The 144,179-nt window shown below is 37.2% G+C and overlaps 1 protein-coding gene across 4 annotated transcripts; it reads right to left on the bottom strand.

The window, feature by feature from the left end:
• Positions 1-60,291: 60,291 nt before the first annotated feature.
• Positions 60,292-134,854, bottom strand: SLC6A1 (solute carrier family 6 member 1). Of its 4 annotated transcripts, none has more exons than XM_039348250.1 (15): positions 134,744-134,854; positions 80,274-80,701; positions 78,518-78,649; positions 77,012-77,112; positions 74,395-74,504; positions 74,157-74,289; positions 73,632-73,766; positions 73,372-73,475; positions 72,141-72,265; positions 71,038-71,150; positions 69,631-69,762; positions 68,627-68,729; positions 66,764-66,864; positions 64,171-64,338; positions 60,292-62,620 (listed from the first exon to the last, which is right to left on the bottom strand). In XM_039348250.1, exons 2-15 carry the CDS (start codon positions 80,509-80,511, stop codon positions 62,516-62,518), a joined length of 1,800 nt encoding a protein of 599 aa, XP_039204184.1. In that variant the 5' UTR covers positions 80,512-80,701; positions 134,744-134,854; the 3' UTR covers positions 60,292-62,515. The 4 variants fall into 4 exon arrangements, with proteins under 4 accessions (XP_039204184.1, XP_039204183.1, XP_039204185.1 ...); XM_039348249.1 differs by lacking the exon at positions 134,744-134,854 and adding an exon at positions 134,326-134,718; XM_039348251.1 differs by lacking the exon at positions 134,744-134,854 and adding an exon at positions 133,599-134,044.
• Positions 134,855-144,179: the final 9,325 nt, after the last annotated feature.

Genomic DNA, 144,179 nt, shown 5'->3' with positions numbered 1-144,179 from the left:
TTTGGTATAACTGTTCTTTTGTTTATGGGTCTATTCCTGGTATACCAATAGTATGGTTTTCCTTGTTATTTATTGCATTATTTTTCTTTGTTACTGTATATTAGTTTATAATAATTATTCATTATTCTTTATTCTCAATTGTAGTCTTAATAAATTCTAATTTAGATAAGGTTTTAGTTTAGCAGTCTTTTGAAAAATATTTATTGGCCAAAAGGCATCTGTTTAATGCAGCTAATGAAAGGAAGGTATCTAGAAGGAGACAAACTGCATTTTATTGTACTGCTTCAGGGAATACATAGGTCTTAACAGTACAGGAGCCTTTTCACACCTTACAATATATCTGTTTGTTCCAGGTTCAATCAATCAACAACTGCCTCCAGATCTAACTAAACTATTAAGGAACTATTAAATATTTTCACATAAATGTCCATTTTTGTCTAAACATTTAGTGCTAACAAATGATATTCAGGTTTATTTATTTATTTATGAGACTTATATACCGCTTTAAGTGCAAGCACTCTCTAAGCGGTGTACACCAGTAAGCAATGTATATATATATTTACATTGCCCCCAACAATCTGGGTCCTCATTTTACCTACCTCAGAAGGATGGAAGGCTGAGTCAACCTTGAGCCGGTGAGATTTGAACCGCTGACCTGCTGAATACAGTCAGCTAAAGTGGCCTGCAGTACAGGTTCTCTGGAATTAAATATTACAGCTTAATGATCATAACTACCATGGATAACAAAAATTAAGTATAATGCAACTTCATTTTATAAGCAATTCATGAGGTTTTCCTCACATATTGCCACCTTTTTTCAGGGAAATAGTATGATTAAAAAGATTTAAAAACCTGTTATTGTAAATCTAAGTCAGATTTAAGTTAATCTAAGTTAATCTAAGTTATATACAATTATAGTTGAAGGTTCACATAATTGAAGATAGCCAAAAAAATGCTTATTACATAGATAATTGGCACATTGTGGAAAAGACTAGGTTACCCTTCTTCAGTATTATTAATTTTCTATGTACAAAAGGAGTATTCACAAATTCACAGTTGTGGTTTGAAATGCTGCAATCCAAAGACATTCATAATTTCTATCAGTTGGTCTTATGGAATACTAATAAGGGGAGTTGCTTTAGGCAAATAATCTTTGTAAAAAGTCAGCTTGTAATAATATTGTTACCCAAGTGAAAGAATATTATTTTAATGGTCAACAGATTGATACTTTTAGCATCATGGTTATGGTGGCAGCTAAACTGACAACTTAGGAAAACAGATATGTATGACCCTGAAGCAGATAAGCAATAATAGCATGCAAGAATGGAGTTGTGTTGTGTCTTGTCCTGACCATGTAAAATGATTGATTTGATGCTTTAAAGCAGTGGTTCTCAACCTGTGGGTCGGGACCCCATTTGGGGTCGAACGACCATTTCATGGGGGTCACCAAACAAGGCTGTCCGCCATTTTTTCCCCTTTTCTTTGGCCACGCCCCTGGCACCCGGTGATGTATAAGTGGTTGGAGGTCACCACAACATGGGGAACTGTATTATGGGGTCGCGGCATTAGAAAGGTTGAGAACCACTGCTTTAAAGTGAGGTAATGAGGAAGAAGAATGTTCCAGGACATTGGATAGCGCCCAAAAGTTTCTCAGCCTTGGCAACTTGAAGATGTGTGGTCTTCAATTCCTAGTATTCCCCAGCCAGCATTCTCAAATCTAAATTTTTTTAAAAAATTATTACCTATATTAATATTGAGATTCAGAAAAAAATTAAATTAAAGGCACACTGAGAATTGTCTAATGAAGGAAGAAACGTACCATGGTTTATGTATCTGCAAATAACTGGAAAAAATAAAAAGCAATCTTAAAAAATAAGGAAGGGCTTTGAGAAAGATAACAGAATTTGAAATACTTATATCAGATTAAGGTATCTTATTAGTATGCATTTACAAACTATTATTGAGATATCACAGAGACAGAACAATCATAGGTTGCATGATAAAATGGATTCAAGATTTCAAAAAAGCAATCCCAGAGAGTCAATGAAAAGATGTACTGAAAAAAAAATCAATAAAATCTACTTCTAGCTATAATTTAAGAAAACATTGGTATAAAATATTTTACAAATGATATTTAACTCTATCAATGATTCCCAAGATGAATAAGTCATATAACAACAAATGTTGGAAATACCACAGCAAAGAAGGAATTAATACCATATGTGGTGGTAATGTAATCTTTATTCTTTACTGAAAATAAATGCAAAAAATATTTTTGGAATCATAAAAATAAAATTTGAACTGAAACCATAGATAGATTTATTAGATATACTTTCAGAAAATAATGCACCCCTCACTACAGCAACTGAGTCCACCCAGTTTGCTGATTATCTTTTCTTTCCTTCCACCTTTTCCAGCATTAGACCTTTTTCTAGAGAGCTAGGTCTTCACATAATGTGTGCAAAGTAGTATAATTTGACCTTCATTATTTGTGCCTCAAGTAAGAATTCAGGCTTGTCTTGTCTGATAATCCATTTGTTTGTTTTGTGGCCTCTCCAGTATTTTCAGGAGTTTTCTTCATCACCAAAATTTAACAGTGTCAATAACTTTCTATCCCACTTCTCCAAAGCCCAGCTTATACTTCAATAAAGTATCACAGATAATACCATTGCCTATTCTATTTAGATCTTTGTAGGGATATATTTGTCAGACCATCTGAATATCTTTTACATGGCCTTCCTAGCTATATAACAAGTACCAGCCTCTGGTCTATTTCTTGATTGCTTGTTCCTTTACTATTGATAGTTGATTCTAAGAGGCAAAAATTATCTGTCATTTCAATTGTCACTTTCTTTGTCAATTCTAGGACTGCTTGTTGTACATTGTCATTATATTCTTAGTCCCATTTTTCACCATGCTCCTTGACTTTTACGACTAGAGTTTGCAGATTTTGGATTTTCAGGCAACTGTAAAAGCCTACTCCAGTATAACAAGATAAATAGCTCCACTTATGTTTGTTTTTCATTTATCAGAGTAGAAGCAATAGCCATTTAGTCTTCAGTGCAGAGCAACAAAATGAAAACGAATATAGTACGGAACAAAATAGTGGATTTCTTTAGCAAATTGACTGAATTGTCAATTTGAACTTTATAAAATGCTTTCTTTCGTAAAATGCTTGCTTTCATGGGCAGCTTTGCAGGAATTTGCATGTAGAAGTGATACTAAATAAAATATGTCACATTGTATCAGAAGCTGCTCCCAACACGTTAAACAAATAACATATATATATTTGCCTGCAGTCCCAAGTGTTTTGAAAATCTTATTATTTTAAAGCCAAGATAAATGAGGTTCAAATTTACTGTTTTATCAAAGGTTAGGATAACATCACAAATGGATTTGTGTTAAAGTGTATTTTTTCAGATCTTATATCACCCAGATAGTTAGAACTTAATTAATTAATTAAAACTTCTGGAACTGAAAAACACAATAGTCTTTCATTTTAGGCTTTTAGGAAAATGTAGTCCCAATGCATCTGGAAAGCACTTGGTTTGGAAGACTGTGATAAGAGATTAACTTTCTAGGTACCCTCTAAATAACTATTAAGTTTTAGGACAATGTTTCTCAATCTCAGCAACCTTAAGATTTGTGGAGTTGGAACCTCCCCCAAGATGGCGTGCTGAACAGTTGCCAACTCTTTTCCTCCTGCCAATAAACAGCTGATTTTTCTGCCAAAACTGGTTATAAGGCAGTTATGCTTCCTATTTTTTTGAAGGGGAGATTAGGAAGGATCCAAGATAACCCTTCTTCTTTTACTAATTTCTTTTAAACAATACCATAATAAAACCAATATCAAGTGTCAGTAATATAATTCAACAAAATAAACATGTTGAGTAACTACTAAAGCAAAATATCACAGAGCAAGTCCAGAGCTTTATTGAACATTGCATCTTCTTGTGAAACGAGGAAGGCAAAGAAGAAACATAAAGCAGCATTAAATATAGCTCTGGCTTCTATCTCTGAACCAGATAAAGAAGAACGTTTATCAGTATCTGCTGAGAGTCCTGCATCTGAATTTCTTCAAGCCAGTGGCAACTGTTTCATTCACATAAACTGTGATAGGTAAGAGACCTATCATAGTTTGCATGAAAATGTTTGCATGAAAATGTTTTTCTCCCAAAGGCTGACTGTTCCCTTAAAATCAAAACAAGCCATCTGATCTCTTATGAAAGTAAACTGAATGGTTTACCTCCACATTCTTATTATATTCTGTGCACATTTGGTCTAGTGGTTGAAACACCAGCCTAGAAAGCGGGAGATTGTGAGTTCTAGTCCTACCTTTGCCATGAAAGCTATCTTAATCTAACTCACCTCACAGGGTTGGTATTGTGAAGAAAATAGAAGGAGGAAGGTATGTTACAATTATTGCCAGCTTGAGATATTTGTAAAAATACTAAAAGTGGGATATAAATAAATAATGCACTACTTTATATTACTCAAATGGAAGGTATTGGCATTGTAAAAAGCCTATGCAGCTCCTTTCCTCTGCTTCTGTAATGAGAATTGGGAAACCTGGATCAGCAAAATAAAGTGTTGCCCATCCCAGAAGGATATTATAGCATCAAATGCCACTGAAGGGTCAGGAAGAACAAGGATGAACATGCCACCCCATCCCATTCACATCAGAAATAATTTGAGATGGAAATCAGTGTCATCTCAATCCCATACTGAGGCCTGAATCATGACTCTGCCTTGCTCTCCTGGATGTAAATTGGCTTTGAAAAGTCTGAGCCATCATGTTAAGTTTAGGCAATTTGTGCTGATCAAACTGGGACATTTGATGGAGATTGCATTTCTACAAACCCACACCCCAGTATTGTATTTCTGGGAAGAAAAAAAAATCTGAAACTGCTAAGATAACTAATTTTCCGATTAGTTGGCAGAAGCCATACTGATAGATACGGGGATGTGCCTCCATTTGTTCATTGAAGGCCATATTAAAATTAAGAAGCAGATAAGCTCTACCTTTGGCAGGCAAACAGTTAATCCAAGCAAAAGGTTAAGTAAATTCACCTGCACAACTCCATCTAAGCAATCAAGATAGAGACAAGACTAGAATATAATGGAGCTCATTTAAGGTAACACAGTTTGTTGAATCTACTGCTGATTGCTCACCCCATTTCGGTCTTTAGATTAACAGATGAAGGAAAAACATCTATTTTTGAGGGAACAGCATGCTTTCCCTTTCTAAATGTGACAATATGAAAAAGGGAACAGAGGCTGCAATTGTCTTAGACCACAGTTATGTCTGACTGAGTATAACTATACATTTAAAAATAGTTGGTAAACAGTGGTTAAGAAAAAGTTTAATAATTAAACCAAAATTTATATGGTTTATTGTTTCCTCCCCCAAACTCTAGTTAGTATTTGGATACCAAGTTATAGACCACACTGCTGTCTGGTTGGGGGATTCTGGGGGCGTTGAAGTCCACACATTTGAAAACTTCCAAAGTTGAAAAACACTGGGCTAGACTGAGATGTCTAAAATGCCCCAGGAAGTGATGTTAAACTACTTCTGTACTGCTGCTAAGGTAAAAAAGGTATAAGGATCCATGTAATTCCCAGGAGCCAAGTCCATTTTGATGGTGTCTTTACCTTTCTATCTAGATAAATGCATACAAAAGAATATTGCAGTATGTGAGATTAATAACTGACAGGAGGCTGTTCCAATAGGAAGAAGAACAATCACACATAAAGATTACTAGCCATCACTAAGACCTGATATTCTTAAAAACACAAGCTACACATGCATCATCTATTCCAACACTAATCCATTTTTTTAGAAAGCTGTACAATAACATTATGTAAAATATTAGTCCTCAAGACCATTTTTGAAATACCTACATTGCACAGCAATATTGCTTTGAACTCTTTCAGGAAGAGGATGAATATTGTTATAAAGTTTTGAAACCATCTAAATAAGGCATGCAAGAATTCTTTTCTTTTTTTAGTTACCACTTGCCTACTCAGAGTGACTTTGCAGGTGGCAGAGACAATTGAATGTTCCCACTTTGACAACTGATGAAAATGCAGCCATTTTCTCTTCTCCTTTTCTATGCTTTTTCTTGCTTTTAAGAATCAGGTGCAGAAGGGAGAAGGGTTGGAATGAAAGATCAGCTAGCCATAATGATAACACTGCTGTGGGAACCCAAGGACAAGCTGATAACATTTTGGTGGGCTGAGGAGCTGGGGAGAAAGCCCCCACTTTTAACTAATTGGGGAATTTGATTCATGACAGTTTATTGGGGGTGTGAATTGTACTTTGTTACTTTGTATCTGAGGGAAGGGAATTTAGTTTTTGGGTTCAACTATGTAGTGCTGATACTTTGTTTCCCGAATAAAATGTTCTTTAAGGAAGAGTTTTGCCTTGAAGTTCTTTTGATGGGTTTCATCTATTGGAACCATGACATTATGAGCTAAATGTTGTGTGGGGAAAGAGAATCTTATCAGGATTTTTTTTTTTGCCAGAACCAACATATCCTTGGGAAATATTAAACCTTTAGAGGTTGCTGTATATGTTATGTATGATTTTTCAGTTTTTTAAATTCTGTTTTGCACTATCAAAAATGTTTGCAATTTCCTAATCCACTTATCTCTCCGCTGTTGCATAATACTAAAATAAGATAAAAAAGTAGGCATTATGACAAAGAGATTTATATCTGGCATTTCTCTCCAAGGGAGCAGCAAAAAGATAGTGTATAGAAAACTTTTTCCTGTCATCTAATGATAGTTGAGATATTTGCAGTCCAGATTATAGGTCTACACTAAATAATAAATCGTTATGACTCTTTCCACAGATAGGCTGTTTCTACTAGAAAAAGAGAACAGCTTATCTGGAGCTGCTTCACCTGCAAAAGACAATCTCTTTTTTATCACAGGAACAGATTAGTTGGTGTCAATGGACAAACAAGCAATGCAACACCAATAGACCAATCAGTTCCCTCCTAATTGGTTTTATTCAAAACCTGCTGAGAAATGTTCTACAGTACTGCAACATTATCTAAGCCCATAAACACTTTGTACTGGATAGAAGAGTACAAGGTCCATTTGTTCTACAGCCACCAATGCTTTTCTTTTTATTACCATTACTTAATACAGACAACCCAGTGCTTTTAATGAGATCTAAAAAGGCTGCAAAATCACTTGCTTCTCATTCCTTATGTGCCACACTGCAATAGAACCAGTCAGCCTAATCTAGGAGAACCTCATCTAATTGGGAAAAAAACCTATTGAATACACGAGTGTTTAGCACCCATTATATGGGAGGCTTCATTCAAGGTAGCTGGAATACTATGTAGGCATATTTTCATTTCTATCTAGGAATCAAATGGTTAAGCTCACAAGAAAATAGTAACTATTCTGACATCTTGCAGAATTAAAAGAAACCCGAGAAGCATATTTTTGCTGAGATACCTGTTGCTTTGGCTCTCCATTCAACAACTGGTGGCAGAATTTCCATCAAATTACCTAGGCTGGATTTGATCATACTTGGTACAGACATCTTGTTTTCTTTTCCTCTCCCAAACCATTTCCATGTATGCATCTCATGGAGAAAAATAGCTAGTAAACCTGTTAGTAAACAAAACCACATTCCTTTACACCAAGATGCCACATGGCAATATGGAATTTTTTTTTACTATCTGTTTTGACTTGATAATAGACATTCCCAGCATAAATTCATATTCATATTAAAATAGGAAGGATGAATATATTGGGTGCAAACTAAACTGGATAGCACCCACAGTAATTTTCCAACCCTTGGGAGCACAGTCTAAAAGAAATTAACTCTGTTGAACAAGGTACATTTGTACAGTACTATTTGAATTTTATTTTAGATAATTTATTTATTTATTTATGAGACTTATATACCGCTTTAAGTGCAAGCACTCTCTAAGCGGTGTACACCAGTAAGCAATGTATATATATATTTACATTGCCCCCAACAATCTGGGTCCTCATTTTACCTACCCCGGAAGGATGGAAGGCTGAGTCAACCTTGAGCCGGTGAGATTTGAACTGCTGACCTGCTGAACACAGTCAGCTAAAGTGGCCTGCAGTACTGCATTCTAACTGCTGCGCCACCTCGGCTCTTAAAGAAACTTAAATGTAAAAACACACACATCCCTAATATAATTGGGGATCTAATCTTACTTTTTGCGGTATTTAAAAGAGATCTATTCTTAAAAAATCCATTCATCATGGAAGTGAATACAACAGAGTTTACCATTTTTGCATGCAACTGAACACTGACATTATCATGGAATGAGGTTTTGGTACAGGTAGGCTGTACTTTGCTGCTGAGAGATATGAAGGCATTTTGATAAAATCCAATGGACAATATTGTTAAGCTGCTGTAAAGTGTTGTGAGTAAAGCTCTCCATGGTTGATACTCTTATTTTCCCTGAGGGATAAAAGTTAAGGCTGATGCTACAGGTATGGTTACTTTCTAAAGCAGCATCTAATGCAGCTCATGAACCTTGTAAAAGAATTGTAACTACATTTGTGAACCCAATGTAGGGATTTCTTATGCCATTACCTTTTTAGTTAAAAGAACAGAGGGAGTTTTAAAAAAATTCACTTTAAACTATATGCTTTGTTCCTAGTTTTCATTCTTTTTCCCCCTCTTTTGCTCTGCCTCTAGCAGCAGTCCTATTGAAATCTTTAATATTGTCACTGATTTATATCGATGGTTTTTCTTTCCTTCCCCATAAACATTTCAAAATACTTTCTCTTATGAATTAATTTCCAAACATAGAAAAGGTTTTCCTCAAATTTAACAGCAGAAAGGTGTGGTTTATTTAGATGAAGTTTATTTAATAAGCCAGGTCTCATATCCCTTTTGTCCATAACCCATGCTTACTCCTTGAAGTAGCTAGACGTTTACAGTACCCTAATTTAAAACAAAACCATGCTTATCACAATATGTTTTAGTTTGATACTGGATACACCTGAGTAAATTGGTCTATTCCGCCTTTATTAATTTTTGTTAGAATAAGAAGAAACAGAGCACAAAATAAGAGAGGGGAAGACATAATGCTCAACTTTCATTTTGTTTCTTAGATTTTTCGAGACTTTTGATATTGGCCAGTGGCTCAATAGTAGTAATTGTGAGAGGGATCTTGGAGTCCTAATGGACAATCACTTAGATATGAGCTAGCAGTGTGCTGCAGCTGCCAAAAAAGCCAATACAGTGCTATGCTGCATTAATAGAGGGATAGAATCAATTCACATGAAGTGTTAATATCATTTTGAATACTGCATTCAGTTTTGGTTGCCACAATGTAAAAAAGATGTTGAGACTCTAGAAAGAGTGCAGAAAAGAGAAACAAAGATGATTACAGGGCTGGAATCTAAAACATATAAGGAATGGCTGCTGGAATTGGGTATGTTTAGTTTAATGAAGAGAAGGACTAGGGATGACATGATAGCAGTGTTCCAATATCTAAGAAGAGGGAGTCAAGCTATTCTCCAAAGCATCTGAAGCCAGGACAAAAAGCAATGGATGGAAACCAATCTAGGCGAGAAGCAACCTAGAACTAAGGAGAAATTTCTTAACAGTTAGAACAATTAATCAGTGAAACAACTTGCTTCCAGAAGTTGCGAATGCTCCAACACTGGAAGTTTTTAAGAAGAGATTGGATAACCATTTGTCTGAAATGGTATAGGTTTCCTACCTGAGCAGAGGGTTGGATTAGAAAATCTCCAAGGTCCCTTTCAGCTCCATTTTTTAATTATTTTACAATTCAGTCATTCTGTTTTCCTCCCTCTTTGCTTTCTCTATTGAAGTTTCTCCTGCCTGCTGCTTAGCACAACTTCAGGGTCTCCTGCTCTATTATGGATATACTCTCCTGTTTACTGGCCAATATCAAAAGTCTTGAAAAGTCTAAGATAACACCTCCATCCAAATCCTGCCACAGGTCATCAATGGGCGTGACCAATGTCATTTTGATCCCATCCCCACTGGCTTCCTATTAATTGAGTGCAATTAATGTGTTGGTTTTGATCTTTAGAATCCTATTATGGTTTGGAACTCAAACCGCTCCGGAACATCTTCAAATATTTTCATTTTGTTTGATGTATATGTCCTGGGAGAATCTGCTAGTGGTTCTTCACTTTCACATGGAAAAATGGATGGAGGTTCAGAGACACTATTTTTCTACATCTATACATGTAGAAGGAGAATATCCTTCTCCTAGAAGTTTGATCAATTCCCATTTATTTGCTTTTCAGAAACTGATGAAATGGACTTGTTTAGGAGAACCTGTGAGTTATAAGGTATTATCTTCAGATTATTCATTAGCTTATTTTTTGATTTGTTATGGTGGATGTTTTAATGAATTCCATTGTACTTTTTAATTTTTGAACTATTATTATATCATGCATATTTCAATGTATTTAATAAATTACAGAAAGTCTTGTAATCCAATAAAGAAATAAATGAATAAAATATGCATGTTTCCAAGAAAATGGGTGTTTTTGTTTATTTTTGTAGAAAGACTAAAACAGTTTATAACATGAGTTAAAGTTCTTTTAATATGTATATCTGTTATAGCTTTCCATATAATTAGAAATGAAATGAAATTATTTTACAACATTCTGCTTTGAAATAATCTTGGTTCCACATGAATATGCTTCACATGTGACCTACAAACAATTTTCTGCCATATTAAATTAAAACTTTAAAACATTCAATAAACTCTATATTCATTTAAGTTTAATGTCCTTGGCTTCTCTACCATTCAGATTATTTGAATAATATTGACTTGAATATATATAGTATTTCATTTGTTCTTCTCTTTTTGAAATAATAATAATAATTTTAAAAAATGAATTATGGCCAAAACCTGGACAGGTGCTGCCAGTAAAACAACCTTTTTTTACAGCCAGAAGTTTGAAACTCTTATAGTTTAGGAATTCAGTATAAAAAGAAAATATTTTTTTTTAAACAGTGCTTTTAAACTGACAGTTTCTAGCACTACCCCCAGGTTTTAAACAGATGTTCTGTTTTGCCCTTCTTAATGCATATTTTTATGTGAGGTAAGAAAGTGGAGGAAGTACAAAAAAATGAAATACATGGAGTACAAAAATTCAACAATACTATACATGGGAATAGTTTAAAAATGAGTAGGAAGAAAATATTGACTTAATTGCCCCAATGTTATCTGTAAGGAGGCTTGCTTTGCACTAAATGACTACCCCTCAAAGCAGGCATGCTGGCTGAGGAATTCTGGGAGTTGAAGTCCATGAGTCATAAAAGGGCCGAGTTTGAAGATCCATGTCTCAAAACATGGAAGCTTTACTTTCCTCCAAAACAGAGAAGCATTTTTACCTCAGCCATCTCACTGCCATCTTTACAATACTTAGTGCTTCCCCTGAGTCAATTATCCTTCCCTTCACCTGGCTAAAGGGATAGCCCAATATTAGGAATAAGAGGCATACAAATTTGAGTAAATAAATTAACAAAGTAGTGTTCATCCTTAACACTGTTTCACCACATTTGTTTCCCACTGAAGAAAAACGACCAGTTGTTCAACTTTAAAAGCATGGTGAAACCTGGTTGAATGTCTTCAGCAGAAGGGGGGAGAATCAAGGTCTCAGCAAGCTCCTCAGAATCAGATTCTATCATGAGATCCGTACTACATTGCACCATAGAAATGAAAAAAATAAAATGGTCTTTCTCTCTTCCCCCTCAATTCTCCCTGCCATAATCTGAGGTGTGACAATAAAATGTTGGTTGGCTCTCCAAGCAGTGCTCTCCTAGGGTATAAGAGATGTTTAGTGTTGCAGGCCCTATTTGACAGATCAAATTGGGAATATGGGGTGTTTCCAGATCAGATGTTACTATACATTTGCCTTTTTCCTTTCATGGGATTCTGTATAGGAGATCTGGCACAGTCACCTTCTAAATACTACCCTCTCTGAAGGAGAAAAAGACTGAGAAAGGCCCAATGGTTTTTGATTTACTAGGAACCATAACTGTCAAGGTATTCCTGGCCTATACCCTTTCTTAAGATGCCAGGGAGAGAAACGGTCTTTTGGAGTAATATTACTACTTTTTAAATTGATAAATATGGATTTCTAATGGCAAGAGCTGAGAAGAAATTAAATTCCCTTGTTGCCGTATATACCTCTATATCTCAATTGAGCAATGGAAAGCACAGAAGAACATTTGTCTTTTAAATATTCAGATCAATGCTGTCTTATTCGATGACTTCTTTTCCAAAATGGTCCTTCTCAGAGCAAAGCCAAAAGCATGCCTTGGTTAAGCAAGGAAGTGTAAGGTTTAATGTGTTCTGAAAGACAGAGGGCACTAAGGAAAAATGCTCTATTCTTGCCCTCGAAGCCTCTGAAGAATAGAGATCATGTGAAGCAAATATGTTTCCTAGCAACTAGACTGAACAGACCTGTTTAGAAAAATGCAGATAGGAAAAAGAAATATTAAGCTTCTTGGAGCCAAAATTTCTTGATGCTGTTTTTGTCTCACAAAGAAAGATGTCCTAATTTAAAACATAAAATAAAGCCCTTTGCTAAACAACATATATCCTAAAAAATTCAATGATGTCATTGTTTAGTGAGTAAAAAAAAAACTTCCTTCTGAACCATAAAGAAATGAAATTGACATAGATATAAAACTACCTATTAAGTCCTTATGGACTTCAAAGTATTAAAGCTTGTTCACTAAAAGCACTGCTCTATAACAATCAGAAATATTGGGTAACTGGATGGCTTATTACTTGACAGCACACACAAAAAACGTGTAAGATAGTTAACTTTGCAAATTTATCTACACTTAAAAAGTATTTTATTTCTGTATTTAATTTATATAGCTGCTTAACTCATAGATGTTTCTCTGGGGGCTCACAACAATTAAAAACATCAAGAAGCAACGAATATAAATAGAAACGACAGAAAATATAAACCCTGGAGTGAGACTGGCCCCCAGTCTTCTGGCCTTGGGGAAGAGTGTTAAGACCTGGCTCTGTCAATTGGAATCGGGTGTCCAAGAGTGGTGTGCAACCTTGGACGTGGTTGGTGATTTAAGGGTGTTCCCTTTGTCCTTTTAACTTTGTCTTTTAATTTTGTCTTTTGCATGGATTTTATAACTTTTTATCTGTAAACTTCAGTAGTCAAATAGGCAGTGTATAAATCTGATAAATAATCAGATAATGAAATACAACCATATTCAAAACCAAGTTAAAACCCATAAAATAGAATCAGTGGCAGAGTTACAGTCTATTCAGAGCTGTCCAAAAGACCAGTAGTGTTGGGCCAATCTAATCTCAGAGTGAAAATATTCCAAAGGCAGGCACCATGACAGAAAATAAGCTTTTCCTGGGCTTCATAAGATGACCTCCTTAATGGACTTGTAACATGTCTCTGCAGACCTGATAGGGCAGGTAGCAGGGCAGGAAGCAGGGGAGAGGCAATTCCTCAAATAACCTGGTCCCATGCCATTTGGGGTTTATAGGTCATTACCAGAAGCATACTAGAAGCATATTAGCAACTGATGCAGTTGCTGAGCATAAGGACTGGAGCCGGGCCCAAAGGAAGGAATAAAACAAGCACAATTCAGTGCCACCCCTCCCCAACATCCAGCAGCTAATCCAGAAAGACCCAATGGTAGATAATATCACCAAGAGGTCAAGAAGGACAAGGAAGGATACATTACTCCCCAACCTGCTAACATCAGAGATTATCTGAAAAAAATAGGATCAATTCTATTTGAGTCCCATATCCATACCTCACTGAAAAGGATCCAGTATAATATTATCTGAGACACACTGGCTAAAAGTTGTGCTCACACAATCTATTTGCCTAACAACTGTTTCCAACCAGTCTTGCCACTTGGACAGCAATCCTTGGAGATCACACCTAGCACCTTTTATAGATATGTTTCCAAGTTATTTATGCTGGATATCCAGAACAATTCCTTGCTTTGTGGATTCTCTGGATGACTTGACATTTTTATATAATCAAACTAGTTACATAAAGACGTTTTTGTGCTGTTCCTTTTCTCTTTCAAAATTCTGTACAAGATGTGCCTTCTATATTTTGCCTGTAGATTGAGGCAAAATTTGAGGTTGGTGTCATTGCGTACAAGTCTTTGTTCTTGCTGCTCTCTCTAATATGATAAGCTCTCTGTATTTACCAGTGGACTTGTATATGGAAGCCAGCCAGAATAGCTGTCTGTAATACTAAGCCAAAATCTATGGTTGTCTGTTGAAATATACCAAGTGTATTTTATTTTAATTTCTGGAGCAGTCAGTTCTGACTAATCCAGTATGTTTGCATATCTATGCCTCATTCACTGCATTTTTGACAGAAATGCAGCAAGTATGCTAATATCTATTTGATTATTCTTTTCTTTTCTTTGTTTTTCTACCCTACAGCCTCTTTATAGAACACAGAATAATAGGTTGGAAGGGACCTCTGAGGTCTTCTAGTCCAGCTAAGTGCTCTAGCAAGAGACCTTATACCATCCTAGTCAAATGGCTGTCCAATTTATTTTTGAAAATTTCCAGTGATGGACCACTCACAACTCCAGGAGGGGGGGGGGGAAGGGCAAGCTATTTCATTGATTAATTGTTCTCATTTAACAAGCTTCCACCCATTACTTCTTGTCCTGCCCTCTGGTGCCCTAGAGAATAAGTCAATCTCCTCTTCTCTGTGACACCCCGTCAAGCACTGGAAAACAGTTATTAAGTTCTCCCCACATCCTTCTCCTTCAGTGTTGAGTGTTCACTGTTGTTAAATGGATAGTTTTTGCAGTTTTACCATTTCAAAGTGAAATGGTAAAAAAAACCTCAAGTTTTTCCTGAGCACTTGCTCCCAGGCAAGCCCTGTGGCACATGAGTGATTTCACAGTGTTTTCTTATCTGAAATTTGCCTTTTCAAAAATAATTGCTGTAAGACATGAGGATACAGTAAGGTCAACAATAAATAATAATAATTGTAGGGTATATTTTGCAGCAAAAACTAAAGGAAATGGCTATAAGTCATTAGGATTTATTTTTATGTTAGTGAGCATTTTTCATATGTTAGCATAATGCAACGTTTGTATTATCGTAACGATATCCTTTAAATATGCTTTTGGAACAGCAGATTGTTTCTTTGAATGATAGATTTTATATGTAGTTGCACATTTATCACCTCCCCCCAATGGATATCATTAGAGACCAACTCTCCAATTTTTGTAGGTCTGGTAACTGACTAACCTGACATGAGATCCACTAAGATACAAAAGTCGCTATAGTGTTGTAGTACTTGTTTTTCAATAAATAAATTTGAAATTCAAACCATATATATGTCTCTCTGTGTGAGTGTGAGTGTGTGTCATATTATCTCCCATCTTTCTCACTATAGAATAATTAATTCTTTAAAGAGGGGGAGAGAGTATGACTGGAATCTGCAAAGAAAGAAATCAAGCATACCTTTTCAAAATCTAAAACTGTGTGGTATCAATAATAGGCTAGATCAGTGGTTCTCAACCTTTTTAATGCCGCGACCCCCAACCGGTCGTAAGTCGAGGACTACTCAACCGGTCGTAAGTCGAGGACTACTCAACCGGTCGTAAGTCGAGGATTACTCAACTGGTGCAGCACCGTTTGCAGAATGGGACTTTTGGCGCCTCAGCGGGGCAGACATAGCCTGGACAATTCGTATTGGCTTTTGAAAGCCAATAGAATTAGACTCTATTCAAGAGAGTCTATTCTATTGGCTTTCAAAAGCCAATAGAATAAAAGGGAGTAGCACAGCTAAGGAAAAGGGGAAAAAAATGGTGGACTGCGTTGTTTGGCGACCCCCGTAAAATGGTCGTTCGACCCCAAATGGGGTCCCGACCCACAGGTTGAGAACCACTGGGCTAGATGAAGGAAAAGTAATTGTTTGTTAGTCAAAGTAAGCAAGAGATGCTCCTGAAGGATAGGAGTATATATATATATATATATATATATATATATATATATATATATATATCTATCTATCTATCTATCTATCTATCTATCTATCTAAGTATATCTATACAGATTGTTCAGTCATAGGTACTTCTGGGTTTTTTTTATTGCACCTGTCCCTAAACATATGTGATCAAACAATAATGATATATCTCTTCATTATATCTAGAAGACATTGTATATGGTCCATTATCAACTGAATAAGAAAGTTTTTGATTCTATCTTATTTTTTCTTACTATTCTAACCAGAAGAAGCAAATGATATGTAATATATAAACAAATGAGAGAACAAGAAAAAGGATAAAATTTACATGGAGTTTTATGGCTTTCAATTTATGGCAAGAAATACCCAGCCTTAGCTAATTTAACCATGGTTTTCTCAGTTAACCCAATTTTCTGGTTACCTAAGATACTCTAAATATACAGAATTAGTTTATGCAGTACAGTATGGTAAGACTGGTCAGCTAGTGCTTTAGTGTGTCATTTAACACAGTCTGTAGCCTGGAGTAAATGAGTTCTATTACTTTAGGATTATATGACTTAGATACAAATCCTGGAGGCCCATTAAAAGTTGCTAGGAAAGTGTATTTTTAATATAAGGGGGAAGGTATTAAACATATAAAGTATAAACCATTCTGAATGCATTTACAAATTTAGTTTTTGGTATGGTTCTACTTATTACTTTTTCTAAGTCTACCTCCTTGTTGTAATTTGACTTCCAGCATGATACCCCAAAAACTAAATGTGATTGTTGGATATGAAAAAAAGGTTATGCTTCTCTAGGTTAGAGCTAAACAGCGAAAGTTAAATGGAGCTGGCTGGTTTAGGAACTAATTTCTGGACAAGAAGAATATGGTGTTCCAACATCTTTGAAAAAAATCAGCCTCTCTCTATGGAGCTACTAAACTAATGCCTGACATTTGAACAAATAGAAATGACAGCTGCTGATATGATTGGGGAGTTCAGCCAGCTTTGAAAGACTTTGATGACAGTATGATTAGCTTGCAAATGGAAGACTGCAAGGAGAGAAAAATATGTCCAGAGATTTTGAACAGTTAGCCTTTTTTCCTTTTTGCACAAAAGTCAATGGAGTCCTATTGAAAGCTATTGTGTGATAAAAGAGTTTCCATTGGAAATTTCTGACCTGTAAAACCTAATTTTGACATTTCCCCCCAGGTTTTGACTACTTATAATAACTCAGAACTGCTGTGAAAAATATCAGTGATTATTCTGTAACCATTCTCAAGATCTCAGCTGAAAGGAGGTTTAAGAATTTTAAAGCCACTCAATAAATGTAATTGCTGCAAGTGCACTTTGCTGAAGTTGTATCTATGCCATATTTAAAGAAAAAGCAGAGCAACAAAATGGAGGCATTGAAGTAGCAGAAGGCCAGACCTCCTGTTGGTTTCTATGGAGACAGCTGGGCACTGCTGGACACTTGTCAGTTCCACTCATTTGTATTGCAGGCCAGAGAACTCAGGACAAAGATGGGCAGCAGTTAGACTCCTGTGTTCCTCTGCTGAATGAACAAAGAGCCCAGAAAGAATGAAAAGGTGCAGGTGATTTTTTTAGCAGGCTCAAAAAGAAATGTTTGCAGTGTTGGGCCATGCACAGTGTTGCAATATAACTTGGATTGATATAACCAGGTATGAGGGTCAACAGGAAGTAAACCTACCTTGAAATCCACATCTTTGATGAGCAGTTGTGTTCTTTCCCTCTGCTGCAGTTCAGAGTATAAATGCATTATCTGAGTCACAGAGTTGTATGTGACTCAAATGTTAATTGTACATGACATTATATAATTATATAAAACATAATTTAGATGGTCAAGAGCATTATTGGTATTTTTAATTTATGTCCGATCATTTACTGAAGTTCAAATACAGTATTGCACATTTCACAATATTTGCTGCTGTTATCAAGGCATTTTCCACCCACTGGTAAACATTTTTATGTCCACTTCTCCATGAGAAATGTATGGATGCTATAAAAGTGTTTCAGTTTGGCTAATTTATAAACCAAAACTGGTTTTAAATTGCAACATTCATCTGAACAGAAGAGTAGTTAGGAGAAGTCAAAAGAGGCTGCAGCCACCACCCTAGTACCCCACCCCAGGCAGAGCCAAGGCTGGAGTCACAGCAGCAGTGCCAGCTCTGCAGAGAGATAGTGCCAGCTCTGCAGAGAGCCAGGACAGGAAGAAGAAGGACAAGAAGTAGTATAAGAAACACATTTATAGAACTGAGATCTGAAATGGGACTAATATAAGGAGTAGTTGTTGAGTGAGGGTGTTGGAATACATGTTGGAATGTATTTTTGCAACAACTATAGTAATATTCAGCCAGTAGATGGCAGTGTTTATAAGCTTGCATCTATGGATATACTCTATGGTCCTTTGTTCAGAGGAGGGTTTTCCTCTTACAGTTAAACAGTTAAGCAGCATGGTGACTGTACACTTTATTTTGATCTGGACTGCTACATAAACAAAATTCTAATAGTTGGAAAGGAGTGTGGAGTTGTTGTTAGTTGTGAAGTCGTGTCTGACCCATCACAACCCCATGGACAACGTTCCTCCAGGCCTTCCTGTCCTCCTGTCCATTTAAATACAGAGATTTGGTCAGAGTTGTATTTTTTGGAATAAAATTTAGTTGTTCAGAAGCCCAGCATTTGAGTTAAAACCCACTAATGGTGGTATTGAAAATAAATATTTTAGCACTTCTTTATCCTTTTGTAAATTTATGAGTGAATAAACAGTCAATATAGTCACAGCAAGTGCTGCCACAACACTACAAGTCGCTCACTTGCTATCTGTAATAGGCAATGTATTTGCCTGAAGACTCTATTTGCCTGCTGAGAGGGAATGCAAGAAAGCTTAGGGTACAATAAGACACTTGACAATTAATTATGATTGTTTCTTGAAAAATATTCTAGACAGCCACCTAATCTCTTAAACATAAAGCAAATAAAATTTTTAATGCCATTATGAAGTGAATGCTAAATTTTTTATTTTATTTGTTGACTAAGAGTCTACAACAGGGGTGTCAAACTGCTGGCCCATGGGCTGGATGCATCAGAGCGAAACTGTGCCCACCTCATTGCTGGCAATGAAAAAAAAGTCATGATATGTCACGACACGTCATATGATGTTGCGAGTTTGACACTCCTGGGTTACATCTCTAACTCTGAGAAAGGTAAGATTTTGAAGTCCAGATGTCCATGTTCAGGACACATGGAATATGCTGGCTGTGATGAGGACATGGAAAGATATCTACATTTTCAATTAGACTGTGGAAATGACCCAAAACTTTGAAGATAGTAAATAAAAAACATAGCTACTTGTGAGACATTTCATACAGATCTCTAGCCCAGAAGATAACTATGCTACAGGTTGAGAGCAAAGGTCTAGGTACCTCAGTTTTCCAACAGACTGCAATGAACTTTAAAAGTATGAAGAAAAGTAGGCTCAACTTAAAATTTAAATTAAATTAAAAAACAATTCAAGTAGAGGGAATCTTTATTGCTTTGCAGGCCTCCTACCAAGGTCATGAATGGTTCCTGAATATCCTTTGCCTGCCTGTTTTACATAAAAGCCAAGCTATTTAGTCACAATAGCTTCAATTGCTAAATCAACTTTTTCCTATAAATGTCATACTCATTCCCTCATGGCATACATCCTTCTGGCGTTGTATCCTTTGATTCACAAACTACAGGTCTCCATGAACCATTACACTTTCAACTATGCTTGTGTTTACACAATGGTTGTGTTTACAACCCTCTCCTTTCAAAGTGGGATGCTGGGTCAAATTGTTAGTGTAACTGTCAGGCTGATTGGCATTCATGCTTCTCAAAATCCAATAACTCTGACTGCAAAATGTATTATTTCTGAATATATGAATGTCCTGTGTACCTCTTTCCATACTTACTATTTGCAAAACAATTCATTATCCATGGTAAAATATATACATATCTGCATCTTCAGTCTCTGTAAACCCAGTGTCTGGCACTCTTCACTCTTAAAAATAGGACAATGACACAATTTAAGTTACTAACTTTAATTAAACAGTAATTGGATCATCTCCAATTTTTGGTATGTTCTTAGTTGAGTTTTGTCACCATAGCTTCCTTTCTTCTTTATATGTCGCTTCTCAAATCTATATTTTTCTCATCTCAATATTTTGAATGATATTTTTGTTATATATGTTTCCTTTGAGATCTCAAAGCAGCATACCTGGTAGTTTCCTGTCTTTACAGTTGTAGAAAAACTCTTTGTAGGTAGATTAAGGAAGAGCAATTGACTAATTCCAGCTACTTTCATTGCCAAGCAGAATAAGAATAAGGCTCTTTGCTCTCTGTGTACAACTGTAACCATTTGTAAGCCCAACCAGACTAAGAAACCAACACCATTTAGAACAGGACTACTTTTATTGTAACAGCTAGAATAATACAATTTTACAAGTCTGAATCAGCTCCCTCCTCCTATACTTTATCTTCATGTAAAGTAGGAAAGGGCTGGTTTGATAGATTTTCTCAAATTGTTTCCTTTGCCTGGGCTCAAGCCTCTTTTAACTGACCATTTCCTTGGTAGTAACTCTTCCTTTTGTCCTTCCTCTAAAAAGTAAAATAGAGCAGGTTTCCCCCCCCCCACCAAAAACAGGACTTTGGAGATTTATTGTAAAGCTATGATTTAGTGTATCTGCCTGATAGAGTAGGACAGAGGTGAGGGTTGTTTTCATTTCATATATATGCCCACTGCAAAGGCAATTTGAGACATACTCTCTCCATTTGAAAACAAATAGCCCTTGAATGGAAATGGCTCATTTTCACTACTTTTATTTCATCTTGAGGACTCATGCTGTTCTAACATTCTGTGCTAAGGATGCCTTGGGAGCTTTGCCACTAACTCTGACTATGTGTTAGGCTGTAAAGCACCCACTCTCCCAGAACACAATTTTTGGTGTTTTGTTTTTCAAAATGCAGCTGGTGCCGGAGCTCTCAAATTTGTTCCAGCTGCAGTGCTCATGTGACATGGCTATTAGCTTGATTGGTAGGCTAAGCAAGATGTTTTAAGGACAGTTTAATGCGATAAATTATTGTGTTGCAGGCTGGGTTTAAAAATACTTTTAAGTGAAACAACTGTTTCTAGAGTTCTAGAAAGGGTCCACTATATTAAATAACCTGATTTCCAGGCTTTGTTCAAAAAGGTATTTATGACTTCTATTACTTTTGACCTGTCTCCTCTCCAAAACATCTCTATCATAATGCTTCAAGGACAGTTCATGATAGAATCTATCACGTAGATTCTATATACACAAAGGGATTAGTGAACTTTGAATATTATTATGTAGATGAGAAGAAAAAGAAACGAACTAGATGTTTGGGAGTGATGTTTTGGAGCTCTGCAGGCTCCAAAATTTGGGAATGGGGGGATGGAAGGTATAACCAAAAGATTCTAACAGGATGCAAAGAGGCAAAGTAAAGAGAGAGAGAGAGAGAGAGAGAGAGAGAGAGAGAGAGAGAGAGAGAGAGAGAGAGAGAGAGAGAGAGAGATGCTGAATATAAGCAGAGATTAAAGAAAGGAAAATCAGTGCCTTGTATACAAAGAGCCCTAGAAAACAAAATTCAAGATTCAATGGCTCCTGAAGAGATGGAGAATGCTAATGCTTTTAATGTTAAAAAAAAATGGCAGAATGATCTTAAAAGAAATATACTGTTTTTTATAAGTTTATTGTGCCCTTATACAAAAAAAGAAAGAACAAGCAACTCTATTGAGTCTTGTATAAAACTATTACAAACAGATGTGAGAAGAATTCAGGAGCCGGAAAAAGAGGGATCTGAAGACTTAAATGAACAACATTCTGCTTTCAGCTAAGTGGTAGTTGGAAAAAAACAGAATATCAGCATCGACAGTGAGGATGGGGAAGATAAAATCTGACAGTACAAAGTTCTCTGCCTGAAATTTTGAAAACTATGGACAGTCACAGAAGGCCAACATTTTTCAGCTGGCAGCCCATTGTTCATCTGGGGGATACATTAGGAAGAAGCAGTTGTGAAAAGGCTGTGACAGACAACATTGGGAAAATCATACCTGATCGCTATAGGACTTTGGGCTATATTTGATCCCAGAGACTCTGTAAGTATCTATTATTTTTCACTCTCACTTATCTTCTCCTGATTTATCAATGAACTTTACAGCACATTAATTTTACCATGTTTATGCTAGTACATATGGATTTCATGACAGTAACAATCATTCTAGATCAGTGGTCCTCAACCTGTGGGTCGGGACCCCATTTGGGGTCGAATGACCATTTCACGGGGGTCACCAAACCATGCTGTCCACCATTTTTCCCTTTTCCCTAGCTGTCCTACTCCCTCTTATTGGTGGCCACACCCACTTGGGGGTCACCACAACATGGGGAACTGTATTATGGGGTCATGGCATTAGAAAGTTTGAGAATCACTGTTCTAGATCATCTACATCAAATTTCTAAATACTCCAATTCCTTACCACTCTCACAAATCTTGTTTTTTCTGCAATATCCCTGCTATTCATGGAACAGAATTATCTCATTCATCCGTCAAAGAATGCTGGAGGCTCTGAGGGACCCATTAAACTCGGTGATTAGAAAGACTGAAATGTATACATAATCCATGAAACATTGTATCTAGGTTTAAAACCACTATGTTGGAAATAAAACATGCTCATTTTCTGAGTAAGGGCATGATGCACTTGGATCAGGAGAGAATTAACAATGCTTCATTGTATCACTTGACCCTTCCCCATTGACAGACAGCAAAGGTATGATTTGACTTCTGCAGGCAAAGTTTGGAAGATGTATTCTGTACTGTAAAATCCTAATGGTGGTAGGGCTTTTTTTTTTTAATGAACTCTATTTTTTTCCTCTTTTTGGACGATTATGCAACATAAGTTAGATGAAGCAGTTGACTGGAATTTTGGTGTTCCCACAATAGAATTGACTGGTGAAATTAATTAAACCTATGTAAAATTGGACTTGTTTTGAGGAAAGTTCTATGATTGCCAGAGTTTGTGAAAAGAGACTCATTCATTAAATCCTATAGCATCATCTCTAAGGAGGAAGTAGGTAAGTAGTTAAGAAGCTGGCTTAGGCTTACGGTTAGGATCTCGTGGCGATGCAGACACAGGAAGATGGGGACTCCGTCTTTTGTGTCTGGTTTCACCCCACTGGGGGACCCTGGAAAGGGTCAAAAGTCACCCCGTAGAGGTGGCAAGCAAGGAGGGGACTCTCGTTGATTGTGGGGGGGGTGGCAGCCCCCCGTTTGATCCAAGGAAGCTCTCCAAGCCGGTAGAGGAAAGACTGGCTGCATTTGTGTAGCCATTCCGAAGCTGCAGACAACGGAAGTCAACAAGGACTACCAAGCAACTTTACAGCAACATGGATGAAACTGGGTGGGACCTGATCCTTTCTTCATGATTTTAAGACCTCTTCCTGAAAATCTGCCCAAAGCATTCCCATCTGATGAAAGAGGGAAAGAGAATTTCCACCCCACTCCCTCAGAAAAGAAAAGCAGTGAATTAATATTTGGGGACACTGACAAAACCTATAAGACTTATCCGGAATTAAAATATACTTACAGCTTGAAAATTTGGGGACTGAAAGTTTTTAAAACCTTTTTATTTTTTTTAAAGAAAAAGACTTGAAAAGTTTAACAACATAAGTTTTGGATCTAAAAACTGGAAAGTGGCATTGATGACATCTAGTGGTGAATTATGGCACTAAAAGAGACCTGGCTTGAAGCCCGGAACTAGATAAGATTTTGGCTGGCCTTGGAACTATTTTATTATTAAGAATTACAGTAATTCTTGGAACTATTTTATTATTACAGAATTACAGTTGAGAAAAAAAAAGAACAGGCTTGGAAGCTGCTTATCTATGTGGCAGAGATGACAAACATTTTAAATTTGGCTTGTCTGAATTTTGAACATAAATACAGACTTTCTGAACAGCATTCATTCATTCATTCATTTCATTTCATTTATGAGACTTATATACCGCTTTAAGTAAGCAAACTTACTCAGTGGAAATATATATTACATTGCCCCCAACAATCTGGGTCCTCATTTTACCTACCTCGGAAGGATGGAAGGCTGAGTCAACCTTGAGCCGGTGAGATTTGAACCGGTGACCTGCTGAACACAGTCAGCTAAAGTGGCCTGCAGTACTGCACTCTAACTGCTGCGCCACCTTGTGGATTTTTTTGGGGAACACTTTGGATTATAAATCTTGAGTGTTAAACAACCCTCAAAGATTCTTCTCTCTCCCTGGACAAAAAGGATTGGACAGAAAAATTTGAACTTTACTTATATCTGCTTAGGAGAGATTCAGGAACAGACAGTGAGTTGGATAAATCTATAAAGGTTACTTATAAAAATAAAATAAAATGGATGTTTCATACTCAGCATTAAATAGTAAAATATCATCTTTAACACCTGTTCCCAGCAGCCTTAACTTGCTATATCATCAAGAAAATACTGATGAAACACAGAAAGAAATTCTCTCCATGCTGAAATAGAAAACAATTATTCTAGCTTGTGACTCAAAGGAGATAAAAGAACAATTTGGCAAAGAAAGAAAGGTAGAGTAAGATTGAAAGAAACAGAAGCTTTGACCTAATAGAGAGGATGCTATATTATTGATTAGAGGTTTGAATATGGTTAAGAATAGTTAGAAATAGAAGCATTTTTATAACTAGATAGCTAGGATTTGTAATCAAAATATTATATCTTGGTATGAAAAGGGAAATAAGAATATGGTAAGAACTTTGAATAAGGGATTCTTTTGGTTGCTCAAATACAACTTGATTTGAAATTATAAATGATTGGGACACTTTGAACATGGATGGGAAACTAAAATTGAAAAAAAAGCAAAAATAGGATATGGATTAAATACATGGAAATTGAATGCAAATGCAATCAAGGTATGTTTTGGCTAGGAAAGATATTCTAAACTGATATTATTGATATTATTAGAAAAATGTAACAAATGTTGATATACAATTGTATGTTTACCAACAATAATAAGAATTGTATTTGCTTAATGTGGAAAAATAATTTTAACCAGAAGAAGAGAGGATGTTCTGGCGGGTATAACATTGGACCTAGTTGTGAAAACTTATATGTCTCACTGAATTATTAATGGACTCAGTCATCATGTTGTTTATTGAGCACTTTTGTGAAAATAGAAAATTTATAAAAATTTATAAAAATAAAATAATAAAAAGAAGTTGGCTTAGAAACCAGGATATAGTGGATTTTGATCCTACCTTAGATTAAAGTCACTTTCTCTCAGCCCAAATCATCTCACAGGATTGTTGTTGTGAGGAAAATAGGAAGAAGATGTATTATGTATTTCCACTGAGTAGATTTGTTTATAAAGTAATAAAGGTGGAATTAAAAATATCAAAAAAATGAACAAGTTAACTTTCTCTGTACATCAAGGAAAGATAACTATAGGGAGAAAATATGCTTGTGCATAGATCTATGCACATGTTTATAAGCATGGGTGGTTTCTACTGCATCATCAAGCATTGTCTTCAACCTTAGGGGCTGAATTGCTTATTCATCCATAGATCAGAGGAACATGAGCCTTGATGTAGTACAATGACATAGTATCATGTAGCTTCTTATACATCTATGATTTGTTCTGGTATCAGCCAATAGTTGATAAATCTCTTACAGATTCAGAACATTTCTCAAATTATCCAAATGGGATTTTTCAGAAAGGTTGCAACAACTGCTTTGAACTCTGAAGAGACCAGTTCATATTTGAAATGCCTTGTACTTCACTAGTTAGCGGTACCCATTCTAGTAGCAGAGGAAAAAAGTTATGACAAAAACAATGTCATAGATCATTTCTCATTCTTGTGTTTATCACTGAATGGAATTGATTTTTTTATCAATATTCCAGTGGATTAAAATATACTTATTTAATCCTGCTCTTAAAAACAAGCATGTAATGTTTAAACTATTAATAGGTTAAAAGAACTTTCCATCATCAAATATACTTCTAAATAAATACTTTTTTTTTCAAATTAAAACTTTAGTCAATTTACAACAACATGTGGCATGTAATTGTTGACCTGTCCTTTTTCAATTTACATTTTCTTAGGTCAACCAATCACAATATTAGTATTGGTAAACACTGCAGTTTGATTTAATGCCCATTTAGGATTTATTTATTTATTTATTTATTTATTTATGAGACTTATATACCGCTTTAAGTGCAAGCACTCTCTAAGCGGTGTACACCAGTAAGCAATGTATATATATATATATTAATCCTAAATCCCATCATCCATGTTATTTCAATTATATTTTCTTTCAAGTTATTGAATGGAACAGTGGCTGTACAATCAAGGAAATAAAACAAAACAAAAAATAAAACAAAAAAGTATCATAGAAGTGATACTATAGGCTGTCTGTTCTTACTATCATTTTGCATATGCAGGGTTCCAAACAAAACACTAGCAAATTTCTTTACCCAGGGAACAATATTTCTAAACCCTCAATCAAGATATGCATTAAAAGCTAGAAGAAAGGATAGATAATGGGCTATTCTAAGCTAATAGCTTTTGCAATATTTTCAACATCTGCATTTCCTAAATCTGAATCTTACCTGAATTTTGAAAATCTTTTGATGTGACAAGTATTAAAATTATTATGAGCACTTTTATCTCTGATTTTTCTTAATGTTAAAAAAAAATCATGGAAAAATTGCTTCTGGAGGGCACAATACTTTCCTAATGAGGTAAGTAAGGAGAATTGTTTCTGTGAATCACATATAGATTGTTTATTTGATCAATTATCAAAAGAATAAAAGAGTTGGACAGCAAATTACATAACAGTTTTCTTCTTGTGCCATATCCGTTATCGGACGTTGGAGATCATGTTGGCGAAAAAGTGCTGCTGAGTTTTGTCCAAACCAGTCCCTTAGATTTTGAAGCCATGATGTTCTTCTTCTGCTGGACCTCATTTGTCTTCAATCTTTCCCTGGAGGATTAAATGGAGTATGCCGTATTTTTCTGGGTGTCGCATCACATGTCTGAAATATTCTAACTTTCGTTTTTTAATTGTTTTGATGATTTCCCTTAACTTTCCCAGATGGCTTATCACCTCCTCTTTTCTGATCTTGTCAACCCAGCTTATACGTAACAGCCGCCTGTAAATCCACATTTCAAATGCTTCTAGTCTCTTCAGGTGGCCTTCTGTCAGAGACCAACTCTCTACTCCATAGAGCAGGATAGAAAAAATATAACATCTGACAAGCCTGATTTTCAATCTTAGGCTTATGTCGTGACTGCAGAAGACCTTTTTCATTTTGAAGAATGCTGTTCGAGCTTTCTCTATCCTTGTCTTCATTTCAATGGTCATATCCCAGCTTTCATGTAAATTAGAACTGAGATGCATGATCCTTTCAACTTTTTCTAATGGTATTCCTTCCGAATTTATTGGTGGTAAATTAACAGGTTGTTTGCTGATGACCATGATCTTGTTTTTTGAGGTGTTAAACTTCAAACCATATTTTTCAGATATTTTTGTGACTCTGTTGATGAAGAGCTTCATGTTTACTGGCAAGCAGAACTGTATTGTCAGCATCTTAAATTGTTGATCCAAACACTGTTTATTTTGATGCCAGCATCAATGTTTTCAAGTGCCTCATTGAAGATTGACTCAGTGATATAGATTGTATACCTAAATATTTGTGATCAATTTTTCTGATAGATTTATAAATCTATTGTTATTTGACTATGAGAAACAGAATGTAGTTTCATAATACCTTTGTTTCTGTTTCTGCATAATGGAATAATCAGAGTTTAAAAATGTCCCCCTTATGCACAACGTGGCTGTTCTAATCAATCCAGGAAAAGTGGCATGGCACTGGATTTTTTTAATTTGAGAAAATCAATACAATAATTTAAGTTTTTTTTGTTACACGGTAATGTTTTTTAACAGTATATATTTTTATGGAATGGACTTTCATTTTTATCCATGTTGTCTTTTAATGTTGTAAAATAATAATTTAGCATAATAAAGTAATGATTATTCATTTGAAAGACAAGTCCATTTACTTTTCTTGGCAAAGGAAAATATTCACCATTTTGGGATTTTTTTTCTTAACTTTGTAGCTTAGCCTACCAATTGGCAATGTCTTGACAAGCTATCTCAATACTAACCAGTTCCAACCCTATTTATCTTTCTGAGTTCATCCAGTCTCATTTTGGTGCTGTAACTTGGCTGAAGCAATACAAACATCATCAATAGGACTAGTAACAAATTGCAAAAGACAATCTGAGGGGGGAAAGATTTTTACTGTAATATTGAGACCAACTCCATGAATGAATTGAGTTTGTCTGCAGAAGGAATTCCATAAAATAGAGACTACCATAACCAGTAAAACAAACAGTATTTCTGATGGACTGAATACACAATAGAAACAGTTACTTTGGAATTATGTAGGAAATTGTAAGACGTGCTAATTGGTGATTGGAATAATGAAGTCAGAGAAAGGAAGGAAACTAAGAAAAAGTAGAAATGTTTTGATTAGAAAGAACATAATTCAGGTAATATAGGTTTGCAGAAAGAATTATTTGATTTTTGCTTCAAGCAGTGTAAATGCACACACTATATTCATAGACACCTAACTGACTACAGTTATACAACCAAAGGGCATGGAGGAGAAGGGCAATTCAATAATCTGGGAATTTTCCAGTCCATCTAATGGAACAGATCACGAATTAATGATATCAGGTATGAGTGAAATGTAGAAAATGAAGGAGAGTAACTGTGACAGCAAAGTAGGACCTGAGGAACATACAATCAGAATACAAGATCAATTTAAGGAACAGAATTTAATATGCTTAACTTATGCTAAACTAATAAAGTATGGTAAAAAATAACAGATCTCTTGAAAACCAAAACAGAGAGGGGTTCTGGACTTGAATTATGGAGTATTTTGAACAAACAAGTTGTTGCTGAACAGATAAAAACAGTATAGAATAAAAATAACACAGGCAAGAAAATAAAGAAAATTCTTAGTGAATGATTTAACACTGAAAAAGGACTAAGACAAGAATATACAATTTGAATGTGAATATATGTGTATTTTGTATTTAGCTGAAAAAAATTATTTACTGTGAATGCGAGATAGATTGTATGATGCAAAGAAGAGTATGGATCTGAAAATTAATATATCAGAGTCCCTGGGATGATTAAGAAGTATGTGTGGTAATGTAAGTATAGGTAGGGTAAAGGAATGAGTGGGTGATGATTGAATATGGATTTTAGCTTTTAATTTGTTAAAAGAATTGTTGTTTAGCCTAAAAGGAAATAGCAGCATGAAGTGTATGTGTGTGTGTGTGTGTATGAGAGAGAGAGAAAGAGAGAGAGAGAGAAAGAGAGAGAGAGAGAGAGAGAGAGAGAGAGAGAGAGAGAGAGAGAGAGAGAGAGAGAGAAATACTACCAACCATTTTACTAGGGGAAATTAAATTTAGAAAAAATTATTTTGAAAGTGGAAAAACTAAAATGGATTAAAAAAGCTAACATTATCTTTCAAGATAACAAAATTAACATTTAGATACTTTGTGAATTTAAAGTTGATAGTAGGTGAAAAAGTAAAGATAGTGGATAGTGGTTTTCATGGGCTCAAGAACAGATAGAGCTGGATATTGTGATGGATCTTGTTCCTAGGATAAGGGCCAGGATGAAAAAGTGGTAATGCTAATTATTCTGACACAAACTTAAAATGATCTCTTTTAAATCCTGTCAGATAGTTAACTCAAAAGAAACGATCTTATAATAAACAAAATATATTTTAATGAGAAAGATTACTTGGGTTCACGTTGAGATTGGTGCTGCTGGAAATACATGTTTGTTCATCTTTTAGATCTTTCCTTTAGGTAAGAAGATATTGCTCTTTATACCATCTTTATAATGACTGAGGCTATTGTATGACCTCCATGGCCCATGCTTGTTACCGACAAAAGCATTCCCATGTGGCTTGTGTCCAGGAAGTCTCCCAAAGACCTTTGGAACTCCTCCCACTGACCCATCCACATACCTAGCATTTAACCCAATAACTGCCAGACACTCCAACGTAGAGCTGGGCCATAGAGCTATATGGGCCATAGAGCTATATGGGCCAGAACACTCCCCGCTTGGAAATTTATATTTCCACTACTAAAATAGTAAAAACGTAGCATCAAGGCATGCAATACTCATTGTGGTTAACTTGTGACTAAATAGGTAAAAACTTGGTATCAAACATTCATAACTATAAGGTAAACATAAAACATGCACAATTATGAAAAAGGCAAGTGTTACATCAAACAATGCATAAGACAATACATAATTTGAGGTTTAATCTTGTGGTTCAGTCTTCATCAGCAATGGACCAAATCAGTGATCAGCCTGGTACAAGTGACTTTGAGTCATGACCTGACTTACGTGGCTTCACGATCTGGCTCTCAGCTGGGTAAACTAGTTCATCAAGTGGGTGGGCCCAGTGCGCAAGTCCCCTGGGCCAATAGTTCTGGTATGCAGTCTTGTCTCCCAGTGAGACAAGGTCTTCTTCTTCCTGTGAAGGAAGCTGGAACCAAATCTGGTAGAGAAAAAACTGGAACCCAAGCTTCTCAGGAATGAGGGGAACTGGATTCACAGGATACTCAGGAACTGAAAAACCTGGAAAGACATAAACAGCTGGATCTGGAAACTCAGGAACAGCTGGGGCTGAAGAATCAAGATCAAGAACATCAGGAAACTCAGGAACAGCTGGAGCTGGAAACTCAGGATTAGGAACATCTGGAAACTCAGGAACAGCCGGAGCTGGAAACTCAGGATCAGGAACATCCGGAAACTCAGGAACAGCCGGAACTGAAGAATCAGGAACAACAGCTGGAACTGAAGAGGTTCAATTGTCTAAGCTGGTCTTCCTTAGCAACAGGACTCGGTCAGTGATTAGTCTGGTGTAGAGCTAGTTGCTTGTCGTGATTCCTTAGACAGCATCTTAGGTTCTAGGTGTAAGGCTGCTGGGTGCCTGTCACTGTTGCACAGGTGGCATTTCACCTTAGCTGTGCAGTCCTTGGCCATGTGATCCATAGAGTCACAGCATTTGAAACATATCCTATTCTCTTTGAGTAGGGTCTTTCGGTCATCTAGGGATTTCTTCCTAAATTCTCTGCAATCATTTAGAGAGTGAGAGGACTTGTGTATCAGGCAAGTTAGGCCTTTGGTAGTTGGATGAGGGTTTGAAAGAGCACTTCTCAGTATTTGTTCGTCTGGAGACTTCTTTGGGGAAGGCATGATGTCTGTTTTATACACCAAAGGTGTGGTTCTGTCCGTAGCTTGGGAAGAACTTTGGTTGGGGCTGAAGTTGTCATTTGTTGGCTCGACGTTGCTGGCATTATGACGTAGTTTTGCTTGGTCGGTCACAAATTCAGCGAGTACAGCGAAGGCGGGTGGTGCGTCAGGGTCTTGGTTCCTGTGGGTTTCTGATATTTTGGCCCATTCGTCCCTTGACTGCTTTGGTAGTTTTCTAACTATGATCCTTTGCTTCTCGAACTGATCGAGGCAGGTAAGTTTTGGCATGTTGGGTTGCTCGCGAACTGAATGTAGCATCGAGAGCGTGTCTGCGAATTCCAACATCTGGGTGTGATCATTGATATTGATGTTAGGGAAGGTGTAAATGCAATCCAAGAGCGACTTTTCTGTCAGTTCATGTCCACCATACCGCTCGTCGAGCCTTTCCCAAGCTTTGAGAAGGGCGGTAGCTGGGTTGCCTAGGTGGGCTAGTTGAGCGTTCTCTACTAATCATGTGGAAGCCGGTCCCAGCCATGTTTTCATGTGTCCGAGCGCTTCGCTCGATGTTATAGCTTCATCTTGGATGGCGGTTTGGAACGTGAACTTCCACAATACATAGTCCTTTCCCGGTTTATCGGGGAATTTGTGTACACCCTTGGATGCCAGATCTAGTTTGCTTCTGTAAAGTCTCATAGGGGTGTAACCGGGTGGCGATGGTACCTCGCTTCCAGGAGTAGGGGCGTGTGCCATGTTTGGCTGGTAATTTCCTTCAGCATATTGGTGGCTGGGTGTATTTTGCCATGTGATGTGCAAAGGACCTTGTTGGCTTGGTCTGAACTCTGCTGCACTGGCGCTGAGCTGAGGGAGCCCAGGCTCCTGCTTGCTTACGTGTTGGAAAGTCTGTGTTTCTGGTAGAGTGTAGCTAGCTCCCTGGTAGGCTGTCAGAGCTGATGCTTGAGGCTGTCCTCTGTAGTCAGGATTGGTGGCAGTTCCTTGGGGCGCTGCCTCCTGTTGGTGCAGCAGGGACTCTAGTGACTCTAGTATGGCTCTAACTCTTTCAACCTCGTCCCTGAGGGTCAGCTGGTTCTGCTGTAGGGCCGTTGGTGCTACAGGTGGATCCATCCGATTGCCATTAGTGGTATGGTTTGGTGGGTTCTGTGGGGTAATAATGGTGGAAAGATCTTGTGGCACTCCCCGCTGTGCAGTCATTGCCATTGCTGGTAATCCCATCAGGTTCGATGTGGCAGCAACGGCGGGAGGATCTCGTGACCTAGGTGTTGTGACATCAACTCTGCGGTTGACCAGCGAATCAGGTCGGTGAGATTCCTCTGTTCGTCTACTCGGTCTTGGGGGGCTTGTGGCTGGCTGTGGTGCTCTCATTTGTGCATTCTGGAGTGCGCTTTGGTTGTCCACATAGGCCTGTACACGGCTGTGAGAACTTTCCCTTCCTAGACTTTCCAAATTGGGCGTTGACATGGCATCTTCTAACTCTCTCTGCAGGATCGCTTCTATTGCGGCTGCCTCTTTTGCTCTCTGTTGTCGCTGGAAAATCTCAAAGTTGGCCTGAGCTTTGGCCAAGTCTTCTCTATGTAGCTTGTCGTCTACTGCTGCTTCTGCAGCAATGTTGGCCATTGCGGTATTGATCTGTGCTTCCCTGAGACGGGCGGCAATACTCTCTGCTCCTGAGGCTCGAGATGCATGGCTCTGGCAAGAAGATGCCTTTGAATGGCAGGAGGGTCCTGTGATATGCGAGTGTTGGGACACGCTGGAGTGTGCTTTGGACATGTGGTGAAAAGATGAGGCCTTTCCAGACACATGGGATGGATCTGCATGCGACCATTGTGATGGTGCATGTGAATAGCGGGAAACTTCGGACTCGGCTCTGTTGACCGGTCTGCCTTTCTGGTGAGGTTCGGGCTGTGGGGAACCATGTGATCTCACTAGAAGCTTCTTATGTTCCTCGTTTATTAGCCTGAGGCTTTGCATCTCGCTGTCGACTCTTAGGTCTCTTAACTGTTCTTTTTTTTTATTATTATTAAAGAGTTTTATAAATTTTACAAAAAATAATAAACAATACAAAAACAAAAAACAACATATACAAATAAAAAACAAACATTACCCAACAAAACCCCCCTTCCCCCACCCCTACCCAAACCCCCCCTTCCCCCCCCAGGACCTCCCAGAGCAGAATATAGGCTTAATTAAAGAAAAAGTTAAAAAAAATTATAAAAAAAGAATATAAAATAGAAAATATATATATATATAAAGTTAAAAATTATGAAAAAACTATATAATATTTTTTATATCAAATTTAAATTGTATGAATTTTATCCATTTATCCCAAACAGCAAGAAATTTCTCTTGCGTTTGTCCCTTTAAGAAAGCCGAAATCTTTGCCATTTCCGCCAAATGAGACACTTTAAGAAACCATTCCTGCAATGTAGGCAAAGATTCCTTCTTCCAATATTGTCCTACTAACAGCCTCGCAGCTGTTATCAAGTTTAACATCAATATAACCTCCTTTGTGTCACAATCAGTAACTATACCTAACAAAAATAATTGTGGAGTAAATTTTACCCTCCTTTTAAAAATTCTCTGGATATTCCACCATATCTTAATCCAGAATGCTTTTATCTCTCTGCACGACCACCAAATATGATAATAAGTAGCATCCATACAACCACATCTCCAACATTTAGGTTGTAAGTCAGGGTACATAAAAGACATTTTTTGTGGATCAAGGTGCCATCTATAAAACATTTTATAAAAATTCTCCCTTAAGTTCTGTGCTTGTGTAAATTTGACATTTCTCACCCAAATAATTTCCCAGGTGTCCAATGGAACTGGCTCACCAAAATTCTGCGCCCATCTAATCATACAATCTTTAATTAGTTCCGTTTCTGAATCCAATTCAACTAAAACCCCATAGATCCTCTTAATGTGGGTTTGTCTTTGATCCTTCACTTGCTTAATAAGATTTTCATCTTCTCTGTAAAAACCCACCTTACAGTCCATCTTCCATCTATCTAATAATTGCCTATATTGGAACCAAGAATAAATAATATTTTCTTGTGCTAACTCTTCCCGTAATTTTAACTGCCAGTTTTGTCCATCCCATTTAAGTAACTGTCTATAGGACACCATATCCATTTTAACCCCTCTTTTTATTCCTTCTATTGCATGCCAAGGTACGGCCCATAATGGTACTTTAAAATCACTTTTGTAATATTTTCTCCAAACCCTAAGTAAAGAAATTCTTAAGATATGAGATTTAAAAGCCCAATCCATTTTTTTATTAAATATTAAATAGGCATGCCACCCAAAAAGTAAATTCCATCCCTCTAAGTGAAGTATATCAGAATTTGTCAAATTTACCCAGTCACTAACTAATGTTAAAACCACCGCATCATAATATAATTTCAAATTCGGCACCTTGAGTCCTCCCCTCTCACGGAAATCTTGCATAATTTTAAATTTAACCCTTGGCTTTTTCCCTGCCCAAATAAATTTATTAAGGCCTTTCTGCCACTCAGTTAAATTGATCTCATTCTTCAAAATCGGTATCATTTGGAACAAAAAGAGAAACTTGGGTAGAATATTCATTTTTATCACTGCAATTCTTCCCATGAGGGATAATTGCAACTTTTCCCAATTCTTCAAGTCTCTCTGTACCCTAACCCACAACCTTTCATAATTATTTTTAAATAATTTTGCATTAGAAACAGATAGCATCACCCCCAAATATTTTACCTTATTAACAATTTCAAAACCCGTCAAGTTAACCAAAGTCTGCTTCTCCCGACTAGTCATATTTTTAGGTAAAATTTTTGTCTTATTAACATTAATCTTAAAACCCGAAACCAAACCATAATTATGAATCAGCTGTAATAATTTTACTACAGAATAAGTAGGTTGCGACAAAGTGATAACCAAGTCATCCGCAAAAGCTCTTAACTTATACTCTTTTTTATTAACTTCTATTCCTTTAATTTCCTGCGACTCTCGAATTTTGATCAACAGTATTTCCAGTGTTAAGACAAACAGCAACGGTGATAATGGGCAACCCTGTCTAGTACCTTTCTCTATTGTAAAAACCTCTGACAAACCTCCATTAACGATAAGTTGTGCCGTTTGTTTTTGATATATTACCATAAGAGCTTGCAATATCTTTTCACCAAAATTAATCTCTTCCATTACTCTTAACATAAAATGCCAATTCAATTGATCAAAATCTTTTTCAGCATCTAAAAATATCAGCCCTGCAGGAACTTGGTTGTTTTTATCTAAATATTCTAATAAATTAATAATTTGTCTGACATTATTTTTCATGTACCTTCCAGTTATGAACCCAGATTGATCTTTATGCACAAGGTGGTGCACAACCCTCATAAGCCTATTTACTAAGATTTTTACAAATATCTTGTAATCCACATTTAAAAGAGATATAGGCCTATAATTCTTAGGTAAAGTAAGATCTTGATCTTCCTTTGGAATCAATGATATAAAAGCAGTACGCCATGAGGGAGGAATCTCTTGACCCTGTAAAATGCCATTAAAAAGATCACCTAATGGTTGAGTCATCTCCTCCAGTAAGGCTTTATAATAAACAGCTGTTAACCCATCCGTACCCGGTGCTTTCCCTGGTTTCAATTGTTGAATTGCTAGCGAAATTTCCTCCTTAGTAATTAAACCATTAACTTCATGTTTCTGATCCTCTGTCAATTTAGGGAAACTAACCTCACTTAAGTATTTTATCTCTAAAATTTGCACATTAGTAGATTTATATAATTTTTGATAATAATCCAAAAAAGATTTCTTAATCAATTCCTTCTGAGAAACTAATTTACCCTTGTAATTTATTTTATCTATTGTTCTCTGTCTCTGTTTCTTTCTCAACTGATAAGCCAACCATCTCCCTGGCTTGTTAGCATTACAAAATGTGTTTTGTTTCATAAACAATAAATTGGTTGCAGCTTGATCTGCTAACAACATATTAAATTGTGTTCTTAACAACTTTAAAGATTCTTTAATACTTTCATCAGAAGGATTTAAAATCAAAGACTTTTCTTTTAATTTAATTTCATCTTCCAATTCTTTACGTTTCTGAATCTGTTTTTGCTTATGACAGTTATTCATTTTTATCAAAATCCCACGCATAAATGCTTTCCCTGCATCCCATACCATTGACATTGAAGTCCCCTTATACATATTCAAAACAAAGTAATTCTTTAAACACTCCTTTAGTTTCTGAACATTTTTTTCTTGTCTAAATAAATTCTCATTCACCCTCCAGGATCTTCTCTCCTCTTTTTCTTGAGTCAACTCCATCCAAACTGGACTATGATCCATCAAAGACCTAGGGAAAATCTTGACATTCTTTACTCTATTATATAAGTCCATTGTAATCAAAAAGAAGTCAATTCTTGAGAAGGATTGGTGTCTATCTGAAAAGAAGGTAACGTCTTTCTCCTCTTGATTACATTCCCGCCAATAGTCCCGTAATTCCCAGTCCTCTTTCATATCAAAAAAGGCTTTAGGTAATTTTGCCTGCTTAAAAAGAGGAGAAGAGCCTTTTTTGTCCCTTTGTACGTCTAAAACACCATTCCAATCCCCCATTAATACCACGGATCTGTAGTCCAGCAGATTTATTTTTTCATGTAAGAGTCTATAAAATTGTTCCTGTTGCTGATTTGGTGCATATAGTCCCACTATAAGTACTTTCTTACCATATAAGCCCAATTCAACCATCACATATCTCCCTTGGGGGTCAGACTCCACCAGACAAACTGGTAGATTTTGCTTGACATAAATAACAACTCCCCCCTTCTTCCCGGGAGCAGAAGATACGAAGTGAGATCCCAGACGGGCATTAACTAAATATTTCTGATCCTTAAGTAAAATATGAGTTTCCTGTAAGCAAATAACATCATTATTACGTTGCTTCAAATAATAAAAGATTTTTTTCCTTTTCTGAGGAGAATTCAATCCATTAACATTCCAGGTCAAAAACTTTGCCATCTCCCTTGGCCCGCAGCCTGGAGAAGACACCTTGGAGATCTGAAATTGCAACATGTGTTGCATGACTCTTGGGTCTTGCTCCTCCCACCGGCGGTGATACATTTCCAGGAGAAATCTCTTTGGCCTCTTTCTTACGTTGCTCCTTCTCTTTACGTTTATAAGCTGCACGAGTCATTCTCTGCTCTTTAACCTCCGTCTGGCGTTGCCATTCAGCTTGCAGCATCCCAGCAGAAACCGAACTTAATGCCTCAGACTGCTGCTCCGCCTCTTTGCCACTCAGGGATTTCTGAACAGGTAAAGTTGAGCCTGCACCTAGGACTGAAGTATAGAATTCTCTAGCTTTATCAACCGTATTCAATCTATAACGTGTCCCCGCATGGCTCAGAACAATACCCATCGGGATTTCCCATCTAAATGGCATCGATCTAGCTTTAAGCTCATTAGCTAAGAAAGCAAAATCTTTCCTGCTTCTTAAAATTTTTGATGGGATTTCCTTTAGTATAATGACATCTTGGGCAGCTATCTGAAATCTTTTATTATAAAAGGCTTGTATGATCTCATTACGCAGAGACTTCTTCGTAAAATAAATCACCACATCTCTAGGCAAATTCTTCTGCTTAGCAATCCAAGAGTTAAGCCTGTACACTTTTTCAACTTCTCTGCGTAATTCTTCTTTGTCCATGTCCAAAACCACAGCCAAATCAGTAAGAACCACCTCCATCAGATCTTGATTCATATCTTCCTTGAGGCCTCTAATCCTCAAAGCATATTCCATCTGCCTGTACTGAAACATCAGAATATCTTCTTGTGAAGTCTCCACCTTCCTTTCCACATCTTGAATTTTATCATCAAAGGAATCAACTTTATCTTCAACTTCCTCGAGTCTTGCATTCAGCTTAACCACCACTGTAGCCAAACCTGAGACTGCTGCAAGTATATCTTGTCGCAAAATATTATTGTTCTTTTCCAATTGATCCTTCATCCCACTTATCTCTTCTTTGAAGTCAGATTTAATTTCTGATTTAAGCTGTGTAGAAAGTTGCTTCATTTCCTCTCTCATTTGAGCTACAGCCTCTCCCATTATACCTCTAGCCTCTTGTGCTGAAAGTCCAGGCAAAGGAGGGGAGGGTGGTGGCTGTGCCGGTGGTGCATGTTTAAGTTGTTGTTGTGGTTGTGCAGTAGAAGCTATAGGAGAGGAAATCACCTTGGATGTTGTAGAAGGCGGCTGTCTCTTTGAAGCCATTTTAAATAACACAGTTCTCACTTCCCTTTCCCCCCCCCAAAAAAATGAGGGGGAAAGAGAGAAAAATTTTACTTTTAAAAGAGGCAGCAAAAACACTATAATCCTTGAAAATCCAGAGAAAAAAAACCAAAAAGAAAAAGAAAATCAAAAAAGAGGATTCAATACCAAAAGCAAAAGTAAAGTCCAATCCTTAACAGGAGAAAGTGAAACAGGAGAAAGTGAAACAAAAGACAAGGAAAAAAAACTCCGTCACTTTCAAAACGCCATCTTAATTCCTTCTCCACAATAATAAAAAAAAAAAAAGGAGAAATAGTCAGAACTAAATAAAAAAAAATAAACACCTAAATTATATAAGAAAAAATCCTTTAAACTGCTCTGTCCGTTTTTTAGGAATTACTCACCAACTCTCTATAAGCACGGAGATAGAAGCGGCAGTTTCTTTTGCTTCCTAGGAAGCAAAAACAGCTGGGAGGCGGAGACAGCAAGAGCTCCGAGGGAACACTCCTTTCACCCCCTCTAGGATTAAATCCAGAGAGGGTTCAGGGGTTCTACCTCTACTCTTGCACTCTCTGTCCCTTCCCTTTGCCCGGGAAGGGAGTTCCGAGCCGCGGACCAGCTGATGCATGCTGTGCTCCGCGGCTCTGACACTTTCCCAGCTGGACGGCTAAAAGATAGCCGCCATCGCTGTCGCTCCGTACCGGAAGTCCTTAACTGTTCTTGAATGTCCTTGAGTTGATGTTCAGAGTCCATCCATTGCACGTAGGCGTCTTCCTTATCTCCTTCCACTGCATGTGCCCGTTCTGGGGAGAGTTCCTCCTTCTGTTCATGGTAGAGTTTGTATAATCTCTCCCAGCTTCGTTCATGGTGCCTGTGGATGATGTGCCATTTCTCCATCAGATGTGAATGCATGGCGTCTGTGAGCTTTCTGCGTTGTCTAAGATCGTATTGACCCTGAGACATTATTGGCTTTGTTGAGGCTTGAGTTTCAACCTCTGTGTACTGGTCAAGGTTGGCTGTTTGCAGCATCTCTCCTTGATTGACTGGTTGGGGTGTCTCAACTAGGCTGGTTAATTGAACCCCTTTGTCCAAATCAATAAGACACTCCTCCATGGTTAGGGTAGGTTCTGTGTCCTTCTCAGCTATTTTGAAGAGAATTTGAATAACTTCTCTCTTTGACCACTAGGGGTCGCTACTTGTAGATCAGCTTCTGAGGTGCTGTCTGTGGGTGGAGATGCCACTGGGTGCGTTCTCCTGTGTTTGTGGGTACTTCAGTGCAGTTCACCCTTCCACCACTGGGGGTCCCTTGCTGTGGGTGAGCTACCAGGGTGCGCTGGCTTCGAGGTTCACCCTTTGTCCACTAGAGGGGCTTCTCTGGGTGCGGTTAAAGGCTTGCGTGTAGAGCTTCCTTTAACCACTAGGGGGCATCTGGAGAAAGGATAGCCAAATTCTTCCTATTGCCACGTTACTGCTAGTGAGCCACTGAGAGAATGTAGAGGTACAAACTCCCACCTGGCGTGTTGCAGGCTGGAACTCCAGGTCATCAGCTGTGATAATAGGCGAAGGCAATTGGCTCTTGCTTCCTTTCTCTCAAGCTGGGACAGCTTAGCCTTCAGCTTGAGTGAGTGAGTGAGTACTTTTGGTAAGTTCGCTCTGTGCCCTCTAGGGGGTGTTAAAAAACTAGCCAAATTCTTCCTATTACCACGTTACTGCTAGTGAGCCACTGAGAGAATGTAGAGGTACAAACTCCCACCTGGCGAGTTGCAGGCTGGAACTCCGGGTCATCAGCTGTGATAATAAGCAAAGAGACTTGGCTTTGATTTCTTCTGCCTAAGTTCCCTCAAGCTGGAACAGCTTAGTGCTCAGCTTGGGTGAGTGAGTGAATGCTTCTGGTAAGATCACTCTGTGCCCTCTGGGGGGTGTTGGTAACTTGGGATAACTTTAAGTAGCTTGCACTTTAACTAACAGATTTGCTCTGTTGTGTGCTGAGTTAATTGTGGCTGTTGTGACTCAGCTAGAAAAAAAATTGCATGACCACCAGGGGATGCTTCTGCGATGATTCCTCCTTATAACATTGGCTGAAATTCCGAGCATACCTAGGGCTGTCACTATGGCAACAGATGAGTTCATTGAAAGGCAATAAACCTTGCTTTTGTCTGAACTTTAGAGGCAGTCATTAAACAGTTCTTTGTTTCAGGCTGTGTGATTCACTGGCAAAGAGGGGAGGGGGAAAAGCCCAAGCTCCTTTTGGTGTTAAAATTCAAACTTTTCATGCAAGGAACAAAAGTGTAGATTTTTGTTTTTCTTTCTCCCCGCTATAAACATTAATTTGAGAACAGGTCCAAGGCACTTTTACTTTGAGGGTTAGCTAGCAAGCGAATTAGCATAACAAAACCTCTGAATCACTCCTTGAAAGCTGTCTTTTACACAAACATGCTGGCTTTGCTTTGCAGGTTTTTAAAGGCATCAAGAGAATCTTTACTTCCTTGAAGGTTAATGTAGAGAAAGGGCTAACCAATTTGATTCTCTTTCTTCAAACTGTTGCAGCTTTGAGAGAAGAATTAATCTTTGCCAATTTACTATTTGCTTTCAAAAGATGGCACAAATTATGAGTATATCTTCTTACTATTCTGACACAAACTTAAAATGATCTCTTTTAAATCCTGTCAGATAGTTAATTCAAAAGAAACGATCTTATAATAAACAAAATATATTTTAATGAGAAAGATTACTTGCGTTCACGTTGAGATTGGTGCTGCTGGAAATACATGTTTGTTCATCTTTTAGATCTTTCCTTTAGGTAAGAAGATATTGCTCTTTATACCATCTTTATAATGACTGAGGCTATTGTATGACCTCCATGGCCCATGCTTGTTACTGACAAAAGCATTCCCATGTGGCTTGTGTCCAGGAAGTCTCCCAAAGACCTTTGGAACTCCTCCCACTGACCCATCCACATACCTAGCATTTAACCCAATAACTGCCAGACACTCCAACGTAGAGCTGGGCCATAGAGCTATATGGGCCAGAACACTAATTAATATCTGGAAATGATTAATACAATTTTGTAACCAAATTGTTATGAAGGACACTGAAGTGGGGGGGGGGGGGGAAGGAGAGGAAATTAGGAATTTTTCTTGACCCATAAAGAGAAGTTATTTGGCAGCTCTGGAAATTTCCATGGGAAGAAGGATAAAATCTCTGTTTTTTTCCATGAAATTTCGTGTGAGAGGGTAAAATAGGAGAAAACTGAAAACTACAGCAACAAAAGGCTGATGCTTATTAGTAGTCAGGTCTCACTCATTTATGCTGAGAAGATGTCTGAGATGGTTCCACAAATTCAGCCAATTTATCTGAATAAATAAGGCTTCTTGCTTTGTTCTTTGTCCACCGAAATAGATCCTTGGATTGGCTCACCACCCCAAAGACTATGAGGAGACAACAACATCTAGATCAGATTGCTGCTGAAGCTGTCTGATCATTTGTTATCAACCTTGCAGCTGTCTAAGGGATTAGTGTTTTCTTGTCTGCCTTTCTACTTCTTATGACACAATAAGTGGGTTAAAGGATGGGATCCCTTATCTCTTTTCCTGCTCTGCAAATAATGACAACGGTAATAGGAAGAAAAAAATACCACTGAAATTCTTCAGTTTACCTAATCAGAATCATAGAGTTGGAAAGGACCTTAGAATCATATCAAATCCAACCTACTGCTTATTGAAAACCTACTAGAGCAGGGGTGTCAAACTCGCAATGTCACGTGACATGTCATGACATATTGTGACTTTTTTTCCATTGCTGGCAATGGGATGGGCACAGTTTCGCCATGACGCATCCAGCCCAGGGGCTGGCAGTTTGACACCCCTATACGAGAGCATCTGCAGGGAAAGTGGGGACAGAGGCAAGTATTCATCCCATACATATTTTGATTTTGCAGAAAATTTTGAATTTTATAGTATTTTGATAGATTTTTTACTGGCTTCTAATTTTTCATAGCCTGAACTTTATAGCAGTATTGCTATCAAAATGGGGCTAAACTTTCTCAAAGAAGACAGAGCCATTAGTGAACTACTGTAGGATGAAGGAGGAAAGATTTCTAGAAAAAGATTAGACTGTATCTCCATCAAACAGTATGTGCATGCAAGCTGTCAGACTAAATAAGCATCATCTTGACTTTGACATTTACAACACTGTCTTTTCATTGGCAAATAAGGAAGATGCAAGTTTGACAAATTAAGGACAATATCTACTTTTTCTTCCAATAATGTCATATTTTCATCCAAATAAAATCTTGTGCTCCAGAAATTTATACACAATAAAAACATGAAATAGATTGCAATCAGATGGGGAATTCTAACATGATTTCTGTGAAATTCTCACTCCTAGAGAGACATGTATTAAATTGTGGTCTTAGAGCTCTTCTATTAGCAGCCTTAAGCTGCTACTTTTCACTGCTGAAATGAAGGGTTAGTAAGTTTAGGAAGTCCCTTTCCAGCAACACAGAAAACAGCCCATTTTTTTTTCTTCCTATCACCTGGTCTGCAAGCAACAAATAAACAAAACCAGGGCAGTTGTACATCAATCCTCTGGTAGAGCAATGAAGATTTTGTTTTGCTATAAAATCAGAGGTCATGCAGGAGAATGAGTGGTTAGGTAAAAGTTCAGCTTTGACTTTAAAGGGAAACAGGCAATTTTCCTGCTAAAGTCTGAATTATACTGTTGTTTGAGACAAGCAAAACATGATGATATATCTAAGAATTTTGTAAAGCCATTTGAAAATACTGTAGAAAGGGTTTAAGAAAGGTTATGCATGATGGGAAGGCAAATAATTTTCATTTACATTTAGTTTTGCTTTCTGATTTTGTTGGATTTTTTTGTGTGTTTAAAGTACTTTATCATAAGTTGTTCATTTGACCTTTTGTATCATTCAGAAGGAAGGGAAACAGATGTTCTGAAGTGAATAGAAAGTTGTCCCCATATTGATCCTATGAATATACATCAGGCACTAGGGTGAATATCCTTATGGAACCAATTTCAATATGGCTTGAAATAATATGTAAACTTTTACGGTAAATAAAGCCAGTCCTTTTTTTCCTATGGGATTAGAAAATCAATCAAGCAACAATTATAGTCAAGATCAAGATTACATGCTTATGCAAGTAATTTAAAGAAATTTGCATAGTTGCTGGCTACCTGCATTTTTCTGTATTTACTTTCTTTACAACATACACATATACCCTTTTCAATTTTAAAAACCCACAAAGCTTCTAACGCTTCAGTATTAAGTTTTCACATAAAGCAGAATTCAAAACTTATGTGAAAGAAAGTTTTCCAAGTTCATAGATAGTTTCCCAACCTTTAAATGTATTCTATGAAGTCTTCATGAGTTTCTCTTAATTGTTACATTTTTACAGTGTTTTGTTACAACATTTATATATTTTACAGATTTGTTGATATTATGCTACTCTTTCATTTTAGTTAAATAATTTTTAAAGGGAATGATTTCTCTAGCAAAGTGCTAATGGATGTCAAGAAAATATGCAGTCAAGAATATGTGCAATTTGTTATTTACTGAATGCTCTCTATTAATTTGAGTCTGAAGAACTCTTTAGAAATTAAAATATATGTATCCTTAGGACAGTTTTCACATCTAGGTAAAAAGAATTCTTAAAGGAATCCTGACATGTCTTTTGCAATACAAAGGATCATTTATAAATTCAACTAATATATTCCTAATTTGATTAAATTCTGTTTTGAGAAAAATGTAAAAGCACTTGAATGTGTATGTTGTGGTAGAAATATATCTGGTTGTCTAAAAGACACTTCTAAATTAAATCACCCTCTATTTTCCAGTAGGATTTCCTCAGTTTATACTGTCTTGATGTTAGGTGTAATCCTTATGTATATTTTTCCTGCTGCAGCAAGATTTTTGTAAGCAGATGAAACAATTATTTCAGGAAATACCAGCAATAATTCTACATAAAGGCATAACAAATTGAACCTCCTTATTGATATTGGCCAGATGATTTTGGTGAAAATTCTATACAAAAGTGTCAAAAGACAGAGTTTAATAAACTAAAATTTTTATATGGGACAGACTCATCCATTGGATGGTTTTGTATACAGAATATCAGTTCCCAAAATAATGTTGATTATAGGAATTTACTTTTGCTCTCCTGACTGGTAGAAGTGAAATTCAGATGGAAAGTGAAATTAAAAAAAAAAACAATCAAAAGATTAATAACAAGAGATTTCACTAGGCAAGAAATAAGAGAACAATGTTATCATGAACTGAAATCTGGTTTTAAAAGATGAAACAGAAAGAATAGGTAATTTTTATGCTGGAAACATGAGCAAAAAAATTGCCCAAGATTTGAAGCAGAACTGGACTGCCACTTGGAAATGATATAGAAGTCAGAATGAGATAGATAAAAGAAGCGTTAAAGTAGTTCCCCAATAAGAAAAGGTACAGTACTGGGGTCTTTTGGACATGATGGAAATATATAAAACCATTTTCCATGATATATGGAAAATATGGGCTGACAGAAGTTGTTCTTTTTCTCCCAGAGTATCAGGCTTTCCAAACATAGAACATATGGCATTTATTACATCAGATGTTTGATTAACTTGAACTTGAAGAGGTCTGCAGAAACTTAGCTGTGGTTTTTAATCTTGATGACTGCATCCTCCTGAAACAGCAGAAGGATGCTTTAAATCAGTGGTTCTCAACCTTTTTAATGCCGCGACCCAACCGGTCGTAAGTCGAGGACTACCCAACCGGTCATAAATCGAGGACTACCCAACTGGTCGAAAGTTGAGGACTACCCAACCGGTCGTAAGTCAAGGACTTTCCCTGCCCGGGAGCGCCGTACTTGCGTGGTGTCGCCCCCTGCGCCGGCCGAGGCATAGCTGGCAAATGGCAGAAACGGAGCAGGCCGACCACCGGCTGGGCCACCAGCTGGCCCAGCCCAAGGGAGGTAAGGCACCAGCTGGGCCCCACGCGCACCAGCAACCCTCCCTGCACCCACCGGCCACCCATCTCCCACCCCTGGCCCTCTTTTACTTACATTTTTAGTAGTTGCTCAGCAGGGAGGAGTGGAAACTTCCAGACAGCTCGCCTTCGCTGCAGACAACTTGCAGCACCGTTTGCAGAATGGGACTTTTGGCTGGCTCAGCAGGGCAGAGACAGCCTGGACAATTCCTATTGGCTTTTGAAAGCCAATAGAATTAGACTCTATTCAAGAGAGTCTATTTTATTGGCTTTCGAAAGCCAATAGAATAAAAGGGGGTAGCACAGCTAAGGAAAAGGGGAAAAAAATGGCGGACTGCGTTGTTTGGCGACCCCCTGAGAACCGCTGCTTTAAATGCCAGCTGGTAGAGATGACAATGAAAGAAGGCTATTACCTGCCTGTCCAGGCTTGTCAGCTTCTTGCCAGAGAAACTGAACAAATGGATATTTGATTATACTGTATTCAATAGGTTCTTTCAATTCTTAGGTTGCTACTGACTTTAATAGGTAAATCATAACAGATTATATGAAAGATTGTTATAGGCTAAATTTGGAATGCTACTATTCTGTTTTAGATATAAGATTTTAGTTTTTTTAAAAATAATAATTATTTTTCATTTGAAGATACATATTAGTGTGTGATAAATAGTTATGGCTCCGAAAAAATTCTGAAGCAGAACCTAATACTTCTGTTTCACTCCAGATAGCTATTTATTACTTTGCTCTTGAAAGAAAAACTGAATCATGATTAAGTACCATTGAAGATAGATGTAACTACATTTAATCACCTTCTCCACAAAATGAACTGAAATGGGGTCCCAGAATCCTGCTTTTAAGATCAATAACCCTGTGTTGCTTAGCAACAGAAAGTGGCATAAGCAGTGAGAAATAGCTTTTCAGGAAGTTGTTGTAGGTAACACATATTCTCCAGCATGATTGGATGGAGAACCCACCGATGGGTTGTCTTAATCTATCTGCTCCAATTAGACTAAGTCTGAAATTTAGTACCGCCCCCTCTGTGCCAACTGCACCCCAGTTTTAGACTTAGTCTCTTTGCTCTAAGACGCGTTTTTTCTTCGCTCCTGGAGCAGAAGACTGTGTATTCCTATTTTATTTTATTCCCTTTAGCTTAGTGCTAACCATTTTTATTAATAGATTTGATAATTTAAAAAAAAGAAGAAAAAAAAAAGAAATTTTTTTTTCCAGTGATCATCCCAACCTGTAGCCTAGCAGGCTGACAGGCTGACAAACCTCCCTTTGGGGGGGGGGGGAACTTTCCCTTTCTCCCTTTGAGAGCCTTTCAGTTTCACAATTAGCTTGAAAATTGGATCCCCAGCAAGAGAAATCTCCTACCAGGGGCCGTTCCTCTGCATCAGAGGCTCCGTTCTTCTAACCAGAGCCTGGAGGCCTTAAAGGCAGGGGTAAGCTTGCCAATTGACTGGGGGGCTCCGCAAGCGACGACGAGGCTCGTCAGGCCTGGAGGGAGCCTTTTCTAGGTCCCTCGGCTTCAGCAGACCGCCCCAGCAGCAGGAGAAAGTTTTTGGCACCGATCCAATTTTCGGATCCCGGAGGCCTTACTAGGCCTCGGCCTGCCTCAGCCTCTCTCAGCTCACCTAATTCCGAGGCCTGGAGGCATTATTGGCCTCGGCCAGCCTCAGCGCCTCCCAGCTGACCATCCTAACACCCTCCGCTGCGCTAGGAGCCCAGGCGATTCTTCGGAACGAGGGCTCACCGCAGTTCAGGCTTCCGCTACGCTAGGAGCCCAGGCGATTCTCAGGAACGAGGGCTCATCGCAGTTTAGGCGTCAGGCCTCAAGGCCTCCTTTCTAACGGCCGTTTTTGGCGTGCAGAGCTTGCGGCCGCCATTTTGGAACTTACAGAGGCCCAGACTACCTGCAGGATCATTCCAGAAGGCAGTTTTCTGACAAATTGAGACAGAGGCCTCTAGATTGATCAACCTTATCACCGGACAAGAGTGATTGGATTGGGGAGGGCCAGCTCGTTCTGGAAGGACGCAGTGCCTACCAATCCCCCATGGCCTACCCCCCTCACTGGGCCGGATCATCTCTGCTGGGCTCCCTTGGCAAGCTATAATGCCGAGGGGGGGTCATTTTGCTGAGGTTGAGCCCAAAGCAGATTCATCATGGCAGAAAAATCTACCATCGCCGGCCAAGAGGAATCATCCTACTGAGGCAAGTGGAAAGAATAACTCCAAATGAGCCAAGTCACGCAGGGAAACCACTAATCCACAGAGGGCAGCTTCCCCAGGTCAGACAGGCACAACGGGAAGGCCCATTTTTGAACCCCTTTCCTCACATTGTGCCTCAGCCCCAGGGGCCTGGTCTCCCCCCAGGGGAATTTCCCAACTAGAATCAGCCACAAGGGTGGGCCCAGGGACAGGCTTGACTAGCCAGGACACCCTTAATGTGGGCCCCCAGACCACATTCAACTGCTGCAACCCCCCTGAGAACCAGACTCTAAACCCGGACTACCTTCAGTCCATGATAGCTCAGGCTGTGGCTCAATTCATGGCTTCCCACGCCCAACAGCCACCCCTACAATCCATGTATCATTCAATCTCCAGATATCATGGATGAACCTTCATCAGATCTAGAATCAACAAGGGCGGAACCATTGGGCCTGATTATGTCAGAGGACAAAGGTATCACTTCATCTGACCCCACCCCTCCTGTCGGTCTCATTGACCATTCACCTTTATTTCCCTGCTAATCAAGGCCTGCACAACTGCAAACCTCCCTCAGGTCCCCATGCTATATATACCGAGCCCTCAGTCTCTCAGAACCATATCCCCCCCCTTTTTTCACAATAGGGTTCAAAAACAATGGGAGAAGTTAGGATCCCTCTCAAGTCCTGGTGCCGTAGAGAAGACATTATTCAATGTTGCCCCTTCTCTGACCTCCCTATTGGAGATCCCTGAGATTGATGAGCCATTGAACTCATTGTTTCCCAATGCTAACATTCGGGGGATATAAATGAGGCACTTAGGGCGGAGGATAAAAAGATTGACTCCGCATTGCGTGGTTCCCATCTGGCATCAGCCTGGGCAACAAAGGCAGCAACATCCATGGCCTTCTTCGCCACTACCAGTACAGAGCCCTACCATCGGCACTGAGGGTATTCACAAAGGTACTGGCGGTGTTCGCAGCTCACCTTAGACAAGTTCCAATCAGAATTCAATGCTATTTAGATGACATACTAATTCAGTCATCATCATTCCGAAACGCTCAGACAGACCTCGCCCTAGCCATCAAGGTTTTTCAGGAGCACGGTTTTCTGTTAATCTCTAGAAAAGTCATACTGTACCAACAATCGGCTCCTCCATTTGGGCGCTGTTATAGGCATGGACAATTGTACGGTCTACCTATCTCAGGACCAACAGAACTCTATTCAGACCCTTGTATGTCGGATCCGAAGGGACAGAGTAGGCACATTGGCCTCCCTATCACAGCTACTGGGGAAGACGGTCCTGCGTACAAATTGTGCCATGGGCACACCTCCAGGCCAGAGAATTACAGTGGCCTTTCCTTCCATTTCAGAGACTTCACACCAGCACATCCCACCAGAAGGTCCGAGTTCCACGACCGGTGTTGAACTCCCTTCGATGGTGGGACTCCCCGGCGCTGTCACGGGGAGCAGAATTCAAAGAACCACAGGATTACCATTACCACAGATGCAAGCCTGCTTGGGTGGGGGGCACACCTCCACCCGCACTGGGCTCAAGGTTGGTGGTCCAACAGGACCTAAAGAACAAGACAAACCGGCTGGAACTGAGAGCCATACATATGGCCCTAAAGAGATTCAGCGATATAGTACAGGGCCAACATGTCCTGATTTTAACCGACAGCATTACAGCCAAGGCCCATGTCAACAGACAAGGGGGGACAAGGTCCAGGCCTCTCATGCAGGAGGCCAAATTGCTGGGGTCCTGGGCGGAACTGAATCTTGCCTCCATCAGGGTGGAGCACATATCCGGAGTGACCAACCAGCAGGCGGACTCACTGAGCAGAGCAACCATGGACAATTCCGAATTGCAGCTGGATCCGAACGTGTTCAGAGAGATTATGGACAGGTTTGGTTCCCCAACCTTAGACCTTTTGCCTCCCCCACCAACTCACAACTTCCCAGATTCCTTTCCAGGTTCCCATCTCCATCAGTGGAGGGAACAGATGCGCTCCGCAGTCCCTGGCTCAGGGAACTGCTCTAGGCCTTCCCTCCTCTGCCGCTTCTTCCTGCCACGATCAGGAAGATCCTTCGCGAACAAGCAGAGGTCCTCCTGGTTGCGTTGCACTGGCCGAGACGCTCTTGGTTCACCGGCCTAATGGAGCTCTCCGCATCCCCTCCAGGGAAGGTCCCAGCAAATCGCATCTCCCTCATTCAGGGGGAACTATGCCAACCAGTCCCTCAAAGGCTCCAGTTAACCGTCTGGCACTTGAGAGGCAGGACTTAGGCCGAGACTCATATTCGTTGAAAGTCATAGCTATGATTCAACAATCCAGGTGACCCTCGACGAATAGAATATACGATGCCACGTGGAGAGGCTCCCGTAATTGGTGTTCGGTTCAAAATTGACCTTTTGGCGGTTTCAACGCCAGTTATCTTGGAGTTCCTGAGGGATGGTCTAGACAAGGGGCTTTCTACAAGCACCATCCGCAGGCAGGTGGGAACACTTGCCACAGTTATTTCCTGCGGTAATGAATCCTTAACACATCACCCTATGATACGCTCCTTCCTAAAAGGAGCTAATAACGCCAGCCCATCAACTGTACATGGATACCCCTCGTGGGATCTTCATCCGGTTTTATAGGCTCTTGTTTCACATCCTTTGAACCTACTGACACTTGTTTATTCAAACAGTTATCGATGAAGGTGGCACTTCCTGTTGCTGTAACTTCAACCAGAAGGATCTCTGGACTGGTTGCTCTTCAGTGAGGAAGGACCTGTGTACTTTCCATAAGGACAGGGTAACCCTTAGGCTAGACCCCTCCTCCGTGACTAAGGTTAAGTCCTTGTATCATAGATCTCAGGAAATAGTTTTGCCAGACTTCCGTCCTAACCATCTAATGACATAGAGGTTCAGTGGGAAAAATAAAGCCCAGGGCTTTATGTTGTTATATACAGAGAACCTCATCCTTCCACAGGTCATCACTAGGTCAGAGGGTTTCTTCACCCACAATACGCAGGTGGATTAGAGCTTGTATTTCTCTGGCATACCAGACTCAGTCACTGCAAGCTCCCAGGCATATCACGGCCCATTCCACCGGGGGCGCAGCTACTACAGCTGCCTGATCTACTCAGGCCTCCGTAGAGGAAATTTGTAGAGCAGCAACATGGGCATCGCCCTCTTCCCTTGTCCGTCACTACAAGATGGATATATATGCCTCTTCTACGGCTTCATTTGGCCGCAAGGTTCTAGAACACCCATTAACATTGGATGGGACCCAGGCCCAATCTAATTCCCCACCCTAGGGACACAGGGCTTTGGTATGTCCCATCCGTGGGTTCTCCATCCAATCATGCTGGAGAAAGGGGCGTTGTCTTACCTGAACGCCTTTTCTCAGCATGATGATGGAGAATCCACTCCCTCCCATTAGGTCAGTTGGCCTGATTCCCATATTGTTCAGACGCGTTGGACTAAAGTCTGAGTATCGCCTTAGCCTAAAACTGGGGTGCAGTTGGCACAGAGGGGGCGGTACTAAATTTCAGACTTAGTCTAATTGGAGCAGATAGATTAAGACAACCCATCCGTGGATTCTCCATCATCATGCTGAGAAAAGGCGTTCAGGTAAGACAACGCCCCTTTCACTTGGCTAAACCAAAAAAAAAGCTAGATTTGTTTTAAAAGCAGTGGTTTTAAAAGCAGTGGGTTTATTTTTGTTTTGTTTTGTTTTTTGAAAGTGAGCTAAAACTAAAATTTCTCAAATTTCATGACATTGCAACATCTTAAAATGATAAATGATTTAATTTAATTACTTTATATAATTTAAAACCAACAATGCCATTGGGGTTGTAGGCTGAATAATAAACAAACCTCCTGCTTTTAATAATTTAATGTTATTCTAAACATAAAAAGGATGGCCTTGAGGAAGAAAGAAGCTTAGGAAGAGATGTACATGTAGGACATGATCAGGCAGAGCCCAAAGGTGGGGTCAAACATAAGTTTGAGATCCTTGTGCAGCCACAAGAGACCTAAGTCCAGCCCCTCCCATGAATTCCATTGACTTTTATCTAGTGCCAATTTGCTCTGACCATTAGTAGATTAGATTCTTGTGCATAGGTAGCATGTAATAAACTTCTAGTGCTTTGAATTCAACTCCTCTTCCTGGTTACTTGCTCCTGACAGTCCAAAACAATGTATGCACAAATATTTTGGACCACTTCCTAATTCATTTAGTTAAAAAAGAGAGAGTAGAAAGTGCACAATCAGACATGCAAGATCTTTAGTCTTCCATGGAGTTTATTACATTTCTTAGTCTGGTCTGCCTTGTAGGGCTGACATTAAAGAACCAATTCTCCGATCTTACAGGACCTATGTGAGAGAGACGGTTCCTCAGATTAATGCTTCTTTGGGAAAATATTGTTTTAAAAGATGTTATTCTTCTACATCTTTCATAAATAGTTAGAAAAGATAATTGAGCAGAGTGAATAGACTCAGATATATATTGATGATGGAGATCTATCTTAGATAAATACACTAGATGACGTATTACTAAAGCATACCTAAATTATTTGAGGATAAGTTGCTGGTTCAACTATTATACTGTGTTCTGTTATGATCATATCCCAATTAGGTGCCTCCAAAACAGTGCAATCTGAGCTCAATGCTTCCAATTCCCTCATGTGTCTACAGACTTGTCTGATGAACAGTAATCTCTGGTAAAGCTTAATTTCTGCCCAAAGGGTCTGGTTCCTCTAATAGTTCCTGGCAAATTAAATTTGGCTGGAATAGAATTCCTCTTCCTCCTCTTTTATTCCCCTGGACATTGTTGACTATTAATGCTATTCATTATTTTGGATCTTTGTTTTCAATCACTGATGATTCTCTTGAGAAAGTATAGTACTGTGTTTTTCCCTTGCCTTCCAAATTGCTGTTCTGTATGAATGTCCTTCCACCTCACCACTGTATACATCACTACATTTTTCCAGAGACCACCTTTCATTTGTAGTTGCTAATGGTGAAATAGCCTCTCCTCTTCCAGGATTACATTTGCAGTATTTAATGCTGGCACTGTCCAGATCACAGCATTTCCCAAGAGAGAAAGAAAGATAAATTTTGTCAACATCACCACCACATTTTTATTACTATATTCTGCTTCTTTTGCTACTAATAGTCCATGGCTGCTTATAACAAGTGATATCATAGACTAGCCAATCATATATCCAATGGGCAGCCTTTGTATACAACTCTGTGGCCATGCCTGTTGCAGAAGTTTGGCTCCATGAGATTACTGCAATAAAAAAATGTAGTGATATGTAGAAGTGAGAACAAATAATAAAGTTAATTTTGCTTCCTTCCAGGTATGATGCATATTTTTCTTGGTAACTATGGACTGCTGTTCCCATTTTTTAGTTTTTGTAGGATATTTTACCCCCCTTTATGGATTACTGCCTTGTCATGGTGAAGGCTTGCGTAACTCAATGAAGCTATAAGCTATGCCGTGCAGGGCCACCCAAGATGGACAGGTTATAGCAGAGAGTTCTGACAAAATGTGATCCACTGGAGAAGGAAATGGCAAACCACTCCAGTATCTTTGCCATGAAAACCCCATAGACAGTACTAAAAGGCAAAAAGATATGACGCTGGAAGATGAGCCCCTCAGGTCGGAAGGTGTCCAATATGCTACTGGGGAAGAGCAGAGGGCTAGTACTAGTAGTGCCAGAAAGAATGAAGCGACTGGGCCAAAGCCGAAAGGACGCTCAGCTGTGGATATATCTGGTGGTGAAAGGAAAGTCCGATGCTGTAAAGATTTTTTCTCCATAGGAACCTGGAATGTAAGATCCATGAATCAAGGCAAGCTAGACGTAGTCAAAAAAGAGATGACAAGACTGAACATCGACATCTTAGGAATCAGCGAACTAAAATGGACAGGAATGGGTGAATTTAACTCAGATGACCATCAGGTATACTACTGTGGGCAAGAATCCCTCAGAAGAAATGGAGTAGCCTTCATAGTCAATAAAAGAATAGGAAAAACAGTACTGGGATACAATCTCCAAAATGACAGAATGATCTCAATTCGAATCCAAGGCAAACCATTCAATATCACAATAGCCCAAATCTATGCCCCAACCACTGGTGCTGAAGAGGATGAAATTGACCAGTTCTATGAAGCCCTCCAGCACCTTATAGAATTAACACCAAAAAATGATGTCCTTATCATCATGGGGGATTGGAATGCTAAGGTAGGAAGCCAAAAGATAACCGGAATAACAGGCAAGTTTGGCCTTGGAGTACAAAATGAAGCAGGGCACAGGCTAATAGAATTTTGTCAAGAGAATACGATGGTCATAACAAACACTCTTTTCCAACAACCCAAGAGACGGCTCTACACATGGACATCACCAGACGGTCAACATAGAAATCAGATTGACTATGTGCTCTGCAGCCAAAGATGGAGAAGCTGTATACAGTCAGTAAAAACAAGACCAGGAGCTGACTGTGGCTCAGATCATGAGCTTCTCGTTGCAAAATTTAGGCTTAAATTGAAAAAAGTAGGGAAAAGCACTAGGCCACTCAGGTATGAACTAAATCATATTCCTGATGAATATACAGTAGAGGTGACAAATAGATTTAAGGAATTAGATCTGATAGACAGAGTGCCTGAAGAACTATGGATGGAAGTTCGCAACATTGTACAAGAGGTAGCAACTAAAACCATCCCAAAGAAAAAGAAATGCAAGAAAGCAAAATGGCTGTCTGAGGAAGCTTTGCAAATAGCTGAGGAAAGAAGGGAAGTGAAAGGCAAAGGAGAAAGAGAAAGATACACCCAATTGAATGCAGAATTCCAGAGAGTAGCTAGAAGAGATAAGAATGCCTTCTTAAATGTAAAGTGCAAAGAAATAGAAGAAAACAACAGAATAGGGAGGACCAGAGATCTCTTCAAGAAAATTGGAGATATGAAGGGAACGTTTCATGCAAAGATGGGCATGATAAAGGACCAAAATGGCAGAGACCTAACAGAGGCAGAAGAGATTAAGAAGAGATGGCAAAACTACACAGAAGAACTATACAAGAATGAGCTTAACATCCCAGATAACCACAATGAGATGGTCATTGACCTCGAACCAGACATCCTAGAATGTGAAGTGAAATGGGCCTTAGAAAATCTGAGCAACAACAAAGCTAGTGGAGGTGACAGTATTCCAGCTAAGCTATTCAAAATCTTAAAAGACGATGCAGTAAAAGTGTTACACTCAATTTGCCAGCAAATTTGGAAAACTCAACAGTGGCCACAGGATTGGAAAAGGTCAGTTTACATTCCAATTCCAAAGAAAGGCAATGCCAAAGAATGTTCAAACTATCGCACCATTGCACTCATTTCACATGCTAGTAAAATTATGCTTAAAATCCTACAAGCTAGACTCCAGCAGTATGTGGATCGAGAACTACCAGAAGTACAGGCAGGATTTCGAAGAGGCAGAGGAACTAGAGATCAAATTGCCAACATACGCTGGATCATGGAGAAAGCTAGGGAGTTCCAGAAAAACATCTACTTCTGCTTCATTGACTATGCAAAAGCCTTTGATTGTGTGGATCACAACAAATTGTGGCAAGTTCTTAAAGAGATGGGAGTACCAGACCATCTCATTTGTCTCTTGAGAAACCTATATGCGGGTCAAGAAGCAACAGTGAGAACCGAACACGGAACCACTGATTGGTTCAAAATTGGAAAAGGAGTCCGGCAAGGCTGTATACTGTCGCCCTGCCTATTTAACTTATATGCAGAGCACATCATGAGAAAGGCAGGGCTAGATGAATCAAAAGTTGGAATTAAGATTGCCGGGAGAAATATCAACAACCTAAGATATGCAGATGATACCACTCTAATGGCAGAAAGTGAAGAGGAACTAAAGAGCCTCTTGATGCGGGTGAAGAAGGAGAGTGCAAAAGTTGGCTTGAAACTCAACATTAAGAAAACCAAAATCATGGCATCCGGCCCTCTCAATTCCTGGCAAATAGATGGGGAAGAAATGGAGGTAGTGACAGATTTTATTTTTCTGGGCTCCAAGATCACCTCAGATGGGGACTGCAGCCAAGAAATTAAAAGACGCTTGCTCCTGGGGAGGAAAGCTATGGCAAATCTAGACAGCATACTAAAAAGCAGAGACATCACCCTGCCAACAAAAGTGCGTATAGTCCAGGCCATGGTTTTCCCAGTTGCAATGTATGGCTGTGAAAGTTGGACCATAAGAAAGGCTGAGCGCCAAAGAATTGAGGCCTTTGAACTATGGTGCTGGAGAAGACTCCTGCGAGTCCCTTGGACTGCAAGGCGTTCAAACCAGTCAGTCCTAGAAGAGATCAACCCCGACTGCTCTTTAGAAGGCCAGATCCTGAAGTTGAAACTCAAATACTCTGGCCACCTAATGAGAAGAAAGGACTCGCTGGAAAAGGGCCTAATGCTTGGAAAGATTGAGGGCAATAGAAGAAGGGGACGACAGAGAATGAGATGGCTGGATGGAGTCACTGAAGCAGTAGGTGAGAACTTAAATGGACTGCAGAAGATGGTAGAGGACAGGAAGACCTGGAGGAACATTGTCCATGGGGTCGCGATGGGTCGGACATGACTTCGCAATTAACAACAACAAGGGTATTTTAAATGGTTGATTACTGATTACCAGGAATAAAGAATTGATTCATTTGTGCATTGGCTGAAATTACATGAGGAAAACAACTGAAGTGTTAAAGTGAAATAATTCAGCTGATTAATGGAAATGCTTATAAAACATAGCATCATAAGGTTGAAAGGGACCTCAGGGATCTTCTTTGTCAGCCTGAATGTAAGTTAATGGAAAAGTTGTTAAAAACTTCTTCTTCCCCCATCCTAGCACTGACACGTAGGAGGCAAATGGGAGAAGAAAGAAAAAAAAATCACTCATAATGAGACACATCTTTGTCTGTGTGAAATCTAAAATGGTAATATTATGCAAAAGAATTGGCAAAATTGTCTCATTAAAAATGTAGCATAATCAGAGAAAGGTAAAAGGATTCAGAATATTAAGTGTTAAATAGTATCAGGAAGCAATTATTTGTTTATATAGCTTTATAAATATATTTACATAAATACAATTATTTATATTATAGCTTGTCTGGCAGAGGATTGAAAGTTTGCAGATAAGTCTATGATAGCAATGCATCTTCAGAATGGTTTATCTTGATAATCTTACCAATTGGACAGCTTCATAATGGGAGAGCCTATTTAGAACTTTTTGAAGGCCTTTTACACATAGGGGAACATATATTTCTTCCTAGAGCAGTGGTTCTCAACCTGTGGGTCAGGACCCCATTTGGGTCGAACAACCATTTCACGGGGGTCGCCAAACAACACAGTCCGTCATTTTTTCCCCCTTTTCCTTAGCTGTGCTACTCCCTTTTATTCTATTGGCTTTTGAAAGCCAATAAAATAGACTCTCTTGAATAGAGTCTAATTCTATTGGCTTTCAAAAGCCAATAGGAATTGTCCAGGCTGTCTCTGCCCTGCTGAGCCCGCCAAAGTCCCATTCTGCAAATGGTGCTGCAAGTTGTCTGCAGCGAAGGCGAGCTATCTGGAAGTTTCCACCCCTCCATGCTGAGCAACTACTAAAAATGTAAGTAAAAGAGTGCTAGGGGTGGGAGGTGGGAGGCCGGCGGGCGCAGGGAGGGTTGCTGGCACACATGGGGCCCAGCTGGTGCCTTACCTCCCTTGGGCTGGGCCAGCTGATGGCCCAGCCAGTGGTTGGCCTGCACCACCTCTGCCGCTTGCCAGCTATGCCTCGGCTGGCGCAGGGGGTGGCACCACGCATGCGCGGCACTCCCGGGCAGGGAAAGTCCTTGACTTACAACTGGTTGGGAAGTCCTCGACTTACGACCGGTTGGGGGTCGCAGCATTAAAAAGGTTGAGAACCACTGTCCTAGAGGCTTGGTAATGTGGGAATATAGGTTGTTCAGATTATGACTTATCCTTATTTTAGTATCTGGTTAGGGAAGCCCCTTCTCCTACAAAAGCAATGAACTGGAAACCTCAGTCAACTTGAAAACACCTTAAATCTGAAAGGTTTTCAGCTTATTTTCAGGACTTGTGAAACCCCATGGAGTCTCAGCATTTTGCTAAATTTCCGGAAGAGATCATTAACAGTTGGTGGAGTACATCTATCAAATCCAGGGACACCTTATAGATCATCTGAGTACTCAGATAAGTTGCAAGAAGTAAAACAGTTAATGGAGGCTTGAGCATGCTGGAGACAACACTATTGATCATCATAGATTTATAGTATTTTGCTTGGAATATTGTAGGGCTATTATAGAACAAATAATGTTCTCTTCACATACGGAACAAGAATCATCCAGTGGACCTGCAGAGTCTTATAAATCTAGACTCATATCCAAGCAAATATACCCATTTTTCACTATGAAGTATTTATCACTTTCTTTGCTGCAACATTCAGTCAGATTTGATAGATTACAGAATCTATATAGTCATCCATGGAAAACTCTGGAACAGGATCTTCTCTGAATGTTGTAGCAGGCAATTCTCATTGGGAGAACTGGCAGTTCTACATCCTGCAGGTTTGACCCTTGTCCATCTTGCCTATTTCAACTGGCATGTCCACTCTTGAAGACACTTTTTGAGGTTTGAACATTGTTAATAAGTAGTGCCTACTCAGGAAATGGGTCTCTTTAGTCTACTATTACTTGAATTAGCAGCCAGACTCTAATATTTTAATTTTAAAGAAATTAATTGAGAAGGTGTTTGGGTAGTTTCAGAATGATATCTCTTGTTCATTTTGTTTTTTTAAATCTAAAGCAATCTGGTTTAGATTTGGATATAGTATGGTACTCTCTCACATCTGTTTGTATTCAATTTCTGGACAAAGACCAGCCTGTTATCCTGCTGCTGTCAGATCCATAAGCTGTTTTATATTCTTGACTACAGGTTGCTAGTGAAGAGAATAACCAGGGTTTTGCCTGGTCTCAGTCCTATTCAGAAGATTGTATTCAGAAATGATGGCACATTTTCATCAATCTTTTCCTCTGTAGAGTTCCACAAGGCTCATATGCTCATCTTTCATATTTAACAAATACATACATGCATTGGGAGACTTTATTGAATCTTATGAGCTACAGTATCACATGTATGATGATGACAGACAATTTTGTATTTCAGCAGATTCAATCTGTATGGGGATATATTCATGTAGTCTCATTTCTTCCTGATATGTGCACATGGTACAGTATAAGCTGAGGCAAGCATCAGGAGAATATGGATGTATCATTTTCAGGAGCTCAGCACACAATTGGCTGCATATAAAACAAATTATGGTAATTAGAATGAAATTTAACCAAGGTATTGAAAACCATCACGAAGTACAACTTCAGTGATGCACTGGGCATAATTGTGCAGCCGTCTTCCTTCCCATCTGTGGTAAAATAATAGCTGGGAAATCGAAGAATATTTACTACATCAAAATCTGCTCACTGAGGAAAAGCATAACTCTATCCAAAATATTCAGTACCCTACATCACTACACAGTAACTTTGTCTTATTTGGATTATATTCCTGCTTTTTCTTTCTCATTTCCCTGCATTTTTTTCTTGCCCCATAGAATAATTAAGACTGCAATAGATTTTCAAATATAAAGTATATTCACCTGGAATATACCAGCTGGAATTTATTCCTCGCAAAGCTTCTCACTGGGAGAGATGGATCAGTAAGAAGTATGAAATATAAAAGAAAGAAAGAAAGAAAGAAAGAAAGAAAGAAAGAAAGAAAGAAAGAAAGAAAGAAAGAGAAAAGCTATAATAGAATATCAATTTAAAACACTAGTATGCCCCAAATTGTCATAACATAATATACCTAATATTCACATAAATGGAGTTTTCAACTTACAGGATAAATTATCTGCAGAAATGGGTACTATTATTGTAAATTTTATTATTTTTTTATATATTTTGGCAGAAAGGATTAATAGATAATGATGTTTGTGTATGAAAGAGGTTGTAAGATGACAAACATTTCAAAGGAGATCAGAAACACATTTTGATGATCCGTCCATTATTTAAAGTTAGATCATGTACTCTAAAGTTCACATGAGATTTTATTTTTGAAAATAAATTTGATTGAAATCAACCTTATTTTAAGATTAAAGCACAAATAATTGAATTAATGTTCCACGTAATTGAGAACATAAATTCCTGCAGGGAGATCCAGACCCACAGGAAATAAATGACCTTCTCTGCATTTTCTTATTCATTTGCTTTTTGGATGTCTTCTGGATGGAGAAAGATGCTCCTTTAGATTAATATAGAAATATCACAATGTAAATTAAATCTTATTGAACTAGTTTTTCATTTCTTGATTGTTATATGTGAAGTAAAAGATATTTCTGATATTGAAATTTATTTCACACTACTATAAATAAGCACATACAATCCCCTACCTAATTCAAAAAAGAAAGTTAAAGCCATGTCATAGAATGTATAATATAATCTTTATTTTTTTCTCTAGCTTTTGGAAAGTTACATAACAACCGTGCTTTAATTAAGACACTATTTGTAGACATTTAAAATGCATTTTAATTTATAAATATTGTACATTTGGTCCATAGAACATTGCAATTGTTTTAAATTATACTGTATCTCTTTTAAAACAGGTTTTATATATATTTTAGAATGTGTATATATTACATATATTTTTTATATAGAGATAAATTTGCTTAATGTTTAGAGAATAATTTATTATTGCAAAACCATATATGATCATATATTCTTTCTTTTTAAAAGGGTAAATACTACAAAAAGTTACAGCTATTCATAGTTTACACACAGTAGTTCTACCACACTATTTTTGTGCTATATATGATATGTTTGTGCAGAATTTTGCTAGAGCAAATCTGTCAAACATCTGTTATAAGTGTTATACAATCAAACACTGAATACTTCATTTTTCTTGAAACAACATGGGATCTGATTACATAAACAATAAAGAGAAAGTTTGAATTTGTAATGTATGTGAAACATGTAAAATATGACATTTTCATTTTGTTCTAAACCCTGAAAATCTACAATATTTGGATCTGAGACTTCACTTATAGACATTTAGTTTCTTATAGATTTCTTGATAATTTACATTTGATCTACTGTATGAAACAATTTAGAACCTACTAAACAATACTTTTTATAAGCTTTTATTATTAGATTGAAATGTGTGTGCATGTATATATATATATATTTATTTATATATATTTATATATGTATGTATATTTGCTACAATAATGTGCTTGACATTCTGAGAATAATACCTTATTGCAAGAACATGTTTGTCACCTTCAGACAAAAAACAACAAAAAACCCAACATTCACAATTAACATGTTGTTCACACAGTAGGTCTACATAAAATGTATGTTATCTAACACTGTATGTTGCACAAGATTTTGCTGAAAAGTATGTTTCATTGCACAATTTATCTGCCATTTAAAACCATTTTCCTCTGATCCCCACTGTCTGTTCCATAGCTGCCAAACAAGAATTGCTATTGAAGTCTCTCAGAGCTTTGCAGTTTTCTACATTGGAAGAGATATTTTAAACTCCTGTGGAAAATGCATGCTGGAGCCCATCAAGATTTTTTTCATTGTCTCCATCATTACCATGAAAAATACATACATAAAATAAACAATTAAAAAAATCTTTTTTCAGAGTGCTTTACAATTTTCTTCCCAGCAAAAACTTCATTGCTGATATATCTCCAACAAACCAAGTGCTAAGTTTAAATCCCTAAATTATATTCTATGGGAAGTGTTTTGATATATAAGCTATTGGTTTGGTTCTTTTTGCTATATATGTTGCACTTATCAGTGATATAACTATAAAATGAAGTAAAACATGGCTTAAATGATAGATAATGTATGCAGTTTATATGGGACCAACCTCTGAGAGGGATTTATCACAGTTTGAAATAGGTAATCATATTGCCACTTTTTTGTGTTATTAAAAACATCTAGTACTTTGAAAGATACTTATACTGAAAATATTCTGATAGTTATATTACTACAAAATAATGTAATATATTAAATGCCAGAGGCCCAAAAGATATTACTAAATAGTGGAAGTATTGCCTATGGCAGTCATATAAGAATGATTAAAACATAGCTTCATATAAGAAGAAAATTAGAAAAACCAACCCAAGAATTAAGTTGGTTAATATTTCTAGGGCAATATTTTCACTGGAAATTTCTTTCATAAAAACACTTTGCTGGTGAATATAAAATAGCTTTCCAATTTAACTGTTCTCAGAAATAACAGCTTGGGACTCAAATAGTAAGAAATTTATTAATAAAAACTAGCACAAAAGTTCAAATTGTTGCACTAAAATGTAAAGATTAGAAATGATCTACATATGTGTGCTTTTAATAAATTCCAGATACTCCATACTTACTGAGAGAGAATAAAAATGTTAACAGTCTATGGATTACCAGAAACATAAAACATTGTTAACAACTAAGCCCACAAAATGGTTTGATCATACCACATTGCTTCCTATATAGTGGTGATGGTCTTTTGTGCCACTAGAGGTAGGTTATTTTATTCTCAGACATAAATTTGTGGTAATATTCAACCATGGGTTTCGTGTATTTGTTGTGTGTGTGTGTTTGTGTTTGTGTATTTGCCCCCAGAGGAATCACTTCAAAGACTGATTTTATATATATGCTTCTTTGTTTGCAGAATTACTTTGTTGGGCTTGTTCTGGTCCATTTTCAGGATGAGTAATGTCTTCACTTGGTTGAATCATTACTTGGATACGCTAACATATGTAGGGAAAGAGAAATGCAACAATGTCATTATTTATTACTTGAATATTTTCAGTTTAAATTTCATTTATATGATTTCGCTTCCTTCTTCAGGCAGATGGATAGAACAAGGAACTACTTTACCAGCAATTTGCTATAGATGACTCTAGACTAAGTTTCTTTAAGGGAGGAAGCCGTAAAGCAACAGTGGTCCCAGACCAGCAACTGATTTACAAAATTAAATATGATCAGAATAATTGTTGTATTCATGTGCTAATATTTAGAGTGGTATTTAGAGGTGAATTTTGGTTATGCGTATTTATTTTCACTTCCACGTATATTTGTCTGTATAGCTCTGGCAATTTGCAAACACAAAACTTTAGAAACTGCAACTCTATGGCTGACTGTTAAAATCAGCAGGGTAGGGCCAGGGAACGATCAATGTGTCTTTAAAATGAAAACGATGGTAATGTGGTTTTTCTTGAGGAAGTACATCTTGGTCTCTAAATTTCTGGAAAACAAAATTTCCCAAAATTTTGGAAATACGGTTTTCCAAATTATGTAAATATAGTTTTCTTGGACAAGAGTTTTCTTAGACAAAGCATTTCAAGCATGCTTGCAGGACAACTTTCCATAACTATTTCAGTTGGGCTCCACATGTATATGTAGCATGGAAACAGCCTTGATTCATCAATCTGATGATGTTCATATGAGAGAAATGCAAAGTGCTATAATATTGATTCTTCCGGACTTCTTAGAATCTTGGACATCTCGTCATTTACTGGAGCAGTTCAATGGGATGGAAATTTGAGGATTTAGATTATGGTGACTCTTACCTAAAGCATTGCCATCAGAGCGTGGCACTACGACAGTTCTTAAAGTGTCACATTCCCCCCCCCCACTGCTTAAAAACATCACTGGGGATGACAATCTAGGGATCTGAAATAATCAGTTTCTAGAGCATATTCTAATCTACCTTTCATATTTATCTGAATCAGGAAAGGCTGTATAAATGTTTGATAGTTGCCATGAGGTTTTGATGGATTAGGATAAGGAATGTAAAGATGTAAGATTCTTAAGAAATGAGGAAATGGTGCTGTAATCTGCTGGAAGGTATTCCAACAAACGAAGGAAAAGAAGCAAGACTAAGTTAAATGAGCATTCAACTGCAGTCTATTTTTGTGGATAAAATGGAAATACAGTTTTAGTTTAACTAAATCAATTTCAGCACAATCGCCTTCAGAAGTCAATTACTAAGGAAAGGAACTGAATGAACACCTATAGTCATTCTATATTGTAACATACTTTGAGCTTAGTTATGACTTTTTTTGTTTATAGAGAATATGTATCTGTAATTTTATCAAAATATGTATTTGACTATTTCATAGAAAATATATTTATCACTACTATTATTTTACTGGTCAGGAATATAGCTTAAGGGAAAAGGCTGACCAAAATACATTGTAACAGGTATACTATATTTTCATATTTTTATTCAAAAAATAATAGAAGTTGGTGCTCACTAAATCTAGAATCTTGAAGTATTGTGTGAAAGACAGCTTACCTGTTTTAAGGAACCTTTTAAAGTAAGGAACATGTATGCCATATAGCCTGGAATCAGCACCATAGAAGAGAGAGCCATAAACCAGCCAACACCTTGGCCCCATGTCGGGAAAACATAATTCCCCAAAGTGAGAGGAGTCATTTGCACTGCACTGAAGATAAACACACCCTACAAAATGTTCAAAAAATTAATTAGAATGCAAGCTGTTATCTAGAATTTAGAGATACACGGATGGAAACTAATCAAAGAGAGAAGCAACCTAGAACTAAGGAGAAACTTCCTGACAGTTAGAACAATTAACCAGTGGAACAACCTGCCTCCAGAAGCGGTGAATGCTCCAACACTGGAAGTTTTTAAGAAGAGACTGGACAGCCATTTGTCTGAAATGGTATAAGGCTTCCTGCCTGAGAAGGGGGTTGGACTAGATGTCCTCCAGGGTCCCTTCCAACTTTATTATTATTATTATTATTGATCATCACACAGTCAGCCAGATGTTCAGACTGGATTTGGCATTTTGTCTACTTATCGAGTCCTTACCCAGCACCTGGGATAGGCAGATGTGGATGTTTGATGGTATTACAGATATCGTCGTAGGATGGAAGCAGTTCCTAGTAAGGCCGCCTTTTGCAATTGACTAATAGCGAATGGTGTTCAAGTGGTGCTTCAGTTGTTTTGGGATTGCACCCAAGGCGCCTATGACTATTGGTAATACCCTTGCTTGCTTTTGCCACAGTCTTTCTATTTCTATTTGTAGGTCTTTGTATTTTGTTATCTTCTCCAGTTCTTTCTCGTCTATTCTGCTATCTCCAGGCACTGCCACGTCCACTATCCAGACTTTTTTGTCTTTCTTATCGACAATTGTTAAGTCTGGGGTGTTATGTTGCAGGTGCTTGTCTGTTTGAATTCTGAAGTCCCAGAGCAGTTTAATTTTATCATTTTCTATGACTTTCTCTATTTTATGATCCCACCAGTTTTTGCTTACAGGCAAATGATATTTTTTGCAGATCTTCCAATGCACCATTGTTGCTACTTTGTCATGCCGCTGCTTGTAGTCAGTCTGTGCAATCTTCTTGCAACAGCTTACCAGGTGGTCCACTGTTTCTTCAGCTTCTTTGCCTAGGCGGCACTTACTGTCTGTTGCTGTCTTCTCAAATTTGACTTTATATGCATTTGTCCTTAAGGCTTGGTCTTGTGCAGCCAGAATTAGTCCCTCGGTCTCTTTCTTCAATTTTCCTGCTCTTAGTCATTGCCAAGTCTTGTTAATATCTGCTTTCCCAGCTATTTTTTTTAATGTATGGCCATGTAGTGCTTTGTCTTCCCATGCCTCTATTCTGTTCTTCATTTGGTCTTTCTTGTAGGCCAGTTTGGTCTCTCCAGTAGTCAGTAAGCCTTCCTGATATACTAATTTCAGTGCATCTTCATCATTGTCCTTCAGATATTCTTCCCAAGCCATTTTTTCTTCTTCAACCATCTGATGTACTTGCAACATTCCATGTCCACCCATTTGCCTTGGTTGATAGAGTCTGTCAATGTCATTGCGTGGATGAAGGGCATGATTCATTGTCATTATTTTTCTGGTCTTCCTTTCCATGGCTTTTAGTTCTGCTTGAGTCCAGTCCACTATTCCAGCTGTGTACCTAATGACTGGAATTGCCCAGGTGTTGATTGCCTTTATGCTTGTACATTTATCACATGAAGAAAAACTAGATTTTTGTCTTTTTCTACACAAATTAAAACTTGGGAATTAATATTACTAAAAATAATAAACTCTTTAATGCAATTTATAAAGCTCTTATTTTCCAAGGCTGAAAATTCTTTTTCACAAACAATGTTAAATCTCTGGATAACATGAAGATACCTTCTTTCTCTGTACCTATTTGTGGTTCCTTTAACAAATTTACCGATGTTTCTAGTAAGTAAGTAATATGTTACTATCTAAGCCAGGGGTGTCAAACTCGCAATGTCATGTGATGTGTCATGACGTATCGTGACTTTTTTGCATTGCCGGCAATGGGTTGGGCATGGTTTTGTATGATGTATCCGGCCTGCAGGCCAGTAGTTTGACACCCCTGATCTAAACTAAAAAAAAGAGCTTTTGTTTTTACTCTGGCAAAGTTCCAAGGGTTTTGGGAGGCTAGATTGTTTTTTAAAATCTTAACTATAACAAAATTCTGCTATGGTGTTGAATATTGGAGTCTATGAGAAGAAACAATGGCCACAGATAATTTTCTCCTGTTTGCATAATTAGGGTATAAGATGAATGCTACCTTTACATTTATGGTACATATCTAAAGAATGAAAGAATGAATCCTCATCCGTGCAAGAGGAGAATATCAAGGTGTCATCTTTTCTCTGTTGAACACATAATTATTTCCGAAGAGCTTTAAACATTAATCACTCAGTCATGAAGTATGACATATTATTTTAGAAAGGAAATGTTTTTATATCCTTCTTCAGTTAATATATTTTGAATATGAATGTTCTGTAAAGTTACAAAAATTATAGAAAGAGGTTTATTTAAAACTAAACTTTTGCGTAATGGTAAGGTAAATTATTAGCATTCATATGATAAAATAATTATTTTATTTCTTACTGCCACAATAATTGGAGTAAAGAAAGACCAACAAAGCTTCCACCAGATGCAGGGCCTGTATCCAACCATCTCTTGGATATTGTCATAAAAGCGGTTTACACCTAAATAAATAAAATAACAAATAAATATTAGTTGTCCTCAATAATGAATGTATGTGTATCTGCTTGATTTAATACATGATAGAATCTTTATAGCAACTCTTATAGTAGCAGTAGTTCCCATGTAATCTATACAGTAAGCTAAATGTTTACCCAGGAGATATCTGAGCATCTTTCAGCAAGATCTTGCTGAAAAGAACACGATTAAAGGGAGGATTGATTTTAACACTGGTGAAATGGAAGATGTCATGGTTCCGACAGACAGAGACAAATAAAGCAGAATTCCGAGGCTTGAAAATTCCTCAAATAACATGTTTATTAGTTACAAAGTATCGGCACGATCAAAAGTGAAACCAAGTCTGAAATTCCCACTAAAATTTCCCAGTTACAAAGTATAATGTCCCACCCACAAAACTATGCCATCACTACGATCCCCAATACATTCATTTGGTGAGCTTTCTTATACAATGCCCAGTCCCTGATCATGGGAGCAGTAGATGACCTTGGTTCCCATAGGACAGAAAATTATTTTGACTAGTGATGCACCTGGGCAAGCCCCCCTCCCTCCATTCTATGTGGCAACCTAGAATGAAGAGAAAGATGGTTGCAGCCAAGTTCATTGTACAGTTGACAGAAGACATGTGTGCCTTGTAAAGAGGCAAGAAATGAAGTCCAAATAATATCTAATATATAGCTAACTTTTCTTACAGCATATAATAGTATGAACAACAATTTGTGTCCAGTGTTCTAGAAACAGAGTTCCTTAGGGGCAATAACATTAGGAACTGTTATCCAGATTAAAGTCTTTTTGTAAATACAATGCTGTCTAGAGAGAATATAAGCAAGATCAAATGCAAGCCATTCTCTAAAGAAAATGGAGTTTTTGGTATGTATCTAAGATACATTTATATTACAAAAACAGAAAAATCAACAAATGCAACATTAAAATCTATTGGAGATGCCCTGTTTTGTGGGGAAAAAAAACTTTGCACTGTTTGTGAATCTTCCGCATCTCACAGACCATAAAAACTGTCTGGGCTATAATCTTGGCATTTGATTATAGCTCTTTGACAAAGTTAAACTGTAGCAATTGGATCTGAATAATTGAAATGGTATCTTCCTAACCATCTGCAGGAGTTGGGGATTTAGCACAATTTGTTGCAACGGTTCCATTCCTTCCTCAGTAGGTGATAGTGGGGAAAGAGAGATCACCCCAATATTTAATCCTTTGCAGGGTGCTGTGGGGTTTGTCTTCTCCCCTCTCCTATTTACATAAAGTTAATGGGAGAGGTCACCTGGCAATTTGGAATTCAGTATTATCAATACTCTGATGGCACCCAGCTTTTACATCATTACCTCAGGCCAGCCTTTCCCAGCACCTGAGTGGAATGGGAAAAACCTGGCTTAAATTGAACCCTAGTAAGATGGGATTGTTGCTTGTTCATCAGAGGTCTGCTGCAGTGGTGTGTCATACATCTCCTTAGATATATGAGGTATTATCCTGAGAGATGCACTACACATATTTTCATGCATTGGGCAGGTAATATCAATGTTGGGTTTGAGGATGAACAGAATTAAAATCAACAATTGCGATAGACCAAAATTGCTTTTCATGCTCAGGTATTCTATTGAACTGAGTTAAGGGCAGACATTTTTTCCCTAAAATTTGAGCTGATTTATAAGATTGTTTGAGGGATAAAATGACTGAAAAACTCTTGTGTACTGCCTTGAACTCTAATCAAATAAAACACTAAACATGACATACCGTAACACCAGGATATTGAGATACACTCAAAGAACACAAGGAATAAAAGACTCATTCCACTTGCTGAATAATAGTCAAAAAGTTTGAACACGTAGAGTCCACCCTACAATGGGAAAGTGATAATCAGGTCATAAGCTGTTTTCTAAGATGTTTACTTCTGTTTATGCTTACTTTTCATTGAGGTTCCTTTTATGTTATTTTGTAGTAAGGACTACAATAATTTATTTATTACTCATAGACAAGTACACCCATTTGTTTGATTTCCCAAATTTATGACTTTATTATATGCTGCTTAATGTTCTATATGTATATTCTCCTCCCCACCCAATTCTTGATTCTGGCTTTTAATATAAGCAAATGGACAGAACTGAAAATAAGGTAAATATGATTTTACTTGTGCATTTTATATTTTATAAAAAGTATTTACTTTGGATTATGTAACATGCTACAAGAAATTGATATTTTATATTATATTAACTAAGCAATGGCAGAATTTACAGTATTCATAATAACAAGGCCTTTATGTGATTCTTCTAGCTGACTTTACTGGCTAATAATGAAATGATTTTTGCTGCAGCCCTCTTCCTAGGAATAAGTCCTAAGAATAGGATTTGAGAAACATGTTTAGTTTTTGAATAAAACATGCTTCAATGTACTGTAACCAACTACACTGTGCCAATCTCAAATTCTTTAGATAATATTAAAAGCTGAAATCTCTCCTATTAACAAACCCTGGGCTGACCAAAGGTCCATATCGCCATAGGATCTCTGTATTGTGAGGAAAGAGCTTTGCAGGCTTCAAGGACTTTCCTATAACTCTGAGGAACTAGAATTGGAAAGTCTTGCTTATTTCACCCATTTCTCAACTACTCTTCTGTTTGATCCTGATTTCTGTTGTAAAAACTTCATCTAAAAATCATGAATGTAACTCTTAACTCTTCGTTCAAAGGAGAAAATGCAATTATATCAAATTTGTGACAGATAATCCCCACTATATGACTTACCTGAGTAATATTAGACAATCCTATTAGATATGACACAACACACACAAGAGCAATGAAAATTTCTCTTCGACTGCGTAACAGTTTTGGAAATTCATCCACTAGTGCTGTTATGAATCCTTCAACAGTACAGAACTAAAATGGGAATAGAAATTAGACACAAATCAAACAAAGAAACTAGATTTAGGTATACAAACATTCACCTTAATTTGGGTTGACATTAGGAAGGCTTTTGGGGTGTAGTGCTGTAGCTGATCAATTAATTTGTTTCTCCTATATTTTGATAAAATGAATGTTTGACTATTTCATGAGTAGTATAAGAATATTTTAAACCATTTAGAAGCTTATTTATCGGGTAACTTTTATACATATGTTAAAAAGTAACTGGTAGAAAAAATAAGGGTATAATTCTAATCTAGCATATGAGACAAACTTTATTTCTATGGGAAATGTCTCTTGGCAGTATAGTGATTTTTATTCTACTTAATTTTTATTGATTTTTAATGAAAGTTTTAATATTGATAAAACAATTTCTATGGAGAATTTTGGTTAGCAAGAAATGAAATTTCTAGAAGTGGGAACAGGTATTTACTTTTGTCTATTTAAACTTTGATTCACCTATCATGGTATTTCTCAGCCAGGTGCCACTGTTCTTGGGAGTTTTTCTGTTTACTGGACATCCACATGGACAATCCTGCTTTGTAGTTTTTCAGTGTTTTGGACATTTTTAATTCATTTTTTTTTCTTAATGGTTTAGCACAGTGGTCCCCAATCTCTAGGCCATGGAGCTGCTTGCATAAATGGAGCTGCTTGCGCAAATGGAGTTGCGCGTGCAAATGTGTGCACCTGCCTCTCATATGAAAACATCCAGTCTCTTCTCCCCCCCCCCCGGTACACCAAACCAGAAAGGTTTGGGACCACTGGTTTAGCAGATGAAAACTGCTGGGTATGGAGCCATAATATAATTCCCATAAGAGATTCTGCAGTTCACCCCATTTCGGAATTTTTTGTGAAAGGTTTCATATCAGCGTGTCTTGTAGGAATATAGGCAGAAAGAGTTAATTTTTCTTTAATTAAATCTCAATTGATTCTCTGAGCAAGTCTCTCAGATTAAAGGTACAAGAAGGTTCTCAGAAGGTTCTCTATTTTCTCAGAATTTTCTAATATAGAGGCAGAAGCTGGGATGGTTGGTGGGACTGCATGTGTTGATTATTTTGGAAAGGGTCTCTTAAACTTCTCATCAATGTGAACACCTGCATTCATTCTCAGGCTGCCTGTAGTCTCTATGCCAAAGGTTATCTTACTTGAAATGTCATATAAATTGCCCAGAGATAATTACATGAGATTGAGTATATACAATGGGTCCATGAATAATAATAATAAAGAAAAATAATGCTGCTTCTGTACTACCTGACTATCAATTCCAAGCATAAGTAACATAGAGAAGAACAGTATTGCCCAGAATGGAGAGATGGGAAGTTGTGTTACTGCTTCCGGATAAGCTAAAAATGCAAGTCCTGGACCTAGTAATGGAGGGAAAAAAATCATTGTCTCTGAAGTTCTCTTTTGGAATACAAACTTATTGACCTTATTATTCTTTTTAGTATTTTTTAAAATATAATGATAAATTTACTTATTAGAATTGAAATAAGTGACTAATGACATGCAAATTAAAATGTAAACAAAAGCAGAATACAGTTAATGTTACAGAGCTCATTTTTAAAAGTTTCAAAGGTTCACATAGTAACAACACTGCAAATATCTATGGAGATTTTCTTTGGGTTGTCTCAAAGGTGCTTTTTCCAAAAGCAACTGAAGAAGTTTCTTGGATAAGAAGCAAAATATTTTTGAAGAAAAAACAATTTATTGGTTTTATGGCTTGGCAATTCTAGTTGCCTTTTGGAAAAAGCACTTTAGGGACAATTCTGTAAATATAATTTACAATATTCTATTCTATGAAATCTTTGAATCCATACTGAATGATTGACATTTTGCTTTCAGACATTTTGTTTTCAGATTGACATTTTTGATGGCCAGGATGCCACATGTCAATATGAAGTGTGTATTTTGCTAGGCATGCAACCGGTATTGATGTTCCACTTATGCGGATAAAAGTGGTCCTAGTTGTCAATAAATAAATACATGAAGTTGCCCGTAGTCTGAGTCTTCATTCTTATAACTCCATTCAACTATCAAACATTAGTTCTCCTGCATAGTATAATAAAACAGTTTCTGTAGAAGGAATATTCAAAGAGAAGATTCTGGTCTAAGGGATATTTTGAAGTAAATCTGGGATGCACTGCTCTCCAATTTAGTAGAGTTTTAAGATTAGGATCCTGCCTGTTCATTTTGTTGCTTCCACATTTGAACAGTCAGCTAGTTTAACATTACCTGATTAGAAAAACACATGCTGAACCATAGTCCCTTGGGAGAACTTAGCAAACTTTAGAAAACGTCAGTTGTACCAATTTTTTTACCACTAAAACAATAACACAGAGTAAGGAATAACATACCTGATTTTGCAACTTCTTCAATAGGCCGTTTGGTTACATAAGCCATAAATCCAACAATGGAGAAAATAACAAAACCAGCAAACATGCTTGTGCAAGAGTTTATGCAGCAAACTATGATGGAATCCCTGAGAGAAAAGTGAGAGAGGGATGGAGGGATATTATCACTTCAAAAACCAGATATTTTATTCATATTCCTATACCAGGGAAGATTATCTGTAGCGTGCAACATTGAATGATGATTTTTCTAATAGGAGTGTGCAAGTTGCAGGGACCTTAAACTGATGAAATGTTTGCCAGGTGAAAATGAATTACAATGATTCGATATGATAAAAAGCTTCATTGACTTCAATTAGTCCAACTTGTTGAAGAACTGGAGGAGTGAATCTCCCTCAATTGGACCCTTTAAAAATCTGCATATCCCTATAGTGTATTCCTGTTTAATCTTTATTGAAGTTTTTTCTATTAAAAAAGCTCCCATACTTTTAAAGCTTATGGAGAAAACATGCACTTCTCATCTGTTATTACAGATTTAATATAATGAACCTCACCCAGGAATAGCCAAGGTATTGCATCATACAAAGCTGTCATTATTCTTCTAAATGTCCTGAGTTCCAAAAACTTGCATGAAGAGTCAACTTTAATATTTTAAATAAAATAATAAAATAATTGCACATTATTTGCACACTGCCTGTTGCCAGTTACATTTTCAGACCTGTGTGTTCATTGATCACTAAAGGTTAGTTTCAAAATAGGGTGGGGGACAGTCACCTTACATTATTCCCATCCTCTTGAAGCTTTCTTTTAGTGTATTAAATGACCTTTATTTGGTAGTATATTCTGTTAATGCTGCCATTAATGTTGATTTTGCTTATATTTTTGTCCCTTGTATGTATATATGGATGTGTGTGTGTGTGTGTGTGTGTGTATTTATGTATGTATGTATGGACTGACTTTTGTCTTTAAAGGGGGCCAACCAGAAATAACAACAATTATGGTGGTCAATTGAGTAACATTTGAATGACAACTTTGCCTTCTATTTTAATTTTTTCCCTTTCCTATTTAACAAGAGTTCATATTCAATAGGGCTCTGTGTTTGATATGGGAATTCACTAGTACTTGTGTATAATAACTAGAGTAGATCACAGAGACTATACATTCTATGAATTGAATCAATTTCCTGTGACTTTAATATCTAGCACACAAGGCTAGTGCAGAATGGTAATTGTTTTACCTGTAAACATTGTTTTTGAATGTGTTGTAACTTCCAAGGGCAATCAGTGAGCCAAGACCCAAACCATAGGAAAAAAAGATCTGTGTGGCAGCGTCCAACCAGACCTAATGAAGAATTATAAAACCGTTCCAATAAGATTAGGATAGGTAGCTTACACATCATTCAAAATTAGAAAGAATGTCAATGATGAATACAGTGGGAGGAATAGCTATGATATTGTCAGTAATAGTTATAACAAAATTATTTGTGGGACCACTTACCTCAGAGTCTGTAAGCTTCTCAAACTTAGGAGTTACATAGAATAAAATACCATCTTTTGCTCCAGGTAATGTTACTCCACGGAAGAACAAGATAAGTAACATGACATATGGATATGTGGCAGAGAAATATACCACCTAATGTAAAGAATAAGAGAATAACTTGAAAGTAATTGTTATGTTAAGCTCTCTCTCAATTAATTTAAAATTGGATTTAAGAAATACAATACATAATGTTCCTAATTTTCTGACTTGAAATATGTGAGAGATACAATACTATTTTAAGTACCTACAATAATATCAATAGTATCACCTTGTGCAATACAATGCCATGATAAATGAAACCCATATGTACCAATTACATTTATAGATGTGAAAAATAAATATTAAAAATGCTACAGCATTTAAAATACAATGTAAATCTCTTGAGGGGATGTCTCATCAAAAGTCATCAAGAGAACCTGTACCTCTATTTTTCAGAATACTTTGTTGATTCAGTCTGCAATGCAAGGTTTTATATTCTTTTACCTTTCCAGTCCAGCCTACTCCTTTCCAGATACAGAAATATACTAAAATCCAGGCAATTGCCAGAGTAATTGCTAATGGCCATCGAATCTGGCCTGGTTTTTCCAGTCCATCTGTCATTTGGTGCATGTTACGCCTAAAAGCAGAGAACAAATATAGAAAAAATTATATTCTATTTGGTTTTGAGAAAGTGACAATGGACATTTATAGAAAGTAAAAAGTTGTAGACTTCTTGACTTACTCCCAAAATTCCACAACAGCACTTGTCATGTTGGTGTTATTTACTATGCTGTAGTTGGAGAAACACTGGTTTGTGTTCCAGGGATTATCACAGTGACTCCATGGAAGAGTCTGATTTAAAAAACAGAGAGAATTGGAACAGAAGAATAAAAACAATGTTTGAGAGAACAACATAACTTAAATTTATCTGTTTTTCTAGAATAGTAACCAAGATGAAAGGATGAATTACTGCAATAATGGAGTCCTGCATTTATTTCACCAGTGTTAGATCAAGCCCAGAGATGAGACAGTAGGATCCAGTCAAATAAAACCTTTATTTGCTTACATCTAATTTGACAAAATCTTGTCAAATTAAAGTTACAACTTTCTAAGCTACTAGATATATTCTGAGAGATTCTAAACTAGTGTGGCTTTCCTGAACCTGTTCCCTCTTCTCCTCTCCAGCTCTGGACTGTGCAAACTCGACCCAGATGTCCTTCTGGGAAATTTCTGAGTTGGCCAAATTCTCCCCCAAATTCATCACATCTATGAATTAGACCTTTTTCTTTCTAAAGTTCATGATTATATTGTAGTTTTTCTTCTACATTTCTGCATTTTACATATATTAATTTGAAAGATTGGGGCTACCTAAGAGCATCCATCCATCCATCCAGCCAGCCATCCAGCCATCCAGCCATTCATCCATCCTTTTAGTCACTGCCGAACAGGGTACAACTATACAGTTGTCTCTTGCAATATTTCATAATTTAAAGGTGTTCCTTTATCTGAAAACATATTTACTCCACTACTTTAAAACATAATTATTTATGGACGTGTGCCAAAATGGGACTTTCCTCAGTGTCTGTAAGCGTGTTGGGTATAACTGTAGATTGATTCTGTAGATAAAAAAAATAGATTTTATTTTATTCCTTATTCTGTGTTTTGTGGACCCTCAATCAATTAAATAGAATTTTCAGTAGTCAAGAAAATATTTACAATTATAAACATTTATAATTTTGTGGGGTTCTTGGTCCTCACTGACCTTGGTGGTTTTCTTGCAGATTTTTCATTAATAAAATAGGTAACATCATCAGTCCTAGAAGAGAATGGGGTTTGCTTTCATTCTTATGTATTTGCAGCTTTTCCTGTCACTGTTTCTGGGAATGTTCTTGATGGTTCCTTAATTCGGATATTGTTTACTTCTTGATTGTTGGTCTAGTGCAGAGGTGGGCAACCTTGGCTCTTTTATGACTCAAGAACTTCAACTCCCAGAATTCCTGAGCCAGCATGGCTGGTTCAGGAATTCTGGGAGTTGAAGTCCACGAGTCATAAAAGAGACAAGGTTGCCTACCCCTGGTCTAGTGCTACTCTTGGTGTTAATCTCTGCTCTTATGGGTGTTGATGGCTGGTGAGGAGGTGTTTTGGTCTTTTTGTTTCTTTTTGGTCTTTTTTTTTTTTTACTGTTTTGAATGGTATGTAGATGCCTGCAAGAAAGCCATCAAGCTCAGATAGCACCATGGACTCACAGTTCAACCTTGAGCTACAAATATTCTCTTCTCTCAGTATTTATAGTTTTTTTTTACAATTGATTTGGTGGTTTTTATATTGCTTTTAAATATTGATACTTACCTAGATTTGATATACTTATTGAATGAATGGATAAATAAGCAGCATAGATCCTATTAATCATAAGTGTTTGGTATATCCTATTTTTTGTCTCTGCACAAATACAGTTTTGCAATAAACTCACTGAAGAGAGAAAGTGGAAAAGTTGTACTATTCTAATCACTTCTAAAACATATTTATTCCAAACTATTTTTTTCCAACTTAGCTACGATTTTGCCACTAAAATATATTTACTCTTCTTTATAATGAGGAAAATATCTTTCAGTTCTGTATGGGCCCAAAAATGACAGGTTAATCCAATTTCAGGTCAGCAAATGACTCACCAGGTGGCCTTGGGCAATGAATTACCGGTCACCTTTTCAGCAGGAAAGATTAGCATGAGCAAAAGGGTCAAAGCTGGATGCCAATTTTTATTTGGTTGCTCATAAGAACTTTCTCAGCAAGCAGCCAAAAGCAAATTTCAGTGTCACTGGGACGCTACATAAATGAATGAATAAACATAAGCATGACTTTCAACTAAGAGTAGATGACTGTGTGTTTGTGTGTGTGTGTCTGTATGTGTATCTCTGTGTGTGTTAGAAATATAAACTTGAATCCTGCTTGCGTATAAGACATAGCTGATAGACTGAGAAGTTTATTTTCCACTTAGCCATCCCATTTTAAATGATGTTCTAATATTGCCTAGCCTGTGAATATTTTAATAGAGTAATACTATTTGTTTAGCTTATATCTTGCTGATTGCCATTTTTAGGTAGTGCTTTATTATGGCTTCTCTTCTTTTTGTAAATATACATATTATTGCTAAGACAAATAAAATTATCTGGACTGATTCATGTCAATTAACATTATTCGATTAAATCTAGCCTAAAGCAATGAAATAAACAAGTTCAACATGGATAGAAATATAATTTCTTGATCTAAGTCTGTAACCTAACATACCTTAAAGCAGTATGAATCAAACCAAGCTGTTTTTAAACAGCTATTTTTAAAATAAAAAAAGAAAGGTCACTTACTGTAGTAAAAGAGTTATATAAGTAATATATAGCCCAGGAAATAATCACAATGTAGTAAATGTTAAGCCAGAAGGACAGAACAGCAGCAGCTAATCCCACACCTGTAGGAAAAATTAACACATTACTGATTTGTTTATTTATTTATTCATTATTAATAGCAGAGCATAAGGCAATTATTTTTTATAGGATTCTTCTTTAAAAATAGTTTCTTTTTCTACATTTATATTTAGATCAAGATTGAAAATTATAGCCATTCTTAACAAAACAGTATCTAGATTACCATTCCAAAACATCTTAATGAGATTAAACTCCACCTTCTGCTTGTGTTCAAAGAGTCAAAAAGGACTAGATAAATTAACTGAGACTATATGTACTGAAGAAAATAAGAGGGAATGAATATTTATAAAATGACATTCAGTAATTGCATGAAAGTGGGCAGAAATCTGGTTGGACATTTATGAACTACCAGAAATAAAAGGGAATAGTTTGTTGTTCTGAAAGAATGACTAGAGATTCTTGGGTGGAGACTACATTGAAGTCCTCTTTATTCTGATTATGTGCCATCAAGTTGATGTTGACTCTTAGCAAACACATAGATTTTGTCCAGAAGGCATGTCTCTAGCATAATCCTAATGGTTTATCCATCACTGCTGCAATGGAGTCTTTTCATTTTAATCTTGGTTGTCCTCTTCCTCTCATCTTTCCCAGAATTAAACTAATCTTCAGAGAACTAAATCTTTTCATAATGCACTGGTTGTCAACCTGTGGTCTGCGGACCCCTGGGTGGGCCACAATGTCCTCACAGGGGATCCACAAAGGCTTGATGCAGCCTAGTGCTTTAAATCTTGAGTTAAGTCTTGGTAGTCCATGGCCATAGCCACAAAGAGTATTTAAAGGAGGTCTTTGCTGAAGAAAAGGTTGAGAACCACTGCCATGATGCATCTGAAATATGATAATTTCAGCAGAATCCTTTGCGCTTCAAGCAAGAACTCCTGACCCTACTTGTTTTCTGGGTTATCCATTGTATACTCAGGTTTCTTCTCCAACATCCTAAAGGTTTAAAAGCACCAATCTCTTTCTGTCTTGCTTTTTCAACTTTCACTTCTATGAAGGGTCAAGAGAAAATTAATGCCTGCATAATATTGATCTGTACAGATCAGGAGTCTGCAACCTTGACAACATTAAGACTTGTGGACTCTTTCACATGGAGCTGAAATCCTCCTGGCAGACAGCCCTTTTCTCTTAAATACTGTAATGAAGACCAAATCTTTTACCAGCCTGAAGCAACAGAGCTGAAAACTTGGGACACTATTCTGAAATCTTGAAATATCACAATATACCCCCTCCTGAGAGGAAAGAATTCAGCTGAAGAATTCAGCTCCATTCCTGCAGCCCATTAAGGGTTTCAGAATATGTTTTTTTTTCCTTTCCAATGACAGCTGGTCTTCCCTAGATTTGCAAGTCCATCTCAGAATTAATAGGAATGCATATAATACAAAATTATACCTTTGAACATTGGTGCGAGCTTCCAGACTCCAAGACCTCCAATGGATGTGAACTGGCCAAGTGAGCATTCCAAAAGAAACAGGGGAACTCCCGCAAAAATTAAAGTAAGGAAATAAGGAATCAGGAATGCCCCTGAAATGATACAAAAATGGTTCTTAAGAGTGAAAAATACCAGGCAGAAAAATTATTGAAAGAACATTAACATTAAATGCAGATAAAAATATTGCTTCTACAGTTTGGATTGTTCCCTTTTTCCATCTTGTTATGGAATGTGGGAACTCATTCTTTTTATTTTTATTTTGTGCACCATGCAACCAAAATAAGCCTTTTCTAGATCCACTGAATTTTTGTGTGTGTGAGGCACTGCTTGGGATTATATACTGTAGCTTTAGAAATGATAACATGATCATGATAGACTTTTTCGATACAACTTCCCCCTACATATGAAACACTTATGTTTCAAATTGGAGAAACCTGGTATATGAATTCCCTTCCAGTTTTTTTTTCAGTTCAGAATAGTGGAGTAAAGTTTAAAACAAGAGTAGTTAGCAGGCACAAGGACACTGCTTTTTTCATATTGAGGATGAGCTTTGAACAGCCACCCCAATTTAATCCTGCCCCCCCACAAGCAACACAATTTCTAATTTTCAGAAATCAGTTCTGCCAGGCTAGTTTTGCTTTCTGGTAAAAGACTATAGCAGATGGTTCCAGAATAAACAAGACACAAATTAACTGCTGTTCATGATAATTATATATCATTATATGAAGCAGCCACAGTAGTCCTCATGATATGGAAGACAAAGAGTAAAAAAAAAGCCACTATTATACAGCTACTGTTATTTTGATTACTGGTAGCATTGTTTCTATTCCCCTCCGAAAGATGTAAACATAGATAATAATTCAAAAACATTGTTTGTAATGTAAATTTGTTCCAAGGTGCAGTATCTGATTGGTTTATTGCATTTTTCCACTGTCATGCTCACTCATAAGTATACTCATTCATAAGTATTTACAATATAAAAACTAATGCAACAAACTAATAAGAGCAATATACTGTATCATTACATGCATTATTATGTTCAAGACATCCTTAACTATTAAAAGGTTTTTTTAGATAGCAAGATTTAGATTTCAAGCCCTTTTTAAACATCAAGAGAGAAGGGTATGCCATGAAATTAAGGCTACTATTAAAATGCACTGGTTTCTACCCCTCCAAGTCTTCCTTGTGGCAGATACTCTTTTAGCATCACTATACAAGAGTTTGAACCAGACAGCTGATTGTCAAGTTGTCTAGGGCTTATACAATTCTGAATGGTAGCTGGAAGCCAATTGGTAACCATTGCAAAGGTCACAATGCCAGTGTTATATGCCTATATTAGTTCTGCCCAACCAGTATTTTATATCAACTGTAGCCCCAAGCAGAGTGCACTGCAATAATAAATAAAAGAGGTGACAAGGACATGAGTTTTCAAGAGGCTTGTTCTCCAAGAGGCCACAAGTTCTCCACAAGCCAAACTTATCAAATACTTTTGCAAGTAGGAGAAATGAGATGATCACCTGTTAGGAACAAGATAATGAGGGGTGGAACAACTGCAGTAGCATTTTCAAGTGTAAAATTTATTTGGCTGGTTTTGCTAAAAATCCTGTCATACATTTTGATACTTTGGTTAAGGTATGTTATTTTAATCACGTGCCCCTTGTCTATATTCATCCAATATAGTTACCACACTTAATTACATATAAGTTAAATATGTACCTCCTCCATTTTTCCCACACAGGTATGGGAACCGCCACACATTCCCCAAACCAATTGCATAGCCAACACAAGACATAAGAAAATCAAATTTTCCATTCCAGACATCCCTGTCTGGAATATCTCCTTTTTTCTTCTGCACCTTCACTACTAAAGTCTTGGGCTTATCATTAGTAATTGAAGCATCACTGAGTTCTGTGGAGATTTGCCCATCAGCTACTTTTGTTCCATTGGTGGCCATGTCTCTAGGTTTAGATGGAGAGGCCCTTGCAGATGGACGAGAAACGTCAGCACCAGTCCACGTGGACAGCAGTTTTGCGGTTCTTGATGACCAAACTAAGGATTGATGGATTTGTTAAAGGACCAATACAAATGATCCTTGGTTGTGTTGAACTCAGAACAGATGTCCACTCATAGGTGTCTGCATTAATCTGTAATACAAATGATAATATATATTTTACTTGCACTTCTATAGAAATTGTTAAGAAGCAGTAGAACAATATAATAAAGACAGTATGCAGTGACTGTAACTAAAACATAAGCTTAGTTCAGGAAAATGTAAGAAACTCAGGATCACCCTGCCTTAACTCTCTTTGGTATAAGAAGGAAAGAAAAATGTTGACAGACTTTCAAATTTCTGTTTTTATAGACTATATCAATAGCATTCCAATATTCCAAATTCTAGTAATTGTACCTTTATTCAAAAAAAAAAAGCATGCAATTGTTTCTTGTCTGAAAGGTATTTTTCTGAGACTGAAGAATTTAACTATTAAATTTCATGAATATTTTACAATTTGTAACAATATTAACTTGGAAAATCTACAGTGTTCAAACTTTTGATGTTCAACATGAATATAAATTGTAATAGCTTCACTGTTCATCTAGAACAGGGGTGTCAAACTGCTGGCCCATGGGCTGGATGAGTCATGCCAAAACCATGCCCACCCCAGCTCCAGCAATGGGAGAAAAGTCGTGATACATTGTGATACATCACGTGACGTTGCGAGTTTGACACCTTATTATAACTATAGAACACAGACCTAGATAATAAGCACAAATATGTAATAACTGATAATTAGTACAAGTACAATAGTGAAAAAAATGAATGTATTGAGAAGTTGTATCATCCTGCTATTACTGATAATCAATTATAATAATCAAATGTATTTGCTTTACAATACTGTCTGCTTCTATGTTGCCAACTGAGACTTTGATTATCAATACTATTTCCATCATTCTAAGCTAAATTGTTCTTTACTTTATTTCCAGGGTTGCATCTCAGAGCATATGCATTGTTCTTGCAGAAGTCGCCTCAAATTTGCTGGATAAAGTAAAAGGGTGCAAAAACAATTTAGCATGCATGCTTTTTGTCCACAGCTGTATTCAGCTACTGGCATCTGGCCCTTTTTTTTATATTTGGCATTGCCTTTGCAATGCAATCCTTGCTGAATATTATTAAGATTATATTGTACAATAAAAAATATATGCAGAAAACTTGTGGATTAAGATTTATAAAGGCAAGCCTTCCATTTTATTATAAAATGGAAAGGTAAAGGTTTCTCTTCAGTCATGCACAAATCTAAGGGGCAGTGCATATCTCCAGTTCTTAGCCGACGGAACTAGCACTGTCCAAAGACATTTCCATGGTCATGTGGCCAGCATGTCTATATGCTGAGGTGCATGGAATGCCGCTACCTTCCTACCGAAGTGCTACCTATTTATCAACTTGCATTTGCAAGCTTTTAAATTGCTAGATGGGTAATGTCATTTTCCAGCTGACAAACTCAGCATCCTTAGCTGCTGAGCCATTGTGCCCCCTTTTATAACTTAGTTATTTTATCTATCTCAGATCCTTATTTGATTTGCAAAAGTACTCTGTTCTCTTCAATGTTTTAGGGATTTTTTAATCAATTACAATCACTTGATAAAGAAGTAATTTTACTATGGTCTCCCATTTTATTTTCCTGTGTAACTTCTGTAGCAGTTTTAGCCTACTCAATATTTATCAGATCAATTCCATATTATTTTTATTAAGTCAAAAAGGAAATGAAAGTATAACTTATTTAAGCTGAATTGATGAACTACCAGAATTTCATTTTCAATCCCACTCAACTTTAAAAATTTTTTGATTCAGGAACTTGAATAATTTATTCTGGAATTTGTGAGTGCTGCTAAAGTTAAAACATGAAAAGAATACATTTTTTTTCGAAATGCCAATTACACTTTGAAATGAATACATTTTTTCTCTGTTGTACATGTATAGATATGATTCCCTCTACCTTATCAAACTCAATAAAAAGCAAATAAATAAATAAATTAAAAGGTCTATTTCTTGTTCACTGGAAATGGTCAAACATCTATATGTTATATGTATGTTACATATAACATACTATAAGCAAGAATATAACTCGCAGTCACAGTAAATTAGAATACATCAGAATGAATGCATATATATATATGTGTGTGAATTGTATGATCCCTATAAATGCATTGTTTTCCCAATTTCATATTTTTAAAAAACTCTTTTTCCAACTTAAAATTTGAAATATGTCTTAGGTAATCTCCCTTCTCCTAGATATGCAATACAGCACTCATGAAACATATATCAACTAGACATACAAAATCCTTATTTGTCCCTGCAGAATACTGTGATGCTTGTAATACTATGCAGAATCAATGTGAGTTTCCTTTGTGAGGCCAAGAGGATGGGGTGGGGGGAGTTACATCAGGAATAACACCAGAAACATGTCAGAAGAAGCCAATGAATAATCTTCTAGCGCCATCTATTGAGCAAAATAATTTCACACATGGTATTGCTATTTTATATCAATATATTGCTTATTATGTTTTGGCTGTCAGAAATCAGAAAATAACATATTTAACTGGAAAAATGCCACTTTTTAGTATCTAAGATTTGCCATAGTATCTATGGTGTGGCTAGATTAGATGCAATAATGAACAAGTAAGCCATTAAAAATCACAAAATCTCCAGAAGAAGCTCCTATGTATCACAAATTTAAGAAATGAAGTAGGCAAGACAGGAGACTATCAGGAGACTATCTAGGCCAGTGGTTCTCAACATTTTTAATGCCGCGACCCCCAACCAGTCGTAAGTCGAGGACTACTCAACCGGTCGTAAGTCGGGGACTACCCAACTGGTGCAGCACTTTTTGCAGAATGGGACTTTTGGTGGGCTCAGCAGGGCAGAGACAGCATGGACAATTCCTATTGGCTTTTGAAAGCCAATAGAATTAGACTTTATTCAAGAGAGTCTATTCTATTGGCTTTCAAAAGCCAACAGAATAAAAGGGAGTAGCACAGCTAAGGAAAAGGGGAAAAAAATGGCGGACTGCGTTGTTTGGCAGTGAAATGGTCGTTTGACCCCAAATGGGGTCCCGACCCACAGGTTGAGAACCACTGATCTAGGCAATCAAAGCCTTGAATTCCTGTGGGAGGGAAGAAAAAAATCTAAAAATTAACCCTAGAGCAGAAATCTAGGCAAACAGTCTGTGTATATCTTCATTAATGGGTTCAGGGTATCCAGACAGAGTTACATCTCAGAATTTTCTGCCAAATCTGCCAATTTTGAATAAGAGGGTTAAGAATTTTGACAGTTTATTGTAATTAAGCCTGGTAGGAAGCCTCACATAAATATAGCTTTATTTTCTGCCTTGTTTTGCAATCCTAGCTGCTAACCATTACTCAGGTAATGGCTGTGTCTACTTGAGAAAGTTAAAAGAAGGAAAATAGAAATATGCAGTGAACTGTTAGCCATGATTTGAAATCAAGTGTTTGAACAGTTCACAAAGATGGAAAAACTATATTTACATAATTGAGCAGTCTATTAATCACAAAAAAATACATAAATTTTAACCTATTGGGAACAATGTATCTTATGTGTGGCCAGAATCTGAAAACAACACTTAATGCAGCACAGCACTTGAGTAAAATGGTTTGGATAAGATCGGCGTATGTGGGACTGATTGTGGGAATTGTAAATAATATAATTAATGATTAATGCAGTTTATTACCAGTTTAAGTATACATACCACTTTCAGTGTGAACTGTTTTCCCGATGAGTATTAAGCAGTTATATGATAGGAAAAAGGCTGCATTTGATGTATTATGTAAAGTAGTTTCTAACAGTTTCTCCATTTTAATTTGCTTGAAGATACCAATATAATATGCAAGGAATGTTGATTGTTGAATGCAATGAAAGGGCTTTAAACAAAAAAATGAGCATATATAGGACATAATCCTTCCAGGATTCCAAATTCATTCTCAAATGCTCTGAGTTCAGGAAACTTTATTAAAACTACATTTTGGATTTTATAGTGACATAAAATAGTTCTGAGCAAATTTCAGAGTTGTTGGACATGTACCCACACACACTATTTAGTCTACCCCATGCTCTATACATGGTATAATATAGTTACTCATATTTAAATGATTTAGCTATTCATTGTTAAATCATATTTTTTGGACTGCAAACTGCACATTCTTCAAACAATGAGAAATTCTGGGAGTTGAAGTCCACAAGTCTTAAAGTTGTCAAGTTTGAAGACCTCTGCTTTAATGCGAACAGACTGGCAGGACAGAAGTTAGGATGACTAGTTGGAGATGATTTCATACAATTTGAGGAAAGAATTTCATTTTTGGGTTTTGCAGCCAATAGATGGGATTGGCACGACTTTGGTAAAATTATTTGATAAAGTTATGATCCTCTTTTGCAACGTATTATCATATTTGGTGGTCATGTAGAAATGTAAAGGCTTTTTGGATTAAGATTTGGTGGAACATTCAGAAGATTTTTAATAGAAGGATAAAATTTACACCACAAGTATTTTTGTTAGGTATTATTGTAGATTGTGATGGTAAAGAGATTACCTTAATGTTAAATTTTATTACGGCAGCAAGGTTGCTGATTGGGCAATATTGGAAGAAGGATTCCTTGCCTACTATAGAAGAATGGTTTCTTAAAGTTTCTTATTTATCAGAAATGGCAAAAAATTCGGCTTATCTGAAAGACCATTCACAAGAGAGATATATCTCTGTGTGGAAAAGATGGGTAAATTTTGTACAGAATAAATATGGGATTAGAAAGTATTATTTAGCTTTTGAATAATTTATGGTTTAAAGTGGGTATGGTTGGATTTGTAGTTTCTATGTATTGGAGTTAAAGTACTTTAAATTTTTTGGATGTATGTATAGTGGATTGATGTTCATTTAATTTGTATGTTTTTTTTGTTTCTTTAACCCTGTATTCAGCTCTGGGAAGGAAGGGGGAGGGTTATGGGGTGGGAGGGGGGTATTTTATTGTAAAAAGCTTATAAATTTTCAATAAAAAAAAAGTTATGATCCTCTTTCCCAGGTCCATATTTGTCAGTGGGTAGACAAAAAATGAATGCACATTATGAGCTGGGTTGCTCATTACATGTGATTTAATCTGTTCTTCTGTTATTTTAATTAGGCAATCAATTGGTTGTAATAGAGTGGTGTGGTGGCCTAATGGTGAAGATACTCCCACTTGTAAGGTTGAGAGTTCAGTCCTAGGTAGTAGCAGATATTTTTCTCCTAAGGTGCAAAGAAAAAAAATATTTCCTGGAACTCAGCATAGGAATCAGGAAGGGCATCCAGCTAGTGAACATTCAGATTCATCCAGTCACCCCAACTCTACCCTGAATAGGGACTATAGGGTTGTAAAAAGGGAGGGCTTATTTTTATTGGTTGTAATAGTTACATATTTGCTACCAAAGAAAACTCAATTATGTCACACATGATTTTACTTTCAAAAATTTAAAATAACAACAATGCATTTATTATTTTAAATAATAGACCAGTGTTATCCTACTTGCCTGAGGAATGGGGTTTATAATTATTGAAAGGGTCTTTTGAACAATCATGACTAATCAGTACTGAAGAGATTACCTAGTTGGGTTATGAAACATCTGCAAGTGAGTAAGCAAGTTCAGAGAGCCCCAAGGATCCACAGTTCATCCCTGAGCTACAGATAGTCCCTTCTTTTGGATCACGACAATGATGATTGATTGAAATATATGAAGTCCTATTATGAACACAGAAGACAGATAATCCCACTTGGCCTGAGTACAAGGTAAGGAAAAAGCAATTAAATATGACTGTTATTTATAGCAACAAATTCAAGTTAAATCTAACATTCTTTCCCCTTTTCCTTTTGATCCTCAGGCTTCAATCAAAACCTTTACGTTTAAATGGGATTGCATTTTGAAATGAAAGCAGTTTAAATGGAAATAACAAATCTCCACCTCCTGTCAAATCAGGAATTTAATAGTGTGTGCTGCTGAAGTGTCTAGCAATCTTTTCAGGTTTCTGGCTTGAAGTGATAAGAGTAAACAATCAGTAAGCTTGCTCTGAAGGTAAGAGATAAACTAAGGCATTGCCTTTCATGTCACTTCAAAAACTAGGGGCTTAAGATAAGTTTTTATTTTTTGCAAAAAGTCACTAAGTGAAAATGGTCTGCTTTTTGCTTTGCATGCTGATTGAATTTCATTAATGTACTGACAAAGATACATACATTTTTTTCTCAGTAGCTGTCATAGTTTCAGCATTGCAGTCTGTTTGTTCTGTTGTAATATTTCCTTAAAACACCCTTCACTACATTGCTGAAAATAGAAGCTCTGAATCTTTTTCTCCAAAACAGACTTATTAAATAAACACAGTTATATTGTTATATTGGAAATAAATATGTCCTGTCCTAAGTGTGTGTTACTACACTGAATGTACATCCTCACTGATGGTATCAGGATAACAATAATCTTAAGAAAACCAACAAATTGGGGGAGGTACAAATGATTGCTTTATTAGCCCAAAGCTAGCAGATTACAGTGACTGACTAGTGTAGTGCATCCCAACAAAAAGGAAGAGCCACAGATGATACAGATCTTATGTAAAATGTGACCAAGAACAGTTTTCAGCATGTACTATATATACGCTAGAAAAAGACTACAAATACAGTTGTTGCAACTGTCAAGAAAACAAGATAACTACAAAGGGAAACATGAACATGTCATAGGTTCTCCTGCTTGAGCAGGGGCTGGACGAGAAGACCTCGAAGTTCTATTCTATTCTATTCTATTCTATTCTATTCTATTCTATTCTATTCTATTCTATTCTATTCTCATAATGTAAACACAATCCTAGAAAGGAACAGAGCAGCTTTGATATACTACTTATTCTAAGAAGCTGAAAAAGGTAAGGATTTATGTAGTATGTACAAGATGTTGGCTTGCTCTCTGGCATGAATTCTGTAACCAATTAGTCTCTACCACATATGCATTGGCACACTAATAATAATTTCATTCTTAAGGATATTACATGAGAAATACAGCAAAGAACACAATACTCCATTCATATAAATAAGCACAAGCATGATTATACTATTGATTCAACCTGAATTCTTATCTTAGGCAGCATTAGTAGCAAAGCCATTATGTGTCAAAACTGGCTGTTATTATGTTATCATGATTATACATACAAGTAAGGCTGGTATCTATACTTTCTTTGTATTATTAAAAATGTTTATTTCAAAGATTCAGTTGACCAAAGCTGTGATGGGTATCAGGGTTTGGCCCGTGTAGTGATGAAATATTGTGACTTACACTGTGAGAAGAGCAAACAATTAAAAAAATTGGAAAGCAATTAAATTAGGGATACAGAAAAAGTGAGAAGGACATTGAAAGATCCAACAATGAATAAGTTTTCACCTAGAAAAAGATCTGCTTGTTTCAGATATGTGATTTAAGGATCAGACTATCCATATGTAACCATGGCAAAGAAATTTATATAATTCTGTTTTATTATCAGTAAAGGAATAGCTGATTTGATTAATGAAAGACTGAGAAATACAAGGATGATGAGAGGTTCTTAATATGGAATTGATAATTTTTTGTTATCTTAAGAATGGTACTTACTTACTAAAAAGAGCCATAGAAGGAAAGAATGTCATAGAAATTACATTAATGGGAAGTATGAAAAGGAATGTTTGGTGGAATAATAAAATAAAGATGTGGATATAAGAAAATAATGCTGAAAAAATAAGATGAGATAAAAAATATTGTCTTGTATATATAGAGAAAGCCAAAAACAAACAAACTTATTTGGGAGACAGAAAAAGAAGAGTTAAGAATAAAAGAGGAAGATAAAATGCAGAAGGATTTTGAGGGTAACTAGAAGGAAATGGAAATGAATAAAAAGGGCTGAACTAATAGCTTCCAGCAAAGTGGATAATATTCAAAAATAAAAATAGGCAAAATGGTGGATTAAACTGAAATTAGGAAACACTGGAAGGAAAATTTTAAAGATTTGGATGAAAATGATATCAGTGTGATAAAAAATAGAACTGAAAGGGGCGTTGGTCTTACCTGAACGCCTTTTCTCAGTACGGAGATGGATAATCCACGGATGGGTTTTCTCTGTCTGCCTGCTCTTGAGACCAAGTAGCCAAAGCTTGACACACCCCCACTTCCTGTGGAGTCCATTCTTAACGAGGGCGAATTGGCTGATGATTGACGAGGTATTGGCTCTCAGCTCCCTACTAGCGGCCTGCTGGCCTTGGAGTGGGTGTGGATTATCCATCTCCATACTGAGAAAAGGCGTTCAGGTAAGACCAACGCCCCTTCTCCAGTACAGGAGATGGATAATCCACGGATGGGACGTACCAAAGCCTCACTGTCCCAAGGGGTGGGAAACAGATAAGGCCGGTAGATTGATCTCTGAGACAACTTGCTGGAGGACCCTCCTACCAAAGGAGGCGTCCGCCGATGCAAAGCGGTCTATCTTGTAGTGTCGTATAAACGGGGAAGGCGAGGACCATGTCGCGGCCCTGCAAACTTCCTCGATTGACGCCTGGGTAGCCCATGCCGCCGAAGTTGCAGCGCTTCGGGTGGAATGGGCTGTGAGATGACTTGGGGGCGGCAGGGATGATACATTGTAAGCTTCTGCGATACAGCTTCGGATCCACCTTCCAATGGTGCCCGCGGAAACTTTCCGCCCCAAGGTGCCCGCTTGGAAGGACACAAATAGGGCCTCCGATTTGCGGAAGGGTTCTGTACGCTTTATATAACGCCGCAAGGCTCTGCGGACGTCCAATGTATGCCACTGCCGCTCCCGGTCATGTGTTGGATTTGGACAGAAGTTTGGGAGAATTACTTCCTGTGTCCTGTGAAAGAGTGAATTCACCTTTGGTATGAAGGCAGGATCTAACCTAAGGACCACCCTGTCCTTGTGGAAAATGCATAGGTCGTTTCTGACTGACAGTGCGGCCAGTTCCGAAATTCGTCTGGCCGATGTGATGGCAATCAGGAACGCCACCTTTAGCGACAGGTGTCGCAAGGAAACGGTCGCCAATGGTTCAAATGGTGACCGAGTGAGTGCGTGAAGGACTCGCGGTAGTTCCCAGGACGGGTACCTGTGAATTACTGGAGGTCTGGTGTTATAGGCGCCCTTGATAAAGGCGCGGATCCTGGGGTGGTGAGCTAAGGGAACCGAATCCGTGCAGGTGAGGAGGGTGGACAAGGCCGCCACTTGCCTGCGGATGGTCGCGGGGGCGAGGCCTCTGTCTAGTCCCTCCAAGAGGTAATCTACTATCTGAGGGATGTAGAGTTTGTGTAAGTCAAACTGCCGTTCCCTGCACCAAAGGCAAAAATTTTTCCAAGTGGAGTCATAAATGCGGTTTGTTGCCGGACGGCGTGAAGCTTGAATTATGGTAATGGCCCCGGGAGAGAATAGTTCCTGTGCCATTATCTGGCGCTCAAGTGCCAGGCGGTCAGTTGTAACCATTGGGGTTCCGGGTGACTGATGGTTCCCTGGTGTAGGGACACTTGATGAGGGGGAATGTTCCATGGGGGCGACTGAGACAGGTTCATCAGGTCGGCGAACCACGGTCTCTGTGGCCAATATGGTGCTACTAGGATCACTTCTGCCCGCTCCTGAATCAGCTTTCGGATGACCGCCGGTATGAGTGGTAGTGGGGGAAAGGCATAAAGCAGACCCTGAGGCCACTGAGTTCTCAGAGCGTCCGTCCCCTCTGCTCGCGGGTTGAAGTAACGAGAGTAAAATCTGGGGAGCTGGGCATTGTCTGATGATGCGAACAGATCGAGGATCGGGTACCCGAACTTGCGGGAGATGTCTAGGAACAAGTTCGGGTGTAGCCCCCACTCCGAAGGGTCCACTGTGGTGCGGCTTAGGAAGTCCGCTTGCTGGTTGTTGACCCCCGATATGTGTTCCGCTTTTAGTGACTTCAGATTGGGCTCTACCCAGCTGAATAGGAGTCGTGACTCTGTCATCAGGGTTTTTGATCTGGTCCCCCCCTGCCGATTGATGTGCGCCTTGGCTGCTACGTTGTCTGTTAGGACTAGAACGTGGTGGCCTCTGATTCTGTCTTTGAATTGTTGCAAGGCTAGGTGGATAGCCCTGAGTTCTAGCCAGTTGATGTTGTTTCTCAGATCCATGGCGGACCAACGTCCCTGTACAAACTGGGAGTCCAGATGGGCTCCCCAACCATACAGACTGGCGTCTGTAGTGATGGTAACTCTGACTGGTTCCTTGAAGGGTGACCCCTTGGTCACGGCCCGAGAGCACCACCAGCGTAGCGCCCTGCGGATTTGTGCCGTGACCCTGACTAGGTGGTTGGATGCGCTGGTGTTCTGCCGTTGGTAAGGGAGCAGAAACCACTGTAGTTCCCGTAGGTGGAGCCTGGCCCAGGGTACAATGGCTATGGCCGATACCATCTTGCCCAATAATTGGGAAAGTGTTAGTATCGGAACTGAACGTTGCCTGTGAACCCAGCGAGCCAGTTCCCTGATGCCGGCCACCCGGTCTTGGGAGAGATAGACCATACAGTTGGTTGTGTCTATCATGGCCCCCAGATGCAGCAGCCTGGACGAGGGAACTGTCTGGCTCTTCTGAAAGTTTACTGAGAATCCGTGTAATTGGAGGACGCGAATGACGGTCCTTACGTCCGCCTGAGCTGTCTGTAGGGATGTTGCTTGGATTAGTATGTCGTCTAGGTAACATTGGACGCGTATTGGGATTTTTCTCAGTTTGGCGGCTACCGCTGCTAGTATCTTGGTAAATACCCTGGGTGCCGAAGATAGACCGAAGGGGAGAGCTCTGTATTGGAAGTGTTTTCCCCCGTAACAGAAACGTAGGAACCGGCGGTGGTTTGGGTGGATGGGGATGTGAAGGTAGGCTTCCGTGAGGTCTATCGATGCCAGGAAGTCTCCTTCTCTGATGCTTCCCAGGATGGACTGAAGGGATTGCATCTTGAATTTTTTGTATGTGATGTAGCGGTTGAGGTTTTTTAGGTCCAGGATTGCCCTCCATCCTCCTGAAGTCTTTGGAACCACGAAGAGGATGGAGTAAAATCCTCTGCCTCTGTATTCCGCTGGGACCGGTTCTATTGCTTGAATGTCCAACAGGTGTTGGATGGCCTCCTGCATGAGTTTGCGTTTGGTGGGGTTCCTGGAGACCGAGCAGTTGATGAGTCGGTCTGGGGGTGTGACCAGGAATTCCAGGGACAGCCCGGACTGGATGGTTTGTAGTACCCAGTTGTCCGTGGAGGTCTGCTCCCACTGGTGGAAGAAGTGAGCTAGTCTTCCTCCAATGGGTAGGTCTATGTAGGAGTCATTTTGTCTTCCGGTACGGACGACCCGTTCCACGAAAGGGTCGTCTCGACTGGTTTTGTTGTCTGGGCTGGAACCCCGGTCTGTCGTAGGGGCGGCCGTACGGTTTGTTCTGCCTGGGAGTGAATGGCTTGGGTGCCTGACTGATAGGCGTGGTTGTCGGTTGGCGAAAGGACTGCCTACGAAAGTAAGGTGTGGTACGTTTGTCTGACCTTTTGTTCAAGTGTGCCATGACCTTCCGCTTGTCTTTGTTCTCTACAAGATAGGGGTCCAAGGCCTCCCCAAACAGACCGTTGCTTGAGTAAGGGGCGGTCGCTAGCCGCCACTTAGCCTTGGTGTCAGCTTGCCAGTGTTTTAGCCATAGCATTCTCCTGGCAATTATGTTGGATGCTATGGATCTGGATGAAAAAATGGCCGATTGGAACGTTGCATCGGCAGCGTATTCCGTGGCTGCTACCATCTTAGCCAGGTCCTGGTGTGTTCGTATGTCCTCCATAGGAACTATGGTTTGTAGTTGTTGCAACCAGATGAGGGTGGCCCGGACAAAAAAGGAGGCCGAGGTGGCTGCTTTGATGGCCCATGCCGCTGTCTGGTGGGTTTTGCGAAAGGCTTGTTCCCACTTTTTGTCATCTGCCTTAAGGGCCTCCACTAGGTCCCCAGCCATGGCTGTCTGGGAGACCAAGGGGGTCCAGGCTTCATCTACTTTAGGAATTTCTAAGGCCTCATTGAGGTCTGTGGCAGTGCTGTATAATTTTTTGTCCGTACCACTCACTGATGGGAAGGAAGCGGGAGAGTCCCATGGCTTCTTGATCCCTTTCAGGAAAATGGCGGGGCAAGGTATATGGTGTTGCGTTGTCACCTTTTCTACGAATACGGGTCTGGATGTGGTGGCCGGTGTCGCTTGCGGCTGAGAAAACTGATCCGTCCCCATGTCCGCAATGGCTGTGGCCTTGCGTAGTATCGTGAGGAAGCGGTTGGGATTAAATAATCCCCCTGAGGGGGGCTCAGGGGGAAGTTCCTCATCCTCTGACATAGAGATCCCAGGTTGATCCTCCTCTTGTGGTGAAGAATAACCACTCATGGAGGACTGGGCCGGGGAGACGGGTTCCTGAATGCCTGAGGACTCTGAGGGGAGTTCCGAGTGTGGCATGGCTGAGATGGAGGGCCCCTGGTCGTGGTGGGCGGAGCGCTGTGCTAGGGCTCGGTCCACCACTTTGGTTAATAGGGCCTCTAGCCGTCCATCTGCCCAGATGTCCCCTATGTCATTACCTTTGGGTGTGGTGACCGCAGGTGGAGAGTTGGACTCAGTGGTTGTGCCTGCCGCCGTGGTTGTTTGTTGGGCTGATGTAGATGGCGGATCCAGTGGTTGCGGTGTTCCTGGAATGGACCACGCGCTCTGGGTTGATGTGGATGGACCCAATGGTAATTCCATCTCGGTGGCCGCTATTTGAACCAATTCCAATTGGGCCTGCCTCTGCGCTCTGGAGAACTCCTTCTCCAGGGCCTGGTGCCTATGGCTGGCTTGCTTTTCCGCCAACTTGGAGGGCCTCTTGAGCGAGTGTTTTGTCTTCGCTTTGCACTTGCCTGCCGCCTTCTGGTCAGAAGGTGTGTTGCAGCCGTAATTGGGAGATGGAGGGGTCGTGCTCATGGATTGAGGCAACGAGGGTCCCTCCATTCCGCTTGAGCAGTCCCAGAAAAACTGAGAAGACGCTCAGGCAGGCAAGTATTGGCGGGAGCGAAATTGGAACAAGTACCAGGACTGTTCCCCTGATCACCCGACCACAACAAAAATATTCTCTCTGGGCTAAGGTCACGGTAGCTGAGGGAGGTACCGAAGGCACGTTTGGAACCACTCTTTGGGTTCCGCCCGGAGGCCTTAGGTGACCAGGCAACGTGCACCAGTAGAAAAAGGAAAAGGGAGGCAAAAAATATCAGTGGTGACCTCAAAAGGGTCTGTAGGCCTGACTTAATACACAGCAGGTATCAAATGGCGGTCACCTAGAGCGGAATTTATTCTTATTAATACTATTACTATTATACTAATAATAGGAACAACAACAATAATAAAATAATAATAATAATAACAACAACAACAATAATGGTGATGATAATATTGTGTGTTCTGTCTTTAGGCCTGTTGGCCCTGCAGTCGCTTAATTTTTAGCTTTAAAAATTTTTTTTTTTAATTATTATTATTATTATTATTATTTTTAAAATTTATGTATCTATTTTTAATATTATTATATTTTGTCCTATTATTATATGTGTGTATTGGGGGTGGAGCGCTGGTTGTGTGCTTCTATTCCGCCTCTATCAGTGATTCCAGATATGATGTAGAGCTTCCTTAAGCTCAGTTTGCCTTTCTCTGGCAAGAGATGGCAGCCACAGCTCGTTTCTCCCTGAAAAAGGGCTTTGCGGATCCCAGGAGGGTTCTCTAGCCTCCCTTTCTTGGTTGGGGCTTACTCCCTTCCTGTGCTTCGTTTCCCTCTGAAAATAAGCTCCGCAGCCTCCCAGAAGCTGCTTGTGCCCGGGGATTTAAATTTGGCGCGCTGGTGACGTTTTAAGGGAATCCCAGTCAGGGATTGCCTTTGTTGTCTGAAAACGGCAACTAAAATGGCGCCCGCGGTTGCCCTGGGCTGCTAGGGAATCTCCGATGATCCGAATTCAAGTTTGAATCCGGACCTGGAGATTGTTATTTTTTCCCCCAATTTGAGGAAAAAATCCCTTGGAAGGTTGGGGAGAAAAGCTCAGCAAGTGGTCTCTGCTGATGCCTTTCCCCCCCCCTTTTCCACCTCCAGAGCCCTGGGGCTGACTGGGATCCGTGGGGAGTTTCCCCCCCCACACCCCCTTTTTCAATTTTAATATAGGATCAGGGATGATCCCAAGGAAAACTTAGTGGTTGGGGAAAAGGTTCAGCAAGTAGTCTCTGCTGATGCCTTCTTCCCCCCCTTTTCACCCCCCAGAGCCCTGGGGCTGGCTGATATCTGTGGGGAAATTTCCCTCCCCACCAATCCCCTTTTTAATTTTAGGTTTGAGATCAGGACTGATCCCCAGAAAATTTTGTGGTTAAATTCCTATAGGTGGCAATTTTTTTTGGGAAGGGGAAGCCAATTATCAAGGGATAATCAATCAATGGATTTCTTGTCTAACCTGATAAGCTGAGAGCCACGCCAAAATGAGTCTTCTTCGAGCAGAGACCAAGTTAAGAATGGACTCCACAGGAAGTGGGGGCGTGTCAAGCTTTGGCTACTTGGTCTCAAGAGCAGGCAGACAGAGAAAACCCATCCGTGGATTATCCATCTCCTGTACTGGAGAACAAATGCTTTACATCTAATGTCCAATAAAAAGTGATGAAAAGGAAATTTGTAAATGAAAATGAAAAAGAAAGCAAACATAGTACCAATAATAACAGGCATCTTGAGTGCAATCCCAAAACATCTGGAGAAGCATTTGAATACATTGGTAGTGAAAAAATCACCACCAGTCAATTGCCAAAGGCAGCTCTAACTTGGAACAGTTCACATCCTGTAATGGTACATCTAATATCATCAAACATCAACATCTCCTACTCCAGATCTTGGAAGGATTTGATAGGTGGATAAAAGTGCCAAATCCAGTTCTAAACATTTGGCTAACTGTGTGACCATCCATGATAATAACACTGCCAATAATAATTTATTAAATTTGTATGCTGAATGACTCTGGGCAATTATATATATTGCAACGCCACTGTTTTTCTTAAACTCAACTGAGTTATTATAAGTGAATTCACCAATAAACAAATAATCAGACCAATTGCGTTGCTGCTAATTTACATAAAATATATTATTCTACAATATGATTTCCCTCTCCATTCTTCCATTTGACTGAATATGGTATGCAAAGGACAGGTGAACTCATCATCCAATAAAATGCTTGAGCAAGACATAAAAAACTTGAGACGAGCTTTTTCCAGAAAACAAGAGGTCTTGACTATTCTGATTCAGGTTGCAAACACACACACACAGACACACACACACACACAAACACAGATACAGCTAAAGGATTGAGTTATTTACTACAGCTAGGCATATAACGGTAGGCAAGGTCATAATTTGAGGTATTTGCAAGGAGTGCTTGCCTGAATAATTTTGTTTGAAGTTCAAGTGGCAAAAGAATGATCCAAATTCATTCCAAGAGTCAAAGAGCCGAGTCTGGTAGTAAACCAGTCCAATAGTCAAGGAGTTGAGAGCAAGGAAACAAGGAATAAGAGTCACATGCTAGAATCCCAAATAGTTGATTTCAATGAAGTCTGAAAGGAAAATGGCTGCATAAATCTATCAGCTGGCTGAAACAATTCAGGTTTTGCCCTTTGCCCAGGCAGGAGTCTCACCAAGTAGCACTGCTCTATTCACTGCTTTATGTGTTGACAACTGGAGCTTGGGGATCATCCCTCCTCATCCAACTGCTCCAACTGATCAGGAGATGCTTGTGATTGATCATGGCTTGATGATTCCTGAGACTGACAATGCAGAGGTTCACCTGGAGCAATGTCAGAGTTGAAGTCAGATTCTGAATCTGAATCAGAGCTCATGACAATGACAAAAAAATGAAATGCCATCTTAGAGAAAATAATCTTCTACTACCGGAACGGCACCCATGCCCTTAATATATAGTAAATCACTTATAAAATCCAAGGCAACACTGTGTCAAGTTTTCCCCTGTAGGAGGGGAAACGATATATAGTTTAGACTATTCCAGTCTGTTAGTGAGAGATCTGGCATGGCAATAAGTATGGTAAAGGAAAGCATAGCTTTGTTTTGTTTTAATTTTGTTTTAATTTTATCCAACAATAGTCTTTAAGAGGAATATGCATCATTTTAAATGTTTCAAAATGTTCAGTTAGTTAGCTGTCATGGCAGAACTGCAAGACATCCTCTCTGAAGGAATAAACCGATCAAAGGCCACAAAGAAGGTGAGTGCATGGTTGGTGATCCCTTGCTTGACTGAATCATCAAAGTCAGCACTCAGAAGTATAATAGATTGTCCAGTGGCCTAGTCTTGGCTCTTTTGCACCAAAAATGGACTTCCTGTTATGAAAGTACTTTTGTCATTAAGCCACTTATAAATCAGATACAGTATAAGATAGGTCTGTAGGAATTTTGCTGTTGTGGCACTGGAAAGGTAGTACATTTGTCATATTTCATTTTGATAGTGAGATGTGGGGCATATAAATTAAATAAATATTTGGCAGGCCCTGAAAATGAAAATTTAATCTGTGCCTAATGATCAAAGAATGCTGTTATCTCTTACCCAAAGAACAGAAGTGAACTATTGTAGAAATATTGTTTCTACATATTTTACAATATTGTAGAAATATTGTAAATTATTGTTTACACTCTTTTCATTTTTTCTTTTTATTGTAAGCTGCCTAGAGTATCCTCACAGGGAGATAGGTGACAAATAAATTTAACAAATAAATAACAAGCCATGTGTTCAGAATACTACACTTTCTTATAGGAAAATTCAGAAAATCAACATAATTGAAATGCTAAGGATGAAAATTTGAAAACAGCCCTATGTTGATTCAATGTATACATGAATAATGTGTGCCCTTATCTAAGTAGCATGTCTAAAACTTTCTTAAAGAGTTGAACTTCCTTAGAGGACTGATATTTTTATAATTTGATAACTTTCACTATAAATACCTCCCTTATTGAACATAGTTATTCCAGTGACAAACATAAGGGAACTGCTAAATTTCTTTTTCAGATTTCCCAGCTATTTGGATATAAGTGGTTGTTTGAGATACTTCCTTAAGAGAGTTTTAGAGGAGAATTTAGGTTGCTGCATCATCCTGCATCTTGTTTCAGACTTTTTTGAAGCCTGAAAAAAATCATACCAAATAAATTTCAGAGAAATACTGACCTTGTGGGAGGTCCAATGCACTTCTCTTGAATTACTTTCAGCACGTATTCTACTGACTCTTATATTTTTATCTATATACTAAACAAATCTTTCTTTTTCTTCCTTGATGTCTATTCTTATTTAAAAAATATTATGGAAACAGCATTAGTTTTTGTTTTTTAATATAATGACTTACATTAAAATAAAACTTGAATTTTAAAATAAGAAGCAAGAATACTAAATGCCTTCATAGTTCATTAAACCTGATTAAATAATGCATTGCATTGGAGATTATTTATATGGCACCAATTATTGTTGCAAGATGAATATTGTAAAATACACTCTATTCAATAAGTGCTACTTTTGTTGGAAGGAAAAGAGAAACTATTCTAATCTCTTTTTCTCTATGCTTTTTTCCTCCATTTTAGAAATGCAGGCACCACATTATTGTATTTTACAAAAAGGAATTATTCCGTCTTGCTGGAGAAAAATAGATATCTTTGGTTGGTATCATGCAGTAATTATGAATAACAAATTAACTTAATATATACAAAATATATTTATTTTTATTGCTGCCTGAAATTCAGAGCCACAGTGAAGTAGCTATGAATTCTTAAGGTTATGAACCACCTTTGAAATCAATGTGGTTGAGTCCTAGCAGAGCCTATGCTGTTAGTTATCAGACTATTTCTGTATTGCCATCAATATGCCAAGTATAGAATTGATTTATATGGAATTAAATTAGGAAGCAGTTTGTTCCTGATTTCTTTAACTTACTGTAAAGCTTTAAAATGTCTTCTTCATCCCAAAGCTATCTGCCGTCAAATGGAGATACAGGGAGAGAACCAAGGGGTAGAGGATACATTGCTAAGATCAAAAGGCAATGCATCAGTACTTTAGGGAGGGCATAGCAAAGTTGGTTCATTGTCTTAAGTACAGTGATATAAGAGTGGTCAGGGCAGAACTGATGTTGTGATTCAGGCAAACCAGTTCAAGAAATGGTTTGCAATGACAGGTTCTGGACTTATGGAATCAAGAGGGTCACCTGAAATAAACACTGTCTCAGTTTGATACTGTTTTGCAGGTCCTCCTAGGCTCAGCTGGTTTTGATTGCCAAAGAGGCTGTTTTATAATAATAATAAAGTTGAAAGGGACCTTGGAGGTCATCTAGTCCAACCCCCTGCTCAGGCAGGAAACCCTATGCCATTTCAGACAAATGGCTGTCCAGTCTCTTCTTAAAAACTTCCAGTGTTGCAGCATTCACCACTTCTGGAGGCAGGTTGTTCCACTGGTTGATTGTTCTAACTGTCAGGAAGTTTCTCCTTAGTTCTAGGTTGCTTCTCTCCTTGATTAGTTTCCACCTGTTGCTTCTTGTCCTGCCTTCAGGACAATAGCTTGACTCCCTCTTTTTTGTGGCAGCCCCTGAGATATTGGAATACTGCTATCATGTCCCCTCTCCTCCTTCTCTTCATTAAACTAGACATATCCAATTCCAGCAGCCTTTCCTTATATGCTTTAGCCTCCAGTCCCCTAATCATCTTTGTTGCTCTTCTCTGTACTCTATCTAGAGTCTCAACATCTTTTTTACATTGTGGTAACCAAAACTGGATGCAGTATTCCAAGTGTGGCCTTACCAAGGCATTGTAAAGTGATATTAACACTTCACGTGATCTTGATTCTATCTCTCTGTTAATGCAGCCTAGCACTGTGTTGGCTTTTTTGGCAGCTGCAGCACACTGCTGGCTCATATTTAAGTGATTGTCCACTAGGACTCCGAGATCCCTCTCACAGTTACTACTATTGAGCAAGGTATCCCCTTTACTATACCTATGCATTTGGTTTTTCTTGCCTAAATGTAGAACCTTACTTTTTTCACCATTGAATTTCATTTTATGAGCTTGAATCTGCAATTTGGTGCTTTTCTATTATAAAAAAACCTCCATTTTTCATTTAGTAGAAGTAATGCTGCTTAGGGTTTAGAGGCTGTAGACCCCCAAGGCTGAATATGATGTACAAACTAGTTCTGCTTTCATTTCCATTCAGGAAATCCAGGCAACTGCTGCCCTGATAAATACTTTAAGATCGCCTTAAATCTCTGAAATGTTTCTCTGCATTTTTTTCTTTTGTCCATTCTATCAGTATCTGATTGTTCCTGACTCATAAATACAATATAATTTGATAAAGAGGAATAATCTATTACTACCTTGATGACAAAAATTATCAGTTCAGGATTAAAGAGTATATTTAATATTTCATTTAATTTATTAAACTTGTATTCTGCCTGACTCCCAATGACTCAATTCTAAATGTTGACACATTATCCTTGGGCAAGAACATAATGCCATGTCAAATTTCTGCAGCATGAGACAAATCTCATGACTTACGTATCAATGATAAGATGCAAGTATGAAAATGTGGAGTTTATACCTGATATCATCACAACATGCCATTTTTGTCATCAGAGGTAGCTGCAGATGTCCATTTCGTTCCCATGGTGGGTGATCACATTTTTATGTACTAGAAAATCATCTGCTTGGGAGGAAGAACAGAGCAACCAACCTCTACAGAATGTTCCATTAGCCCAAAGGAAAGGAGCGATTTCTTTCTGTCTCATTTGCCATGAGGGTAAAAACAAAATTCCAGGTTCAGGATGTCCAGAGAAGGGATGGGGGCTTGTTAAGTCAAACCAAAAGGCCTTGCAAACCACACTTGGCCTTTGGGATAGAAGAATTTCTTGAAGTGTAGTCCAATAACCTATGGGGATTTCCCAAGACTCTCTTAGGGGTCTACAAAAATCATTCAGAAATATCTTTTTTGAAAATATTTCTTTGTTTTAAATAAAAGGACTACAAAAGCACTTACAAATAATAAAATAAGCACAGAGTATTGTTGGTGTACCTTCCCATCTGTATATGCTATGCTATTAAATAAAACTTTAACTGTTAAAAAGTTAAATAATTTCCAATTTAAAAAAAACACCTGTCACTATTAGATAGAGCTAGTCCTTGACTTACAACCATTTGTTCAATGACCACCTGAAGCTATAACAGCCCTGAAAAAGTTACTTATGACTGGTCCCCATTCTTACAACCATTGCAACATCCCAGAGTCATGTGATTCCATTTGTGATCTTTCCAGGGGACTTTTAATAGGCAAATACAATGGGGAAAGTCAGATTCATTTAACTCATGTGGCAAAAAGGTTGTAAAATTGGGCACAACTTAACACATTGCTTAGCCATGTATGTTTCATTCCCAATTGTAATCATAATTTGAGGATTACTGTATAATTACCATTAGTCCCATGTTTCTGCCCATTTAACTTCAATAGAAGATTGAATAGACATACTGTAGCTAGAATTGCACAGAAAATCTGTTAATTAATTGGCTAGTTCATTGAGTGGCAGAAAAGTATATATCACACATTGACCATAACTTAATATTTATATTCAGTTCAGATAGCTTAGAACTTTAAAAATAGTTAACGGAATAAGAAAAGCGCCCTACTGAAACAAAAATTAATATAAACTATAGGTTTAGTCTTCTCCAAGACAAAGTGGTAGTGCAAGTTCATTTAACCTACTTGAATATTTTTAAATAAGTTTCAGGTTGATTTACAGTGTAGAACCACAATGAAGAGTCCATTGGTTTAAATTAAAATCAGTTATTAAGTTATCAATGCTTCCAACTCTAATTAATAGGCATTTCACAAGGTTATCTATCCTCATGAGACTTGAGCATCTTCAATAAAGGCATCAGTGGTGGAGACCTTAATGTTTTCTCAAGCTTTTTTAAAAACTTTGTAAAATTATAGCTGTTCCCCAAAGAAGCTTTTGTTTTCTAAACAAATACATCTAACATTAGCACATCTCTAGACAGATTAGCTAAAGCTAAAGAGAAACATTCAAAATCCTTGACATAGTCAAAACAGTGTGTGATCCAAAGGGAAAAGATATATTTATAAAAGATCCATAAAGACATTACCCAAAAAGTACTTAGTGGAATGAGAATCCTTTTATATTTTATCTTAGTACTTCCCTATGCAATTCTAGGTATGTCTATTCAATTTTCTATTGAAGCTAAATGTGCATAAATATGGGACTAATAATGGAGATCACTGAAGAAATACAGAACATTTTAGAGTAGTTAATTGATAAATCATGGGTATGGAAGGTTACAATTAGTTGTTTCTTTTTGTCTTCCCTAAATCTTCCACACAAGTTTCATTACATTATCCCAGGTTGTTGTGTTGTAAGGAAACAAATACTATCTGTTTCCTTTGTATGATGTGTATGTTTACACAATTCTATCATATTCTCTTTTGTGTTTCTCTAAACTCTGAAACTCCATTGCAACTTTCTTGTAGAGGAGTTCACTTTAAGTTTGGTTGCCTTTACTCATGTTTCCCTCTTTGTTGTTTAGACTGTTCTGTGGGATTATACTATATATTATACTATATAGTTTTTTCTAACTATGGCCACATAGAATTTGGCTAAAGTTTTCACTGTTATCTTAACAAATTCTTTTGTTTCACTTAGCTAATAATGTTTTAGTTCTGCTATTTCAGTTCAGTTATTTCCAAAGTAAGGCAACAAACCTTTATACACTGAAGCACCCAGTCACATTTCAAACAAATTAAATGCATACCTTACATGCCCAAACAGCCAACTTCAAGCATTCAGTATTTCTTAGAATCAGACACATACTGTTTTAATGTGCATTGGCCCCACATTGTCTGTGATCTCATCAAGTATCTGAACAATTTTTTTTTCAAATAATAAAACAAAATAAAGGTTAGATAACTTAGTCTCCATAGAGAACACTCACTCTGGTGAGAGTAAGGAATGAAAAAATATGGATTTTTATTTATCAAATTCTGTGTTTGATTACTCCATTCAAACACAATGTGGTAAATTGACTGAAAGGAGAATATGCTTCATCCTCTCCATCAATAGCCCAGAATATAACTGTGAACCACCCAGAGTCATTGGTAGTTCAGCAGTATACAAATTCAGTAAATAAATATAATAAACATTAAACAATATATATTTACAAACAAAATTGAAATAGTAAATGTTCTATTATATCTTAATTTTAGCAAGTACATTGGTTGATGTATTTATATTTCAAGCCTCATTTAAAACCATGCTTTGTAATTTGATTTTTCAGAGGCTACATATTTTAAAGTATTGTATTTTTTTAAAAAAATCATGATGCCCAGTCCCAAGTTTCTGAACTGTATACAACAGTGTAGACCAGAGACTTCCGGGCCTGTGTGGTAGCGACTGATTGCAGGCCTGTGGACCACCGCACCCCCTGCACACCTCCTGCCTGGAGACCTTAATGGGTCCAAGCCACCCCAGAGAGGAGGTGAAGAAAGATGGGTGCTCTGGCGACTCTGGAATGAGGGTGGTCATTCCGTTCATCTTGGGGAAAGCATTCTAACATGACAGGAGAAAGGCTGTATTTCATCGATCACCCAAGCTACTTGCAATCGGAGTCCAAAAGAACTAACCAGCACTACAGTAAACAGTGTGCTTGAACGGAAGCAGCAAATTAAAATTTCTATGGAGGATCAAAATATATGGTAGTGAAATAAATTTATAAACGTGAAAGCTAAAATTTAACTTTGGACAAATTTAAGATTGTTGAATGGTTAAGATTCTCATTTTAAAGACCATTGTTCATATTGAAAACTAAATAGATGCTGACACCTAGTGGTGGATGAAGATTATGACAGCTATGATTTCCATGGAGAACTTGTCAAAACCTGGGAAAAGCTAATCAGTGTTCGTGACCTTCAAAGCTTTAATAATAAAGAACAGCTGTGACAAAAAAAGACAACAATCTGGGCTGCAGACAAAGAGACAATTCTAAACTTTAGGGAAAAAAATCTTTTTTGAACTCTTTGGATTACAAATATCCATTTAATTGGAACTCTAAAGCTATTTGCAGATAAGAAGGAAAACACCAACTTTTGGCCATCATGGATCAGAGACATGTAGACAGAACACACCAAGAAAACATAAATACCTCTCAGGAGAAGATATATAGTATATTGCAATTAATTCAAATAACACTGAGTTAAAATCACAAAGAGATCCAAAATAACTTTGAATATACAAATCAATCTATCTCTAAGTTAACTTTACAACAAAAAAACTTCCAGGAAACAACAACTGAGAAGGAGCAGACAAAACAAATAGGTGGACATAAAACTGAAAATAGAGACTCAAAGATAGAACTTAACAAAGCAAGAAAACATGATTTAATCCTAGTGGGAAATTTTTTTACAAGAAATGGAAAAAACAACTCATCCCTTAAGACTACAAAATAAATCTGAGGACAAAAAAACAGATTGGATAAAATGGAATGTAGAGATATTGAAAACATCAGAGAGAAAGGAAGTAATAAGAGAAGCAAAGAAGGAGAAAGAGAAAAAGCTTTCTAAAAAACATGGAAAGGCAAAAGCCTCATATAAAGACACTTTATTCAATTTACTTCTTATACTTACAGCAACAGTCATGAATATATGGAAAAACTTTTTGATTGAGCAAAACACATTGATCAAGAAAGATACTAGTCAAAGGAAAAAGATCAAAGTGAAAATTAAGAAAATAGATGATGGGATCTACCAGAGAGAATATTTAAAAAAGAAATATTTGTTTGAATATGGTTAAAGAAATAGAAAAGATTCTGAATACATATGTCATTCTAAGAGAGATGAATTTCTTAAACAATATTGTATGCTTTTTTCTCTCTTTTTATTTGATTTCTTGATATTAGTAATATAATACTGTTGAAATGGCTAGATGAAGGAAATGTTTTAGATAATTAAATGTGTCTGAATTTAGGGAAATTATAATGTATAAAAAAGAAAAAAATGTTTTGAATAAGAGTTAAAGGATTAGATGACTAGGCACATTAAATGGAATATTTAAAGAATAAATATATTTTAATCATGATTAAAAAGAATAAGAAATTTTGGGAATGAATATATATTAGCTTAGGAGGAATATATATTTTAAGTAGTATTTTACTTTTTATGTTTCTTTACACTTGCTCTTTTTTCCTTTTCTTTACTGTTTTTACCTATTCTTTAAGAAATGTAAAAGTGTTGAGATGGTTTATATGGGAAAGATGGATTTAAATCTTTAAATGTAATTATCTGTTGAGAAAATCTTAACCAGCAAGAATACTTTGAACTTTATGGGAGAAACAATCTAAATAAGGATATATGTAACAGGATATCAGATGAGGCAACTAGAATGATTATATAGAAAAGAAATATTATATTGATGTGATCATTATTTCTAGGAATATTGGGAAAAAATCATATATGTAACTGTTATTTATCAAAATAATAAGAACTGTATTATTTCAAGGTTTGCTAAGAAGACATTTTGGGGAAAGGGAGAAATCAACTAAATGTACTATGTGGATTATGGATTATAGAAACCAATTGCTAATGATTTTTCTTTACAAATGTAAACCCAGCAAACACACTATTTACCAATTATTACCTGATTTATGTTTTAAAAAATCAATAAAATATATGGGAAAAAAACACAGTGTAGACCAATAAAAAGGCAGTCCAGTGACCTCATTTAGCACTGAAACTCAGTTTACTCTAAAAGTACACAATGGTCCCCACATCTGAGGCACTGAAAGTGTATTTAAAAAGGGAAGACCTTCCCCATTTTCTTCAGTGTTTAAATGAAAGATTGCCAGGAAGTTTAATGCTGCCAAAAAGTTGTAACAGGACTAGAAAGGATCCCCAGAAAGAAAATGTTGGGGATAGGGTGGAAGTTATCCAGTACAGATGAATATTCAAAAGAATGTGACACTGCTTCTTTGAAACTGTGAAAGGTGGCACAGTGGTTAGAATGTAGCATTATATGCTAATTCTGCTGGCTGCCAGTAGTTTGATTCTCACCATCCTCCTGAGATCAGTAAAATGAGGAGCCAGATTGTTGGGGCAATATGTAAACTGCTTAGAGAGAGCTGTCAAGCACTGTGAAGCGGTATGTAAGTCTAAATGCTATTGCTAAGTGCTAAACCTCCCTCTTCCAGAGAGGTACTCATTGAATCCAATGAAACCTGCCTCCCCCATCCATCTAAAATACCCTGGTGGGATATGGATCTAACACACCACTGGATAGCATCACTATATAATCATGAACCTGTGCATGTCCCAGTGCTCAGTTACATTCATGTGGCCATATGCTATCAGTGCTCTAGGTATATTTTCATCTGTTAGTTTTTCCAAACTAACTAAATAATAAACCAAGGAGCCTTTGCAATTGGAAAAAGTTCTTGGAGAAGAAAAAGAATCTTGTCGAAACACCTCATCATCTCCTTATGCCAGAGACCATAGATCCCAAGTTAAGCAACCTGCATGATCATCAGGGAATTCCCCAAATGTATCCATTAATCTGTCAGATTTCTAATTAAACATTATAGAAATAATTAGTGAATGAATAAATCATATTGCAGCCTCTGTCCTTAAAAGAATAGATGCCTCTGGAGTTACCTAATATTAGTTCCAATATTAAAGAAAACCATATTCAAACCATATATCTTAGTTTATTAAATGAAAAATGGCATATATTCTGATTTCAATAAATGCAACATTGGCTGAATTTGGTAACCATTAATCAAATGCTATAATCTTGACAACAATTTTTCATTCAAATATTACATAAGTCTCAATGTCAGTAAAGAAGTTGTGAAATCTAAATAGCAGTAAAAATAAGCTTGTTCAATTTTTATCTATCAAGTGAGGCCCAGTTTAATATAGTGGTTAAGGTAAAAAGCTACAAACTGGAGACCACGAATTCTAATCCCACCTTAGGGTAATTTTGGATTAGTCACTTTCCCTCAGCCCCAGGAGGACGCAATGACAAATCACTTCTGAATAACTTGTCAAGAGAACTGAAGGGACTTGTTCAGGCAATCTGAGCAGGCAAACAAAATTGAACAGAAAAAAAATCTGTCATGGGTACTTTGGCATTGTTCACCAAAATCTATAGCCTTAATTTCCAGAAAGTTTATTTTTAAAGTATTATTATCATAATATTTACTCAATGCTGTTGCAATCACTTAATCTTGATATGCGTATAGGATATGTGGAGATTATATGGAGGAAATAATTAGTCTACATTAACAGTCTTGAGGAAGAAAAGCCAATATTTCCTAATTTGGTTCTTACATCATTAACACTGAAAATAAGAAGAATACAGTCCTATTTTCAATTTATCAGCAGAAAACAAATATCAAAATAATCAACTGCCATTCTAGATAAAATAAATTGGCAGACATTTATCAAGTGAGGCATAGTAGTCCATAAAGATTGTAAATAATTTCAATTTTCATATATTTATATCTGTACGTGGTGTATGCCGCTTGTTAACTAAAAGAATCAATACAAAATAATGGTGCAAAATGAAATATACTTTGTGAAAGATAATCTATTCATATATTTGTCATAATTCAATGGTTTAATTTGCATAACCTTTATTCAATTTAAAAATAAGTATATTTTTACTATATAATAATTTTTTATAATTTAGTCATTATTAAACTGAACTTTCTTGTATATTGTAGTCATAATGCTAGTATTCCATCATTTCAGCAAATAAATAAGATAGGAATAAGAGGAAGTGGTATACAAATATGTACACTCTTTTTGACCCTTAAACTTAGTGACAACAGGGAAAAATGGAGTTATTTTATGGGATCTTTTTTTGCTGTGTTTAGATGTGAGGAGTTGAAGAATACTATAGAATACAGTTGCAGAAAGAGTAATCCTATTTGATAGCTGGACCATGTAGGTACTGTTTCCCATTATATAACACAACGATGGGAATTACCTTCTCTACTTTACAAGTATTTCCTTGTCAAACACTTACTGACAATTACTGAGAGTTTTCACAGGGAATCATCTTCTCACTGCTCAATACTTGTCCCATTCTCTTCTAGTTTATAATTCTCTTTAGATTCACATCAAATATATAATGTTTTTTTCTAATCTTAAGAGACAACTGTATTTCTTGAGTTTCTAGTTAAATAGGAGAAAATAAGAAATTTGAAGAACTCCATGGAGGTTCAAGGTTCAGGAATCAGCATTGCTAGTCAGCCATCAAGATTCCCAGCATCCCAGAGGGACCATGATAATCTCACTCACTGCTGGTAACATAGTTTATTCTATTAGCAGCCCACCTACTGATTGGCAAGCAGCAGAATTAGCTGCTGCAGCTCCTGCTGCTTCCTCGGTATCTTCTTCTTTGGCATGGCATTGTGAAAATTGGATTTGCAATAACCCATAAAGAAAAGGTTGTTCACCTCCATTGCTTGCCAATGTTTTCATCCATCAGCTGTGTGAATGAAATCTTGAAGAGCAGCAATAATGATAACAGATATGAGCAGGAGTCACTTAAAGGTTGTGCTTGTTTTGTTTTCCACTGTCTGAGCATATGAATAGACCAGTGGTTCTCAACCTTTCTAATGCCGTGACCCCATAATACATTTCCCCATGTTGTGGTGACCCTCAACCACTTATACATCACCAGGTGCCAGGGGCGTGGCCAAAGAAAAGGGGGAAAAATGGCAGACAGCCTTGTTTGGCGACCCCCCGTGAAATGGTCGTTCGACCCCAAATGGAGTCCCGACCCACAGGTTGAGAACCACTGGAATAGACAGTGATTCACACCACAGTCAAGGTGGGCAATCTGAGGATGCAGAGCACATGTGAAACCTCAAACTTGTTTTATATCCTTTAGAACTTTATCACACTTGTACCAATAGTAGTAGACTCCTTGGAAACAAATCCCAAAACATCTGTAGCACCACTGGAACACCATTGGCATTGACAAAATCACTACCAGTCAATCGGAAAATGCAGTTTTACTTGGAATAGGTTATAGTTTGCAATAATACCTTTAATATCAGCAAACAACAGAATCTGCCTATCCCAAGTTCTTGGGAATGTCTTAATAAGTGGATAAAAATGCCTAACTCAGTCTAAATATCTGGCTGTCTGTATGACAAATCATAATATACTATGCCAGACATATCAAACTCGGGACGTCATGTGACATTGCACAACATATTGAAGCTTTTTTGCTGTTGCTGGCAATGGGGTGGACGTGGCTCCAGTATGATGAAACTGGCCTGAGGGCCGGCAGTTTGACACCCCTGTACTATGCTGTTACATTAAGATATCCTAGGTTCTTCTGAAGAATTCAAAACATCAGAAATAAAATATAGACAGGTGTGACTTCACATTGTTGTGATTAGATAATAATATAAGCCTTGCAATTCTGCAGAAAAGCAGAAACAATCTTCACAAAACCAGGAGCACCAGCTATTTTTACTTCCTTTCTTTTAAAAAGTCTTGAGTGCAGAGAGGAAGGGAGGCAATGGGATAGAGTGACTGAAGGATCAATCATCTAATCACAGAGAACTAGATATCAGGAGCTGTTCAATTACAATTACAGTGCAATTTAGAGAAAGGATAAGTCACTAGAAAAGGATACTAATTTCTTTTTTCTTCCCCAGCTTCTCTTGTGTTCTGCCAAAATAACATTAGATAACTGAAGAGCTTAGCTTTAATATCTTTGCATTTCCCTATTGCAATTCAGCAGATTTTTTGGGGGGAGGGACATTTATATAACACCTGCATTTTTCATAAACAGGGATGATAAACAATCTTTGCATAACAGACCAATTCATGCTGCACCAATCATCCTGCATTTCCTCCTTTGACTCCAGCTTTTGGTTAGAATGGAATGAGTTTCCTTTGCCCATCCTCTGTAGATCCATTTATTGGAAGAAACCTTCTCTGCATAAACCATATAATCAGCTTTCAAAACACTATTCTCCATTCTGAATGTGAATTGCATTCTTCTGGTTTTCAAACCTGTGATTACCCTAGTGTTACAGTATCCTTTTTTAGACAAATTGTTATTGGTTTGCGTTTAAACTAAATTTTAAAAGCTTCATTGTAGTTTAAAGACAGCTTCCCCTTGGCTAATAAGTGATTATTTTTGTTAACTTTCTTGGCCTTAGTACTGTACTTTCGTTTAGAATAAACAGATAAAACTTTTAGCAATAGGTGCAGTGCTAAATAGTCAAATTTACTTTCACTAAAAAAAGTAAAAAACAAATGTGCAGGGGCACTTGTATATATTGATACCTTATCTCAAAACAGTTTTACAGTAATGGGCAATTATTTATTTTGGAGAGCAGATGATCTTTTAGCAAATATAAATGATTCTGTTTTATTTTGTTCTGATAATTAGTAGATCCATCTCTGATTTGTAGTAATAAAATCCAGTTATTGCTCCACTGCCAATTAGTAGTCAATGCACTATCAAGAGAGGCATTGATGGTTCAGACTTAATGGCAAATCTTAAACAATTTTGCTGATATTTAACAAATTCCTGCAGCATTGTTGTTGATAATTAATAGGATAGGCCCTAGAAAATAATAAGATATATACTATTTTGAGATGGCTGACACTCAAGATCATGGTAGAACATACAGTAGCTACAAGGAGCAGAAGGAATTATCCAATATAAACTCAAGAACATTCAAAATTTTCTAAAGGAAGATGTAATGCTTTTCTTGCCTGATCATTCTCTAGCAAAATGCAATGCTTAAATATCAGTGTAAAAAAACCTAAACTCAAGCTAAACTCTATATTTCCAAGTATAATATTTTCTGATGTAGGCTTGGAAACCATGAAATGCAGGGGTGTCAAACTGCTGGCCTGCGGGCCGGTTTCATCATACCAGAGCGGTGCCTACCCCATTGCTGGCAATGGCAAAAAATCTCTGATGCATTGCACGACGTCACGTGATGTCGCGAGTTTGATATGTCTGATGTAATTGGTTATCAGAAAACTTGAAAAAGCTTCAAGCATTTGTTAAAAGAGCTGGTGCCAAAGGGAAAGTTATGTACTAAACCATGGTTTTAAAAAGCGTTAAATACACTCTTAGATTGTAACCCAAGTTATGAAAACCCTGCATATCTCTTGAAAGGGTTCCTTCAATCTTATTGTTTCATAATACAGATTTCTCAAAAACCTTCTTCCAAAGCTTTGCAAGAGAATGCAATTCATTTCAAATAAAATAATTTTATCATGTGATTTAACTGTGAGTGTTCACACATCAGAAAAAAACAAATAGTTTTGGTCATTTAATAAGCTGTTGCAAGATTGGGTTACCTATTTGAAATGAATATGCTAGCAGACTTACATATTTTCCCAGGTGAAGGATAGTGGAGAAGTGAGGAGGGCAGCAGTGGGAGCCTTCTCCCTGGTGCCCTGATGGTATAGAAAAGTATGTGGTGTGCTCAATACCCCCAATTTCATCATGATAACCAACAATATTATCAGCAGCAAGTAGCAGAGGACACCACTGTCTGCCAGAATGATAGCCATGGCTGCAATAAACAGAGTCCTGAAAAAAAAATCAAGCTGGCATGCTTATAATACTCTTGGATATAGCTTATTTCCTACCTAGTGGGATTGCTATTGATTATAGCTGCCTTGGCACAACTGTGTTTTCCTCTTGAGAAAGGAAATGTTATATGCATTTTCATATTGCTGTTCAGAACCTGCAAGAAATTGTGATATTGTGACCTTGAGAACTAATCTGCTGTTTGAAGATGCTTTCAGCTTCCCTATGACCCTTAAATCAAAGATATAGGTATAAGTATAAATATGAGAAAGGATTTTTCCTTGCAGTCCCATACTCTGTAAAAAAAATTCTTCTCATAATTTGCTGAAAATAGTTGGCAAAGGTTTGAACCATTTTGAGATGGAAAGAAATGTACAGTGCTAAACAATCTCTAAAATGATAAACCTAAACATGATGCTATGCTGTCCCACTTTTGGTGAGATGAATGGCTATATAAATTTGATTAGTAAATACGTAAAACATAGGCACAAATCATTAAAGCCCAGGATTAATTGCATGTATGAGATGATTCTTTATTCTGCACCCTTACTACCTTAAACTGGAGGTCAGTTTTTAGCTATGAAATGTTTGCATAATAGCATAGTTGTGGATATAATATTTACTCTTATAGATACACACACATACATGTGTAAATGTGTATATACATGTGCATGTAAATGTATGTCTATTTATATACATATAGCTACACATGCTGTTATTACTTCTATTAATTAATTCCAATAAAAAAGGATTCTGAACAACATACCAAAGTTTAATAACATTATTCATAGAAAACATTTGCATTAATTAATTTCAGCTTGCACCTGGTGCCTTAAATAATTGTTGGAGAAAAATTGGAACACCAGTTGCCTGGAAAAGCTAATGATTTTGTATTTCATTATGTAATAGCTATCACTTTAGTAATAAGAATTTCTAGAGTCTTGGTTTGATAATTTTTTTTCTTGTAAAATAGTAAAGACCATCCACTAACAGAAATTGGAATCCAGTTTTGGGGTGGCAGGACTCCACATATTTGTTTTATGAGGAAAAAGTTAATTTGTTTTGAGTCAAAAGTTTGACAGTGTTATGGAAATACCTGTAGCAGTGAGAAAAAAGACTAATGTCTTGGTACATGGTAGCTATTCAGCATTGCAAATGTCATCTGGCTGCAAAAAAGCAAGTTAAAATGTAACCTAGTTGTATTAGCTGTTAAATTAAATAGACTCTTTTCCAAATAGCTTTAAGAGTATTTAAGTGTGAGATAAAGAGACTAAGGAATGGAAGATTATATGAAACCTGTATTCTTATGACTTTAGATTAATAACTAAAGTAAAATAACTATGCAACAGATAATGGCAGAAACTATTATTTATCATTTTCTATACTAAGGACTAACTTTCTTAAAGAAATCTCCTAAATGGAATGAAATACAAAACAATGTTATAGCTAATACTTCTAGAGATAATAGAAATACTTTTCTTGATTTTTATAATTAAAAATGCAGATTCCAAAATATTAGAGCTATCTACATTGTAAGCAGTTTCCTCCTCTTAAGAACTAGCACTGGCAAGTAATTCTTTTATCACCCACATTTTAGTTTGTAATGCCTTAGATAGCATGCTGTGAGTTACACTGGGGCCTGTTTCCTACTTCCTACTTAACCAGCAGCTGCCTGGGAAACCATAGACCTCAGAACAGAATGGGGATAAACAGGTGCATTGTAAGAGTGTAACACTTCCTCTGTGAAGTTTTATTCCTATCTTACTCTTTCCAATTCTTGTTCTTTATTTATGGATCAAAAAGCGGACGTACATGGAAATTGAACTGAAAAGCATACAAGGTAGGTTGGTTTTCCATTTGGGGAACATTTAGAGCAGATGAACATAGGGAACCTAAGATTGGAAGAAAACACAACTCAGAATTCACATTGCAAGGGTACGATGCATCAGTCGATGGATAACTACCTTGGCATCCAGGAAGCTTTCTGGCCCATCTCAGTGAACCTTTTTTCTTTTATTCATTTTTTTTTCTTTTAATGAACACTGCCAAACTGCAAAGCAGATGCTAGTCCTTACAAATACCTTTATTTCCAAGAATATTTCTAAGGTTGGGAATAAAATAGTAGCTGGCTGCATTCCAGGACTTTATTTGGATGTGTGCCCATTGGCCCAGAATTTGGACAAAGATAAGTTGGTATGATCAAGAGTATTCTGAGGCAGAAGAATGAAGTAAGTAGTATACCAGTTTGCTTTCTTTATATTATAATACTCACCTGAATGCAATGACACACACACACACACACACACACACACAAAAACAGCTGCCAGCAATAGTTGATAAACTCAATATGTCGAATAAAATATTTTAAATAAGTCAGTAAACTTTGGAATCAAAGTTAATCATGGTTTTGCCATGGCTAGCCACAATGATGCAAAAATAAAGCTTGCATTCTAATATGATACTGCAAAGTCCTGCCTTTTGTACTTACATTACTATGTTACATATAATTGCATATGGGGAAATGTATGATAGCTTTTTCTATTTATTTCAATGGGAATGACATTCAAGCAATTTAGCATAAATCCATTGCTCCAACTAATCTTTATTCTTCATCTGGTGAAGACATAATCCAAATTACTTATCCCACATCTCCCTCAGGATTATGGAAAAAGTTGTTTGCACCTAAGAATAATTAATTAATGGCTATAAATTTACCCATGTGAAAGGATTTATTGGAAAGTGAATTGCTTTACTATTCAATTTGCCGCTTGCTCCCTTTGCTTGGCACTGGGCACCAAAATGATATTTTTTAAAAAAAACTGGTTAGATCAGGTCTAGTAAATACTCTGAAACCTACTGTCATGGTTCCGACAGATGAAACTCTTCAAAAGAACTTTGAGGCATTGTTTACCTTAAATAATCTTTTATTCGAGAAACACAGTATCGGCACTACATAGTTAAAGCCAAAAACTGAATTCTCCTCCCCTGGGCACAAAGTAGCAAAGCACAATTCCCTCCTCCAATTAACAGTCATAAATCACATTCCCCAATTAGCTTGAAGCTTGGGCTTTCTCCCCAGTTTTCCAACCCACCAAATCTTTATCAGCTCTGGATCAATAACCTTGATTCCCATGGCTGAGTTATTATTGTTATGACTAACTGGACTCTCATCCACATCCCTCCTCCCATCAACAACTAACTCTAAAAGCAAAAGAGAAAAGATGGCTACATTTCCATCTGTTGTCAAAGCAAGAACATCCGATGTTAGCAGCATTGACACCTACAAAATTGGATAAGGGAAAACTAGAGCTTAATTTCTCAAATGAATCATAAAATCTTTGGAAGAATCAAATTACTTATTTGTAAATGAATCACATTTAAATTGTTGATATACAAACTTTCTTTGATTGTATTCCAGTGAAATTTTGTTTGTCAATAATGCAATTTTATTCTGAATTTTAATTTCTTGTACTTCAAATAGCAGCTTTCATACCCACCTTCTTCGATTTCAAAGAGAAAAGAAAAACTGGGTTCTGCTTCAGCTTTGTTTTTAAGCCTATGGTGAACGATTAGATAAAACATGCATTCTACCACAGAAAAGTTGTGGGGTTACTCCAGATCTTTAATATTGCTATTAATAGTCATAAGAAAAAGTAAACTTATAAGTTTCATTATCATTTAATTCGCTCTATGGCCCAAATGTCCTGTTAACATAATGACTCTGAAGAGCTGGTTTGTTAAAAATGAATGTTTATGGTATTTTATGCTGTACATATAAATGCAAAATATTTTCACTGTAAACTGGCTGACATAAGAATCTATGAAATGTCCTAGTAGAGACAAATTAAAAAAGAATCCAAAGCATTATGTTTTAATTTAAAAATTAAATAAATTACTAATTCAGAGTGAGATCATATTCTTAAGTCAATGGTGGTATTTGACTTAAAATGCATAAATAAATTGGATTCACATAGATCTTTAGTGGAATAATTTTTTATAGGAATCAGCTGCAATCCAGGAAAACTGTTGCCACATATAGACTGGATGTGCATGCATACTTAATGTTTTATTTATTTTGGCAAAATGCCTTCTTTCTTTTTAACACAATTCTAATACGGAGAATATATTAAAAACATATTTTGCCATACTGAACTGCTGGTGCTCCGGCGAAAAGGAAAGAAATATTCAGAACCCATAAATGGATAGAAATTCAAGCGTATGAATTGCGCTTTGATTTTCAAACATACAAACAAGTAATCATTATGCCTTTTATCTTGTTTTTATTACAGGAATCCATTTGTTTAGCTATCTACATAATTTGCCATCTCAGAATTCTAGGCTGGAGGATAAAATGCAATATGGCAGAAAACTCTGAAATCGCAATGCAGTACGGATTTCTGCACAAGAGCAGTTACATTATCTTGTGTGGCACGTGCATCGTTGCCAAGGCAACCAGTATCCTTCACCCAGCTCTATTATTATGGCTATTAGAGGCTTTAAGGCTTTTGGTGTCCACGCCATCACTCTGAACTGGTTTTTACTAATAACCCTTAAGTTCAGATGCTAAAAATATTCTAAAAATGTTGATGAGAAATCTTATTTTTGAAATAAAGGGAAATAAAGGGAATCTTGTATGCCAATGGCAATCTTGGAAACTAAATCAGCTAGAAAGAAGCAGTTTATATAATTATTAATCCAAGTAAATGTAATGACAATTCACCACAGATTTTCAGGTTTCTGCAAGGAATAAGTATGCAAATATTTAGGACTATTGAACAAGACAACCATATTTGCTTCATAATTACCTTAAGGGCAAAATCTCATTGCACATCTATTGCAGTGAAAAATTAACTAGCCACCAGTATAATCATCAAATAATAAATATATTAATAAAATATAGGTTTGAAATGATAGCTCCTACCTTTTAATGCTTTCCCTGAAATATTGAAAGTTCATGTTCCTATTATGAAAATGGAAGTCATTATAATTCTGAGTATGGTTTACATAATGGCATAAAACTTTTCATATTTGGAAAAAGCATTATTGATGAATAGAATAGAATAGAATAGAATAGAATAGAATAGAATAGAATAGAATAGAATAGAATAGAGCAGAGCAGAGCTGGAAGGGACCTTGGAGGTCTTCTAGTCCAGCCCCCTGCTCAAACAGGAGAACCCATACCATCTAGACAAGTGACGGTCTAGCCTCTTTTTAAAAATTTCCACTGATGGAGGACCCATGATTTCTGGGGTCAAGCAATTACACTGGTTAATTGTCCTCACTGTCAGGAAGTTTCTCCTTAATTCCAGGTTGCTTCTCTCTTTGATCAGTTTCCAACCATTGTTTCTTGTCCTGCCCTCTGTTGCTTTGGTGAATAACATGACCCCCTCTTCTTTGTCTCAGCCCCTCAAATACTGGAATACTGCTATCATGTCTCCCCTATTTCTTCTTTTCTTTAGACTAGCCAAACCCAAGTCCTGCAGTCATTCTTCGTATGTTTTAATCTCCAGGCCTTTGATCATCTTAGTTGCTGTTCTCTGAATTTTTCCCAAACTCTCAACATCTTTTTTGTGATATGGTGACCAAAATTGGCTGCAGTATTCCAGTTGTGGTCTTACTAGGGTTTTATAAAGCAGTCTTAATACTTCGCGTGATATTGATACTATGCCTCTGTTTATACAATCCAAGATTGTATTAGATTTTGGTTGCTGCTGCACACTGCTGGTTCATGGTTAAGTGATTGTCCACTAGGACTCCAAAGTCCCTCTCACAGTTACTGTTTTTAGTCAGGCCTTGCCCAATCTGTACTTGTACCTTTGATTTTTCTTACCTAAATGTAAAACTGCTTTTCTCTACATTGAAACTCATTTTGTTGGATAGGGCCCATTGTTCAAGTTTGTCAAGATCTTTTTGGATCATGAGTTTGTCTTCTGGGGGTGTTGTCTACTCCTGCCATATTGGTGTCATCTGCAAATTTGATGTTCCCCTTCAATTCCCTCATCTAAGTCATTTATGAAGATATTGAAGAATACTGGACCTAAGATGGAACCTTGTGCTACCCCCTGCTTACTTCTCTCCATGTGGATGTAGTGCCATTGAGGACTACTTGTTGTGTACGATTTGCCAGCCAGCTACAGATCCATCTGGTGGTGATGTTGTCTATTCCACCTTTTTCTAAGTTACCAAGGAGTAGGTTGTGGTCTACTTTATCAAATGCCTTGCTGAAGTCTAAGTATACTATGTCCACAGTATTTCGCTGTTCTGTTAGTTTAGTCACTTTGTCAAAGAATGATAAGATTGGTTTGACATGATCTGTTTTTAACAAACCTATGCTGGCTACTAGTTATAACTTTGTTTGCTTCTAGTTGTTCGCAGATCTGTTTTTTGATTATCTTTTCTAGGATCTTCCCAGGTATTGATGTTAAATTGATTGGTCTGTAGTTTCCTGGGTCTGTTTTTTTCCCCTTTTTTTGAAGATGGGAACCACATCAGCCCTTTTCCAATCCTCAGATACTTCCCCTGTGCTCCAGGATTTTTGAAAGATGTGGTGCGATGGTACTGAGATAACATCTGCCAGTTCCTTCAGAACTCTGGGATGTAATCTGTCAGGTCCCGGTGATATATATTTGTCACGGTCGGATAGGTGTTCTCTTACCATTTTCTTGCTTATTTTAATTTTTGTTTCTAATTTGTCTTTTGCAGTGCTTTTTTGGGGGGTATGTTGGGCTATAGTTTCTTTTTGGGTGAAGACTGATGCAAAGTATGAGTTAAGCAGCTCTGTTTTCTCCCTGTTGCCTGTTATTTCCTTGCCATCTTCTCTCTTTAGTGGACCTACAGTTTCCTTGACTTTTTTCTTGTTGTTAATATGTTGGAAGAAACTTTTTTTTATTATCCATGATTTCTGTTGCAAGTCTTTCTTTGTTCTGAGCCTTTGTTTTCCTGACTTCATCTTAGAATGTTTTGGCTGTCTGCTGATAATCAGTTATGTGCCCCTCTTTCCATTTTTTGTATTTGTCCTTTTTGTCTTTCAGTTTGTCAGACAGATCTTTGTGCAGCAATGCTGGTTTCTTCTTGAATTTCTTGTTTTTATTTTTCAGTAGTATTGTGCTGGTATAGGCTTTTATGATCGCATTTTTCAGAGTTTCCCATGCTTCTTGGGTTGTTTTCCCCTTTAGGATTTTCATCCATGTTTTCATGAGGTGCAGCCCATCTCTTGCCAGGAGTCCTTCATGCAGGAAATGCAGTCCATGATCCAGGAAACCAAAGTTTTCTTGGGGACACCAACCATTTAGCCATTTATTTCTAGAATTCTTTTTCCCCTCAATGGGTGTTGACCTTTCACTGGGAGTATGGATGAGAACATTACTTGTGCACATAGCTTCTTAAATTTATTGCCTAGTTGTTTGTAATCTCTCACTATTGTACTTAGGTTCTTTGTTGTGTCATTTGTCCCAATGAAGAGGAGGAGGAGGAAAGGGTAGCAATCAATAGGCCTAATTATTTTGGTTAGGTTCTGAGCCGCATCTTTATTTTTGCTCCAGGGAGATAACATACCTCCCTGGATTGTATGTCTGGTCTGCAGATGTATGATTCTGTTCCTTTGAGGATAGAATCTCCTATTACCAACACTTGCCTTCCTTTTGGGGGGCTGCAGTCTGGAGTACTTTTCTGTTTATCTCTGGTGTGTTTCTTGATGTGACTTTTTAAGGAATATTTGAAGTGACTTTTTTAGGGATATTTGAAGTTGTTTCTTTGCTAGGCATCTGCATGTTTTCCTTGGGGGGGGGGTTTGAGGGAGAAATCAATTGCTCAGTTTTAGTGGGGCTGTTTCTGGTTGGGTTGGATTGGGCAGAAAGTGTTTGTTAGTTGTATGCTGCTTCTTTCTTTGAGAATTATGTTTCCTTCTATGTGTGACATACCTCCACTTGTCTTCCTCCAAGGTTTATCAGTAGGGTCAAATCCTCTGGGAGTTATTTGTTTATTAACTGGTTCAGTTTGGGTATAACTTTCTTTCATAGATTGGGGTTTGGCAAGAGTTGCCTCTAAGTTCCTTACTTTTTCATCCAGTAGTTTACATAGTTTACATCTAATGCATGCATAGTTTGGGTGTTCTTTGGGTATAAGCACATACATGGAACATGTATTGCATACCACAATAGTATCAGTCACCTGTTCCATGAGTTTGTTGTTTGAAAATCCATCTTTTTGGTTTTTGCTGTCTGCAGACCCTGGTCTACTGCTATCGATAGCACTTGGTCTGCTGCTGTCTGTAGGCCCTGATCTACCGCCGTCCATAGCACTTGGTCTGCTGCTGTCTGTAGGCACTGGTCTACTGTGCTGCAGTATTTCATCACCCCCACCAACAGCTCCACAGCCACGTGGCTCCTGTTTGCTGGTCCGTTGCACTGGTATTCTGCTTCCTTCAGCAAACAGGGCTGCCTGGATGGTTCACAGTAAGCTCTCCTCTTCTCTCTCTGGCTGGCTTTCCTCCCTTCTCCACTCTCACCGGCTCTCTTATTTCTCCTCTCTGCCAGTCATTGTGCTGCCCTCAGTTGGCTTTCCTCTCCACCCACAGCTGATTCTCCTCTCTGCTCTGCAGACCTTTCTTTTCTTTTTCTCTTCTTCAGTCTTTTTATTTTTCTGATTTATCTTTCCCTCTTTCCCTTTTCTCCTACCATTTTGTCTTAGTTTAAGATAAGTTAGTTTAATAGCAACTTCTCTTCCCACGATGTAACCAAGCTTTCTCTGTGGCCACCATTTTAGAACTATATGTCCATTTCCTTCTGATATATTTAAACATTTGTATATGACAGTACTGTAAGAGCCTCATTATGGTTTTTAAGAATATAGAGTTCATTTTAATTACTAACCAAGGGGTTTTTAGCCAAAACAAAAAAGTTCAATTTATTATTTCCTGTTTTACAAGCACCCATGACAAATTATCTATAGCAGTTATTTCTAAGCTAGATTTATTCCAGCATTTGAAGTATATTCAGTATTAAGGGAAACCAAAATAATGGATGTTTTTGTTTTAAATGTATTAAATATTTATAGCTTAGGATTCCATACATAACAGCTGCTGTCAACATTACTTATGGAAGATAGCAAAACAGAGTTGGACAAGTCTACCAAACTTGCTTTTCAAAGAAAAGAAAAGTCTCTTAGTTAACTGTCGAAGTTTTAAATATAAGAGTGACCTAGGACATATGCACATTTAATAATAATAATAATAATAATAATAATAATAATAATCCAGTCTGAACATCTGGCTGACTGTGCGATGATCCATAATAATAATAATAATAATGCCTTACTAGGAACTGCTTCCATCCTGCGATGATATCTGTAATACCATCAAACATCCACATCTGCCTATCCCAGGTCCTGGGTAAGGACTCGATAGGTAGACAAAATGCCAAATCCAGTCTGAACATCTGGCTGACTGTGCGATGATCGATAATAATAATAATAATAATAATAATAATAATAATAATAATAATAATAATAATAATAATCATCATCATCATCATCAATGGTGCATTGGAAGATCTGCAAAAAATATCATTTGCCTGTAAGCAAAAACTGGTGGGATCATAAAATAGAGAAAGTCATAGAAAATGATAAAATTAAACTGCTCTGGGACTTCAGAATTCAAACAGACAAGCACCTGCAACATAACACCCCAGACTTAACAATTGTCGATAAGGAAGACAAAAAAGTCTGGATAGTGGACGTGGCAGTGCCTGGAGATAGCAGAATAGAAGAGAAAGAACTGGAAAAGATAACAAAATACAAAGACCTACAAATAGAAATAGAAAGACTGGCAAAAGCAAGCAAGGCTAGTACCAATAGTCATAGGCTCCTTGGGTGCAATCCCAAAACAACTGGAGCACCACTTGAACACAATTGGCATTGACAAATTCGCTATTAGTCAATTGCAAAAGGCAGCCTTATTAGGAACTGCTTCCATCCTGCGACGATATCTGTAATACCATCAAACATCCACATCTGCCTATCCCAGGTCCTGGGTAAGAACTCGATAGGTAGACAAAATGCCAAATCCAATCTGAACATCTGGCTGACTGTGCGATGATCGACAATAATAATAATAATAATAATAATAATAATAATAATAATAATAATAATAATAAAGTTGGAAGAGATCTTGGAGGTCATCTAGTCCAACCCCCTGCTCAGGCAGAAAACCCTATACCATTTCAGACAAATGGCTGTCCAGTCTCTTCGTAAAAACTTCCAGTGTTGGAGCATTCACTGCTTCTGGAGGCAGGTTGTTCCACTGGTTAATTGTTCTAACTGTCAGAGAGTTTCTCCTTAGTTCTAGGTTGCTTCTCTCCTTGATTAGTTTCCATCCGTTGCTTCTTGTCCTGCCTTCAGGCGCTTTGGAAAATAGCTTGACTCCTTTTTCTCTGTGGCAGCCCCTGAGATATTGGAACACTGCTATCATGCACCCCCCCGCCTGTCCTTCTCTTCATTAAACTAGACATAACCAATTCCATCAACCTTTCCTTAAATGTTTTAACCTCCAGTCCCCTAATCATCTTTGCTGCTCTTCTCAGCACTCTTTCTAGAGTCTCAACATCTTTTTTATATCATGGTGACCAAAACTGGATGCAGTATTCCAAGTTTGGCCTTACCAAGGCTTTGTAGAGTGGTATTAATACTTCGCGTGATCTTGATTCTATCCCTCTGTTAATGCAGCCTAGCACTGTGTTGGCTTTTTTGGCAGCTGCAGCACACTGCTGGCTCATATTTAAGTGATTGTACATTAGGACTCCAAGATCCCTCTCACAGTTACTGCTATTGAGCAAGGTACCCCCTATATTATACCTATACATTTGGTTTTTCTTGCCTAAATGTAGAACCTTACTTTTTTCACCATTGAATTTCCTTTTGTTAGATAGCGCCCAGTGTTCAAGTCTGTCCAGATCCTCCTGTATCCTAAGCCTGTCTTCTGGAGTGTTGGCTATTCCTGCCAGCTTGGTGTTGTCTGCAAATTTGATGAGTTCCCCATCTATCCCCTCGTCCAAATCATTGATGAAGATGTTGAAGAGCACTGGGCCCAGAACAGAGCCCTGGGGCACCCCACTACACACTTTCCTCCATGTAGATGTGGTTCCATTGAGGACCACACGCTGAGTATGGCCGGTCAGCCAGCTATGGATTTGATCTAGTCCTATTCTGTGCTTAGGTCAATCTAATTCTAAATGGATTTTAAAAATCTAGGACCGAATCATTCTTGGAAATGATTATTCATAATAAACATTGGATGAGTTGAGTGGTGGTCTTTCCTTTGCAAAGTAGCAAACAAACTGCTAAGGTCACTCTTCAACTAGCTGAAGAGTTCCCACCTAAATAGTCAGAAGCACTCAAGGGATATATTTCACAATCGGAGCATTCCTAAGGCTTAGGAATGGGTTTAAAGGTGAATGGAGATTTAATAAATGCCAACTGCTTACTTGCCTGCCCATTCTGGCAACTGGACAGTGCAGATAGGTCTTTAGGAAAGAAATTAGGAATAATATTGCCTCTAACTACCTCTTGAAATTTTACTATAAGAAAAACCTAAGTAACTCTGTAGCATTCTAATCTTACATGAAAATTTGATTAACCCTGGTAATAAGAAAGAAAACATGATATAATTTTAAGGTATTGCACTATGACTTGGGACATGCATATTCAAGTCAATCCATACCTACTGAATGACAAATGGTCAATCACTGTCTATCAGCCAAACTTATCCTATGCTGTTCCAAAGGTATAAGATAGCAGGAGGAAGTATTATATACATTTCCTTCACTTCAGGGAATAAAAACAGGATACAAACCTAACAATAAATAAGAGTTATGGGTCTTGAGCTCCCAGATGAATTTTATCCAAAATATAGTCTTTCTCCTGGAACTTTTAGCCTCACCTTTACAACCAATGTTGTAAGCAAGGAATTAAACAAAATACCTAGTATACCAAGTTTACTAAAATGATTCAGTACAAAATAAATATAATGCAAAGCATGTGACAAAAATCCTTCAATAAAGTATAAACCTACAAGTGTCCTCAATTAAAACTCCTTGCATAAGAATGATATCTTATAGTAGTTTTCATATTTCAACTCAAAAATGTGAAGCATGTCATGTATATGACTATGAGAATGGCCCAAGAAATGTCGGTCAAATGTTGGTCACTGATCACTGCTGAATTGAAGAATCATGGAGAAACTGGATACATTTCCATTGCTTTATCTTAATCATTTAGTTAAACAGATTAAATGGATAGCTGTACAAAAAAGTATTTACAAAATATCAATTCATTTGACTGAACAAAATACTGAGAACATTTTGTTCACACATAAATATATTTACACCTGTTTTTTTCACTTCAAAACTTAGAAGCTAAGTGATAGTTAAATGACATATTTAAGTCAGTAAATATAGGTAATAGTTGTACTGTATTTTATGTACATTTTTTGCTTCCATCTTAGAAATTGGGTTAATAGCAAAGATGTTTAGGCATTCATGAGGCATTATGTAAAAGAAATGGTGGAAATAAAGTGATACAAGTTCCTGAGTTCCTGAGATTTTTTTTTGAAAGATTCTTTGTAAATTTAATCTTTCCACCATCAATGGATTTTTCTCATTTACATAAACAATTTTATACCCGCTCTAGATTTCTGCATATTATTTTAGCACTGCAGTTAAAATTAGCATTATTATAAATAATATGCTTCACCTCCTTTGCCTTTCAGCTACAATATTTTACATAGGTGCACATTTGTTCAAATGATTTTGTTTATAGTGTCCATGGCAAAAGATCTTGTCCAAAATGTACTGAACTTTTATACAACAAAGCATTTTGACTGATCCTTGGGAACTTTTCTGTTTCTGCTTTTTGGAAGATTAAGAAGGAAAGAAAGTCACTAAAGTTTTTACCTTCCATTCTTGGGAATATGAATCCCAATATTTATAATTACATTTATTTTCATCTTTTTGGAGATATGGAAAAGAGATAAACTCAGCAGCATAGCCCAGTTAGGCAAGGTTGCCCAGTGAAGGAATGCTATGCACTCTCAGGGAACACATCTCCCACAAAGCTTTTATAAAATCCTCTTTAACACACCATTGAACATTTTACATGGAACAAAGGAACACAGATAAACAATGGGAATGCAACAATTAATTAGTGATTAATCTAGCAAGAAAAGTCTCTGATTTATGAAAATATACAGTATATGAATTCTGTGATCTTCTGGTATTTCAAATATCTCAAACTTTATTCGCTATAAGGTTAAACATATTTATAAATATTTCATCTGGTAGCAGAGTCTTTTAAAGAAATCCCAGGATCATTGAAAAGTACTGAGATCATAATTTATCAGTTATTTCATTTTATCTGCAATATCCACATGAATCTCTTTAACAATGTAATTTAACTTAGTAGTTTCCAAAACAATCAAGAGACTCAAGGGAAGGAAACATTAAGGAATATCCCAATGGTCATGATAAGTACAGTATAACTGAGTAACAAATATTTTATTTTCCACATCAGATGATACTAAAGACACTAGCAATAACATAATATTAAATTATATGGGCCAGTAATGTTTTACTTCTGAAAAACACTAGAAGCTTGTTTGTAAGATAATAATAAATGTAATTACAATTAAATGCAATGGACTGACGAACTGAAGTCACTGCCTGCTTCTTGTACTATTTTTTTCTATTAGTCATTATTCTTAGTAGGCAAATTACAGCTAACTTTGGTCTCATAAATTAGCAATAGTATGTTTTGTGTGTTTGTAAATATTTGTTTATAAATAAATGTGTATGTTTAGGGGCAGGGGTATGATCAGGAGTCATCAGGAGATATATTTGATTTGAAGGAGATTTTACTTTGCATATTTGAAGGCAACGTTATTGAAGGAAATATTAATTCCTGATACATAATTTTGCACTTTAAAATATACTTAGTACACATAAAATACATAGTACCGTATGTAGGGTACTTTTCATTCATCTTTTTTTTTCCTAGAAAAGATTATTTCCTGAGAAAAGGAATTTTAAATGCCATATTTTCATTTATTACTGAAAGAGCTTTTGGCTCACTTCAAATTTTATCATGTTTAGTTATATCTTAGGGAAAGGAATGCATCTCTTTTAACAGTCCTTCAACAAAATGTATTTCTAAGTGGAAATTTATAATTTCCACTGAATGAACCAAACAACAAAAATGATCAGGGGACTGGAGGCTAAAACAAATAAGGAATGATCGCTGGAATTGGGTATGTCTAGTTTAATGAAGAAAAGGATGAGGAGTGACATAATATCAGTGTTCCAATATCTCAGGGGCTGCCACAAAGAAGAGGGAATTAAGCTATTCTCCAAAGCACATGAGGGCAGGACAAGAAACAATGGGTGGAAACTAATCAAGGAGAGAAGAAACCTAGAACTAAGCAGAAATGTCCTAGAACTACAGAGAAACTTCCTGACATTTAGAACAATTAATCAGTGGAACAACCTGCCTCCAGAAGCTGTGAATGCTCCAACACTGGAAGTTTTTAGGAAGAGACTGGGCAGCCATTTGTCTGAAATGGTATAGGGTTTCCTGCCTGAGCAGGAGGTTGGACTAGATGACCTCCAAAATCCTTTCCATCATCATCATCATCATCATCATCATCATCATCATCAATCACCATCATCTTATAATAATAATAATAATAATAATAATAATAATAATAATAGTAATGAACCTCAGTCAACTGAACATTCAAATTGGCTGATGCTGATGGTTGACACGGGTTGCTACCAGCATCCTATTATTATTATTATTATTATTATTATTATTATTATTATTATTATTATTATTATTATTATTATCATCATCATCATCATCATCATCATCATCATCATCATCACTATTATTATTATTATTATCTCTAAAATCTACTGTACTTTTTTTGAATAGCATTAAACAAATAATGGAAGAGAGCTTGTAGATTGCATTTTTAAAAATCAACTTATAATTTTAGTAGTAATCAAAACACTCATTTTTATAAAAGTATAAATCTGAAAAGTAACAGTGATCTACAGTTTTTAAATTTGAATTAGGGGATTCTAATCTGATTAATGAGAATCATCTGAAAAGTCCAAGAATAACAACACTGTACTATTGTATCATCATCTTAAATTGTTATTGAGAAAAAAAATCTACAATTAGAATTGTTTTAGAAAAGAATAAACAATTATTTCTATTCAGTGCCATGGAAGTAGGCTTCTGGTTGCACAACTCGTATTCCACTTCCTTTCCTCCTTACTGCTTCCCACCAAACAATTCCAACTCTGCTCCAGAGATTGCTTAAATCTCCCAGAACTGATTTGTGACAAAAACAGGGGCTGCAAAGGCTAAAAGGAATATATTCTGCAGTTAAGTGTCCTTAGGTCTGGTAGTGTAATTGATACAATCAGATAAAAGCTAATTTTATCTTTATAATAGGTGGTCTTCTTAATAATGAAGGTAAAATTTGTGGAGCACATATTTAACTATATGGAATGTAAAAGGAGTATTGTAGATATTTGCATATTCCTCACTGCCTAGGCAATTCCCCATGAGATTTATAATATCAATAAACACCACAATCAAATCAACATAAAAATGTTTATTTGTTCCATTTATACTCGACAGGAGCATAAAAATTAAAAAAAGTCTCCTTTTCTGAGATTATCTCATGTTAGCCTATAGAACACAAATAATAATGCTTTTTATGGATCCAATGATCTTTGGAATAAAAATATACATTATCAGTATTTTAATTGTATTTGTATAATGATCTAATGATAAAATTACATTGTTTGTAATGATTAACAAAATATAAACAATACACATGTTAAACAGAATGGGAGGCAGACTTTGAAATATTTTAATTAGATAAAATTAATTAAATTACATTGGGACCATCAGTCATTGGGAAATTAATTCAGTTACCACACCAAGTCACACAGATTATGAATTCCCTCCCTTCCCATGTAAGAGTTTTTTAAAAAGTAAGGAGGTAGGGAAGAAGAAGAGGGGGAAGAGAAGAGCCCTTATTCTTATTTCTTCTAATAGATGCTCTTGGTAATTCACAACTGAAGCATCTGGGGAAATGTTAAATTGTCTCAAATCTAAGTAGATTTCTCCTAGATAAAATAAAAACAGACAAGTCAGCTGCATTCTATGTGATAACATGTGTATATTGATAAATTTTAGAAATTCGTAACATAAATTTTTAGTTCATGGGTTTAGTATTTCTAACATTGTCAAATGATGTTATTGACAGTATTTGATCTTCATAGTGCATGATTTACACCAGTGGTTCTTAACCTGGGCGATATTGCCCCCCCATGGGGCGATTTCATTTTTCAGGGGGCGATGGAACGAAAAGGGGCGACAGGGGGGCGAACGAATGAAAAGGGGGCGATATGGGGGCGATGGAGCGAGAAGTTTTGGGGACACTTTTGAGACTTTTTCGTACAGTGAATCGCTGTATATCTGTCGTACAAAAACATCAGATCGCTCGCTATTAGTGGATTGAATTGTGTTTTCAAATGTTCCTCCAGCTAGCTTCAGTACAGAATGCCGTACGTATGTGAATATGCATCGCTTATCTTCATGCGCATTGCGCAGCAGCTTCTACCCATACAGTGGCACGCCATTGGCCAGAATATGGGAGATATGGGAAAAAGACTGGAAATAAATTATTTGCATCAATATGTCCTGATGACAATTTTAAAGAAAACAAAAAAAGTGTTTGCATAAATTGAAGAATTATTTCCTATGTTGTGATTGAGAGGTTATGTTGGGGGAGGGGGGCGATGACAACTTCCTCATTGGCTCAAGGAGGCGATTCGTTCAAAAAGGTTAAGAACCACTGATTTACACTACAGATTACACAACTTTGCTACAGATGAACTTGTAAAATTGAGCGTTACAATACCACTTATTAACAATTGACCATTTAAATCCTCATATTAAATATAAACGGTATGCTTGAGTTAGGAAAATAGCACTGAATTTATCACATTCTCATAAGCAAGGAAATTCTAAGTTTCATTGTGATTTTATTTACATAGCAGTTAATTATTTTAAAAATATGAATATTTTATTTGTATGGATGTTTCAAAAACACTTTGAAACTAATTTGTATTTGATTTTGTTAAACAGAAAAACAAAATCTCAAAACTATTTGGTTTAATAAATTCTGACATAAAAAGCATGAACTCAAAATTTAGCTGATCTATTAATTTTATTTTGAAATTTTATTTTGACATTAAGCCTTCGAAACTAACATAAAATCAGATACAGTTTCCTTGCTTTTATAAGAGCATGTAACAGCTTACATATTTTTTAAAAAAGAAATTAAGGCAGTCTGAACATTTTTTTTTTAGATTTCAATATCATTGTATTGGCTTGTAAATGTAAAAATAAATGCATTTCCTTTTTAGAGTATTTAAAGGTGCCCTTTACAATAAACTTTGGCTGCCATCACATAACATCATATTGGCACTAAACATCATTATTTCATTGTTTATCTTTAGCAATGACCTTTACTTTTGAATGCTGCCACAAATACATCTTTTATTATCATTCGCTAAGCAAAAATGTCCAGTTCATCATTCTAATGTTTGGAATTATTCTTCTCCTACTAAAGGCTATGACAATTCCTTTAAGAACAACACTATGTCACTGAAATATGATGACATCATTGGTATTTTCCTGAATAGCGTCTTTTACTACCATCTTGCATTTTCATAATATGCAGACAGTAATAAAATGACACTACTGATAGAATTTTGTAACTGAGTTAAAAGCCCAGGAAAATTGTGAAATAAGTTTCTAATTAGATATTAGTTTTGTCTTAAGTAGTTATGTTTTATACCATATTTACTATTAGATGTGAAATCAGGTATGGGTTAAAGAAATTCAGTGCTTTTCTTTTTAAATAATTCTGGCAACTTACAATTTGAGCAGTTTTCTAAATACTCTATTCTGTTTTATTTTTATATCAAGGAAGAATCTTTTAATACTGATGGCAATAATTTCATTCATGATGAGATTTTCCAAATTGGTCAAATTTGTTTAAAATAAAAGGATGAATTAATGATGTTATTTAAAGAACTAAAATATTATTTGAATTATTTGCCGATGGTAATTGAGAAATTCAGTCTCTTTATCCTATAGGCTATAGACCATAAACCATAGCTATAACAAATCTATATAATAACTGTAAGTTTATAAATGTTTATTCAAAAATAAACTCTTTCAATTCCATATGGAACATTCTCGATTACAAGTATGTGCAGAATTGCAGGTTTAAATTTCAATAATCAAAGTCTTACCAATGTATTTTAGTCAAGAAATCATAAGCTACAATTATATAGCTACACTTATCATCATCATCTCACATATTCTGTGCTTTTAAAATGTGTAGATCAAATGAAACTCTTTCTTAATCCAGTTTATTTATAAAACATGACATGCAAACTACAGTACTGTACCAATATACAAAACACTTTGCTATAAAATTATTTTTTTCAGTCTGTTCTGACATGCAGAACCATTTTGTCATATAGTTTCTTTGCACTGATTTCAGGCTGTCATCCTGCCTCTGTATAAAACCTTACTCCAGCCATGCTCCAATACAAATAAACTGATGTGATCTTTCAGATAAATCGGAAAATAACGTGCTTAAGAAGATGTTTATGGTCTTCATGTTATGTCATTTCTTCAGTATGGAAACATCCTATTTGTTGATATCACTTGTGGGAGGAGCCTTGTAGCTCTATCATTTCATATATCCTATTTTCCACCCCACTGACATTTATAATCATGTTTAATTACACTTGTATTGCACTTTTCTTGATCATTTTTATGTAGAACAAGAGCAGAATGCTATGAAAAATGCAGAGTTAAATTTAAAAATAACAGGCTGAAGCAAACAGGGGAAACAATTCTAGTAAATAATAGGCATTCTACATAGAGCTGGATCTTTCTAAAAAGGTGAAGAGAAGTAATACAAATTTATTTGTCATGAGTTGGTCATTTCCCTTTTTCCGCTCCAGAATAAAATGCATGGATGGGTACCATGTTTAAGGAATGTAATATTTCACATTATACTACTATACTACTGTTATCTCAACATGACATATGTTTCTTTGAAATAAATATTATAGTTTGTGAAATTAAATTTCAAGAAAATAAGAATATTTAAGATTTAAACTAATACTAATGTACTTAAATATTACATCATCAATAATTGACAATTTAGATGAAACTACAGTCATAATTAGGGGTTAATTCAGTTATTTGATATTCAAGCACTATTTCATATAATTTTCTCAAGTTACAAATCAGCAGAGCAATAAATAATCTCTTCCTGTATGTTTACTTTCTCAGTGATTTCTCAGAATTTTAATCCTATACACCAGGCTTTCCTTCCAAGCAGAAACAATTTTATAGTTACAGGGGCATGTACTCCAGGACTTTTAAGAGGATAAATTAAGTGGAGAAATACTATAACATCATCTTCAAAATTAGTAATTTGTTACTTTTGTGATCAAACATCGTGCAGTAAGAAGAAAACAGTAGGAAAAGGTTGTGTTCTAAATAAATGTATTATTAAGATGTATTTCATTCTTCCTTTCTCAACTTAGAAGGACGCATGGTCTGTCTCCAATTCTAGTAGATACCTTATGAAAGCTTGTTATAACATTGCAAATATTTGTTTACATTGTACATTTAAATTAAAACACAAATTGATTAACAGTCTGAAATAAGAATAGCTCCCACAATTCGTTTTGCCTATAATGAAATCCCCCAAAGCAAAAGAAAACAAAAATTACTCACAAACTGTACATGTGATTATACATTCATTTACATATGACCAATGTTCTTGAAAGAAATCTAATAAAGAGCTATTGATGTAATCCATTTAGAGATAAACACTTTGAGATCCTGTAAATATAATGGATTCTTATATCATAACTACTGGCATCAGTAGATTTTAAAAGTTTTTTTTTTAATCTGGGTTAATACTTGTCTTGATCGTTTTATAACATCCTATAAAATGAGCCTCAACTATATTTCACTTGACTCTTGAAACTCATGTAATTCTATGATATATTTGCTCTAAAGAGATTGATTTGTGCAGGGAAAAACCACTGTCATTCTTTATCTGGATATAAATTGCATAGATTATATGCCCACAATCTATTCCTGTTCTCATTTTCTTTAAAGCTCAGTCATTTCTGTTCATGATATTTAAATATATTCCAATACAGCACAGGAAAGACAGTAAATGAGCAGAAATTATGGCTCTTAAATACATCATGAGCTAATTATAAATGCATTATCGAGATTTTTTTTCTTCCCTAGTTCAATGTAGATATGGATTTGAAATACCTTTCTTTTTCGCAGATGTAAATTTGTAAGGTGGTTAATAAGATTTTATATAATCCTATGTTAATCATCATGGATAAGACATGGTAATGTGTTAAAATGCCACAAATAAAAGTCTACATGTCCCATACATACTAATTCATTTGTAGGTATTGCACTATTTCACCCACTGGCAGCACAGTTTTAGTTTAATGTACAAGTACGTCACATTGATTTTAATAGAGCTTATTCTCAAGGAAGATTCAGGGAACATTTTTTGCTATAGATATGAGAATATTTGTATTAATTTTAATAATATATTACACTTAATCAAATATTGTTAAGAGGGGAGGCATGTTCAATACACAGTATCACATTTTAGTAATCAAAGTATTTGAAATCCCTATGCATATGGCCATTCAATTCTATTTAATATATATATTACTTTGGAACACTGATGATATCAATGGCATGCTAACTATACTAAATGAGCAAATAATTTTCTATTATTATAATTTCAGAATTACCATGTTAAATATTAAAATTCCTGATATCTCATTTAAGAGTAATGTCCAAAATCGCCTCATGGATCCTTGCATTTTCATCTCAAATAATATATATATATAAATAGTAACGGAATGGAAAGATGTCTAATTATCAGACAGTTTTATGGTGATTAATTAGGTCATTAAATTATCTTTAACATATCATTTCACATAAATTTAATGTATATGTTAACATTATATTAATGTTTTTTTATCTGATGAGAATACTTGCTTTGAGAAAGTAGACTAATTGGAACCCAACTAGAATCTTTTAAAACATTTTAATTTACATGCAATGTTAGTCTATCTATGCTTACAACAAAGTAAATCCCATTGAGTTCAATGATATTTAATCTCAAGTAAGATCAATTTATACAAAAATAAAAGGGGGGGTATTATATTAGTATATTAGTTTTGCTAGCAAAAGGCATCGTGTATTTGGTTAAATCCATAATTATTTCTGCAATTCACTGATCCACAGACAAATTAAGGTTAGGTTACAGTAAAGTTCATGGCTGGAAAGAATTCTATCTTTAAATGAAGTGGGAGCAAGAATGAATGCTGGTTTGGGGCAAAGGCTTGTTCAGTAATCTTCATTACCAAAACAATTTCCAAGCATTATGTCATTGTTGATACCACTGTGTGGAAGGCAACACGACAAGAGTGCAAATGGGAAGAAAATAGAAACAGGCAGCCATCAACATAAAGAAGAGGCAAATCTTTGTGTACAACAGGGTTTGTCTCAATACATGCCTCCAGTTTCCCTATGGCAAACAATCCTTCTTGATGCAACAAGAGCAGCCAAAGCAGAATCACGGTCCAAAATGTTACCTTCCATGAACCAGAGAAGTGTCATCAGACACAGTATTTGAAAAAATGTGTTGGCTCTTTTTCAAATCACTTTTTTTTTCATTTTGTTTACAAAAATCTTATACACAGCAGTGCCGTTTATCTTGTTAAGGACAACTTCCTAATTTTTGTTTTCTAGTAGCAGTTAAATAGCCTCCCAATAGTTAAATAACCTTCATGCAAACCAATGGCTAGCTTATTTTCAGAAACCTTAGCCGAAATTTGTATGTTCTAGCACATTCAAGGAAAAGCTATACCGGAGAACAAATAATGATAGCTATATCCTAGAATGCAAACAATCCTGATTCTCCGTTTAATATCAAATATTATTGCTGACATAACCTTTGCACATTAAATCAGGGTACATCATGTCTTGCAGAATAGGTAGCTTCCACAGGTAGAAATTATTGCGACATAGATTAATGGGATACCTGCGTGATAGCAGGACACTTGTTTCTTTTTTGGCAACAGTGTTGTTAACAGCGGCAACTCTGTCTTTTACCTGTCCATCTTTCCAAGATTCGAGGTGCCGGGGATGTGAATACACAATCCTCAACCAATGATCTTTTTCCTCTCCAAAACTATGCCTCCTTTCTTTCCTTTCCCTTCCCGCGGGCGCGCGCGCACACACGCACACACAGAACACACGCGCGCGCGGGCACACACACACACACACACACAAATACAAATACACACACATACACACATACACAAACACGCGGGCCGACAGCCCGCAGAAAAACTGTCAAGCGCAGCGCTTGGATGATTGGTATCACCAAACCAAAAGCAGTGACACTTGGTGTGGAAGTATCACGCAAATAGAAGAAGGGGCGATACGAGAAAGTGGACCAGGGCAGAACGGCTCTTCCTGCAGTCGAAAGAATTAAACAAGGACTATCAAAAAGCAGCGTAGCCACCAAATTCGGCTCTTGAGAACCGTCTTCCTATTCCCCTGAGATGCTAACCTGGGTCAACCTTCAATGTCCCGGCGACGCTCTCAGCGTCCTGCTCTCCTCTCCCTTTTCGCCTTTCCCCCCCCCTCCCCAAAGCCTGGGAAGAGCGCCGTTTCTCCCTCGGTTCCCGGGGATGCTCAGCGCTCTGTCCCGTCTCGAGCTCTCCTCCGCCCCCTTCCCCCCAAAAACGCGCCCTCTGGCTCCTCCAAGCCACTTTCCTAGCGCACCTTCCCCTTCACCCCCGCCTCACTCTTGGGCTCCAGCGCCCGAACCTACCTGCCGGAGTCGAGAGGACGCGCTCGCTGCCTCCAAACGCGCTTGGTCCCGGCCAGCCCGCGCCGCCGTTCCCCCCGCGCGCTATGAATGTTCATTTAAAGCTCGGCGCCTGCTGCTCAGTGGCTGCTCTGCTGTAGCCTCCCGGCTCCGCTCCCTTCTCCCTCAGCCTCGACACAAAGGCGCTCGGGAGCCCGCGTGGAAGAGCCCAGCGCTGCAGCCCCGCCCCCCGCCGGCTGAGACCCACACCTGCCCGGTGGCTCCGCGCCCCACTCCGCCTCTTCCGAAGCAGCCAATGTCCTCCCACAGCCAGGGAACTTGGCCGCAAGTGACGTTCAACACCTGGTGGGGGAAAAAATGGGGGAGGTTAACAAGGCCACTTTTATTGTATTATTGTAGAGGGGAAGCAGAAGACCCCAACCTTCAATCTCTCTCCCTTTCCCTTCCTCTTGAAGGGGAAAAAGCTCACAACGGGTATTCGCCAGGCAAAAAGCTTCCAGATGTTTCCCACCTGCTCCCCAGAGCATCTCCTCTTCTGAGCTTTGCCACTTCAGCTGAAAGGCAGGAAAACACACCCCCTGGGAGTGCAGAAGAGGGGCTGGCCATGACCTAACCAGAGGGCTGGCTACATGATATGCTGTTCCTCCAGAAAAGCATGGAAGATAACAGAACAGTTTGGGCTCTGCCCTGCCCTTCTCTTGGCAACTCTGTCTCTTTCCCTATGGCCCAACCAAGCCCAAGTTCTTTCTACTCTGACACTCAAGGAGAGGATGCAAAAGTTGTGGGAAGCAGCAGAGTAGGATGGGCAGATTTCAGTCACTCAGGCTTTGAGGCCAAGAGATAAGGTAGTGCCTTTGTGGAGGTGTGGTGGACCAATCATTTTGAGCAAGTGCTGGTGATATTCTACCCTGTCTAGAGACAGAGGGTGAGTGAGGCACAGAAGCAGCTGCCAAGGATCCAATCTAACTCTTTCCCTTGATCCAAAGACAGGGAATAACAGAGAAGAGTTGGAAAAAACCACTGGTGTGTTTTGTTTATACTCTTCCAGGTTTGAGGCAGCAGCACAACTCAGGAAAAGCCATGGATAGGAAGAATGTAGGTGTCCCCAGTTAGGGGTTGGATCTCTTTTCCATCCAGCAAGACAGGAGGAAGGAGAAAAGAATCCTACTGTGTTGAATCAATCTTTTGCTTTTATCTTAAAAAGTAAAATGGTAGCATCAAATACCAATGTGAGTAACAGCTTGCAGGCTCAGGACCATAGAAAGATCCTGAGGACTAGATGTGCTTGTAGGGTTTCTTCTATACAACTTATTGATCCAAGGAGAAATAGGTGTTTGGTGACAAATGGACACATTTAACTCAAGAAGCAGTTGCAATGTTACCAACTTAATAAGGACTGGAGAAGAACTAGCACCTGTGTCTTCTTCACCTTCTCCTTTCAATGTATACTTCACCTATCTGTACATAGGACAGCTATGGTTACTAACAATCATAAAAAAGAAAAGGCACAATACTGTATCATAAAGAAAATGAAATCACTGTATGCCAGGTCAGTTTGAAGAAGCCAGGTTGAAGAGGTGACTTTTTCCAGAAAAGTGGAAAGAATGAGAGCTTAGCATTATTTGTGAGCATTTAGTTCAACATAGACCAGGGTCTTGAAAATGTGGCCATCTCTGGGGAACAGAGTTTGTACTGCAACTCCATGATATATATTTGATCATGATGACAAAACTTCTGGATTCAGCAGATGCTTGGAAAATAAGGAAGTTCTCCTGCTGAACTTTTATGTCTGGACAAATTCTTATTAAGGTAGATTTCCCTCAGGTATCAAGCCCTAAGCTCTAAAAAGCTTTACAGTTTAAAACCAAAAGCTTAAACTGGGATCAGAAAAAGAATGAAGCAGAGCAGTTCTTTTAATAGAGATGTACTCAGTTGCATGTGTGCTGCTATCTTGATTTTCACTGAATGTGAGCACCTCTAGCTTATTCAGATTTAATTTTGTTATCTTAATTTGATCAAGGGAAGGTGCAGGGATTGATTTAGTTTTGAATGGTAAGGAGCAGTGGAGCACAATCATCAACATATCAATAGCTCAACAGGAACTAGTTTCACCAAAGCCCAATAGGGAGTTCAGAAAGATACCATGATGATATTATTAAAAACAATTAAGTGGTCCAAGAAGTCTAGTAAGAATTGTACTCCCATCTTTTGTAGATCTAAAATGACTAAAACAGTCAGATCTCACCTCATAGACAGGTTTAAATAGGTACAAACTTTCTCATTTTATCCAGAAATGGTACATTTTAAATTGATGGCTAATTTACCTTTTTTTCTAGGCTGTATCTTCACAGTATATGGAAAAGCACAGATACAAAAAAAAATCATAGATAGGAAGGAACAGAGTAAATGCAATATAGAATAAATACAAAGTTGAGGCCATTGGTTAAAAAAGTGCTCTGCTTTAGTGACAGACATGCAAAAAGATGCTCCCAGGAGAAGTTAGAATTATTAGCATTTCCAAATATCTAGTTTCTATGATACTAGTTGTAAGTGGCCAAAACCAGTATTTCAAATCTTATCAATAGATTCTGCCTGAATAGATGCAGAAAGGTTGGTCCTTGATAAATTTGTCATAATGAGAAATAGCAGAATATACAGAATATAAAACTTACAACCTGTATATTTCAACACAGCCTACCAATATTTCACCAACAGCTGCATCTTTGTGATAATATGAATATAGAAGCTGCTATGCCATAAACACAGAATTTTTTGGTTTTTATTTTCCTGCTTGTACTGAAATATTGGCAGAAAATAATCCTGAACCCAGAATGTCTTCTGAACTACGAACCTTATTAATGATAAAATAGCACCTGGGTTGGAAAGGGATGAGTGTCTACTGCAAAGCACTTGTTCATTTCAACTTTTTACTATTAACATACCAAAAATTTACAAAGAAATGTGTTAGCGAGATTCTGTTTTGACTAACACTTTTCTTACCCTCAAGTAAAGTGATATTTGAGTGAGTAATCTAAAAATGGACTGTTATTTGGATGCCTGAAGGAAGAAAAAAAAAACAGTAGCATTGAATGAAAAAGAATTGCTCATATTGTTTTAATAGTTGCTGGCACAATTGATGTCATTATATTCACAACATTTTTTAAATGGCATTCAGTGCTGTTGGCTGCAAAATAACTTGTGTAGCATGGTTCTCGAATGTAGCTGATGCTTTAAGCCATTCACATAATTACTTCAGATTTTTTATTCTGCTTGCACATGTCCATATTGCAGCTTTTTAAAAATCAGACATAAGGTGATAAAGAACTAATTTAACAGAAATCACATTACTTCTGTCAAAACCAAATGATATTTAAAAAGATGCTCATTTATATTGATCCTCATCACAGATTTCAGATAATTATATTCTGTTCCACAAGTGAAATCATACTCTGAGTTACAAGCACATATTCAATTCTGGCCTTGCAAGACTTAAAAGATAATCTACACTACATCAAGTCTATTTCTGACAAGTACAAAGTATGATAATTAAACTCCTATTCATCAAAGAATATGGATTCAATTGACAATGCTCCCGCCTAGGAAAAGAAGGATGCCCATTTTCACCCAGGGCCATCTTCCAGTTTCACTGGCTGTTCCAGCAAAACCTAACAGATTTTCAAGCAATGGAGGGGACCATGAGGAAACCTTAAGGAAGGATAGCTCCTTCCTCAGTTCATACATTAGGACAGTTGCTTTCAGTTCTTCAGATTTGGGCCAAGTCAGGAACAAGACACTATACCATTATAGGATATAAGAACAGAATTTTGAAAGCCTGACAAGGTTTTGTTCTTCTTCCTTCTTATACCAAAAAGAATCTAAGCAGGACAATCTTCAGTTCCTTTCTCAAGGAATTTTCATATATTTCAGGGCCAAACTGATGTTTTTCTCATAGTTGCAGCATATTTCTTACAGGCTCCTCCTATATTCCTCTACATCTTTTCAGATTGACCACATTCCTTTGCTTGGAGTAAATGCTAGAACTATCAAAGAACAGAGTTCAGACATTTAAGTCTTTGAATTCTACCACCTTCTTAGGAATCCAAATGAAAATATCTCTGACCAATGGTTGCCAATTACTGCTTGACATACAATTATATGTTCTCTGAGAAGTTTTAGTTTTGTAACACAGCATAGTCCTTTTCTTTGAGAATAACTTTTTAATATTAATTTTTATGCTCTTGTTTCTGAATGCTAATACAAAGTGATACTATAGTTTGCCAAAGGAGAGAAAATGAATTCTTTTTGATTCTTCACAGTCTAACCTACACATTTTGAAGATCTCCTGCTGATCTGAATAATAGCATTTTATTCTGTGTGAAGAAAAAGTGTGGATTACTTTAATCTCAAGGTGAGTATGTTAGTAGAAGCAGCTAGTCAAATATTTGAGGAAAGAATCAATGTTAAAATAATTTATCTATACAAAAATTGTGCCTTGTCGGGTGGGTGACAAGATTTTTAGTAGCAATTATCCAGCTACGTTTCAGGGAAGAGATTGAAGGAACTACTGAAGAGTCTATGGTCCTTAATCAATGTAGTCAAGAATCAAATCAATAGGTAAGTAGTACATAGAAGTACTATAGCTTTTTAAGAAACATTCTAATTCATTGTTTCTCAACCTTAGCAACTTTAAAATGTTGGCTGAGGAATTCTGGGAATTGAAGTTCACATCTCTTAAAGTTGCTAAGGTTGAGAAACACTGTTCTAAATCAAAAGTCAGTCCCATAACTACCCAGGGATCAAAATGGGTAGTCTAGTGAAATATAATAATAATAATAATAATAATAATAATAATAATAATAATAATAATAGTAAAGTTGGAAGGGACCTTGGAGGCCATCTAGTCCAACCCCCTGCTCAGGCAGGAAACCCTACACCATTTCGGACAAATGGCTGTCCAGACTCTTCTTAAAAACTTCCAGTGTTGGAGCTTTTACTGCTTCTGGAGGCAGGTTGTTCCACTGATTAATTGTTCTCACTGTCAGGAAGTTTCTCCGTAGTTCTAGGTTGCTTCTCTCTTTGATTAGTTTCCACCCATTGCTTCTTGTCCTGCCTTCAGGTGCTTTGGAAAATAGCTTGATTCCCTCTTCTTTATGGCAGCCCCTGAGATTTTGAAATACTGCTATCATGTCCCCCCTTGTCCTTCTCTTCGTTAAATTAGACATACCCAATTCTAGCAACTGTTCCTTATATACTTTAGCCTCCAGTCCCTTAATCATCTTTGTTGCTCTTCTCTGTACTCTTTCTAGAGTCTCATCGTGGTGACCAAAACTGGATGCAGTATTCCAAGTGTGGCCTTACCAAGGCATTGTAGAGTGGCATTAATACTTCACGTGATCTTGATTCTATCCCTCTGTTAATGCAGCCTAGCACTGTGTTGGCCTTTTTGATGCAGAATTCAAAGTAGAACCTGAAAACAATAATATTTAATTCAGTCCTAAGTCTCACAATTTCAAAACTTTACATTTTGTCGTAGAATTCCAGTTTCTGTTAGTTGAGTTGTTCAATCTCTGAGAACAAATCCTTTGGGATACCATGTCTATTTTGAATTTATTGAAAGAATTCTTGTAGTAAATAAAATTTGTTTATATCAAGTGTACATAACCTTCAATTAGAACTCATAATCTCCTGTTTTCTAACCTTAATCACTGTATTGAACTCTTCTGAACCTTTTGCCCGTAAATAAAATTTATTGATACCAAACTGGCTCTCATAAATAGCATGCATCAGACAAAGTAGTTTTTTGTTATGTAAAAACGTATAATTTAGCTACGTTTCAGAAGGCCTCTGGAGGTTATTTTAAAACATTTAGGACATTGCTGGATTTCATTTGTAAAAAGAATGCCTGAAAACCTTATCTATGCCATTACCAGAGCATAACAGGAAAAAGTGTTACAGGAACATATGAAATGAAATATTTAAGATTATATTTCTGGGTAACTTCAAGATCTATAGAAAGTTATGCAAATCCTTTGAAATCCTTTTTTTGAATTGTTAAAATATCTTTGTCTTTTCCCAGCCTCAGACTAATTGTTTGAGAACCTGCTGCTTAGCTCTTCTGGCTAGGTTGCCAAAAATAATGTGGTTGTATAGCTACCACACAATTTAAAAACCTTTAAATATCAGTTAGCAAATACTTAGCAAGATGTGCTTCAGAACACACAGGAGACCTGCAAAGCACCTCTTTTCAAACAGTGAAAGCAGTGATAACTTTTTGGATTCCTGTGGTTGCTTCAGAAGACTGGAGATAATGAGACTCAGTGATGCAACCACTCAAGTCTAGAAGAGAAAGCTGCTTTAACTATTCAAAAAGAGGTGATTTGTATATGCTGCCACATACTCTAAAGCATATTTTGAAGGATTTGCATGGTTCTTGCAAACAATAAAGTGAAAAATAACATAATCAGCAATAGTTGAACTGGTATCAGCAACCTGTTTTTAGAGGATATTTTCAGGGAGGAAAAAATATACCCATTTTATTAGACATCTCCCGTGAATTGACCCCAATAACATCATAAAATTCAGCAATGAAGGTATCACAACCAAAATATTTCTTTTCTCACATTTGGCAGCAGTGATACCAACAGTAGATTTCCTCTAAAAATCTCAAATCATAGGGATAAGTCCTACAAGAACACAGGCACACCCTGAAGTATTGATAGAGTTATTAAGTTTAAACATCAAGATATCAAACCAACATTTTTACCTGAGGGCAAAAAAAGTGGGATTCAGTACACTTTATGTGGTCTGTAAAATTTAATCAATGGTCATTCTGCTACATTCTTGAGTAGTTGGAATTTCCAAAGGAAGCACTGTAGAGCAGTGTTTCTCAACCTTGACAATTTTAAGGCATGTGGACTTCAACTTCCAGAATTCCACAGCCAGCATTGCTGGCTGTGGAATTCTGGGAGTTGAAGTCCACATGCCTTAAAATTGTCAAGGTTGAGAAACACTGCTGTAGAGAGTAATTTAATTTCAAGGTCACCAAGGCACCTATCGCAATATTTGTATCTCAGCCACTCAGAAGTTACCAGTGGCATATTGAAAGAAGTTTATTTTAATTTAGAAAAAGGATTCAATAACCGTTTTGGAGAGTCTTGGAGAAAAAAAATCAAAACCTATCAAGCTACTGTTGCATTGTGATAATATTTATAATTATTTGCTAAACTATGTACATGTTACTCTTGTTTGTTCTACTACAGGGATGCAGGAAATTCCACATACCACTTCCTAAACAGTTGCATTATGATAATATGAAGCAAAAAACTAATTCTGGATCTTAATTTGGTAGTAGAGGATTATAATGAAACACAATTGGCCTGAATTTAAAAAAAAAAGGGGGGGGATTTAGGATCCCTAGAGATAAGATGCTATTTAATTTTTTTTAACTAATTTGCTAAAGATGAATTTAGGTCACATCAAAGTTTGTCTTGCTGTTTCAGAAGTTAAAATATACATGATTTATACTGCACTAAATAAACTTATAGCAAGTCCATTTCATTTTAAAATTGGAAATATGAAGATTATTAATAATGCCAGAAGCATATTACTTTCTATTCAAGCATGGGATTAACTTTATGTAATGCCTGCACCATTTTACCCTGATGTTCAGCCAAAAAATCCTTGCAAAGAGACTTCCAGAAAACAGGCCCTTCAGCTATAAAATATCAAAGGTATGACACAGAGGAAAAAACATTTTGAAAAAGAAAGCAAATACTCAGGGCCAGCACTGGCACAGGGTGCCAAAGCTTAAGGAGTACTGCTCCTGCCCTCCTTTCAAATAATTATACAAATGCAAGTCTTCACATTAGGAAAAGTGGCCAACATCTGTCAACATGTCCTAGAGACAATCTAGACCCTTGAGCTGACCCTGCCCATAAAAGAATCAGTTTTTCGTAATAAATATAAAACAGTGGAAAGAGAGGGAAAAACTGCTGGTGTCAAAGTCTTTCCTCACCTTTATCTTCAACATGGCATTAGCAATAGATCTCAGGAGATGGAAACAACTGTCTGATTTTGTCCTAAGTTTAGAAATTAAGCAACGTTGGGCCTTGGAAGGGAGTCAGCCAGGTCATACCAGGGCTATAAGGAATAGGAACTAAAACAACATCCATAATAAAACAATAGTGATAGTCATAAAAACCTTCAGGATGTCTACTGTAGTCACCAAGACTTACTTTCCACAAAGTACCAATTACATAATCCTCATAGATTATAAAAATGCAAACACAGATTAAATAATATAATAGACACTAACAGATATACAATATTTAAACACTCCGGGAAACCGTGGACCAGATATTAAAGTATACAGACTAAAAAAAATTATGATTAAATACTTTATTCGCTTTCGTAATCATTAGGCACTGAATGATTATACTATCTGGAACTGAAGGTTTCTTTTTCTCTCATTTTAATCATCCGTCTCATCCTGCCAGTTGATAAGAATGTTTTATCACATTTTAGTTACAAGATTTCCAGAAATATGGGAAAATTTATATTTGTCATAACTTTGGCTCCCTAAGTAGGGGTGAACGTTCAGAAGAATAATTCTGAGATTATTTCTTGCTTTTCCATCTTATTCTTTTATTTATTTATTTTTCTGTATTTTTTCTTGTTCAACAAAACTATATGTACAGTATATAGTATACTACACTTACATAGAACATCTTAGCTGCCTATGTATTGATAAAGGATAATTATTAATATATGTCCTCTACATTGCATGTATTCCATTTTGTGACAGACTGAAAAAAACTGAATGTTACATGATGTCGTGTTCCGTTTTCTCCTCAATAAAAGATGGATAATAGAAATGAGGTTGTCCTTTCTAAGGAGAGCAAGGGAAAATCAGATCTTTTTCAATTTTTTAATTCCATCTAGATTTTAATTGTAGGGGATCTTGTTTATTTCCAAATTTAAAATAGAAACATTTACATTTTTTTTTAAAAAAAAAATTGGTATCGTGAGCCACTCAGAGCTGATTTGGAGTCGGATACTACCGAAATCAAATCAAATCAAATCAATAATAAATAAATAAATAAAGTACAATCATCTTATGATAACTATCAAAACTGTCAAGGGAAGTAAACTGGCTTGTAAAGATTTTGCTAGAATAATATTTAGTTTTAATGGAATGAAAAGAATTTTAATTTTAAAAAGAAGATTCACTGAGCATTTTAATAAATGCTCCTAAATAAATCTTGCATAGGACAGTAGCTACAATGGCCATAGCTTTTATTTTGGGATGAAGCAAATAATCCAATGAAATAATTATCGTAATTACTACAGCATAAATTATACCCATAGTTTTCTAACATATTTTTATATTTCAGAATTGTTTGATTAATTAATATTGGCTTTGGGCTGCCTTGGCTTTCTTTGCAGAGCATTTAAACTCCAAATAATACTACTTGATTTGACTCACATCTGGAAAGGAAGAATTGAAATGCAATTATTGGAATGCAACCAATCATAGAATGCCTTTTATAGTACCATAGAAAAACAGGCCGTTATGATTCTTAGAAGCCAATTACAAATTTAGGAGCCAACCAGTTTTTTTAACTTGCTGAGAGAAGAAGTAATGGAGATCTGAATGTACAAGTAAAACAAATGACTTTTGTTTTCCTGGCCTGATCCTGGCAGTACATAATTTCAGAATGACACAGCATAAAATAAATTATGAACTTGAGAATTTTTCTATTGGTGGTTGAATGATGACTGTGATGACTCTAGTGATGACCCTGAGTATCACTTCAGAGTATCGCTTCCATAAAGAGAAGAAAGATGGGCTAGAAGAG

The sequence above is a fragment of the Crotalus tigris genome, unplaced genomic scaffold (assembly GCF_016545835.1).
Source record: "Crotalus tigris isolate CLP2741 ecotype Arizona unplaced genomic scaffold, ASM1654583v1 scf7180000018125.1543573, whole genome shotgun sequence".
Lineage (NCBI taxonomy): Eukaryota > Metazoa > Chordata > Lepidosauria > Squamata > Viperidae > Crotalus > Crotalus tigris.
This window is presented reverse-complemented; position numbering and strand designations above follow the sequence as displayed.

Excerpts from the sequence above, each read along its gene's own strand:
- SLC6A1 (XM_039348250.1), bottom strand. The coding sequence starts at position 80,511 with ATGGCCACCAATGGAACAAAAGTAGCTGATGGGCAAATCTCCACAGAA. Across the intron at positions 77,113-78,517 it reads GCTCGCACCAATGTTCAAAG|GTGTGGGATTAGCTGCTGCT; the intron begins GTATAATTTTGT and ends TTTTTCCTACAG. Across the intron at positions 72,266-73,371 it reads TTCAAAAACAATGTTTACAG|GGATTCCATCATAGTTTGCT; the intron begins GTAAAACAATTA and ends CTTTTCTCTCAG.